Source organism: Dipteris shenzhenensis, chromosome 1 (genome assembly GCF_047967505.1).
Source record: "Dipteris shenzhenensis isolate YYH24624 ecotype China chromosome 1, Dip_SZ_1.0, whole genome shotgun sequence".
Lineage (NCBI taxonomy): Eukaryota > Viridiplantae > Streptophyta > Polypodiopsida > Gleicheniales > Dipteridaceae > Dipteris > Dipteris shenzhenensis.
In genome coordinates, this window is record NC_141596.1 from 33,693,874 (window position 1) to 33,838,052 (window position 144,179).

Sequence of the window (144,179 nt, forward strand, 5' to 3'; positions counted from 1 at the left end):
AGAGCCGCATGTATAGCAGCTTGTGAGACACTGTGGTTAAGGTAGATTCTGGAGGACATGGACGTGAGTCAGGATGTCGCAACAGTGCTGATGTGTGTCAATTAGAGTTGCATAGCCATTGCCAAGAATCTAGTGTTCCATGCGCAGACCAAGCACAGCGAAGTTCATTACCACTTTGTTCGAGAGCTCATCATCGACAACGTGATCGACCTTATGTACTGCCCAACCACCAACAACTTGTCCGACCTCTTCACGAAGGCACTCCCTCAAGAGTAGATGGAGCACCTCATCAGACGTATGGGGATTGGCCCAGAGTTGTGACATTGAGGGGGGGTGTTAGAATCTCACTATGCCCACCTATGAGCCCCCGATTTAAGGGGATAAGGGGTAGTGAGAGGTAGTAGGGCCGGGGAGAGACCTAGGCAGAACACCTATTTCATTAATTTTGGACTTTTTGTGTTGTTTTTGGACGAAGCCCAAAAATCCTTCCCAAATGAAAACTTTACTTTGTGAAAATATCCTTCCCAAATCAAAATTTTACTTTCTGAAAATATTCTTCCCAAATCAAAAGTTCACTTTGTGGCACTATCATATTCACATAAAAATATTGTTTTTTCAATCTATACTTTTGCACCAACATGCAAGAATTTTAAATAATCCTATATTAGAAATTCTAGCTATATCTAAGTTATTTGTTAATTTATTTATTTTTAATATTTTTCCTTGACGTGATAAATTTATAAATCCATGAAAGGAGACTTATATATTTCATGAAAATAACATTGTCACTCGCAATATGCACGAAATTTTTAAAACTTTTAATAAATAGAAAAAAGACATGATGCCATAAGACCCAAGTTTTGTATTGAACCAAAGAGGTATAATAGCAATTATAGCTATTATTATATGATTACATTGAGAGACGTTGCTCTCAACTAGAGTCTTTATATCCAAAATGATATAGATTGAACATATGTTTACAATTTAAATTGTTGCTCTTAAAGAGCCTCACTTCGTGCCATCTGCATAATTTGACTCCCCATTGTCTTATTGCTCAATGTCATGACAGTCCCTTGCCAGGTGCCATCTGCATAATTTGACTCCCACTTGTCTTGCCAAGCCTTGCCCCTTGGGTGCATTGACTCCCCATTGTCTTATTGCTCAATGTGATAGTCCCTTACCAGGTGCCATTTGCATTAACTCCCTATTGTCTTGCCAAGCCTTGACCCTTGGGTGACATCCAGTGCAAAATACAAGTGCCATCTGCATTAACTCCCACAAGTTATCTTGCCAAGCCTTGCCCCTTGGGTGCATTGACTCCCCATTGTCTTATTGCTCAATGTGATGGTCCCTTGCCAGGTGCCATCTGCATTAACTCCCTATTGTCTTGGCAAGCCTTGACCCTTGGGTGACATCCAGTGCATATTTTGACTCTCATTTGACATAGGAGGTGATGACTCTGATTATAATTGTCTTAGATTGGCTTCTTGCCTAGTACCCAAATAAAATCCTTCAATGGCCTTCAATACAAAGCTTTAATCATGGACATTCTTCATTTGCACTGTCTCCTTCTACTTCTTCCATGGCGAGCATCCTTAAAAATTCGTGTATATGCAAAATAGTTTGCTGTGTAGTTTTTATTTTTCCTTCTACCTGATATCCCATGCGCTTCTTTGATTTCTTTGCCCTTGAATGCCAAGACACTATGATTGTCTCCGTCGAAACTTGAGAGACCGCTTCATCATTTAGGACCCACTCCTTCATTATACAATTAGTATACAATGTGTTGTTATCCATATTCTCCTTCCCGCCCTTTGGCTGATACCATACCGCTGTAAATGTTGTAGCTCTCCCTTGGTCATCTCTTTGCACATCAACTACTTTTGCAACCCAAAACTTCACATTCTCATATTCATCATCCGATGGCCGAACCATAACAAAACAATCGACCTCTATATCTACTTGTGGCATAAACTCTCTCTTCTTTGGTCCACAATATGGATGTGGGAGTAATGATACAAATTCATTTTCAAAGACTGGAGCTCGGCGCAAATCGTTATGAACATTTGGCCAAAACATATTGCATTCTTCGTTGACATCCTTTGAGCCTCGCATTCTCTCAAGGTCCTTTATTAAATTTCGTGTCTTGTTAATTACAGTGGTAGTGTGTTCTCTCCAAGTAGGCTTCGAATCAGGATATCTCTGGAGCATTTCCTCTTTGTATGTAATAAATGCTTTTAGTCCTTCTATTTCACAGTTAGACCTCTCATTGAATTCTTGTATAGGAGCCCATGTTGGATACCTTTCGTTGCTGGGAATTGAAGTTAAGAGACTGTAAGGTTCTTTAGGTTCCCATTTTGTATCATGAGAATACTGTTGCCATTGCATTACGGGTTTTTCATCTTAAAAAAAAAAACGAAAGTAGTGTGGATTGGTATGACCTGTCAATGTATCACCACCCGTTTGTATGAAAGGTAGAATGAAGCTCTTTCAATCATACATTCTTTCGAGCCTCTCACATACTGTACTTTCCTTACGACCACCAACTTGCCTGCCACATCTTCTTACCAAGTCATCTACTGTCTCCATATCCTTGCATTTAAGCTCCCTTGAGACTGTGCTAAAAACCTGATCGATATCCTCATGTGTATGCCCAACATATAAAAATCCACATTCAACCTCATTGAAGATTCGATGAGCAACTAGCATGCAGCAGAATGCAAACATGAGTACATTCTTATTTTCTCGCCAGCATTTATCAGCTTGTATTCTCAAAGTCAGTGGTAGGCGACCTTTTTCTGCATGTACATTGCAAATTGCCTTCATAATAGATGTTACAACTTGATTGGTATCATGTAGATGCAAGGAATCAATCCATATATCTGCAAAGAACTTAATTCCATGCACTAACACTCCACATAGATGTGTCTTTAGAAAGTGCTTTCCTGTGGCAACAAAACGAGGCAATGTTGTTGTATTCTGATCCATGCCATCTACAATAAGGCACATGTAGTCATCGGGATGTGAAATCGCTTGCTCCTTCCAAAATGCATATTTTTGTCTGGAATGTCGAATAAGGTCATGATGAGATTTTCGGTTTTTTTTGTATAATTCCCTTTGATTTGGACATGTTGCACTCTCAATCGCTCGCTTTAAATCATCACAGGCTTTGCACTTTGACATTTTTTGCCTCCTTGGGATTTTAACATATCCAAAGTTCTTCTTCCAAAGAGTATACAAAGTATGAGAAGAAGCTACAGCATCCCCTCTTTGCCTTTGCTTTTCTGCAATAGAGTCAAATACTTCGAGCTTTGTCAAGCCCATTGGAAGGTGCATTTCAGTGATCACGTCACCGTTAGGGAGTTTGGTAGATATATGGGGTTGAGGTAAAGCATTTTCATGTATGAAGTCTTGCAAAATTGCTACTGCCCTGACAGTTGAGATTCTTGATTTGGACCTTCCTCTATTACCGTGAATGCTAAATTTTTGCCGCCCTTTGCCTTGGTGACTAAATCCCAATATGTACCATGGGATAATCCAGTAATATTGCGATATGCCTTATTGCAAATCCTTTTTTCTATTTACGAGAGGTTTTACCTTTTGTCTTGAACTTAGCCTTTTATTGCCATTCTGAAGAAAGCAAGAGAGACTTGTGAGAAGGTATTCATTTCTTTCGCTTCCTCTTCTTTGCCACACGTGTCCTCTACATTCCCTGATGTCTGCAAGATCAATGAAGCGCATACATATTCGCTTGCAACATAGATATCCCAATGCATTTAACATGTTCTCCTCCTTCATTACTCTCTTCCTCTTTGGTTGCTTTTGTGGATCTGCTTGGATTCACTTTCTCTTCATGCATATGTATGACCGTTTTCGTTCCTCGTGCACGTTGTTATCTGTATTTATGCACTTATTCTCCTCACATTTGTTTGTAACCAAGCATCCATGATTGGTCGTTGCATCCTTGTCCATATCACAATCAGAGTTAAATATTGAATAATCCTCTGTTGATCTCATCCTCGTTTTTAACATACTCTTAGGACCATTCAATGAATTCAATATTCTACGAGAGTATTAAGAACCTTGAAACTCTTCCACTCCTGAGAGAACATCACTCATTGGGACATCTTGCATGGCTTTCACAAATCCACAAGCTTGATTGACACTAGGTTTGTTAATATGCATGAACTCATCCACACTTGACAAGGCATCGCTATTGAAACCTTTGCCCTTCTCACTGTGCAAGAATTCATCCACCCCAGATAAGGCTTCGCTTCTAAAATCATTTTGTTTCTCGGAACCAATGAACTCATCCACTCCAGATAAGATGTCACTTCTATAATTGAGTATATTGAAATCATCCACATTTGAAGTGATAGAGCTTGGCACATGGGCACGCTTTTTAGGTCCTTTGATATTGTAGTATACCTTATCTTTATCATTGAAAACAATGTGTCTCTTTCTCATGTTTAAAAATTGCATGCTCCATCTCATATTCTTGCCTACCTCATAGTAGGGATCACATAAGGATGTTATGTTATCAACCATACCATCATCAGTGACTTTTAGAATCCTCATCTGTGCAAATGACCATTGCTCCACTTGTTCAAATCCCAATACTTCACCTTCTGCTACAGTCTTATTTGCAAATGATCTCATTTGTAAAATGTCCCCTATAGTAAAATCCAAGGTGGTGCACTTTGTATTCTTGATAATGTCTGTTGCATAAGTCTCATCTTTGTCCCATGCTATAAATGATTTGTTGGATGTATTGTAGGGCATAATATCTCCAAGTGTTTCCATATCTCCACATTTATACTTTAGCTCAACATGTGCGCTAAGAATCTTTGATACAGTAACTGCCACCTTATCTTCGCCAAGTCTTCGAAAGTGGCAAACTGAATTGGGATCACTATCATGGATTGTAGCAAATGCAACTACTTCTCTTTTGCTACATAAAATCACATCCATCCCTGGAACAAAATCTATAGCCATCTCCTTTGTGAGAGTCCTTCGCAAGCAAGCTGCAGTAGCAACAATCACATAAATATTAGTCTCTTTTTAATAATCTACTCATTTATTATAATTTTTAATTAGTACTTAATTTATTGGTGGGAGAAGTTATCCAATCAAGTACTCATCAGATGGACATGCCAAGTTATCCTTTGCATGGTTGATCGAGCATTAAATACTATTTTTGCTCTAGTGTCATGCACATTCGTAAAAAAACACGAGCCTGCTAGGTATGTTATCCAATCAAGCACTTATGGGATGGGTGTGCCACTTTACATATAAGTCAATTCCACCTATTTGAAGGTGTGTGCAAAGTATTGTGCCCATCAGATATGCTTTGCATTGTCGATCAAGCATAAAACACTGTTTTTGCCTTAGTGTCATGCACAACCATGAAAAAACACGGTCCTAAGTGTGTTAATCAAACAAAAACTTATTGGATGGGGGCTCCACTTTTCATGCAAGTCCGTTTCAACTAGGTTGAGATGCATGCAAAGTATTGTCACCATTGGATATGCTCTGCATGGTCGATTACACATTATACAATGTTCTTCCCATAGTGATATGCACATCTGCAAAAAAAACACGCCCTTAGGTATGTTATCTAACCAAGTACTACTTATCGGATGGGTGTGCCTCTTTGACAAAATCTCAATACCACCTAGGTTAAGGCGTAGGAAAAGTATTTTTCCCATCGGATATGCTTTGCATGGTCGATCGAGCATTAAATACTATTTTTGCTCTAGTATCATGCACATCCGTAAAAAAAACACGCTGCTAGGTGTGTTATCCGATCAACTACTTATGCGATGGGAATGCCACTTTGCATGTAAGTCAATTCCACCTGGTTGAAGGTGTGTGTAAAGTATTGTGCCCATCGGATATGCTTTGCATTGTGGATCAAGCATAAAACACTGTTTTTGCCTTAGTGTCATGCACAACCATATAAAAACACAGCCCTAGGTGTGTTATTCAAACAAGTACTTATCGGATGGGGGCTCCACTTTGCACACAAGTCCGTTTCAACTACGTTGATGTGCATGCAAAGTATTATCACCATAGGATATGATTTGCATGGTCGATCATGCATTATACACCATTTTTTCCCGAGTGATATGCACATCCGTAAAAAAACATGCCCTTAGGTGTGTTATCTGACCAAGTACTTATCAGATGGGTGTGCCTCTATGAGAACATTCCAATACCACCTAGGTTGAGGTGTACAAAAAGTGTTGTGCCCATCGGATATCCTTTGCATGATCGATCGAGCAATAAATACTATTTTTGCTCTAGTGTCATGCACATCCATAAAAAACAAACTGCTAGGTATGTTATTCGATCAAGCACTTATGGGATGGGAGTGCCACTTTGCATGTAAGTCAATTCCACCTAGTTGAAGGTGTGTGCAAAGTATTGTGCCCATCGGATATGCTTTGCATTGTCGATTAAGCATAAAACAATGTTTTTGCCTTAGTGTCATGCACAACCATGAAAAAACATCGTCCTAGGTGTGTTAATCAAAAAGTACTTATCGGATGGGGGCTCCACTTTGCACGCAAGTCCGTTTCAACTACAAAAAGTGTTGTGCCCATCGGATATCCTTTGCATGGTCGATCAAGCATTAAATACTATTTTTGTTCTAGTGTCATGCACATCCGTAAAAAAACACACTGCTAGGTATGTTATCCGATCAAGTACTTATGGGATGGGCGTTCTGCTTTGCATGTAAGTCAATTCCACCTAGTTTAAGGTGTGTGCAAAGTATTGTGCCCATCGGATATGCTTTGCATTGTCGATCAAGCATAAAACACCGTTTTTGCCTTAGTGTCATGCACAACCATGAAAAAACACGATCCTAGGTGTGTTATTCAAACAAGTACTTATCGGATGGGGGCTCCAGTTTGCACGCAAGTCCGTTTCAACTACGTTGAGGTGCATGCAAAGTATTGTCACCATCAGATATGCTTTACATGGTCGATCATGCCTTATACACCATTTTTTCTCTAGTGATATGCACATCCGCAAAAAAACACGCCCTTAGGTGTGTTATTTGACCAAGTGCTTATCGGATGGGTGTGCCTCTTTGAAAACATTTCAATACCACCTAGGTTGAGGCGTACGAAAAGTGTTGTGCCCATCAGATATCCTTTGCATGATCGATCGAGCAATAAATACTATTTTTACTCGTGTCATGCACATCCGTGAAAAAACACGCTGCTAGGTATGTTATCCGATCAAGCACTTATGGTATGGAAGTGCCAATTTGCATGTAAGTGAATTCCACCTAGTTGAAGGTGTGTGCAAAGTATTGTGCCCATCGGATATGCTTTGCATTGTCGATCAAGCATAAAACACCGTTTTTGCCTTAGTGTCATGCACAACCATGAAAAAACACGGTCCTAGGTGTGTTATTCAAACAAGTACTTATCGGATGGGGGCTCCACTTTGCACGCAAGTCCATTTCAACTACGTTGAGGTGCATGCAAAGTATTGTCACCATCGGATATGCTTTGCATGGTCGATCACGCCTTATACACCATTTTTTCTCTAGTGATATGCACATCCGCAAAAAAACACGCCCTTAGGTGTGTTATCTGACCAAGTGCTTATCAGATGGGTGTGCCTCTTTGAGAACATTTCAATACCACCTAGGTTGAGGCGTACGAAAAGTGTTGTGCCCATCAGATATCCTTTGCATGATCGATCGAGCAATAAATACTATTTTTACTCGTGTCATGCACATCCGTAAAAAAACACGCTGCTAGGTATGTTATCCGATCAAGCACTTATGGGATGGGAGTGCCACTTTGCATGTAAGTCAATTCCACCTAGTTGAAGGTGTGTGCAAAGTATTATGCCCATCGGATATGCTTTGCATTGTCGATCTAGCATAAGACACCGTTTTTGCCTTAGTGTCATGCACAACCATGAAAAAACATGGTCCTAAGTCTGTTAATCAAACAAGTACTTATCGGATGGGGGCTCCAGTTTGCACGCAAGTCCGTTTCAACTAGGTTGAGATGCGTACAAAGTATTGTCACCATCGGATATGCTTTGCATGCCGATTACGCATTATACAACGTTTTTCCCTTAGTGATATGCACATCCACAAAAAAACATGCCCTTAGGTATGTTATCTAACCAAGTACTTATTGGATGGGTGTGCCTCTTTGAGAAAATTTCAATACCACCTAGGTTAAGGTGTATTGTGCCCATCGGATATGCTTTGCATGGTCGATCAAGCATTAAATACCATTTTTACCTTAGTATCATGCACATCCATAAAAAAACATGGTCAAGTACTTATGCGATGGGAATGCCACTTTGCATGTAAGTTAATTCCACCTAGTTGAAGGTGTGTGCAAAGTATTGTGCCCATTGGATATGCTTTGCATTGTCTATCAAGCATAAAACATCGTTTTTGCCTTAGTGTCAAACAAGTACTGTGCCCATCAAATATGCTTTGCATTGTCGATCAAGCATAAAACACCGTTTTTACTTTAGTGTCATGCACAACCATATAAAACACGGCCGTAGGTGTGTTATTCAAATAAGTACTTATCGGATGGGGGCTCCACTTTGCATGCAAGTCTGTTTCAACTACGTTGAGGTGCGTGCAAAGTATTATCACCATCGGATATGCTTTGCATGGTCGATCACGCAGTATACACCATTTTTTCCCTAGTGATATGCACATCCGCAAAAAAACACGCCCTTAGGTGTGTTATCTGACCAAGTACTTATCGGATGGGTGTGCCTCTTTGAGAACATTTCAATACCACCTAGCTTGCAGTGTAGGAAAAGTGTTGTGCCCATCAGATATCCTTTGCATGGTCGATCGAGCATTAAATACTATTTTTGCTCTAGTGTTATGCACATCCGTAAAAAAAACATGCTGCTAGGTATGTTATCCGATCAAGCACTTATGGGATGGGTGTGCCACTTTGCATGTAAGTCAATTCCACCTAGTTGAAGGTGTGTGCAAAGTATTGTGCCCATCGGATATGCTTTGCATTGTTGATCAAGCATAAAACACCGTTTTTGCCTTAGTGTCATGCACAACCATGAAAAAACACGGTCCTAAGTGTGTTAATCAAACAAGTACTTATCGGATGGGGCATCCAATTTGCACGCAAGTCTGTTTTAACTAGGTTGAGATGCATGCAAAGTATTGTCACCATCGGATATGCTTTGCATGGTCGAGTACGCATTATACAACGTTTTTCCCGTAGTGATATGCACATCCACAAAAAAAGATGCCCTTAGGTATGTTATCTGACCAAGTACTTATCGGATGGGTGTTCCTCTTTGAGAACATTTTAATACCACCTAGATTAAGGTATAGGAAAAGTATTGTGCCCATCGGATATGCTTTGCATGGTCGATCGAGCATTAAATACCATTTTTGCCTTAGTGTCATGCACATCCGTAAAAAACATGCTGCTAGGTGTGTTATCCGATCAAGTACTTATGCATTGGGAATGCCACTTTGCATGTAAGTCAATTCCACCTAGTTGAAGGTGTGTGCAAAGTATTGTGCCCATCGGAAATGATTTGCATTGTCGATCAAGCATAAAACACCATTTTTGCCTTTGTGTCGTGCACAACCATATAAAAACACGACTGTAGGCATGTTATTCAAATAAGTACTTATCGGATGGGGGCTCCAATTTGCGCTCAAGTCTGTTTCAACTATGTTGAGGTGCGTGCAAAGTATTGTCACCATCAGATATGCTTTGCATGGTCGATCACGCATTATACACCATTTTTTCCTTAGTGATATGGACATCCGCAAAAAAACACGCCCTTAGGTGTGTTATCTGACCAAGTACTTATCGGATGGGTGTGCCTCTTTGAGAACATTTCAATACCACCTAGGTTGAGGCATAAGAAAAGTGTTGTGCCCATCGGATATCCTTTGCATGGTCGATCGAGCATTAAATACTATTTTTGCTCGTGTCATGCACATCCGTAAAAAAACACGTTGCTAGGTATGTTATCCGTTCAAGCACTTATGGGATGGGCGTGCCACTTTTCATGTAAGCCAATTCCACCTAGTTGAAGGTGTGTGCAAAGTATTGTGCCCATCAGATATGCTTTGCATTGTCGAACAAGCATTAAACACTGTTTTTAACTTTGTGTCATGCACAACTGTCAAAAAACGCGGTCCTAGATGTGTTATTCGACTAAGTACTTATGGGATGGGCATGCCATTTTGCATGTAAATCAATAATACCTAGGTTGAGATGTGTGCAAAGTATTGTGATGATCGCATATGCGTTGCATTGTCGATTAAGCATAAATCAGTGTTTTTGCCTTAGTGTCATGGACAACAACCAATAAAAAACATGGTCCTAGGTGTGATATTCTAAAAAGTACTTATTGAATGGGCATTCCACTGTGCATGGAATACCATACCACCGCTTTTGAGGCACGTGCACAGTATTGTGCCCATCGGATATGCTTTACATGGTAGATTGAGTATTAAATACCGTTTTTGGCCTTGGTGTCATGTACAACCTTCAAAAAATAGGATCGTAGGTGTATTTTTCAAACAAGTACTTATCGGATGGGGATGCCACTTTGCACACAAGTCAATACTGACTAGGTTGAGGAACGTGCAAAGTCTTGTGTCCATTGGATATGCTTTGCATAGTCGATCTGACATTATACACCATTTTGTTCCTAGTGTTATGCACAATCATCATAAAAATACGTTTGGAGGTTTTTTATGCAAACAAGTACTTATGGGATGGGTGCACCACTTTGTATGCAAGTCAATACGACCTAGGTTGAGGCATGTACAAAGTTTTGTGCCCATCGGAGAAATGTAGATACGATAATATTAGAAAATTCTCGGTATGTGTATATGTGTGTGTGTGTGGCAAACAATTTTGATACAACAAAGTAAACACCTAGTGCACAAATTATGCACTTCATATCTTGAGTAAATAAGCTTGTTGATGAGGATAAATATGGCCTTGAATAAAAGCACAGTTGTTGTATGACCACAATAGGATCGCTTTGACACCTATGATTTTGCCCACATGTAAGTTTGTAAATAGTATAAAAAATCATATAATAATATATTAATAGTTTGCAAATGTGTATAGCAAGTGAGTAATGGGAAGTGGAAGTGGGAGTGAGGAGGGAGGAGTGGAATGGGAGAGGGAAGTAATAGGGGTGTATGATAATAAGTATAAAAAATAGTATAATAAAATATTAATAGTTTTCAAATGGCAAGTGAGTAATGGGAAGTGGAAGTGAGAGTGGGGAGGGAAGAATGGAATGGGAGAGGGGAAGGTAATAGGGGAATAGGATAATAAGGGAGTGAAATGAGTGAGGGGAGTTAATAGGGGATGAAAAAGAGGAGGGTGAGATGGGGAAATATGGGATTTTGGGAAATGGGAGGAGTATGGGACGTGGTGGAAATGTGGGATGGGAGTGGTGGCAATGGGGGAGGAAGAAGAAATGGATGGGGGGAGGGCTAATGGAAGATTGGGATGAGGGATGGGGGTCCAATGGGAGAGGGGGAGTAATGGGAGCCAATCGGAGAGGGGATAAATGAAAAGCCAATAGGAGAGAGGGGAGGAATGGAAAGCCAATAGGAGAGGAGGAGGAAAACCTAAATTTTCTTATATATAGTCTTCCTTCTTCATTCATTCTCCCCTGCTTTCATTCATTGAAGCAAGAAAGCAAGGACGATCAAGAAAGCAAGGAAGGAAGAGCAAGAAAGCAAGAAAGAGCAAACTTACAAACTTTTTCCAGGTACTTGCAAATTTTTTTGATTAATTCTTTATCTAGATTTTTTTAAAAAAATTTGAAGAGAGAGGAACTAGAGAGAGAAAGGGAGGGGAGGAGAAGGAGAGGATGGAGGGGTGGGAGGGAAGGGAGGAGGAGGGGAGGCAGAGGCGGGGGCGGGGTCGAGGGGGGGAGGGGGGAAAGGAGGGGGGAAGGGGGGCGGGGGGGAAGGGGGGGGGCTGGGGCAACCTCCCTAGAGGGGGGGAAGGGGAAGGGGGGGGAGCGGTCGCCACCCCCCCTGGAGGAGGGGAAGGGGGGCGGGGCAGGAAAGGGGGGGGAAGGGAGGCGGGGCGAGAAGGGGGGAGGGGGGGCTGGCGCCCCCTTCAGGGGGGGAAGGGGGGCGGGGCGGGAAGGGGGGGCTGGCAGGGGGGGGCTGGCGCCCCCCTCCAGGGGGAAGGGGCGCGGGGGGGAAGGGGGGATGGGGGGGTGGAGGGGGATGGGGGCTGGCGGGGGGGGAAGGGGGGAGTGGGGGGGGCTGGCAGCCGTGGCCGCCAGCTCGGGGGAAGGGGGAGGGGGGCGGGGGGGAGGGAGGGGGGGCTAGCGGCCATGGCCACCAGCCCTAGGGAAGGGGGGTGGAGCGGAAACCCGAGGGATTCACTCTTCATGAAAGGGGGACGTCACCTGTGTGCATGAACTTCAAGAAAACCCCCTATTTAAGATCCATGTAGGATGATAAAACACCCCTATTTAAGCTTATAAGATACCACCAAAATTCTATTATGTCCCCCCTTTCCTTAAATCTACATTCTTTCTCAAGCATTTAGATCACACAATAAGAAAATTTAGATTACTTTCCCTATGACGATTTAAAACCATACACAAAACCAAACTTGTTTGGACTAGTCACCCAAGATAGCCTATACTATGTCCCCCCCTCTTAAATATGGCATGGCCCCCCTAACTTAAATTCAATATTGGGAAAAAATAAAAGGCCCCCCACCCCTAATGTATAAGATTATGCCTCATTTAAAAAAACCCCCCTATTGTACACTCACGTGATATCATAAGTTTCCTCTTGTGAATCCCCCGGGAGCGGAAAGGGGGTGGGACGGGGGCGGGGGGGAAAGGGGGGAGGGGGGGCTGGCGACTACGACTGCCAGCCCTAGGGAAGGGGGGGTGGAGCGGGAAGGGGGTGGGACAGGGGCGGGGGGGGCCAAAGGGGGGAGAGGGGGGGCTGGCGGCTGCGGCCGCCAGCCCGGGGGAAGGAGGGAAGGGGGCGGGGGGGAAGGGGGTGGGACGGGGGCAGGGGGGAGGGGGGGCTGGCGACCGTAGCCGCCAGCCTGGGGAAAGGGGGGCGGGGGGGAAGGGGGGGCAGGGGGCTAGCGGGGGGGAAGGGGGGAGGGGGGGCTGGCGGCCGCGGCCGCCAGCCCTAGGAAAGGGGGGGTGGGGGGGAAGGGGGTGGGACGGGGGCGGGGGGGAAAGGGGGGAGGGGGGGTTGGCGGCTGTAGCCGCCAGCCCTGGGGAAAGGGGGGTGGAGGGGGAAGGGGGGGGAAGGGGGGAGGGGGGGGGCTAGCAACCACGGCTGCCAGCCTTAGGGAAGGGGGGAAGGGGGTCGGACGAGGGCGGGGGCAGGGAAAGGGGGGAGGGGGGGCTGGCGGCCACGGCCGCCAGTCGGGGAGAAGGGGGGAGGGGGGCGGGAGGGAAGGGGGGAGGAAGGGGTGGGACGGTAGGGGCTAGCGGGGGGGGAGGGGGGGCTGGCAGCCACGGCCGCCAGCCCTGGGGAAGGGGGGAAGGGGGGGTGGAGGGGGAAGGGGGTGGGACAGGGGCGGGGGGGCAAAGGGGGGAGGGGGGGGCTGGCGGCCACGGCCGCCAACGCTGGGGAAGGGGGGTGGAGGGGGAAGGGGGTGGGACAGGGGCGGGAGGGGAAGGGGAGGGCTGGCAGCCACAATCGCCAGCCGTGTGGAGGGGGGGAAGGGGGGTGGGGGGCTGGCGGGGGTGGGAGGGGGGGGGAGGGGGAAGGGGGTGGGAGGGGGGCGAGGGGCTAGCGGGAGGGGGGGAAGGGGGGGAGGGGGGCTGGCAGGGGGGAAAAGGGGGGGGCTGGCACCCCCTTCCAGGGGAAGGGGGGCGAGAGGGGAGCAAGAGATTAAGAGAGAGAAGAGGAGGGAGGGAGAGAAAGAGAGAGAGGGAGAGAGAGAATGAGAAATGAGAGAGAAGAGTAGGGAGGGAGAGAAAGAGAGAGGGAGGGAAGAGAGAAGAGGGGTTCCTTAAATGAGAGAGAAGAGTAGGGAGGGAAAGAAAGAGAGAGCTGAGAGAGAAGAGATTAAGACAGAGAAGAGGGGCTCCTTAAATGAGAGAGAAGAGTAGGGAGGGAAAGAAAGAGAGAGCTGAGAGAGGGAGAGAGAGAAGAGAGTCTCCTCGCAGCAATGAGAGAGAAGAGTAGGAGGGAAAGAAAGAGAGGGAGGGAGAGGGAGAGAGAGAGAGAGAAGAGAAGAGGGAGACTTAGGGAGAGAGGGAGAGAGAGAGAGAGAGAGAGAGAGAGAGAGAGAGAGAGAGAGAGAAAGAGGGAATGAAACTTCTCTGCTAGAAGAGTAGGGAGGGAAAGAAAGAGAGGGAGGGAGAGGGAGAGAGAGAGAGAGAGAGAGAGAGAGAAGAGAAGAGGAAGACTTAGGGAAAGAGAAAGAGAGAGAGGGAGAGAGAGAGAAAGAGAAAGAGAGAGAGAGAGAGAGAGAGAGGGAGAGAGAGGGAGGAATGAAACTTCTATGCTAGAGGGAGGGAGAGAGTAGGGAGGGAGAGGGAGAGAGAGAGAGAGAAGAGAGGAGGGAGACTTAGGGAGAGAGAAAGAGAGAGAGGGAGAGAGAGAGAGAGAGAGAGAGAGAGAGAGAGAGAGAGGAGGGAGACTTAGGGAGAGAGAGATAAAGAGAGAGGGAGAGAGAATGAAACTTCTAGCGGCCGTGGCCGCCAAGAGAGGGAGGTAGAGAGAGAGAGAGACAGAGAGAGAGAGAGAGAGAGAGAGAGAGACTTCTCGCAGCCGTGGCCACCAAGGGAGGGAGGGAGGGAGGGAGGGAGGAAGGCTGAGAGAGATTAAGAGAGAGAATTCAGAGAGAGAGAGAGACATAGAGAGGGAAAGAATGACAAATCCTAGCGGCCAAGAGGATAGAGGTAGGGAGGTAGAGACGGTAAGAGAGAGAGAGAGGGAGAGAGAGAGAGAAGAGGAGAGAGAGAGAGAGAGGGAGAGAGATGGAGAGAGAGAGAAATAATTACAAATCCTAGGGAGAGAGAGAGAGAGATAAAGAGAGAGAATGAAAAATCTTAACCGCCATGGGAGGGAGAGAAAGAGAGAGTTGAGATAAACTAAGAGAGAGAATGAGTGGGATGAGGACAGAGAGGGAAACACATAAGAGTTGTCAGAGAGAGAGAGAGAGAGAGATTAAGAGAGAGAATGAGGTGTCTTGACTATGGCTACAGAGAGATTTAGGAGTCGAGAGAGAGAGAGAGAAAGTAAAGAGAGTTTTATATATTTACATGTTTTATATTATACTTTTAAAAATTATAAAAGAGTGAATTTATGGTTTGTTTTGAAGGTGAGATAATATTTTTATATATATTCATCTTTTAAATTGAAAAATGTTAACTTTTCTTTAGATACTTGTTCTTCATTTATCTCACATGCAGGTTTAGCCTCTACATCAAAACCCCTTCTTTTGCATATTTAAGCCTCTTAAACCCCAGCACATTAAAATGAACACAGAAAAAGAAATTATTTATTGCTTTTCTTCGCTTCGACGGTTGATGCTCAAATTTTTCTAACTAGTTCCTAATCGTTGTCAGTCCCTTCGCTCACATGTAGTTTAACACTCATAACATGCTATTAAATAAGACCTTTTACCATTTACCAAGAAGTTTATCAGTGGGCAGATTGCATGAGCAGATATCAGTGGACAGATTACATGTCATGGGACATATTGGAGCTTGATGATTATTGGTTATTTTTATTGCATTTGTATAAATATTTAAGCTCCTTTATGTCATAAAAAACCTTGTAAAGCCTTCTATGCTATTTTTTACATTTATTATTATATGAAGTGCCTTGTAATAAACCCGACCATCCCGACCATTCACTATTTAATGAGTATAAGTGGGATGCATAAGTGGATATCATGTGGGCTGCATAAGTGGATATCAGTGGAACAGTTTTTCGTGGGTAGATTGCATCAGTTGGATATCAGTGCATAGATATCAATGGATGGACAGATTACATGTCATCACGAAGATTGAAGCTTTATGACTAGAGGGCAAATCAATGGATGGAGAGAGTACATGTCTTCACAAAGATTGAAGCTTTATCACTAGACAACATTTTATATTACTGTCAAGCTTTATTGGCTAATTTTTTTACATTTGTACAAATATTTAAGCCTTGTAAAGCCTTCTAGGCTATTTCCCACATTTATTGCCATATGAAGCCTTGTAAAGCCTTTTGGGCTATTTCCCACATTTATTGTATCAAGGGTTGTATATTTGTATCTAAATTCTTCATTATCTTTTCTTATAGGATTATGGAGCAATCAACTAATGTGGTGGCTATCGTAAATGACTCTGAGATCAGAGAATGGGTTTTTGATGTCACTTTGAATTTCAAAGGAAAGGAATATGGCCCCAATGGCTTTGGTAGGTGGACTCGATATCACATGGGCAAAAGAGCTTGGTTTCTTCATCAAAAGGAAAAGAGACTCTTTCTACTTATGTCAAAAAGGGAGTTCAATGGTGTTGAAGATCCATGGGATGCTACTTTCTTCAAAAAAGATATGACTTCAAGCCTTGTGGTAGGCATAATGATAGAGCCAAAAGAGACCTTTGTGGATATTTTTACAAAGAGTTCAGATCCTGAAGTTGGCGGTATTCATATTGTTGTGTCAAGGAGAGACTCAAAGACCTTTGTGATGCCTCCTCCTCAACCATCAAAGTTTCCAGAGGTGCAAAGTGCATTGGAGACTCTTTCATATACTTGGGAGCAATTTCCTAGTGTGGTGGCAAAAAGGATGCATGCAAAGATAATGTTTGAGTACTTTCAAGATGCACAATATGCTCCTCATATTCAAGGATCTTCACATGAAGGAGATCAAAAAGCTCAGACTTCGATGCAGGGACAAGAAGAACAGGCACACTATCACAAACGTGTAGAACATGAGCACAAACTTCTAGAGTAAGAAATGGTGGATGTAACTAAGGATGATGAAACACAAGCCTTGAGTGCATGGGAATTTAAAAAAATTAAAGAAGATCAAGGTCGATCCACTGCAGTTATGCTAGAAGCTCTTGCTAGCAAACCACGACGTGAAATGCAAAAGGCTAGTACTGCAAGAGCCACGGTTCCAAGCAGTAAAAAAAGACATCGTCCCACTGTAGAGAGAGATAATGTGGATGAAAAACGGTTAAAAGAAGAGAAAGATGAAGAAGACTCAGAACCCAAGGCTGAAGATGATCAGGATGAACTCACATCAATCAAAAATCTTAATCTACGTCTTAATGAAGTAGTTACAGATGATGATGTGGGATATATTTGGGGTCAAAGGACGTGGTTTGTGAATGCCAAAGATGTGGAAGCTGCAGCTCTCTTTACTAATAGCTGAAGCCTTGATATATCCTATGCAATGCAAATATACGAGGCTTTGAGAGATGGTAAGAAACCTATGGCAAGCAATGTGGTCTTGCGCCCAATAATGTTTTGTCCAACCAAAAATAGTTTTCTGGATCAAATAACATTTACAGGGCCTACACATTTCGAGGAAACCTTTAGTCGATTCTTTAAAGACACTCTTAAAAATATTCCACATGAACAAGGTGAGAATATGCTAAAGGAAGCAAAGAAGGAATTCCTCCTTCATTACAGATTCCAGCCCATGGATGGTCAACATTGGGCTTATGCTTATAATCAGATCGCAAGGGAAGCAAAGGAGGTCAAAAGACTCACTCCAGAATAATTTGCAAAGATAAGTTCATTCCATTATTATCCTACAACAATCTGTATATTCAAGCATGAGATCAAGTATTTGATTGAGTCCGAAAGACTTAATCATTATGTCCATGGAAAGCATAAGATATCCTCAACATCAGAGGTCTTACAAAAGGCAAGTGTTATATGGACAACATTTGGTTCTCCAAATCCTGATTTGAAGTGAAAGGTCACAAAAGCAGACGCCGACACACTCACGAACTTCTATACTTCTTTGAGTGCAGTTGTGCCTAGGGGAACTCAAGAGTGAGAAGAAAGTATGACAAGCCTCAAGGTGGTGAGGGACAGATATGCCGACTACACTTCTATCATATTTCGTCCTGTTGAAGTGTTCAATGAGATGCTTGAAACGTGCATTGCTTGTGAGCGTGGATAGTTGACCTATGAAGCTCCTTTGTTTGTCTCCGGAAAGTCAAAGGTAATGGATAAGAAGGAGTTGACGGCAAGGATGTGGAGGCCTATAAAGTACTTACCTGACAAGTATGCATCCATGGCAGCACAAAAAATTTTAAAGAAAGAATGGTTTTTTGGAAAAAAAGACAAAGACCACTGCATGGAAGAATGCATCAATGTACAGAGGTGAGGCGTGATGCAGTGCATAGTGCCATTAAGTATTTGCTGTCAGAGAAACAAATTCCACTTACTCATTATAACATTGACTATAATGTGGTGAAGCATATGGCTTCTTTGTCAACACCCAAGGTAAAGCTATGGGCAAATAGTGTGGGGGTTAAAGGTCACTGTGCCTTTACCCCAGTTATGTACAATACTCAAACACATATATAAATGAATGAAAAAGAAGATTAGGGTGGTTCTGCACCCACCAAACTTGTGTGGCTCTCTGTCTCTCTCTCTCCTTCTTCCGTTCTTGCTTCCGTTGAGAGCACTCTCAACTGGTATCAGAGCCCGGGTGATCTAGCTAAGCGTGCGTGAATGCTTGAAGCTCAGTAGCTCTGTGGGAGGAAGGAGAAGCTTTGTGAGAAGCTTTGTGGGTGACTTTACTTGCATCCGAGTGTGCAGAGACCTTGGAGAAACCTTTGGAGAAGTCACTTTGGCTTTGCGAAGTGGTTTTGAGAGCCTGTTAAGAGCTTTCAAAGAAAAAGTCGTTTTTTGAGCTTTTTCCTGTTCCGTTCGATGACAGAGACTCCGTATTGACTTGTAGAGGCAACTATTGCTTGCTTTTGGTGTCCACATTACTTCAAGAGCTTGGAAACACCTTCATTCTTGAATTTGAGATCATTTCAGTGGATTTCTGACTCACTGTGTCAGTTCCTGCGTTTTTTGCCCGGGTGTTGGAACTCAAGTTTGGAGCAACCATTTACAGATCTGTCAGTTCCGGTGGACTCAAGAGGTCCTAAAACTTCTATGTTGCTCATCATTCGCACTCCGGTGGAGTTTACAAACAGCTCTATTTCAAAAAACGTTTTTTAGTCCGTGTGTTGGACCCAGTGATTGAGACCATGATTTCCAAAACCGTCTGTCCCATTGCGTTCCGGACGCCCAAAAGCCCCTACCTATCAGTTCTTGCGTGAGTCGGTGGAGGATTTTCATAGTTATAAATCTCTGTGTATTCGATTTCATCTCTCTGTTATGCATTTTCATACTAAGGTTTTGAAACCTTAGATTTATGCCACATGGCAGTGGATAAGTGTTGACTCCCATTTCTCACTCATCGGTTGGGATTTTGGAGTTCTGGCAGAAGAGAGATATTTGCAGATTTTCTTGCTGAGTCCGATTATGCAATGGCGCCCATGTTTTGAAGCATCTCAGGTTCTATTTTCAGTAGCGCTCATTACCGTGGGACTATGATTTCTTGAGCATACCTTATGCAGATCACTCTGGTTGCAGTTTGAGCAGTGTGCGCTCATTCGTGGTATGCATTGGGTTGCAGTGGATGATTTATAGGCCATTTGGATGCATTGCGGTCCTTGTTGGATGCGCTGATAGGCCCAAATTGCCTTGTAGGATGCTATTTTTTATGGACGCTTTGCACATGGATGCTATTTTATGCTGAGGGACAGCTTTGACACATTGTTGGTGATGCACTGATAGTGCTATGCTCTCTTAGATGAGATATAATTGATGCATATGCCAGTGGACGGTGTTTATGCTTGAGTTATTTGGCACTTATTGGCATTTTCTTTTGGGCCAGATTTGCTCATATGGATGCATAGTATATGCACATGAGTCAGATGCATCTTTTGATGCTTTGAGCTTTGAGTCTTTTGTGATATTTCAGTCTATTGTGGCATACACATTTGGGTGCACCTGGTATTGGTGTGATTCTCTCTTGAGGCACTAGCATTTGGGATTTTGCTTTATTTGCATCATGGCATCCTCTTCCATGTCTGAAAAGGAGTTTTTCAACATTAAAAAGTTTGATGGGACAAACTTTTCTTTGTGGAAAGAACAAATAAGGGATGTGCTTATTTAAAAGAAGCAGATTAAACCCTTGGCAGGGATTGAAGCTAAGCCTGCAAATATGTCTGAGGATGATTGGAATGAGTTGGATGCATTAGCAAAGTCTACTATTAGACTTCATCTTGCAGAGTCAGTTTATTTCACAGTAGTAAATGAGCAGACTACTGAAGATTTGTGGAAGAAACTATGTGCCACTTATGAGAAGGAAACTGCCTCTAATAAAGTTTACCTCATGAAGAGGTTGTTTGAGCTGCAGATGAAGGAAGGGGTCTCCATTGCTTCTCACTTGAATGAATTCAATATTATTTTCAGCCAGCTTCAGGCTCAGAAAATGAATTTTGATGCGGAGACTAAGGCAATATTTCTCTTGTGTTCATTGCCATCCTCATGGGATACCTTCCATACAGCTGTCAGTAACTCTGCACCTGGTGGAGTACTGAAATTTGATGATGTTGTGGGTAGCTTGTTGGCCGAGGAGATTAGACGGAAGTCTATGGATGGCAACAAGCAGGATGCAGCCTTAAATGTGCAAAGGGGTAGATCACAGTTCAGGGGGAAGTCCCAAGAAAGAGGGAAGTCACGTAGCAAATCCAGGGCACGGAACATTGAGTGTTACCATTGTGGCAAGAAGGGCCATATGAAAAAGGATTACTACAAGCTGAAAAGTGAGCAAAAGGATAAGAAAAAGAATGCAAATTGGGGTGCAAATCAAAAGGAAGAGAGTCCAAGGGAAGACAAAGCAAAAGTGAAGATCAAGGAGATCAATGCAGTGGACTTTGTATCCCTTACATGTATCAGGGGTATTTGATCATGTTGTTGCCATAACCGAGCAGCCAAGCACTTCTTTGTGGCATTGCAGGTTGGGGCACATGAGCCAGAATGGAATGAAACTCTTATGCCGTTTGGGTTATGTACCGCATTTGAGTTTCTCTGATTTTGAATTTTGTGAGCACTGTCTCTATGGGAAGCAGACTAAATCAGCCCATAAAAGAAGGGGAAAGAAAGAGTTTGAAAAGCTTGATTTGGTGCATTCAGATGTATGCGGTCCCATGCCTACACGGTCATTAGGCGGGGCTGAATACTATGTGACATTCATTGATGATGCAACTAGGAAAGTGTGGGCTTATGCTATAGCTCGGAAGAGTGATGTGTTCCAGGTATTTAAGAAATGGCTGGCCTTGGTTGAGAATTAGTCAGGTAGAACGCTTAAATGCCTACGGACTGACAATGGTGGAGAGTATCTCTCTCATGACTTTCAGCATTTCTGTGATACACATGGGATTAAGAGGGAGCTAACATCCCCTCGTACTCCAGAGCAAAATCCAGTTGCAGAAAAGATGAACCGTACCATTCAAGAAAGGTTGCAATGCATGTTTTCCAATGCAAGTCTTTCTGGTGGTTTTTGGGCTGAGGCAATGAAGACTGCAGTGCATGTGATCAATAGATCACCTAGTAAGAGTTTGGATGGTGGTATTCTTAAAGAGGCATGGAGTGGCAAGAAGCCCTCTTACTCTCATTTGCGTATATTTGGGTGTGAGGCATATGCACATGTGCCAAAAGAGCTTCGAAAGAAGCTAGATCCTAAGTCTAGGAAATGCATCTTTCTAGGTTATGGTGAAAGTGGAGAGATGGGCTATCGTCTCTGGGATCCAGAAGCAAAGAAGATCATACGCAGCCATGATGTGGTCTTCAATGAGAAGAAGATGCATAAGGCACCCATGAGGGATGTGGAAATGAGGAGAATCACTTTCCAAGATGTGAATCCACCTGCATATGTTGATAGACAGCAAGCTATCCATGCACCAAATGTGCAAGAAATGGTGCCACCAAGTACTCCCACAGGTATACAATCAAGGGTAGATGATGGATCATCTATTGGTGGAAATGATGAGCCAAATGTGGCTGATATGCAAATGGGACAGCAAGCTGAAATGCCCTTGAGAAGATCATCTAGAGTGTCTAGACCGCCTGATAGGTTTGTTCCAGGGGTAGACTATGTGATGCTTACTGATTGCGGGGACCCTTCTTGCTACAGAGAGGCTAAGATGCATGAGGATCAACGCAAGTGGGAGTATGCTATGCAATCAGAGATGAGTTCACTTATGAAGAATAAGACTTGGGACTTGGTTTCTTTGCCACATGGAAAGAAAGCATTGCCATGTAAATGGGTCTACAAAATGAAGGTCACAGGTGATGATGTGCCTAGGTACAAGGCCCGTTTGGTTGCTAAAGGGTTCAAGCAAGAGAAGGGTGTGGACTTTGATGAGATATTCTCTCCGGTTGTGAAGATGACCACACTTAGATGCATGCTTGGACTAGTGGCATCAGAGGATATGGAGCTTATGCAGATGGATGTCAAGACAGCTTTCTTGCATGGGGATTTGCATGAGGAAATTTACACGGTGCAGCCGGAAGGCTTTGAAGAAAAGGGCAAAGAGCATTTAGTTTGCAAGCTGAAGAAGAGTCTCTATGGTCTTAAGCAAGCGCCTAGAGAATGGTATCAGAAGTTTGATGCTTTCATTCGGTCCCAGGGTTTTAGAAGGAGTGAAATTGATCACTGCCTCTACACTAAAAGGGCTAAGGATAATAGCCTGATAATCTTGGCACTATATGTGGATGATATGCTATTGGCTAGCAAGAACACTTATGAGCTAGATGCATTAAAGGGCAAGTTGCATGAGGCCTTTGATATGAAGGATTTGGGACTTGCAGGTCATATTCTTGGTATGCGCATCACGTGTGATCGGAGTAGGAAACTCCTTTGGCTTTCACAAAAAGAGTATGTTACGAAAGTATTACAACGTTTCAATATGGAGGGGGGGAAGGCAGTGAGTACTCCATTGCCTCCATATGTGAAACTGAGTCATACAGATAGTCCCAAATCAGATGAGGAGAGGGCCATGATGGCCAAGGTTCCTTATGCATCAGCAGTTGGGAGTCTTATGTATGCTATGATAGCTACTAGACCAGACATTGCATTTGCAGTGGGAGTTGTTAGCCGGTATATGGCTAATCCAGGAAAGAGGCATTGGGAGGCAGTTAAGTGCATCATGAGGTACATGAAGGGTACCAAGGAGATGTGCATCTGCTTTGGTAAAGGAGACATGTGTGTACTTGGGTACACAGATTCAGACTATGCAGGGCATGTGGATAGTAGGAGATCCACTTCTGGTTATGTGTTCACCTTTGCAGGTGGTGCAGTGTCGTGGATGTCTCGTGCACAGAAGTGCGTTGCTTTGTCTACCACAGAGGCTGAGTATGTTGTAGCCACAGAGGGTTGCAAGGAGGCTATATGGCTTGATCGGCTAGTGGGAGATTTGGGGATTCATACAGGTGTACCGACATTGCATAGTGATTCCATGAGTGCTATTCAGCTAGCACGGAATCCGGTCTTTCATGCAAAGACCAAACACATTGAGGTCAGGTACCTTTTCGTCAGGGAGGTACTTGAGGACAAGCGCATAGAGCTTATCAAGGTTCATACAGATGATAACCCTACAGATATACTGACGAAGAGTCTACCTAGTCAGCGGTTTGAGTATTGTCGTGTATTGATGGGCATTGGATAGTATGCTCACTAGTTGTTCTCCCTTAAAGGCACATTGTCCTTTAAGTGGGAGGTTGTGGGGGTTAAAGGTCACTGTGCCTTTACCCCAGTTATGTACAATACTCAAACACATATATAAATGAATGAAAAAGAAGATTAGGGTGGTTCTGCACCCACCAAACTTGTGTGGCTCTCTGTCTCTCTCTCTCCTTCTTCTGTTCTTGCTTCCGTTGAGAGCACTCTCAAACAGGTGGATTAAAAAGGATGAAGATGGTTCAAAAATAGTAACCTCTTATATGAGAAAAGAAATCCCACAACAGGTGGTTGCATATGTGGAAAGATTAATGAGTGAGATAAGGATGCCGACAGATATGCACCAAAGCTTTCAATTCAAAGTAGAGGTTACGGCAGAGTCTGGAAAGCTTGTGAACTTCAGGGGAGTCTCAGAAGATGACTTCTTCAAGAATGAGTCAGCATGGGATAAGCCACAACTATTCTTTATCAATGAAGTTTCTAGCGATGATATCCATAACTTCATTGATAGAATAGTATATACCACCATTAGCAAAGTGGCAATTTGCAACATTGTCATTTTTGTTGATAAAAAAGACAAAGAAGCCATGCAGGTTACTCTAGAGCAAGCATATTCATCAGATTTGAAGATCTATAGTGGTGTTTATGCAGCAAAGAGAGGCAAGAGAGAATGTGGCATAGCGATTCAATCTCTTGAATCATTCTTTTTGTGTATGCAGAGTCCCAACCCTGATCACTCCTTGCAAAAGAACATAAGAGGGAATTCAAATAATTTGAGATTGATGCTAGAAGAGCAAGATATTCCCAGGTCCATACATTATCAAAAAAACAACTATGGAAGTCCTGCAAAAAGTGGGAGTCTCTTGCTTACCATGATGGAGAATTTGCTACCGGTAGGTTGGGAGGTCGCCTTGTGCAGGATGGGATATTTATTTGAGGATCTCCTCAGAAAAGGCAACTCCACAAATATTATTGAAAATAAGCATTTCATGGCTTATTTTCAGCTTCAAGCAGATCTAACCACAGGCTATGAAAAAGAGATAGACCACAAGGACACTGATGACATGGATGATTACCTTGAAGATCATAATGTCCCAGTTGATGATGATGAAAAGATGGACTTACATGACCCGTTCAGAGAGAGGTTGGTGGATGAAGACAAACATGATGATGCCTTCTTTGATAATTATGGCTCGCAGGGTTATGAAAAAAGGCCACTACGACAATACTTAGTGGTATGAACTCTCTATTTCTCAACTAAATACAATTTTTTAAATAAGATTTAAATTTAAAGATAATGAATCTAATCTCTCATATTTGTTTATAGGCAATAGAGGGAGAAGAAATGGATGAAGTCAATATGGAGGCACTCCCTTCTACTTCAACAATGCAACCACCTCTAAATTTGATTGAAGAATCCGATGAGCACAAGAGATTTAAAGACACCATGGAAAAGTAGAATGACCCCAAACATAGAATACAAGCTATGACAGAGACCCATTCTGCAAATTTAGCTGAATTGGATAAAATGGAGAGCTCATTTGAAGTTAGGACCATTTTGAAACGAGAACATCAGTATTTGAGCTTTGGTAGAGAGGAGGTTTCAATCCTCTCCAATCCTTTAAAAGAGGTTAATGACAATGTTATCTTGGCCATTCTTAGGTAACGTTTGTTTATTTGTTGCTACTTCAATGAGCTAACATTTGTTTATTTATTCATAGTGTAGTTATATATCAGTTTCCTAGTGCGGAATACAAATCAATTCTATGAGCTAACGTTTGTTTATTTATTGGTGCAGTGTAGTTATTTCTCAGCTTCCTAGTGCAGTGCAGCATTGTGTCTACATGCTCGATGCTCTCCTTTCTTCTATTCTTAGCTCTCCTCAAAAGACTATAGAAGATGTCTGTACCTGGTTAAGCCCTTTGAATTTAGATGGGGTGTGAGTCATCTTAATGCCTTATCATGAGGCGTAAGTATCAACTCTAACCTTATTTTTACTATTTCTTTGGCAAGTTTGTGTAAAACAATAATCATTTTTATTCTGGTTGTGTAGCTCACATTGGAGTCTGATCATCTGGGACCTTGAACTCAACCGTTTGTGGTTTGTGAATTCAATGGAAGGCTATCATGCCAACTCCCCAAGGTAATTATTCTCTTAATATTTTTGATACTTTCTTATTTTGTATCTTATGATCATGACATATTAATATATTTAATATGTCATGATGGACAGTGCTGTATATCTGCTAGTATTTGCTGTCAAAACAACCACGGAGCAACAAGATCAAGTAGAATTCAAAAGACGTCTGCCAGTGGAGCAAAAAGATGGGCACAGCCGTGGGTGGAGAGTTGTCTACAACTGCATGTTGTTTCTTAGAGAGATTTTTGATTTGGAGTTACCAGTCAAAATGGAATCATATATAGAAGCCGATCTGCTAGCATTTCGAGCTGAGAGTATTCAGTGTCTAATTACTACCATTGGGAAACAACCTAAAAATATGACTACATTGCAACATGTATAAAACCTTATCTTTATACTTGTATGCTTGTTCAAGCCTTTAATTGGGATGTGTAAATCTCATAACTTTTTTACATTTTGCTCCAAGAGGAGAAGAGACCGAGTCTAATGAAAGCATGCTATCTTTATACTTCTATGATTATTTAAACCTTTATTTTTATTTAGGATGTGTAAATCTCATAACTTTTTAAATTTTTTCTCCAAGAGGAGGAGAGACTCACTCTAATGAAAGCATGTATGAAACCTTACTTTTTAAATTTTTGCTCCAAGTGGAGGAGAGATTCACTCTAATGAAAGCATGTATGAAACCTTATCTGCTTGTTTAAGCCTTTATTTGGGATGTGTACATCGCATAACTTTTTTATATTTTTATAGCAGAAGGAGGATGTAGAAGACATAGCAAGTGAAGAAGAATACGATGTAGACTACTCTCTCAATAAGATGAGTCATGAAAATATAAATCTATTGGAGCAGATTGGAAGTTCATTCACCGCTATGTTGTTAATGCGACAACAACCTCATTTTTTTGAATTTGGTGAAGAAGAGATTTCAATCCTCTTAAATCCTAAGAAAGAGGTTAATGTCAAAGTCATTACAACCATCCTCAGGTTTGATGCAGCCTTTTCCTTGGCTTTATACTTTGCTTATTTTGATTAAATCCAAGAAGCTAATACTTTTTTTTAAAATATAGTAATGTTATAGCAAATTTTTCACAAAATATACAAAGCATTTCATATATGCTCGATCCTCGTATTTCAGAAGTGCTTAGCAACAAAGAAGACACCATAGAGGATGTTTGCAAGTGGTTGAAGCACGTTCCTATGAATGATGCACGAGTTATTTTTACAGTATATTATGAGAAGTAAGCATCAAACCCTACTTGTTTTTTCTATTGCATTGCTAGAATTGTCTCAAACATAATAATTATTCTTTATTGATAATGCAGCTCACATTGGAGTCTGGTAGTCATGGACATCTTTGCGAAGAAGTGCTTCTTTGCCAACTCAATGACATCTGTCCATGGCACTGTGTTAGAGTAAGTATAGACTACACTTCTTGTCACTTCTTGACATGTAGATTGATATGCAATGCACATATTCACTATTGTTATATGTTTTGATGTGCAGATCAGCTCGAAAGTTAGTAGGTGCTATTGACACAATAATGCGGCAATGTGACTTGGCACAACAAATAGAGTATATAACATGTTAGGTATCACATCAAGAGAATAGCCACATCTATAATTGTGGACTCATTGTGGATGGAGGGTGGGCTACAATTGCTTTTTGGTACTTGGTCAAATTTTTGAGATACAAAATGACACCACACTGTCAACATATATGGATTTGCATCTCTATGCATTTATAACATGTACCATCCGAGCAATCATTAAGGGTGACATTATGGACCCTCCCACAAGGCAAATAGATAATGGCTCAGAGGAGTGCGAAATGAATGCCGTCAAAGAGTCAAAGGGGATAGAAGACCTCAACTCTACAAACATGGCTTCATTGGAAGAATTGGGAAGCTCTTTTAATGTTAGGGTTATGATTCAACATAGACCTCCGTATCTTGAATTTGGGGGAGAGGAGATTTCAATCCTCTCTAGAGCTTCAAATGAGGTCAATAACAACGTTATGATGGCCATTCTCAGGTTTGATACAAACTTTTTCTCTGCTTGATAATTCAATATTTTGATTAAATCTAATAAGCTAATATTCATTTATTTGTTGGTGCAGTATAGTTATCTCACGATTTGGTAGAGCCGTACAAAACCATGTGTATATGTTGGATTCCCTTCTTTCTCCTATACTTAATGATAGCAGAAAGACAATAGCCGATGTTTGTAAATGGTTACAGCCTTTACATTTACATGGCGTGCGAGTCCTATTTATGGCATATCACGAGATGTAAGTATCATGGCAACCTTTATTTTCATCTTATACTGGCAACATTGTGTTAAATAATAATGGTTCTTAATTATTCGTGTAGGGAACATTGGAGTCTGGTGGTTTGGGACCTTGAAGACAACTATTGTTGGTTTGTTAACTCAATTGCAGGCTTTCATGGCTCAGTTCAAACGTAAGTATTCTATTAATCTGTTGTTACTTCTATATTATGTACCTTATGTAATAGACACACTAAGTTTTTTTAATATGTCATGATGAGCAAGTCGATTGAGAAGTTGGTATCTGCTATCAAAGAAACAGGACAGTACAAAGATTCAGTAGACTTCTAAAAGCATTTAGTAGTAGAGCAGGAAGATGGGCATAGTTGTGGGTGGAGAGTTGCCTACAACTGCATGTTGATTTTCAATGAAATTTTCTCACTTAAGCCATAGATCTCATCGGAAGACTCTTTGGAGCTCAAATATTCAGAGGAGGATATACAATTGTTTAGGGCTGAAATCATTCGAGACCTAATTGTTGCCATTAGAATACAACGTGCAACTGAAGCAATATCAGAGCTTGCATTTAAGGAAGAGGAGATTGAGTCTACTGTGAAAGCACTGCACACTACAGAAGAAGTAGAGACTCAGTGTACACCTACAGCACCACAGCCTCCACTGGAAGCATCAGAAGAGTTGCTGCTTTGTGGCAACCTTTGCCAGGCAAGGTCGGTGAAGGACTCTTGGATTTTCGTTGAGCAAGCAACTAGGACAACAATGTTAGGAGCATTCTAGAGAACCCATGTCAAATAGCTGGAGCAAACAATGCACCAGGATAATAAAATATTCTTGGCGGTGCTCAATAAAATAAGGATAGGTACACAAATAGAAGAAGACATCGACAACATGAACGATTGTCACTTCAAAACACCAGCACATAAGAATGACATATGGCACTTGTTCTACACTAACAAAGCAAAGGACATACACAACGTCGCCGTCTTTGAGAGTCTCAAAGGCATTCCACACATTCTAAATGCAAATGACGTCAAGCACAGAGCTTGCAGCAAAACAATAAAAATACCTGAAGACCCCAGGAAAATAGTTGGGCTGCACCGCCAACTTCAGCTTAAACCAGGAATGATCATAGAGATTTGTTGAAGGAACCTAGATATCAACGATGGCATCATGAATGGGGCTAATGGTCTATTCAAGGACTCCGACATGACAAAGAAACCATCGATAGTCTGAGTAGAATTTAGTGACAAGAAAGTAGGAGAGAGAGCGCATTGCGAATTCAAAAGTCTATACGACAAGAATATGCCAACAACAAGGACATCGATGCTACGCGTCGCCTGCGAGATCCAAATTGGCAACAACAACCTAAACACAATAACTAGGAAACAATTCTTGATCCAACCGGCAGCGGGAAGAACGATCCATCATTCACAGGGGCTAACATTGGAAGCCCTCGCACTTGATCTGATGGGAATAAGGACGCATGGACTAGTATACATGGCAATGACAAGGGTGAACGACCCCAGAAGTGATACTCTTAACAAAGCTAGATAGCAAGCAGGTAAAAGTAGATGGACAAGTCTTACACGAGCTCTCGAGATTGCGGGCGGAGAGCATATAGGAGTTTAAACAACAAGATTTCAACAAAAACAAAGATGGGGTCAAAACTCTGCAAAGCTTGAACACGCAATCATTTCAGCTTCATAAAGACAACATAATGGCATCTGAAAGCATACTCATCACGACCATCCTGTGCTTCTAAGAAACGCACTCAAAAAAACACCACACAATGAGTTTGCCATTTCCATATGAAAGCTCAACGTCAGATGGGTTCAAGGATGGGTTAGGCATCGCAACCTTCTATGGAGAGGAGTTAGAACTGAGCAAGTGCAAAGAAACCTTCGAGGATGGATGCGAGTGCTTACTTCTGGTCTTACTAACAAAAAGAAAAGAAAAGCTGGCGGTTCTAAACACATACAAATCACAAAAAACAAAAACAACATTGCTTCAGAGCATTGTCGAAATGCTAGGAGAAATACCAAAAGGGGCGACGACATATGTTGTGGGTGACTTCAACATTGACTACAATTTGAACAAATCACCAACAATAAGATTAAAACAACTATTCAAATACCATAAGAAAGCACTATAATACACGGCTCTACTATTGATCACATTTAGACAAACTCAAATCAACAGCACAAAATGTACAGAACAAACTACATTATTGATCCGACCATTCGCTAACAATAGATGCATAAAAAAGCAAGGGGGGCAAGGATTTCGGGTTGAACCCACAACAGAGAATCTGGCAAGCCCATTGAAGAACCTTCAACCCTTTTTTTTTTTTTGTGTGTGTAAACGTTTGGTTTAATAAAAGACAACATAAAGTTCTTGAAGTTTGATTTAATGAAAGAGAACTTAAAGTTTGAGATTAATAAATGAAACCTTAAATTTTAATAAAGGTAATCTAAGCTAATTGTTCGTCTTCAACGTCCAATAGTGAAAGCTTCTTCTACTTCCTAACATTTGGGCTTGCATCTCAAAGGAGTAAGGCTGCTGGACCTGGAGTAGCCTGTGTAGTCAGTGCAAGGACTAAAGCCTCAGGGCGTGCCCCTAGAGATTGAAATTTAAACCAACGATGTGTTGCAAGAGCCAAGCACACAGGGCACGACAAATCGTGAGGTGTGTAAGCTTTGTGCATATTGGTCGCTCCAACTGGCTATAGAGGAGAAAGTCCACGGAAGCGTGTGCAGTGATGGCAAGACTTCCTCTTTGCCAAAAACTGTAGTGCTTTTGGAGTAGACTCAGTATCCTCTTCCTTAAATGCATGGTAAGTAGAGCAGGCAAAGTTCTTTGTAATGGTTTTCAGGTTCTTCCACTTTATTGTAAATATTGAATCGTATTATTCTGTCTCTTTTTCTTTTCTTGTTGTGGCCGGCCTTGGCTATGTCTTGGCTCTTCGCAAATGAGGCCAAACAAAGGTTCTGCAATGCTATCCACCTATTGGTGTATTTTTTAGTTATGTCGTCAAAGAACATGTCGGAGCTCTTTGGATGGAGCATCTCTAATTGGGCGCGTCACTTCAGCAAGAGCGTCATGTCCTCCAATGGGTTTGTGTTTATGTATATGAATTCTCTCGTGGAAGCAGTCAGCGGCAGAGAAAGATATAAGTAGATGGCTTGTTGTGCGCTTATGTGTTGCGTGTTTTCTCGATCTTGCATACTCGCTCATCGACAGGCGCGCTACCTTCACGGCTTTGCTTGTCTCCTTGTCAATCTTTGTCATGTAAGACGTCTAGTACGAAGCTGCTCCGTCGGGCTTCAAAACGAATTGGATGTCGGCATTTGCTCCCCACATCTTTGTCCGAACGGGATTGAAATTGTTTGTGTTGATGTCTTTTGGGGCTCTCCTGTTAAACACTTTTGGTTGGCAGAGGCTGCTTCTATTAGCAAGTTTGTATTCTTGCTCAAACATTGACAGTGCCTGGAAGAATTCGTCAATTGTAAGAGAGGTGATTGATGCGTCTTGCAAAGCTTTCCTGAAGTTTTGCCTGTGCACTGTCTCGTCTGCGTCAGTTGGTAGGGGCCTGAGAATATTGGTTTCCCACAAAGGTGGTCGTAGGAGCCCGAACCGACAATCTCTTTTTTTCTTTCGGCATGTTTGCCTGTGCCTATGTGTTTGCAAGTCCTTATGATCAATGTGGAGCTCGTCGGTGTTTGGGGAGATGTACTTATCAATGAATTACAGGCCATGGTCATGGTGACTCCCTCTGTTTTGGAATTCTGTGACGAAGAAGAAGAAATTCATTATTGTGCCTACAATTCTTTCATCCTGCCGCAACAACGTTTTCAGCGCTCGGAATTTGTGGACATAATATTGGGGTGTGTGCAACATTTCATGCAGTGCACGCACAATCAAGGTGGGGCGCACCAATCCACTGATGTAGTTGTGCTTGTACTGGATACGCCTTTTGATTGCGACTGCGACTGTGGCACTGTCAACAACAATGAAGCGAGGAAGGACATGTTGAACCCTGTCAACATCAGCGAAAACATTGACGCAGTTGTCCTTCGTATGTTAGTTCCCTGAACTGCGCAAAAGGTATCCTAATTGAAATAAGCCGTTGCTCGACTTTATTCACGTGAGATTTAGCCTCTCGGACATTTGCATCTTGTCTTTTGAGAACCTGGGTTTCTTGTTGCTGCGTAACTGATCGTAGCAATGCGAGCAAACCGGTGGCTCGATGCTGGTTGATGTTAGTTTGGATAGGAAAGTCAAGCATCCACAAAAATTGCATGCGAAGCTTGGTGTGTCATTGATTTTTTTTTGTAAAGGCGATGTGCCTTTGCAATGGTCCTTTTACGTTTTGCACTATCCTTCCCAGTTCTAGAGGGGATAGGCGCCTGAGTTTTGCCGATGACAATCAATTCTTGGTTTGCTTGCCTGCTTGCTGTTGTACATGTCCGCGCTTGCTCGATACATCGCAGCTTTCAATTTGTAGATCTTATTGCATGTAGCCTTGAAATTGTGCGCAGTTTTCGTATGGGTTTCCTCGTACGCTCCTACTATGTCCTTTGCTAGTGCGTCTAAATTTTCCTGGAGAAGATGCCTCAAGTATACTTCGTCCTCTGTTGACCAGACGTTGTATGCCCTCTTTTTTTGGATGTGTAGGAGGGGCATGATTGTGTAACGAGAATGTAATTGCTCGTTGCTTTGACGGCCATTTCTTGCTCGCAAATCGAGAATTTGTTTCAATGAATGTCCATTGCGCAGGAGGATCATGAATGAATCCTGCAGGATTTCTTGCAAGCATCCAACGCAGCGGCATACTAGCTCGATGGGCTTTGCAAAGTGTTGGAGCGCATGGGAGACGCCATGTCGTTGCCCTTCGTGCGCATCGCTACCGTGCACCAGGTGGCTTCCAGCGCCTGATGCCACTTCCTCCCTTTTGTTTTGGCTGATCTTGTGCAGTCGGATCGTTTCCAAAATCGTGGCGTGGATGTGTGGAGGATAAAGTGCGACCAAACAACAAGCCAGGTCAGTGTTTGATGGATGGCTCATTATGAACTCTTCATCTAGCCTCACATTGTATGATGCCAGATCCATTCCGGATTCCATTTTGGCTGCTCTTCACCTCGAGCCTTTTGTAGGTGCGAGCAAGAAATTTCTAACGCTGCAAGGTTTGTGTTTGCAGTGGTGCAGTCTTCACGGACAGATGCGGGGCAAAGAGTGGAAGACTCTACAGAAAATTTTTTTCCAATGCAGATGGGAGAGGCAGTGTTTGAGGCTCTTATGAACGCAAGGGGCAGCTGGGTGTGATTGCATCCACATGATGATCACTGAATGTCGCAGCACAACACCTGACAAACAATCTACGAGCCTGTTTCCCAAAGGGATTGTAGCTTTGATGGGTCGGTCATTATTTCCAGAAAATCCTTGCTTGTCTTTCGGCGACAGTTGAGGAGGAAGCCTTTTTTGCAATGGAGTTTATTGAGAGGGTGACATGCAAGCAAAGGCGATGTTGCTACGCGAGAAAGCATTCCCAGGAGCTTGTGCGCTTATCGGGGACGTCCATTTTTTTTTGGAGACCATTGAGAGGAAACTGGAAGAAAGAAACGGCATGAGAAAACCTCAAAGGACAAGGAGCTACACGAGGATATTGCAATGGAGATTCTCACGATGGCGATGGGAATTGCAGGCGACGATGCTTCAGGAGGAAGTATTGTTAAGAGGTTGTGCGATTACCGGGAAGGGCATGGAGGGCACTTGTATTTGTGGCCACCATTGAAACGAAACTCGAAGAAAGAAATAGCTTGTGATAAGTTTAAAGGATGGGTCATGTCTTTTGTTGCGAGACTACTATAAGGTGCTACAAGAATTATCAAAATTTAAAGTAGATGCAATGGAGGCAAGCATAGGACATTCTATATGCACCCAACCAAAAAAAATTATATAATGCACGTACATTTTACTTTTACTTATGGAAGCACGTTCTCTGCGGGCAATGTGCCTTTGCGGAAATCAATTTATACAAAATCCAATGTGAACAAACCAATTTATACAACATATGTACATTTTTTTTAAAATTTATGGAAGTACTTACAATGGGGCGCCACTCAAAGGACTGGGTGGGGAATGTACAATGTGATGTCAAAACACAATGTTTCTACAAAAGCAAGAAACTAACTAGTAGCTGCTGTGCAAGAGAATAGGGGAATGCAAGCTCGATAAATAAAGAGTGCAAAGGGGCATGTACAATGAGTGGCCGCATGAGTAAAATCTTTCTGTCTAGGCTACCTTAGTGAACGATGTCACGAAGCCGAAGCTATTGATTGTGAACTCCCCAAAGGGCCGCTTCTCTGAAAGCATAGTACCGGGTTGCAACAACACTACGGGCATGAAACTCCAGAAATAGGAAATGCAACCCAAGCACGTCGTCCACATGTGGCCCTCGAACCTGCACAATGACTCGGTTGCCATCACAGAGAACAACACACCCTTTCAAGGAAGGAACTTGGGAAATGGCTTGGGCTCCATCGTAGCTATAGCAGTAGGGGTGTGCTGGGTCTCTGCTCACGCGTGTGCCGGTACTCAATAAGGGGGTTATTCAAGGAGCTGATTAAATGGAGGACACCAACTACTTGCAAGAGAAGGAGTTTTGATTAAAAAATAACAGCGGGGCCAATAACATGCGTATACGCACAATTGTTGTAATGTTCACCTTTTTTTCATATCCCAACTGTGAGACCTGACGTGTGAATGCCTCCTACAGAGTCGAATGAAGATTCCCCTTCGGAAGTGCTCTGATAATGGTGAAGTCAAAAACACCTATTGCGTGTCGTGCTTGCATGTATGAAATATTTTTCGCAACATACATTACGACGCCCTCCGTAATGAATTCTTCCACCAAGCGCGCAAGGGTGTGCCTCCTATTGGCTATAAAAGACAATTGGTAGGTGCGAGGGGAGGTAGGTTAGCAGATGTTGTTGTGCTATCTACCTTATTGAATAACCACATTAGAGTAAAGGAAAGAAAGCGGCTTACCATAGCGCGGTCCTCGAGGTTTGGCCCATCAACAATGATGACCTGCTCTGCTGGCAGCCCATCTAGGTACACCTTCACAATGACGAAGGTGAGGGTGTGTCGATAACTGAAGTGAATGGTATGTGCATGTTTTCCATTTGATTAGCCGCCCATGGTGCATACCATTTGATGACATTATCTGGCACGAACGAAATCTCTCCATCGAATGGTTTCTCCTTCAAAATAGTGGTGGTTGCATCTACGGGCAGGGAAAAAGATGATGTGCCTCCCTTGCCGAATGCACGTGCTTTGTATGTACCATACTTTGCCAAAACCCTACCCTTGAAGGCAAAACGGTGTGGCAAACGAAGGTATATTGGTCCTACTTCCATCCTCCATTACATGTATGGCTTGGTGATGTTGTGTGGTGCTAGCAACGGGCTCAGCTATGCTCTTTAATTTGGCGGGTACAACGTTAGAGCTAGTTGGGAGAATACATGAAGAAAAGTTATGAGAAAATGTTGTTCGTTCTTGTTGGCATTACGCAACTTGTACTACAAAACCAATTCTTGTTATACAATTCACTCCGCTTTATGCGAAGCCTCTTCAAAGTTTTTATTGGTTTTTTGTCTTTAAAAAAGTGCAAGTGTCGTTTCCACAGTGCATGTGCTCAACATTTCTATCTTGTGCTACAAGAAAACACACTTGGAGCGTGCATAAGTTGTTTGAGAACTGACGCGCGTGAGCAACTGGTTGGTAGGGGTCGCAATAATGCAAAGGGGGTGGTGCTATTATGAACTTGGAAAAAAAACATTATTCTTGCAAGAATTCTATTTCAAAGGACTGGGTTGCAGCAATAGGATTCAAAAAACCAAGTAAGATAGTTTGGAGTTTCAGTTATTCACTTTTGTACGTATAACAGAGTACTAGTATATTACTTATATAGTACTAAATTGTTTTAATACCAAGAGAGTACTATATAAGAGTACTACAAACCTACTACTATTATAGTACTATTATCACAATACTAAAATAGCACAACAATAGGACATACAGAGTACTATTATAGTATTAAAAATCACTGTTATAATGTAAATAGAGTACTCTGTTACCAAAATACAAACATAGTACTATTACACTACTAAGTAGTACTACAATTATTACTAATGTAGTACTTTATTATAGAACTACCAACATAGTACAATACTACGTGCTAAGATAGTACTCCCTTATAGTATTAATATAGTGCACTCTATTACAAAGTAATATCATACAGTATTAAGACAGAGTACTCTCTTACAGAGTTACTATCTTACAGTACTATCCATTAGGAAAAAAGGGGGCTCATTTGGGGTCTTTTGGCCAAAATGAAAAATAGCTCTCAACCATTGGCCATAAGGCCAATGTAACATGGGGAAAGTTTAAAATTTTATCTGGATTGTTAGAGCAAGAGAGAATATTTTATTCATGTACAACTATCAATAACAAATAAAATTTTTGGTCGAGCTACTAACACGATTCTACTATCGGACAATGTCTTATTCAAAATACATCACCAACTGAAATGTGTTTTCCCTCCCAAACTACTCTCCCCACTCAAAGTACTCTTCCCTCTCTCTCTCTCTCTCGCTCTCTCTCTCTCTCTCTCTCTCTCTCTCTCTCTCTCTCTCTCCTCTTTGCTTTGTCAATCTCTCTCATTGAATTTTCAAAAGTTTTAGATGAACCAATCTATGCTTTTGTGAAACAGTGTGTTTATCACAATGTTGTAGACTAGAATGTAACTTTTGCAAGTCTTTTATGGGTATGGCAAACCATTAACACGATCTCATTCTTTGAGAAGCTTTCTTTATCAAAATATCGCGAGGAGCAAGATACAAGAGTGAGCTCTTTGCTTTTTCAATCTCTCTTTTTGAGATTTTAGAAGTGAAAGTGTTAGGTTGGATAATATTATTTCAGTTTTTGATGAACAAGAGTGTATTTATAAATATGCTTCAGAATGGTATATAAATTTTGAAAGTTTTTCGTGGGGACGACAACACAATAACTAGTCCTAGTTCTATAGGAAGCTTTGTTGATCATAATATTGACGCACAAGGTACTAGAACAATGTCATTGCTTTGTCAATCTCTATCTTTGATAAAATTCTTAAAGTTTTGAATAAGAAGATCGTGCTTATGCAAGACTAGAATATAGTGTGTGCTCTTTAATATGTCCATTGAGTTTTAAGGTGTTCGAGTATAAGTTTGGATACTAGTCTCAATGGCATGCATCGATAATTAGAACTGTTCTTGTGCCAAACATCATGTTGATCAGACTGTTGAGGACGAAGCTATAGACGTGAGCTCCCTCACTTGTTGAACTCTTTCCTCTATATCTTTTATCAATGTTGCCAACAAGTTATTGTGGATGGCTGCTGCTGGCAAATACTGACTGTATCAAAAGGAAGTTGGGTGTTCATGTAGCCAAACACAAGGAAGAAGCCACGCTCAAGTAATCTCTTTTTGGAATCTTGGAAGGGTAGGGTGAAAGATTTTAGAAAATATTGGTTCAACATTTATACATGCATAGAGAGCCTACGTTGCGAGAGAATTATCCATACCAAATTGAAATTGACTTCATTGAGAATTTATATTTCATAATCAAATAATTTCTTGAATCTCAATGTCTTGTCAGATATGTATCCTTCATCTTATGAGCAGTGGTAGCCTACCAAATGCATTTTAGGATTCATGGATGGGTCCATAGGAGAGTTGCAATATCAAGGTACATCAGCAACATAGTTAGCTCAGTCAGGGGTCTTTTTCTATAATCATTTTTACCAACTATTGGATAAATCCAACACACATGGTGTGTTAAAGAAACTAGCTCTCCTTGCATGGAATACCATTGATTGGCCAATTCCTCATGGTGTTGTTACAGAGTCATATAGAGCCAGGTTGTTTTCAAAAGTACAATGATCCTTACGGCCAGGGATTGCCAGTAGAATCAATAAAATAACTATTTGCATGCCAATAAGAGTCTTTGTAGAGCTATTCAATAAATTTTCTATCAAGATTTGCAAGACGATGCTCACTTATAATGCAAATGGTGATGAAAGAATTCTTGACTTCTTAGATTATGGTTGGGGGACATGATAACATTCAACCCAGTATATTGTGAGGTTGTGCACAACTCCATTAAGCTTAAGTACATGATTGCCACCTAAAATTTTATATTAACCTTTTACTATAGACACAGTAGAATGATTGGGAACCAATTAGTTCTAGTGGATTAAGATTTGAACTCTTTTGGTCTTGAGAATGAAGCATTTGATATCACCATTAACAAGAATGAAAATTCATTAGGAATTATATCACTTACACAATGATGCACACTCGCTCAACTATGCCAGGCCATTCAAGTGGAGACAGAGGGTAGTGTTCCAGAAAGATTCTCATTCATTCTAAATAACAAGAAGGTAAACCAAGAGTTGAATATAATTCAATGTTTTTTATTTATTATTGAATGAATCATTGATTAACACTACATGTTGATAGGTATTGCAGTGAAGGGAAAGGATAATTTTGTGCAGAGACATCCCAAATGGGATTATTGAGATAATTCAAAATTCATGATTACAGATACTATATAAATACAGCACACATGTACAAAATGATTATTTACTTAGTATACAGTTAGGATGCAACAGATAAAAATTATACATTATAATGTCAAACAAATGGATGATTCTCAAACAATCATTGTTGTTCAAGTAATGGTAGATGCTGTGAAGGGTTGGCATCCAATGCCTAGGATGATCCTATGAAGAAGGTTGATCAAGGAGCTTCTGTTGTGCTTTTTCCTTGTCCACCACCTTCTCTACCATGTTCTGATCTAGCATCTTTGCCAAAATAGCCTTTGCTCTAGTTGTTGAACTTTTTTGGCTCCATAATATTGTTGGAGTCAGAGAAGCTCTACAATCGTTTTGGCTCTAAAGTTACAACCATAATCTGCATTGTAACTAAAAATTTTATCATTTACAAACAACAATGGAGAATCGGTTTCTCTCGTATTGTAACAATTTGTCATTAAAAGTTTGTAATAAATAAATCTATATTCATGAGTCAACTCTCTCTCTCTCTCTCTCTCTCTCTCTCTCTCTCTCTCTCTCTCTCTCTCTCTCTATCTCTCTCTCTCTCTCTCTCTCTCTTTCTCTCTATGTATTACAAACCAGAATCTCATATATATATAAATTTCATTAGATGTCATTATGTATTACAAAATTCCAAGAGTACAATTTGCCTCAACTCACATAGGAGGCTCTAAAGTAGTTAAAGGATTCTCAGGTCCAAGCTTAGTATATGGATGTGTAAGGGGATGAGGATCATGGGGACGGGGCTCAGAATCCTCAGTATTTGTATGGGGAAGGGGCTCATGATCCTCAGTTCCAAGCTCAGTAGTTTGAAGGGCTGGACGAGGGTCCTCATGTCCAAATTCAGTAGTTAGAGGAAGGTCAGTGGATGGTGGAGGCATCGGAGGTTGGGCCTCAGGGTCCAAGTCCTATCAGAGAGTCCTCATCCTGCTCTCGAGTGAGGTCCTTCATCAATTTTGATCTTTGTCCCCGATCTAATTTCTTATAGCTTTCCTCCTCCCTGCTTTTCTCTTGTGGTAACGAGGAGGCATATTGAAGGAGATCTATGATCATCCTAGCTCTAAAGTTTCACACAAATTGATCATCATAGCTTTCCTTTGTCATCTGTAGAAATGCAAACAAAACTTTAGCTTCAAGTTCAGTGTTAAGATTAATGTTATGTATAAATTTTAAATGCATCAATAATGGTACTTACAGGACCCGATGTATCCTTTGACAAATAAGCCTCAAAACTGTACTTGGTGTTTATAAGGACCCTCCATCCATAAGAGTGGGCATCGTATTGTTGTGATGTCTATGAACCATCGAGTCACTTGTAAGCCTAAAACTATTTTAATTAATTTTTGTCCTATGTCCAAGTGTAGCAGTTCAATTGCACCCAACATAGATGGATTTTTTTCATAGAAATCGATTGCAAAAGATAGTCTCTTCATACCACTATAAGTTTCATATGTCAGTGTGAACAACTTTCTACAAAATAAATCATTTTTTATTTCAAAAAATTAAGATACTTATTTAAGGCAATTCAAGTTCACTTACAAATCGATCTCTTAATGAGTATGTGTAGCTGAATTGAAGCAGAAGCATCCTTTTGATGGCATGTGTATTATAGCTAAACTCCAATGTCGACTCCATTTGACAATTGCTGTAAAGATTAGAATTTGTGGATTGAAAATAACAATTTAGCTCCTTATGCAATTGTCTCAAAGCAATAAAAAATAGAGTAGGACAAGTTACTGACACAGTCATCCTTACACGACTCAAGTAGGTTTTTATTTTTATATCTTTTTAGACAACCACTTATTTTGAACGCTATTCTGAATTACTCTGTTGATTTGCAGCTTACTCAAAAAATAGCTACATGAAGAGATTCAAGGTGTGGTACATATCGAACGTCTAAATACAGTCGGACCTACTATAAGGATAAGTTTTGCAGATGCTCTAGATGATCTCCTTATAGACCCAGTCCTAGGTCATCGACTACACCTAAGTATGGTATCTTTGATTTCTTCAACATGGAGACTTTTTATAGGCGACTGCTCAAATACTCTATCCCATTGATTGAAGGTTGCTTCATGATTCTAGGCTTCAGGTCAGTGTAGATGGCTTCCTCTAATCGGTTCACTTTGAGTGTCAGTTTAGTATTCAAATTCCACAACCGTTTTCACCACAACCCATCCTTCCATGAGATTATTCAGGTTGTTGCTAGGGGTTTTTTGCTACACTTCGTAGATTCACCTGTTCATCCATACCTAGTTTGGAGTTCATTATAGCCTCTCTATCTCCTAAATCTTGCCACCCTTGGTAGCCTTGATGTAGGTATTTCTCTCTCCTGGCCGCATATCGTTGTCTTCTTTTTGCATGCGAATCAAACATCTTTGACATCCTGGATGATGCAAAGGGTTGCTTAGGAGCACTCCTCAGTCCAAAGACCAACCTTTAAATAGGTTTTTAATATTTTGAAATCAACAGTAGACACTCAAAGGAGTTTTTTGAAATAGAGCATTCGACCAAGTAACTATCATAACTCATCATTGGTCAACATAAACTATTGCTTCATGGTTCTATTTGCGCACTTGGAGCTAAGAATCCTATTCTCAATCCACTCAATCTCCCCACTCATACATTTGAACACCTATCTTTCCCAACACGATCACTAAATATTGATGCTTGGTTCCACTCTTGGTTCTACTCACCTCTCAAGCTACCCAGTGCTCAACACTTGGTGAATTGTGTGTGCATAGTGCATTAGTGGAAGATTCTCTCTCTTGCACTCCTTGGTAATTGGCTCATGTTCCTACCAATTCTTGTTTGTAGAACTGCATTGTGTACTTAACAGGGTTTGTGTTGTGTGGGAGAACATCGTATGAAGATGGGTGAAAAGAGAAGATTGAAAAGATGGCAACTAAATGCAACACTTATATTAATCAAAGGCACTTAGCCATTACAAATAGCCAAGGGCTGCACATAATCATGCCTCGACTCAAGGCGAACCACTCATACAACAAGATTCTAGACTCACTCAAACTTGCCTCTTATACAAGACACTACGAGCTAGAAGACCATTTGACTAATACAATCAATAACTTATAGACTAGTTCAACTTGCTTCAACTTATAGACTGGTTTAACCATTGATATTTGCACCCTTGAGGAACTTTGTATAGTCTTGGGGTAAGTGCAAATATAATGAATGGTAAAATTCATATTGTGAAGAGTTCTTTTATGCAATATAAATATGTATATGCTTAGAGCTACACCCATTTTTGGGGTGTTCCACTAGAAGTATGCCAGCATAGGATTCTCTTAATATTGGATGCCAAGGCAACCTGTTAACAAAGATACACATAATGAATCTTAAGTATGCCAAGCAATTCAAAGCCAATCTTAATTAGATAGTCTGAGTGAGCTTCATTTATGCAATTGATCAGATTAATTGGTTATTTCTAATTATGGTGGTGCCCAAGAAGAATGGGAAGCTCCAAATGTGTGTTAATTATAGGAAGCTTAATGCTTATTAAAAAAATAGAGTTGGACAATCACCCTCATGTTCGAGAGCTCATTCCCACAGAACAAGCTTTTGAATGAGAACTTTGAATAATTCTTGGCTCTTCTTCCTACTTTTTAATCTTAATTTGGGATCTAAAGTTGATCTACAAATTGTTTGGGTAAGTTCAAAGCTGACTCTGGTATTTTGAATAGACTTACTTGTATCCTTCATGGACATGTTGCTTGGAGCTACACGAACATGAAAGGTATTGATCCCCAATTCTACCAGCATTATATCAATTTCAAAGAAGATGCACCTCCAATTCAACAACAGTGGTATTGAATAAATCTAAACTATGTTTCCAATTCAACAATAACAGCATTGAATGAATCCAAATGATCGTAAAAGGGTCCAAGACAAAATTGACAAATTTCTATAGGTTGGATTTATCTATTTGATTGATCAAGCTAGATGGATCTATAGTGATTATTCCTAAGAAGAATAAGAAGCCACAAGTTTGCATAGATTAATGTTGACACTTTTACCGATCCATTCCCATTACCCTTTATGGATTCTTTGCTACTACTGCACTTGGAGAAAAAACAGAACCTCATAGGTAAATTGGCTCAATGGATGTTGCTTCTATAAAACTTTACGATTGCATGTAGTGAACAAACGAAATCTCATAGGTAAATTGCTCGATGGATGTCATGCCTACAAATATGCTAAGCAACTACTAATAGTTGGACAACCTAGTGATTGACTCAAGATGCCACATAATCCGATCCTATTCATGGGGCACAATTTGCTATCATTAGGCATCATGCATGCGCATGCATGAGTGCCCTATATTACCTCTAGTACACCTTCCAACGATGTGCACCATTATGCTCCTTCATGTTCTCTGCAAAGCCCCTATACTCTTGCATTTACCTGTGTTTTTTCTTACACCATTCTTTAGAACTCGCTTGCACTCTCATCAACTACCCTTTCATCTTCCATTGATATCACCCTCACCCTATAACTATTTACTCTCAACTCGATTCTCTTACACAAACTTGCTTACACTTTGCTTGCTCTCTTCATCATCTAAGCTTTTGCCCAGAAACCTGCTTCTTGAAAAATGGGTAGTTTATGCACTCCTCACCCCTTTCTTCACTGTATCTCCTACTACTCGAAATGGGCTCACCACAGCATGACTTGATCGGGCAGCCATAACCCCCTTGGATGACACACCCTTTACCCTAAAGCCAAGAACTAGAAATTAAATTATCTTGAATTATTATAATAACTGCAAAGTCGACATTCACATATTTTTCCAGAGTTTTTCCTACAATGCTGAAATTGAAAAGAAATCCCTAGCAAGGCCTATAGTGATAAAATCGCATTCCGAACTTCCCATTTTTGGATGGCATAGTTGGAAAGAGTTGACCTTTTAACTTGGTAGTTGCAATCCAATGCCACGATTGGAGCAATTTTAACCATGTTTTGTTTTGTTTTGAGCGAGGCTTTGTTGTGTGAGGCATTTACACCCACCATACATCTCATGTAGAACTCTTTCCTCCCACCTTATAGAGCTAGACTTCATGTTTTACGGAAGGAACAAATTTGCCTAATCCTCCAACCTGACGACAACATTGAGGCAGATCTAGATGCAGATGTGAGAAGTGTGGCATTGCCTCGAGTGAGCTCTATACCACTCACAGGTCGAGCAATGGAAAAGGGCGAGGTTAAGGAAGTGAGAACCACCAAAAGCACATAACCAAATGGCAACCAGACTACTGCCATGATCCGAAGCAAGCCAGTACTGATGCATGCCCTCACCTTACTGGCAGACCTGGTTCAAGGACCATCAATGAAAGATCCAGCCATTCGGACCTTCAAAGAAAACTCGCTTGCCCTATAGCAAAACTATGATGTTGTACAAGACCGCTTGGTGGCAATAAAAATGGTGTTACACAATGAGGGCCACAAGGAAATACCAAGGAGGTTCAAGACCAGTGGTTGGAGATTCAAAATCTCTAGCAGCAAAAACAATACATTGTGCTCCTATCTCTAGATCTGAAAAGCGCAGAACAATTGGAAGATCTAGAGCCTCTAGATGCCCCTTCCACTCCACCACTATCTTCAACTCTGACACTACATTCACCCATTTTCTCACATGGAGCTTTTCCGCCAACGAGGCCAACCTTACAGAAGATCTAGTAGAGAGTCAATGCCAATAGAATATCCAGCTCTAGATGATTCATCAAGCATCTGACGCCTCGCTAAAATAGTGGCCGTAGTCCAACTAGCACAACCATAATGGTGTCCATACCTTTCTGGCTATGTGTAGTGGTGCACCTAGAATCCAACCCCTTTTGCCTCAACTCCAACCTTTGCAACTTATATGGCCACTTGCTCCTATTGTTGCTCCTGCTCCACCAATTGATGAGCATGCCTCGGCCAATGATCTCCGGAGATTTGTAGTCATCCCGCGATTAGCAAGGAAATTTTGGGTAACGCAAATACAAAATAGATGCAACAATGAAAGAAGTAAATCCCCTCATCCCTCAACACATGTTGATTGATATACGAGCAAAATGGCAAGGAGGCATGATGAGTTAGGATCAATAAAGACTCATGGTTCCAAACCATTCGATCCATCTTCTCCATCCAAATTACTAACATCTTTCAAGTCATGTCGACTTCGCTTCAACAAGGTTTAGTACCACCAAGAGTGCAAGGTGTGTTGGGCAGATCCGATAGCAAGATAATACTGTTGCAACAACTCCACTCGTGTGCAAAATCCATGCACAAAATTTTGTTGTATAATTGTATACTAGAATATTTTGATTGTTTAGCTTTGCTACCTGAACCTGTACATGCTTTAAACAAGTATTACTGTTGGAGAGATTCATGCCCTTAAATGGGTATTAGTAACTAGGATTAATGATCGGTGGGATTAGAATTGCCCAATACTTGGTGGGGTCAGATGGTCGGGGCCAAAATTTGACACAACTGTGTGAGGTGAACACATGAGGGTGCTCCTCCTTTAATTCTCTGTTGTCCCTCCTTTTTTCAAACATAGCATGCGCAAAATTCGAGTGCCTTCCAACACGGACGTAAGATAAATGGAACCTTTTAGCAACATGCTCACATATGAGGAAGCATTTAAGATATTTTAACAAATGTCCTCATTACTTCTTAGATAGACAAAGATACTAGTACTTTTCATGCAAATGATGTCTTAACAAACATTGGAGGCATGTTACTAGCTTCGATTGTTAGGCACAATTGTCGATTTATCATGTTTGATACTTCATTGTTTAATGTGTAAGATGGTTAATGAGTCATGTTTACATTTGAAATTCCTTAACATTTCAATGATTACTATTTATAAAAGGATTAAGCCATAGGTTTAGTTCTCAAAAAAAAGTCTAAATTACAAGTGCCTTTTGGAACCTATGAGATTCTATTTCGTCTTAGAAAGCAACAATTCAAAGAGATGATCGGCACTGTTCAAAATGGCACTATCATTGAATATCCTTTTAGAAATTTACTAGGTTGAATACGTGCTACTTGTTCAAACCAATTAGAGTTGAGGCAACCTTTGGGTCTGAATAAGTGAGGTAATCCACCAAAGCCAATTCCCTTCATCCATTGGTCCTTAGAAGGGAAAATATCATTTTCGTGTTTTCAAAGAGAACCTAAATTTCTATAGTGCCTCTATGACCATCTTTAATTCTTTCCACACATAGTAGGACCTTCTATACTAGTTATAAACATCCGTTTTTTGCAATAAATTCTCTTGCCGTGCTTGACTTGCAATGATTCTTCTAAAGGACCCAGTGACCCCAAATATTTTAATGAAATGAGTAAATGCCAGCCTATATTGATGCAGAGCCTTGATATGAGCACTAAAATGTTCACCATAATGAGACTTGCTCATTTTCCTCCTTCACTGATAATATACTGCGAAGATAACAGGATAGATAATTCGATCCTTTGCATCAGATCTCCATTTACAAGGTTGAATATGTAAACTTCAAGGATGTGCAGCCTCTAATAAGCCTTGGAAGCTAATGAGCTTCAAAGAAGAAAAAATCACCCTTAACCATAAAATCTGACAAGACCAATGACCAATAAGAACTTCCAGTTTGTTATACTCACGTTCATAGCAACAGTACTGCCCATCACCATGGGGACGGAACAATGAAAGCATCATCAAAGAGATGAACTCCCAAAACAATTTAAGAAAGTTTTTTGGAATGAGCCTTTGTTTGACTGTCATAATACAATTTACACCACCATACAATGAGGAAACATGCAAATGCCAGCCCCAGACAAACCCAGAACAAAAATATCCAATGTGGCATGGAATTCAGATACAAACCTGCACAGAGAATCTTGCATTACATATCGAAAAGAAATTGCGGTGACAGAACTGGAGTGGTGTAAACTTAATGGCAAGATAGATCATACCCTGACCAAATTTGATGCATATCAACACTTCAACAATACAAATGGCAAGAGAAAGCCAAGCAAAGGCTCCAACCTTCTTAATGGGCTTCCTGTTACCGACAACAAAGAACACCAAAAATCAGATACGAATTGCCTAATGATGACTAGAGTGTGAACATACAAGGATATCCTGTTACTCTAAAAAAAGGTGCTGGAATGGAGCAAAAAGTATATCAACCTGAAAACAAGAAACAAGGAGCAAGCTAGCAAAAACAGGGTGAGATAAATTACCGATCTTGCAGATATGCATTATACTCACGAATAGCTGGGTTAGCTATGAGCCACCAGATAATCAACCTGTATGTATTCAGTGGGTTTGAAGGAGGAACCCACAGACAAAATTTGAGGAAGAAAGCATTAAGCTCAACTGTGAGTATGATTATTATTAGCCCAAGAACCTGGACAAAACGTAAAGGGCCTGACAAAGGGTGCCACTCATCCTTGTCCCAATATGCAGGGGTGAATTGACCTAAGGAACGCTTCACCTGAAATAAAGCAGAAACACAGAAAAGACCATTAGAGAAAAGTTTCATAACTGGGCAAAGGACCTTCCACACCCACAGCATCGCTTTTTTAAGAATTCATGATGATGGAAAACTCATACAGGTTGTCAAAACAGGAACTGAAATGCTTTTTCTGAGACAATCCTAGCAAGGCACTGCCTGACAGTCTTTAAAAAACAAAGCTATAAATTAGCTGTGCTTAAGATGTAGTGTGATTGACCCTGATCTAGATAGAGGGCTGTATTGAACAGAGAATTACAAGTGACTACTTAGTACTGATCAACTCAATCACCCATGTGCAAAGAACTTCTCCAGTAGATACCACACATTTTGAAAGAGCTAAGCCTACACCGCAACACACACACCCCCTTTTATCCGTTCCCCCAACTATAGATGGATCCCTGTTGACTCTGAAAACATCAGGATAGTGACTTCAGTACATCGGCGGATAGCATCACAATGCAGCACGATTATTCTTGGCAAGATTTTGCCCAAATTTTTTCCCTGTTAACACATGCAGACTTTTATAAAAGTTAGGAACTGTGTTCTCTGACTAGTTTGGGGTTTATTGATTTGCCCCAAACATGGCCTGCCTTCAGATATATTAGAGAGTTCACTTTCCAGATATATCCAACACAATGACACTACACTTGTTTGATGCCAAAACTAATGCAGGAACCCAGGATATGTCAATTCCTTCTGCTAGAGTTCCATCCTGGGATACTATTAGTGACCCCAATACATTAAAACCAAAATACACAGATATGAAAGCCTTATTGAGGCAATGTCACCAACACAAAGAAATTCTATGTGTTAACACCAAAGAAAAGCGGTGTTAAAACTTAACATCAACAACGAAGGCTGAAGACGAGAAACGAAGACGAAGGACGAAGAAGCCTAGGTCTGGCCAGGGAGAAAAGCCAAAAGCGAAAGAAAAAGGCAAAAGGCAGGACACATAAACTTTCCATGTATGTATTGTAACCTTTGGGTTCAAATTTTGGTAAGAGGTAGGACAACGAAGAGCATCTGATATAATGAGACATGCTACAGGCATGGGCCAAAAAACAAAAGACAACAAACGAAGGTCGAAGGTCGAAATCAACCTATGAAGATCCAAGGTCGAATGAGCCGGAACGAAGGGCAAATTGCAAAAGACCACGAACTCGAGAAATGATGGGGCCAAGCAAGCACAAATGGGCCCTTGATGGTGCGAAGCTAGAAGAAAACGATGTCAAGACAGCTCCACCGTGTACAACCTCACCAGACGAAGAAAACAAGAGGCCAAGCATGCATGAAGGAGCAATGGGCTGTGTGTGACCAAAAGAAGGCCAACAACAACGAGCTTCGAGGGATGCAGCCTCCATAAGGAAAAGAAGAGGGGGCAGTTGGCATGAAGAAAAGACCGTCAAAGAATGGCAAAGTACGAGAGTGCTGACACATGAAGATGCGTCCTCGAAGGATGCAGACTCCGAACAGCAATGCAGCATGGGAGCGCCAATGCAACCACTTTGCATGGACGGGGCCATATGAGGGCTCACACAAAGGGGGTTAACGAAAGTCAACTTCACTAACGCATGTTCATAGAAGCCGATGAAAGGTCAAAGAACGAATGTGTCCCAACGAAGGGAGCAGCCCAAAATTTTGAAGACCGAAGGACGAACATTTGACCATAGGATGGAACAAGGGGAGACAAAGGAGCACATTCGGACTATGCGAGACCAAAAAAAGGCCAGCAGCCAGGTGGTGACAAGGTGACTCCAAGACCGTATGTCCATGGGCAAGCAAAGTGTTGGCCACTTTGCACCAAGAGGCCCAACTAACGAAGGGTGGGCGAAAAGCATAAGAAAAGACTAGACTAGACCCAACACCCAAGGACGAGGGCCGACACCGAAGCTGAAGATCGATGATCGAAAACCCAAGAAGGGCCAAAGACAAACCGAAGGACCAAGAACAACCATGAACCATGAAGTATCAACATCCATCCAATGTGCAAGACTAGAAGGACTAGAAGGCGGCCGGCAACAATGAAGACAAAGAATGGCGACTTCAACAACATGATCAAGGAAGCATCGAGGTCCATGAGGCCATGGACAAATTCACAGGGGGGGATAAATGTTACACTGAAAATAAGCGGTGTTAGCATCAACCGACGATGGCCAAAGACAAGGAATGAAGATGAAGGACGAAGAGCGAAGATCCTGGTCAAGGGAAGACCAGGCAAAAGAGGGGAAAAAGCCAACATCGAAAGCGAAAGGCGAGACATTGACAGATAAGGACGGTGGACTGACAGGTGCCCCAGGACTTGGTAGTCAAGACCTACAACTATCATGGCGATTGGTGGGGATGCCGGGACAAGGAATTGCTGAGGAAATCCAAGCGAGAGCGCAAGTGGGTGAGAGAATCCAAGTGGACGTCACGGCCAAAATGCTATAAAAGGGTATGCTCTCTTCCATTGATAGAACTATTGGGTCGCACGGGGTATAGATTGTATAGTAAGATGGAAGTCTATGTGAACATTGCTGATTCAGCTCTGCATGTGTATAGTTAGGTGTGTTGCGGGAGTAGGCTCTCCATTTGCCTAGAGGCACAAGGATGGACCAAAGCATACGAAAAGACCAAACTAGATCCAGAGGGAAGCAATAAAGAGACCAAAGACCAAAGGACAAAGGATGACGACCCAAGCGAAAGTGAAGGCCAGCTAAAGGGATCCCAACACCCAAGGACGAGGGCCAACACCAAAGCTGAAGACCGATGATCGAAAACCCAAGAAGGGCCAAAGACAGACCTAAGGACCAAGAACGACCATGAACCATGAAGCATCAACATTCATCGAATGCGCAAGACTAGAAGGCGGCCGGCAACAATGAAGACAAAGAATGGCGACTTCAACAACATGATCAAGGAAGCATCGAGGTCCATGAGGCCATGGACAAATTCAAAGGGGGGGATAAATGTTACAATGAAGAAAAGCGGTGTTAGCATCGACCGACAAAGGCCAAGGACAATGAAGGATAAAGAGCGAAGGTCCCGCTAGGGGAAAACCAGGCAAAAGAGGGCAAAAAGCCAACATCGAAAGCGAAAGGTGAGACATTGACAAATGAAGCCACAAGGCCAAGGACGGTGGACTAACGGGCACCCCAGGACTCGGTAGTCAAGACCTACAACCATCATGACGATTGGTGGGGATGTCGGAATAAGGAATTGCCGAGGAAATCCAAGCGAGTGCACAAGTGGGTGAAAGAATTTAAGCGGAAGTCATGGCCAAAATGCATCCCCTCTTCCGTTGACAGAACTATTGGGTCGCACAGGGTATAGATTGTATAGTAAGATGGAAGTCGATGTGAACATTGCTGATTCGGCTCTGCATGTGTATAGTTAGGTGTGTTGCGGGTGTAGGCTCTCCATTTGCCTGGAGGCACATGTCACAAATTTGTAACTTCTCCTAAGAAATAAAGAGAAATCTTTTATATTGACTTTGGCAAACTAGAACAAGTTTTTACATTGCATTAGTTAAAGTTCTGGGGACGGCCACAAGGGACTGATTTTTCCACATTTTAAGGAAAACACAAGACAAATGGCCACTGGCACCCCACTTGGATGGAGGGCCCACATGAGACAAAAGCAAAAGAGGTGCCCCCTTCTAGAAGAAAGCACTCCCTCTTGGAGAAAAGCTCTAAAGCCCGCTTTTGGAAAGCTAAGAAGGCTCCCCACTTTAGGGAAATCCAATAAAGCTCCAGCTTTTGGAAAGGAGGAGGCAGGAGAGGGGGGGACTGCTTTTGGAAAGCATGTTCTTTCTACCTACCCACCCCATTCTATGAATTGAGAGGAGAGGGGGAAAAGAGGGGGGGGGGACTTTTGGAAAGCATGTGCTTCTAGCTACCCACCCCAGTCTATGAATGGAGAGCCCTTGTGCTCCTACAATCGGTGAGATTTGTACTTTGCTTGCTCCCTTGTGAGCCACTTTGTGCTCAGCTATTCTATTGCAATAAAGACCTCCGGGTGGAGAGGGGGGGAAGCCCTTATTTCTGGCCCCTAGTGTGGTGTCTTCTTTCCCTCTATCTCAATCCGCTCTCTAGCAATTTCACTTTATCTCTCTGTTGAAGTTTCCTTTGTTGTTGCAAAGTTTCCAGCCACCAATTGGAGAAGAGACTGAAGTGCACATCAGTTCCAAGTGCTCCTTTATCTGCTACCTAATTTCCAACCACTTGTGGATGTGATTCTTGAAGTGCGATTTAACTAGAAGGATTGCGATTCGGTTGAGTTGTAAGCTTTTGATCCCAACGTGGGATCAGGATGGTCTCACGTTCGAACAGCGGACTCACATAGGCCAAGCCAGCTCTTTAGGGGCTTGGATGAGGCTCCCCACGGAGGGAGGGGTATGGCTCGTTGCTATTTCTCATCTCCAAGGGGCACGCTTGCAGATGAGGGGGATCGATGAAGCCATTCCTAAGTCGTGGCGGGTAGGACTCCATATACTAGTAGTCAGTTCAGTGGGTGGGTCAATCCTCTCGGACAGAGGTTCCTTCGAGGATTCTGTTTAGGCACAGCGAGTAGGGCTGGGAGGGCTCCTTCAGCCATTGTATGAGGGAGACCCAAAGATGGACGGGAGCTTGGATTCCCTTCAATGATAGATGATTAGAGTCGTGGGCCAGTTGGGCATAGTCGTCCATCGACCCACCATTCATTTCAGACCAGAATGCACATCGGTGGTGCCTTTGGCTTTGGGAGTTCCATCCCCTTCATGATGTCCAGTGGGATCTAGGAGAATGGTTTTGGACATCCAAAGTAGGCCACTCGAAGCACGTGGAGGAAGTGGCCTTCTCCTATATAGGAATGGTGTCTTCAACAAGGAGGCACTGTCATGGACACTGGGCTGAGCACCAGGTGCCTTGGGAGGTTAGATCTAGATTTTGGACACGGTTATGATCCAGCCAGCGGCCACATAAGATCTCTTATTTCTTCTGGATGGTTTAGCCCATGGCCAGAGTAGATGTGTGGATGGCAATGTCACCGTTGCACTGATGGAGTTCTTGAGTCGATCCCTCACTACTTATCGCATGAAAGAACAATAGCCAACCTCAAGTTAGGATTTTAGGGTAGCAAAAAGCTAGCTAACCTAACTCAAATTGTGGACATGATTAACTAGGGTTTAGATCAACAAGATGAATCAAATTTAATCTATGGTTGAAGTTGAGGTAAACTTAACCATATCTTTAAAAGTTTGCCACATGACCTCTCTATCCTTGCATTTAATTAGCTAATTAGTTTCAAGGCCTCCAAATTTCCTAAGTACTAGGGCTCATCAATAGTGCTAGAGATTTCAAAGTCGTGTCCCAAAATTCATTCAAATGATTCATATCATGTGCTCGAGCTCTAGACCTATCCTAAGCATCTAGAAGTACAGATGACTAAGGTCACACTCGGCAAGAAGTTGCACTTTTGTACGTTGCCTTAAGAAAACGAATTGGTCATGACTGCAAATATTAAGTGCTTGGTGCATCGCAAAATGCTAACCACAAAAGTTTGAAGTTGGAGCTCTATGTGTAGAAGGATGAATCATATTATTGTGAGTGACATCAACCATGGGCAAATGCTTTTCGTATAAAGTTTAGTGGTCATGAACTTATCTTTTCAGGAGTTCAAGCAACCTTTGCCCATCCTAGGGATAAACGATGAGGGAAAAACTATACCTTGGCTCTCGAAGTACAAATAAAGCTCTTCAACAATTATTTATGAGCTCGTCGTCCTTATTGGCTGAGAATGCTATGATAAGCAAAAAATACACTCCGATGAGGAAAGAATCAATGCCACAGCAGCTGGTTTCAGATTTTGGCACTTGCAAAGGTTAACGTTACCTTAGGCTTTTGGTTCTATCATACATACCTTTCTTTTCTTTTTTTTAGAGGAAAGAACATTTTATTAATAAACTCCTTAGTGACACGGACACCAAGGAAAATACAACTCCCTACTGAAGGGTGCAATATAAAAACACAAGGATATCCCCCCGGCTCAGGGATTACCTCATACACACGGCTGAACAAAATAGCCACTCTGGTGGTTTATAATGCAATATTCTACCACCATCTTTAAATGAAGGAAAGGCCCTAGCTCAAATATACTGATAAAAGCCTCCCTTCTGCGCCTAGCACGATCCGAATCTCCCTAGAAACCATCCTCAAAGCTCTCCTCCAAACCTCTTGTGCTAGTGGGTGATATCACGGGGACGTGAATGTATGAACCGTGACTTTAGGGGACTAGCCCGGGGAAGCGACACTTTCCATAAGTCCCTAGGTGCCCACACTAGGCCTACATGCTAGGGGCAAGGCAAGCTTTCGAGGGGTCTAAAGGTTAGGCCCAAGAGAAACCAATGTTTCATTGATTAGAAGGGTTAGGATTTAAGTCTGAGGCGCAAACCAATGTTCCATTGGTTTTGTGGGGTTAGAGCATTAATGAGAGGGCCACGTGGCAGCCCCTCATGCACACCTACCTCTTCCTCTCCTTCCAAGGCAAAAAGGTCCGAGAATTTTGACATGGGTGGCTGCTCTCTCTTTTTCTCACGCATCCCGAGGTCCTCTCTTTCTCCAAGGCTTCCGTACGGCTGTACGGAAAAATTTATTATTGATTGCACGGGCTGTTGCACGGAATCCAAGGCGGACATCCTTTTTGGTGGCTGTACGAAAGAGGCACGCATCCCTAGGCTGTTTGTACGGACAATTGCACGCTTCTCGTGGCAATTTGGCGCTGATTTTGAGACTGGTGTAGGGCTGTTTTCAGCACATTGTTCGAGGTGCACACTTCCCTCGGCGGATCTTGCAAGCTGCATTGATCTCTTCCTCCTCCTCCTGCCTGTGATCCTCCTCCTCCTCCTGCCCGTGATCCTCCTGCTCTTCTCCTCTCTCTGATCTCCAGCCCGTTATCTCTCTTCCTTCCCCTCTCCAAGCTACCATTTCCTCCTGCTAGCCTCCACACTGGATCTGCTGCACGTGTTCTGGACTGGATTGGAGTTCCTTGAAGCTGATCTGGAGCTAGATTGAAGTCGTTTGAAGCTGGTTTGAGTTCTCTTGTCACTATCCCTTTCATGTTGATTGCATTTGTGGATTTTGGAAGCTCGTTATTGCTCCATTTGTTGTTGGAAGCCCCTCTTGGCCATTCAGGTAGTGATTGGGCACCTAGTCACAGAGGGTGTAACCAGATTGGGGTCAAAGGGGCAGTGCATGGATTTTTTTCCTGTATTGTGGTCACTTGTTCAGTCTGAGATCGGTGTTGAAGCTTGGTCACCCTGGGAGGCTGTTCAGCGGGTTGTGGGATTGCCAGTCCTGGTTGAGCAAGTTGGATGCTTTGTGGAATGCTTAGACACCCTTACAGTTGGTCATGGACAATGGTGAATGCCTTAGCCTTGCCTTGGCACTTGGGTACTAGTGTGTGCACTAGGATGGAATGCAAGTTGTAGCCAAAGTTTGGCTTGGATAGTGAAACTGCCAGTGGGGCAGAGCACAAGGGTGAGCCCTTGTTGTATGTACCAATTGCATTCCTAAAGAAATAAATAAATACCGGAAGGGGCGCCAAGTGTTTGAACTTTGGGGCCAGTGTGGTGTCTTGTACTTGGTTTCATTGAGCAGGGGCACTCTAGCCTCCATCCAGTTATTTCTCAAATTGTTTCTAAGTGGTATTGTTTAAAGTTAACTGGTTGGAAATGACGCAATGTGGTTGTGAGTAATGAATATGCAATGCAAGTTATGGTCTACTACCCTTTAGAAAATTGAAGGCCGGTTACAGGTGATCTCTGAAAATATGTGCCTCCGAGAGTCCTTTGCGAAACCACATCAAGAGCATGTCACTTGAAAACAACCAAGCCCAAGCCATTGAACAGCCAAAGGAAGAGGAAGACCTTCCTTGGTCTATGCCTATGCCCAAAATCCTCAAGAAACCCCAGAGAGCCTAGAGCCTATGCCAAAAATCCTCACGAAACCCCGAAGAGAGTCCCTTTTTGTGCCAATGCTCTATTGCAGCTAGCGTTCCATCAATCCATCTCGATCCTCACTGAATAGCTGAAAAAAGGAAGATCGGAGGCATCTTGAATGAAAGTGGCTCTCCAAAACCCATGGGTCCCACTGAAGCCTCTGCAAGGGTGTCTTTTCCCAAACCCAAAACCTCCAAGCCTCCTCCTTTGTTGTGCATGGATCTAGCTGACTTTATAAGGTGCCCTGGTGTACAAACTTTACTCTTTCAAAAAAGCTGAGCATTCCGAATGGAATACTCTCTAATTTTCCCAAGATGGGCATTCCAAGCTTGTAATTCATCCCGCACACATTTGAAGAAATCATCTTCATCGGCATAGACGATCTTTGTGATTCATACTACTAATTCTGCTCAAGGCATCAGCTACCCTTTTGGTACATCCTTTTCAATAATGAATCTCGAAGTCAAATTCTTACATAAGCTCAAATATCCTTATCTCATGATATCCCATTCTCAAATTGACCTTCATGAAATATGTGGCTCCATAGAGCCAATGATGAGATCGTCTATCCTTGACAAGGTATTCCTGAAATTTCATCACCCTTAGTTGAACTAACCCTATTAAGGCTACCTGAAAAACTGTGCACCAGGCACAAATTCAATCTTGTGGTCGATGCTCCTCTTAGAAGGGAGACCGTAGGGAAGTTCCTTTGAGAAAGTTTATTCTTAGGAGTAAGACGGTAGGAAAGTTCCTTTGGAAACAAGTCAGAATACTATGACATAATCTCTCAAATTAGTTGAGCCTCAGATGAATGATCACTCCAAGCGCTCCAACTAATCGAGTTAGTCACCTCAATGACCCAAATATACCTTTCAACCAGCTGACCTTCATCATAATAATACCGAGTAGTTTGGTAGCCCTTCTGAGACTGCTCACAACCATAGCAATGACTGAAGTATAATCATGAGAGAAATCAGAATCAGAAAACTTAGCTCCATTTTTGTTTTGCAGGACAACAACAAGACTTTCATCATTACTGCATAAGAGAATTACTTCATAAGTCTCTCTATCCCAATATTGCAACAAATCCTTATTAAAAAACAAGCATCACATTCACCCGTTTGTAATTAATAAAATGTTTCCGAAGCAACACAGAAATGTTGCTGAGTCCGAGCACATGAATTCACATCAATATGAAATGCCCTTTTTACCATTGGCCCACAAAGAGCACCATGAAGAGCGAAAAGCTTTTCATTATATTGAAATTTGAAATTGCATTACATGATTCAGATAATCAACGTTCATAAGAGGAATCTTGCTGTAACACCACTCCATCCCTAACAAAATGTCTACCCTATCCAATCTCATAACATGGAATGACAGCTCTTTCGGGCATATGAATATTCGAAATCATCTCTTCCTACGCAGATCAAAAAGTACCAGTGGCTGCTGAAAACCACTAGGATGCAAAGTCTCTGCACAAGAGAGGTATCAATAAAGTTATGAGTCCTCCCATCATCAAATAAAACATGAATTGGATGCCCATTAACCAGACCCACCATCGGATTAAATCATGGGATCAAAATACGTCAACATTGAAATGGCAATGGTTACAATTTGTATCTAAAGAAAAGACATCAAGTCTAGCAATGTTAAGATAATTACCAGACTCAACTAAGTGGACTGCCACTTTATCCTTACCATGGTTTGAAGGGCATGTGTCGAGAAGTGACCAAGCTGAGGCATAGTCCTTTAGCCCAAAAATCAACCTGTGCTGGTGAATCTGTACAAGGCTTCTTTGCAAGAGACCCCATGTCTAATTAGTCCATTTAGGCTTGGAGTTAGAGTTGTTGGCTTGGGGTTCTTTCGGTTGTTTCTCTTCTTTGGTTTTTCACTTTGATTGCCCACCAAAGGTCCTGCATCCTTCTGTGCCAGGATGCTATCATAGACATTCGCAAAGCGGATTGCCTCATTGAGTGTATCGAGTTTGTTACACCTCACCTCACTCTGATAGTCTTTTGGTGGACTAAAAATGAAGAAAAAGCGAAGTGTCTGTTGGCTTTAGTCGTGATCTGTCTGAACTCCTGCGTAAAGGAATTCGAGGAAGTTGTTTAACTCGTCCAGCTTCCTCTGTGACAGCCTTACAGAACTCATTCCAGGTTGTAGAAGCGGAGAGATTTTGCTTCAAATCTCACCACCACAAAGAGGGGTTTCCGTGGAGATAGATCTCCACAAGGCATGGTTGTCAGAAACGTCAGGTACGAAACGTTAGGTACGTTTTAGGGTCGAGTACCTTAAGTACCTAAACTTAAGAAACTTTAGAAACATATAAATAAATAAATTATATATATATATATATATATAAAAGATATCTTATTAGTTATTAGTAATTTATAGTAGATACTGAGATGTATCATGCTGCATGTGCCATGGCCCATGCACATTGCACTTACTACTAGAACATACATGATACATCATACAATATACAAAATCCAAGGCAAGTACTCAAAACTTTGCTGAGGGCAGGCTGAAAGCACACAAGGCTCCAAGATCGACACACGGGATTGCAAGATTCATGCATCGAGCAGCTCGAGGTGTTGGAAATGGCGCCGTACAACGTACAGCCGTCGACCTTAACCCAAGGTGCAATTTTTGGGGAAAAGCCCTAAATTTTAAGGCAGGTTTCTAACGTTTCTAACCTTTAGAAACACGTATCTATCCAACCATGCCACAAGGATAGCGCACATATGGTCAAGGTAGTTAGTTGGTGATGGCAAAATGTGCCTCCCACCTACTTAACCTTTAGTATACATACATTCCTTTTTTCCTCCTGGATAGATTTTAGCTGCATCCCATTGCGTAAACGTTGGGACTATAACTCTGCTGCAGCAAGAGAACGTGCTAATATATTGCCTGCATCTGCTACAATAGATTTTGCAGTACCTGAGAATGAATCTAGACAACCTATACTTGAGGTGGTGCAGAAGTTTAGGAGCATCGAAGGGTTGTGTTCCCTCTCCAAGATTCATATTGGTGTTTATAAGTCGTTGCAAGCAAGAAACAACAAATAAACAATCAATGCTTAACGACAAATTTTGGCAAGCGTACATGCGAGAATTCACAAAAAACTGAACTTCCAAAGTAAAGAAAACATGATTCCAAAGAATTTTATGTGTGTGCAACACATGCATCTCCACCCATGCAAAGCAAAATCTCAACATACCTGGAGGTTTCTTAGAGAAAGGATGAAAGGAGAGTGCAGAGGTCAAGCGTACCCCAAACAAGTGATCCCCCATGTAAGACTACATGTCCCATACCATACAACCCCATTTGTACACACAAGTGGTGGTGGGCTGAGGGCTCCATCCTAGTTGGATGGTTTAGAGAGGCCCCTCTCCCAAGGATGCCCCACATGAGCTGAGGCTCATACTTATATTGGTATAGGATGCGTTAGTGCCCCAACCATAAGACTACCCTAACTGTATCAAGAGTATGTCATGTCCTAACTATCCTAGGATTAGGTTACATGACCCTAGATTACTCTTAGTTCCATAACATTAGCCATGTTATGTCTAGAGGTGGACATGATAGAAAGCATGTTGTTCCTCTGTCAACCAAGATGCCACGGCCCAAGTGAAGTCACGTCCTGGGTACGTCGCATTTGTCCACCATCCTGAAGGAGCACTGCCAGATCCTTTGAGCCGTTGGACAGCTATCATCTCAAGGTCACAAGAGTCACTGTAGTGACAGATTTCGTCCACCCTGATCTGTTCCAACGATGGTCCTATGGACCGAATTCCATGAACCTTAGCCCAAATTATGTCCATGAACCATCAGCCAAATTGAAATAAAAAAATATTTCTCAGTCGTAGGTTAGTCCAAAGGCGGGTCCAAAACTTGGTAAGGACCACCTGCTCCTCGAACCAGTGTCGCTCTTGTAAGAAAGTCCAAGCCAACATGTCCAGCTGAAGTCTTCTACCAATGCTGGTGGGAATGGAGGACCTACTTGGTGCCAAACAACAATCTCCACAACAGAGACGACGCAACAGAGCAGGTTCAAGTTCCATCGCTTGCATATCTTAGATGTCCCTCCATAGGCCAATGATATCCCCTCTGAAATTAGAAGGAAACTCCTTGTATCACGCACCCCCTCGCACAAATGGATGTGTTTTACAATGCAAACGTCTCTCCTATTCAAGTAAGAACTCATTATTTGGAATTGGTTGTTTGGATTTTGTCACAATGAGAGTTCACGGCCTAGTGGCCCAACAACCTTTTAACCAACTGTTGAATACTCCTACTTCAAAGTTGCATCAACCGCTCCTCTGTATGGGCATTTCTTCTTCTTTTTGTGTTTTTTCTACTGCTTCTTGCCAGCATTGGAATTGAATTGTAGACACTTGGAAAGTTCATCGTGCAAGTACCTACCATCCTATGCCTTTTGTTTGGTACCTTGCAAGCCCAAATCTTGTACTTGCAAGTTGTTCCTTTAGTCGATCTAGCCATTCGTAGAATCTTCCTGCCCTTATGAGCTACAGTTTGTAGGAGAAGCTCCCACCTAGGCTAGAGTTTTTGAGAGATTCATGCCCTTCAAAAGATTCTTGTTGCCATGATATTGACCAATTTAGACAAGCCAATTGTTAATTGTCAACTCCTCCAAGAATTGGGTTTTATAAAATATAGTAAGGGTTTTTTAAAATAGCTTTCATCTACATCCCGGATAGGAGCCCCTCCTTGAACTTAAGGGCCGATCAGTCAATGTCTCTACACAAAACTTGCAGATTGCTTTTGCTCTATAATTACCATATTTCTTGAAGCTAGACTCGGCTATGAACACTCCAATAGCACATAAGACAAGGGGATATCACGCAAGATAATACCAACTAACAATGGAGAGCCAAGGGGAGAAGAGGATGAAGGTGGGATCCGGTACAATGCAAGGAAGGGTAAAACTTGGTGGCAAAATGAAACCATATGGCCAAATTTCATTTTTAGGGCTAGGGGAATGGCCTTGCAAGGCCATCTCATAAAAACGCTTCAAGCACAAAATGTTTCTAAACACCATTTGAGACATGTTTTGTGGTGTGGCTCTTGTAGCTAATTAGTCAGACAATATCAGTTAGGGTGAGTGAGTTGTTAATTATCTTAGTAGATGGCTCCTCTACAACGTTGGTTTGCCTATGAGCTAGTCTATGCATTTTTTTAAATTATTGGGTTAGTTCTTTGGGTCTTCTTCATAATTGATTCAAATCCACCGCTTATGCTTGTGGGGTGTATATGCTTGTTTTAAGCTCTTGCTTACCAAGCTTTATACTTGGATCATATTTTGATTAGAGACTTGCAACAAGCTTGACGATGGACATTACCATAGACACTATTATCATTATGATCTTGGCACATGTCATAACGCCTTTCCACACATGATAATGCCTTCCCTTCGTTATTTGAAGGGCATTGAACAAACACATTGATTTCTCAAACTTCATCTCAATGACTTCTTGTATGATAATATTCCAAAGAATTGTTATATCAATGAAAATCGACTTGAAATCAGATTTTGATATTTTCATAGAAACATTTATTAGGAACTCTCTGGATATTCCTCTCTTCAACTATTCTCATTGTATACTATTCCAGTTATATCAATGAAAATCAGACTTTAGCACTCTCATAGAGGACCTTCCTCTCTTCATACACATGAGAAAAATGTTTTTGTTAAATTTCAACCATATTATAGTATCACAATGAGTAGAGCAGCCATTCACGTACTTTACCAATAATATTGGGTTGAAGACTTAGCCCCACCCACTCATATGTCTTGCCATCAAAGTAGCGCACAGTTTTCATTCCGGCCCATATACCTTTTCAAAAAACAAGAGGGAAAAAGAAGAAGAAGAAAATCAATACCAAGTTGGAATAGAAAACAATCATTGAGAAGCTGATTCTAGATAATGCATAATATCATAGCAAAAAATATGTTAATGGCACTATCTTCCTCAAACAAACATGCCACATGTTACAAGAAAACATACCAAACCAATTGCAAACGAGGATGTCAAGTATAATGCTATCCCACCAACATTCATTGAAATTTGGCAGCATGTGCTTGAATGTCACCTAGAATCATGGTTAATCGCCCAACAAAGACAAAAACATGTTACCCATAACCATAGTTGTTGATAAAAATCATGTAAACCACAAACCCTTTATAAAAACTCTCTCAAAAATTAAAGTGACATACTACTCTTTCTAATTGCATACATTGAGAGGAATATCCTCCCAGTGGAACAAGCATGGAAATTGCACTCAAGCTACTAAGTATGCAAGTAACCAACTTTTGCATGAAGGGGAATACACCTGAAAAGACATACTATTCGCACGAGATAATCCATGAATTACATGTGCAAGACAAATGAGGCAGAAGCCATCAATAATTGAAATTACATGGGTATTATGAATGAATCAAACTTGAACAGTATTTGTAGCAACTGAACAGCTGCATCAGCTTTGGAAGGAAGGACACATTAGTGTCCTTAAACAAGTTCCAACCATACTTGCATGATAGGCTATGCAAACATTTGCAACATATGCCTATGATACAAAAACTTCATAACCGGGGAGGAGGAGATGTTGGGTTTCCTCCTCTTCAAAAATTGCTGCCACTTCTGCCAAAGTTTTTTGCAAACTTTTGTGAATCTCAATGAATAATTTCAGCTGAATTATCATATAACCTGCAGGGACTTGCCGTGCGGAAAGAGATGAATGCAAAAGGAGAACTCAAGCATGAGAGACACAAGAGATCTTCCTAACTATTGTACACTGCTTTATTTATGATGCTGGCATAAATGCCCTAACTACTGTCTATACATGAGTCCACATACAAAACTGAGCTGAAAATTTCCCATTAACTGCGGGAGCACGAGCTATACTACTGAAATAGGCTGCCCGAACCTTGAGCTTGCTGCTGTCCAAACCCGCCTGTGTGCTGCGTGTATAGGCTGCCAACAATCGCAACCTACTGAAGGCAAATTTGCTGCTGTATTTGGTCCTGTACAGGCACTGCAAGGGAGCTGGAACAAGGCTGTAAGGGCTGGAACTGAATGCCAAACAAGGACTGGAGCAGCCCCTTAAATAGGCCCAAAACTGGCCAGTCTAGGTTGACCGATTGACTGGGTCGGGTCAACCGATTGACTGGCCAGCAAAGCCTGCTGACCTTAGGTGACCCAGCTGCCCCTTGGTTGGGCTACTGGAAGGACCTCAAAAGGTGCTGAATTCTTGCCCAAATACTCTTGCGAATCACTAATTGTGCAGCCAGATGTCATTGCCACCTGTACATCGCACTGGTGCATGTGACATTCCCCTCTACTAAACTTGTTGCTAAGGTGGATACTTTGCAATGCTTTGCCCTGGCAACCCGAACTGTTCCGCAATGGCCTACGATACGGGGGCTGGGAATGGATCCACATAGTTCGTGCCTGACTCGTCCTTTGACTAGGGCTCACAAAGGGGAAACCACATATAGCAAAATAAATTGGGTCTGAATGTGTCGCAATGCACCCTAGTGCAGGGATGCATGTGACATTCCCTCCTACTTAAATTCTAGATGGTGATAGATACTAAGGGACTGAATGCTGCCCGAAACTTTACTCTCCTCCCAAAGAAATGGGGGATAACAGTCAGACACTGAAACCGTGATTGTATCATTGTGAATAATGCCCTGCTGCGGTCAAACTATGGCTCGATGTAGACTCCTGAGAACCGATACTGCCGCAAAGACTGAAACCCGAATAGCTGTGTCCAATCATTCCACTGCGCTCTCCTACGAACTCTTTGATCACTGAGTGGTATGGCACTCTGATAGGCTCCTAGAAATTTGAACTGCCTCGTGAACTGTTGAGGACTGATTGGACTGTTGATACGGAGGTAGTGAACTCGGGAAGGCTAATGGCACGATACTGGCTACCAACTGCTGGCATGCACTCTCTCTACTATGGAAGAACCACCCACATAGAACTGCTGGTGATACTCATAAAATGCTAGGGTGATGACAAAACCACTATGACTAGGCAACCAAAAGTGAACGCCTGGAAACTGCAAAATACTCAAATGCACTCCTAGAAACTGAGGTATTACTGTCAGCATGAATGTTATGAGAGAAAGCTGGAATACACCTGCCTCCTCTGCTGGAGTGATAATTGCTGAGGGAAAAACTCTACCACCCTCCTAGAATCTGGAACTGTGAATTTATGCCTCCCGAAGAACCTAAAGGACGCTAGGAGCTGCTAAAACTGTGGCTGTGTCCCAATGGGACTAAGAGATGCCTGGACTGATAAGCATTCCTCTAATGATGGACTGAAGAGGATGCTACCCGAAGGAATCCGAGCACCCCTCCACTGAATCTATTGATTGGGATGCTGCCTGAAAGGAGTGTGAGATGTCTGGAACTGCTGAGAACACCTTGAATGAAGTAGCTGCATCTTGGAAGAAATGCTCCTCAAAAGGATGAAGAACTATCTAAAACTAAGGGCATCAACCTCTCTACTGACGGGTACTGCAAATGCTGCCTTCCTAAAGAATTGAGAAAGGGGAATTGTGGAGGGAGCTACATGACTATTCTCATGAAGGGGAATTGAGGAGGGAACTACATGACTATTCTCATTGACTGTCGAGGAATCGCCAACCTCCAGACTGCTCAAAGCTACAGCTGCTACTCTAGCTACGAGGGTACCCCATCTTGCTAGGCCTAAAACTGGTCTAGAAGAGTCCTGAGACTCCCCCTCCTGTTGAGCTTCAAGGCCAGTGGGACTGAAAATTGAGTCCGCTAGTCCTGAAAACTCATGATGAGAAGGTGTGAGTCAACCCAACTAAAGCTGATGTGGCCAATGGAGCTCCAAAGGTGGAAGACCCATAGGAACTAAGTGTAGCGAATGAAGAGTCCTGATGAGTGGAAGACCCATTCGAACTCTTGCTACAACTGGGATGTCTACTTGGAAGGAATCCCCAAGAGAACTAATAGGGGAACTAGACAACCCCCTTGGGGCGTGGACCCAAGAGGCTCATCTATTGCAAGTATTGATGGGTCCGAGATGTCTCCAAGGATGCAAGACCCATCGTGAAAACTGTGTGCTCCCCTGATAAAGCTGATCCAGCTAACTGAGCTCCCTGGGTGGAAGACCAAACAAACTAGCTGGACTTGATGCAGCTACTGGACGAGTGAAAGACACATCCAACTTAACTGCACTGACCGAATGATCCCCTTGGGTGGGAAGAGAAGAAGCTGTTGAAACTGGATGATCCCCATGGGTGGTAGACCCAAGAGACTCATCATTTATATATGTTAACTGAGCTGAGATGACCCCAGGGATGGAAGACCCTTGAGAGCTAGCTGTGAAAATGATTGCAATAACCTCATGGGTGGAAGACCCTGAGGAACTACTGCAGAAACTAAATGGTCCCCTGGACACAATGTCTTAAATTGCTGCAGAATAGTTCACTGAACTGTGCTCTGAGATGGAAGACTCTTGAGCTAAAAAAAGAACTGCATACGGATGAAGAACTGCCTATGGGTGCTGCGGGAGGATAGTCCACTACAATGTGCTCTGGTATATAAGACCCCTGAACGGATAATAAACCCACACTGGTAGCTGTTGATGGGAGAGGGGCTGTAAGGCTGTGAGAAACTGTTGATGTTGTAAAATCATCTCCTCTCGGTCTCGCCCGCATTGGAGCTCCCACGCTGCCAAGTAGGCACAACATCGAGCCCGATGCGCGGCCGCCTCAAGGCATTCCTATTCTGGAAATCGTCCAATGTTGTTGCATCCTCTTTGTCTTGCTGCTCTCAGAAGAGCTAGAGCTCCTCAGAAAGGAGCCGAATTTGCTCAAGGAGACGATCCTGCTCCCTAAATGCTCACATGAGATCTCCTATGCTAGATGGGTCCATGATGAAAGACTAGTAGACCCATCAACTACTATGACACTGATTGCCAGGAAAAAAAAAGAACCTCCTTACTTGGCCGCAAGGTGTACATGGACACAGGTGAAGACAAGAGCTATCTTGATGCACGATGAATGGCGCAAGCCTATACAAAGAGCAAAAGAAATTCTAGTATGAAAATTACAATCTGCTCCAGTTTATTGGAGTACTCTTGATTTGCATTCCAACCACAATTCTTATTGGCAGAACTCTTACATGTTTCATGAAAATTTTTGTACAGCGTGCCTCCATTAAAAAATGGCATGGACACCAATTGTGGAAGACTTATTGACACAACAACTACTCGTATTAGCATATTGTGCTTCACCTGCATGGATGACTCCTTCATAAAGCTTATTAACTTTGCCTTTGCGGTGTCTTTAAAGGTTTTAGTGACAAAGTCCCTAGTTGAATCTAAGTTAACAACCCCATATATCCTAGCCTAAAATGTTTCACCCTCCGAACAAGCACCGAGTTTCTTGTCCATAAATGCTTTGTACGCATCTTGTTGCAACCAAGCAATGTAGCTCCTTGTTGAGAATCTCAAACCAAAAACTTTGGCCTCTAAAATGAACTTTGCATTGCTCAGTGTCCTTGTTTTGATTTTTGAAGATTGTGCAACATCCTTTGTGTTAATCTTCTTCTTGGATTTCACTCTCTCCACATCCCATCACAAAGTAGTTGCTTCTCACTTGGAAGCTTGACCTCATCACTATGATGTTTCATGTTTCCTATGATTGTGGTGGTGATCCGCTAGTGTAACTCAATTGACTTAACTTCATCAGTTACACTTGTAAGTTGATAATTGAGAACGTATAGCTAGCATATACTTCCTTTTGCTTAACCTTTGCACAATGTTTTCTTTCAACACCTCTAGTAAACTGTTGTCAAGTCTAAGCCTCTAGATCATTGTATAATCCATGTGTAAAATAGCTAAGACAAGCACATGACCGGATATTTTCTTCCACTCCCTTACAGCATCTTTAGTTCCCATACCTCTACACACATTACGCAATGCATCTGGATTCTGAAAAACTAAGAAAAAGCTAAATAAAGATTCGGAAAAGATCATTCAACACAAAAATGTACATGCAAATGGATGCTAATACTGGAACCCTATCACAGATACAAGATAGTGCTACAAAACCTCAGCTTTTGCTTACGCACATGAAGCACGAGCTCATTTTAAACATTTACAAAGGAGGGCACCTCCCAACTTTCATACATGTCACTAATATCTATTGACTTTACAACTCTAAGGTGACGTACAAATGCCGCCAATTCCATGTACTTCTTACTTGTACTCTGTACTTCTTACTTGTAAGAGTACCCCATTGTAACAAGTCACACTTAAAAGTACATTATCTCATAAAGGACAACACAACGAGCTCACGCGAGCACTCCCCTCCAAATGGCATCATTAACTGCACATGGACTATACTTTCAACGTTTGCCTATGCAACATTCATATACCCTACAATTCCCCCCGGGAAAAAAAAAAAAAAAAAGCCCAGCGAGTATTTTAAAGTGCAAAGAACGTTTTTTCAAGGTGGCATAATTTTCTAAGCTAGCACATGAAATTGTAATGAGAGGTGCAACTTAACAAAGAAACATGTTGTAAGTCACCCACAACCATGAATCATAAACAATGAGAAAGCAATCACTACATTTGAAACTGTATGTATGTATGTGGGTATTCTCTGCACTACAAGCAATTCCTTATGCTTATTGAAGATCCTTAAGGGATCTAATACTCAGGTTCAGATGTGTATAGGACCCATAGTCACAAGAAACATTCTGTCTATAGCGTGGTTTTGTCGTATCGATATGTTCTTGTTACGCTCTATCCGAGGTCATGCTACCTCGGCTAGAGCGTTTGGTATCAGAGCGACAGGAAGAGAAACTTAGTTGAATCTGCCCCAACTTGAGGTATTCTTCCAATTGTCTACGCACCTCCGCCTCTTCAGTAAAACTCATTCTATAGGGAGGTCTATTTACAGGTTTTGCCCCTGGGATCAGCTCAATCTTATGCTGAACATTCCGCTCTGGAGATAACCCATAAGGTAACTCATCCCTAAAACATTCAGAGAACTCCTCTGCTATTAGATTAGCCAGCTTGGCCATCTCACCACTTTGAACAACATCAGTGCTAGCCGAAGAATCATCAACCGGCTCTACCGATGCCATACAAAGGAATAAAAACTCTTCTTGAGCTTTTCGGATTTCCATCACGGAAACCAACGGTCCCTGAGGTCCATCTTTCTCACCTCGTAAGACATACAGTACATCATTCATCTTGAATTGATATACGTGCTTTTTTCAATCAATGGTTGGATTCTTCCTAGAATGCCACGCCATACCCAGGGCTATATCTGCATGAGCAAGCTTAGTCATTTCAAAATCAAGCTTCTCAGCATAGTCCTGAATACGAAGCTCCAACTGGGTAACCCTTTGGTCCCATACTGGGTTCCGACCTGTGCAAACCCACTTGGCCTGCTACCCTTGGCATCTTCATAGTTCAGGGCTATGGCTATTGCATCATCCAACGTGTTCGCATACTTAGCCCGAACTTCCATTTTAATCCGATCATTCAATCCAAATATGAAATCTTTCACTTGGATTGATTGAGGTAGGGGTTCATCAGCCTTCATTACGCTCTCTCGAAACTTATCAGTGTATTCTGCCACTGACAAATTTCTCTGACGAAGGTTTCTATACTGATCCCAAGCTCGGGATGCTTCGTCAGGAGATAAGAAGTGTTTTCTGAATTCCCTTTTAAACCCCTCCCAGGTAGTGGACGCAATACCATCCTTTTGTTGTTTAATCCACCACCGATCCGCTGCCTCACTAAACATGTGGGTGGCCTCGCGGATCTTCTTAATATCATTTCTGATTTCACAAATGGCGAACGCCTTGTCCCATTTGTGTAACCAGGTCTCAATGACATCAGAACTACGGTCATTCATCCGACCAGAATACTTTTTCGGCCTATAATTGGCAATATTAGGTACTTTAGCCTTTCTAGGCTCGACCGTATGGACACTAGACTCCGGTTCCATCAGAGCCTTTCCTTTCTCATCTCGAGAAGGTCTGGCAGACATACTGTGTATCACTCTTCTAAGTTCAGACTGCCATGCATTTGCCTGTAACTGTTGCGCTAATAACTGCTGCAAGGCATCCTCAAGTAATGCTATCCTGTCAGATAAGGTGTGAACTACTGGGCGCGACACCTGCTGGGTCGGCCGGACTCCTGACTCACCAGGGTCCCTCCTAGAAGCTCCTTCTTCTGCTTCCATTCAGGTCAATGAGTGTTTTGCTTTCTTTTTTTTTTTTTTTAAACACCGCTAGAACACTGTATTTACAAACTGACACAATTTCCTATACTGTTTCGAGAGAGCGTAATGAAGGTTGATGAACCCCTACCTCAATCAATCCAAGTGAAAGATTTTGGATTGAATGGCAAAAGGTGAGAAACTTGGTTGAATCTGCCCCAACTTGAGGTATTCTTCCAGTTGTCTACGCACCTCTACCTCTTCAGTAAAACTCATTCTATACTATATAGGGAGGTCTATTTACAGGTTTTGCCCCCGGGATCAGTTCAATCTTATGCTGAACATTCCACTCTGGAGGTAATCCATAAGGTAACTCATCCCTAAAACATTCAGAGAACTCCTCTGCTATTAGATTAGCCAACTTGGCCATCTCACCACTTTGAACAACATCAGTGCTAGCCGAAGAATCATCAACCGGCTCTACCGATGCCGTACAAAGGAATAAAAACTCTTCTTGAGCTTTTCGGATTTCCATCACGGAAACCAACGGTCCCTGAGGTCCATCTTTCTCACCTCGTAAGACATACAGCACATCATTCATCTTGAATTGATATACGTGCTTTTTCCAATCAATGGCTGGATTCTTCCTAGAATGCCACGCCATACCCAGGGCTATATCTGCATGAGCAAGCTTAGTCATTTCAAAATCAAGCTTCTCAGCATAGTCCTGAATACGAAGCTCCAACTGGGTAACCCTTTGGTCCCATACTGGGTTCCGACCTATGCAAACCCACTTGGCCTGCTGCCCTTGGCATCTTCATAGTTCAGGGCTATGGCTATTGCATCATCCAACGTGTTCGTATACTTAGCGTGAACGTCCATTTTGCCTCTGTATAGATTATAGAGCATTGAATAATATCACTGTTAAGTACAGGTATCCGATGGCTTGGATTGATGATTTGCTAGATGCATTACATGGAGCCGTGATTTTCAACAAGATAGATCTTAAGTGTGGCTACCATCAGATCCAGATTAGAGCCGAGGATGTGCATAAAACCGCTTTCAGAAGCAAATTTCGTCATTATGAGTTTTTGGTAATGCCCTTCGGACTTACCAATGCTCCAACTACATTCGTCATGCTTATGAACGATTTACTACGTCCGTATATCGGAAAGTTTGTAGTACATTTTATTGACGATATTTTAGTGTTCAGTAAAAGTATTACTGAGCATCGTGAACACTTAAGAATAGTGTTCAGTACTTTGAGGAAAGCCAGTCTTTATGTAAATAAAAGGAAAACTATATTGTGTATCGTTAGACTTGAATATTTGGGATTCATAATTACTCCAGAGGGGGTAGAAATGGAACCAAAGAAAGTGGTTGCGATACTGACTTGGCCAATCCCTCAGAGTGTGACCACTTTGCGACATTCTTGGGATTTGTCCAATTTTATAGAAGGCATATCAAAGGATATTCCAAAATAGTATTGCCATTGACTGATCTGACCTTAGATAAAGTACCTTTTATATGGGGACAGAATCAACAAGAAAGTTTTAACACCATAAAACAAGTTGTGGTCACAGGACCGGTGTTAAAAATAGTTGATCCCCAGAAACCGTTAGTCCTGAAAACCCATGCAAGTGGCATTGCGGTAGGAGCAGTTCTCCTTCAAGAGGAAAGGCCAGTAGCCTTTGAAAGCAAGCAGTTTTCTCCCTCCCAAAGGAATTGGCCAACTCATGAATTGGAGTTGTATGCTGTTATCCATGCTTTGAAAACATGGAGGCATTATTTGTATGGTTCTGAGTTTTATGTGGATGTGGATCATGATATAACATTTTTGTAAACAGCCTGACTTGAGGGGCCGCCAAGCTAGGTGAGCAGAGCTCATGCAGGAGTTTAATTTGACGATTCGGTACCGAAGAGGGAAGGATAATAAGGTTGCTCATGCGTTGTCTCGCATTATGCACAATATGAGTTTTACGGTATTAGAGAGTGGTCTAATGACCGAGATTAGAGAAACTCAAAAGGTGGACGAGTTTGTCTAGAGCTTATGGCCTAAAGCTCATGTGTTTAGACCAGGGGAAGAAAAGCATGACCTGGCATCCAGAAAAGACCAAACTTATGCAAGATATAACATAAGGGATGGTATGCTGAAAAGAAATGGCAAGGTAGTAGTACCTAGTCAGAATGACCTCAGGCAGAGAGTCATTCAATAGTGCCATGATAGCCCATATGCGGGACATCCAAGAGTCGAGAAGACATATGATCTCGTGAAGCGAGATTTCTTTTGGCCAAAGATGAAAAAGCATATTCATGAATATGTGACACGGTGTTTTTCGTGTCAGGTAAGCAAGGCCGAGCGGGTGAAGCCACCCGGACTTTTACAGCCCTTGGAGATACCACTACGTAAGTGGGAAAAAATTTCCATGGACTTTATTGTAGGGCTGCCTACGACACAAGGTGGATATGATTCTATCCTTGTGGTGGTTGATCGTCTAACCAAGATGGCTCACTTCATTCCGACTAGAGAGTCTGTTAGTGCCCCGCAAGTGGCGGATTTGTTTATTAGACATATATTTCGTCTGCATGGATTGCCTAGATCCATAGTGTCAGACAGAGATGTCAGATTTACCGGTCATTTTTGGACAGCATTATTTGAGACGCTAAGGACTGAGTTAGGAATGAGTAGTGGGGATCATCCTGAAACGGATGGTCAGACGGAGAGAGTCAACCAAATTTTAGAGGATATGCTGAGGGCATATGTGTCATTGAGGCAACATACGTGGGACAAGTGGTTGCCATTGTTAGAGTTTGCCTACAATAATAGAAAACATTCCTCTACGAAGTTTAGTCCGTTTTGAATTGAATTATGGTTATAGACCAGCAAATCCAACTACAGTTGGAATACCTCAGAGAGTGCCTAGTGCCGTGAACTTTGTGGTTCAGATGCGGGAGATGCTAGCACTTGCGAGAGCTAATATCCGCCAGGCTATGGATAGAGCCAAGGCGTATGCGGATGAAAACCGGTCTATAAGAGAATTTAAGGAAGGAGAAAAAGTTTTTCTCAGAGTTCCTTCGCACTCGAAGTCGTTAACTTCAGGAGAGTGTGCTAAGTTATCACCTCGATATTGTGGGCCGTGGTTAATTCTAAAGAGAATAGGGAAGGTAGCCTATAAATTAGAATTGCCACAGGGGTGTAAGGTGCATCCAGTGTTTCATGTTTCGCACTTAAAGAAATTTTTACATACAGATGACTCACTAATCAAAGGTGTGGTTTTGTTTCAGGAGATAGAGGATAATGCAAGGCGCAAACCAACAAGAATCCTCGACTGAGAAACAATGCAAATACGAAATCGGAAGATACCCACGGTGTTGGTTGCATAGCATGGTCTGCCTCTATCAAAAGCTACCTGAGAATCCGTATACCAGTTGCGGAGAGTGTTCCCGGACTTTATCATCGAGGACGCTGATGTCTTAAGAGGGAAGGAATGTTACGCTCTAGCCGAGGTAGCATGACCTCAGAAGAATCAGTCGACATTTCCCTTAAAGGATCTCTGTTTGTAATATATCTGTTTGCGCTTCATGTAAATGATCGGGAGAGAATTAATGTCAAGGTCCTAGGTGAGGGCTGATAGCACCAGACTAGGTGGATCTAAGGCTAAGGGCCTAGTGCAAGAAATGTGCCTAGGGGCAATTGGAATTAAAGTATCCCAAGAGAGGGGTGAAAAGATGCATTACCTTCACGTATGATTTTGGATTTTGACTCTCTGTGAGCTCTTACTCTTAACAGGATTTGGCTGGGAGGTTACTCTATGGTGCTACTCCCGTGATCTGCTGTAGTTAGTTGAAGAGATTGTAATAGTTCCGTTTCGTTTTTCATCTCTTCGAACGAAACGAAAAGATTTTGAACTGATACTTAATAGTCAACAAAGAGAAATAAAAGCCAAGGCTCCTAAAAAGGAAATTCAAAACACAAACACATTCTTCAAATTTATATACAAGGATAGGGGCAAATAAGCTATGTTATATTCAAGTTTTGAGTGAATAAAGAGAAATATAAGTCGACACCTAAAAAGAAAATTCAAAACACAAACACATTCTTCAAATTTATTTAAATTCAAGCTTTTGTTCTCCTTTCTCAAGTTTCAACTTTCGACCCAAAACTTAAAAGCATATGGATTCTAGAAAAATGGGGCAAAAATGTGTATTTTGATTTGGGCAAAACAGAGGTTTCGTTGGGAGTGTTTTGTCATGTTTCAAAAAATTTCGTTTGGTTCCTCGTTTCGAGGTTTCAACGGGACGAATCGGGTCTTCATGTAGCCATCTCTCGTACAAGCCTCGGCTTCACCATCTTCCTGAGGCCTATTGGTCCGTGTCATCTAGCTGGAAAAACTCATTGATCATGCTTTGATGTTGTGCACCCGATCTCTGTGCTCGACGCCCTCATGAATAGAAGTCACCCAAAGCATCTCTGATCTAGGTAAGGCAAGAAATGGGAGAGGGGTCCATGCCCATCCTTAAAGAGACAATGGTAATAAATGGTAATGGCCTCAAATCTTGTAGTATATGGGGCATTTGAGAGCGAAGTGCTCATCTGACTCAATCTCCTACTTATCACATAAAGTACAGATGTGACCCTCTCTAGGTATGCCCTCAACCCGCCCACTCTCAATGCATAGTCTGTTCGATGAGACACGGAATTGCTGATCGATATCCTCAGGTAATAGGGAAGGTGATCCGTGTATAGCCTGGTGGGTCGATGAAGCCCTCCTTGAAATTCGTAAGAAATGGTCTCTATCAAAGTTGAGCTTTCACAAGAATCTCACCAAGTGCCAACTAGGTCCTAAATGTGTTACACCCGTTCATAGAAGATGAACAGTAACAGTGCCACTTTTAACCGGAAATGTAATCGAGACCAGAGGCTATAGACTAAGTATGGCGACGCTCAAAGGCCATAGAGAAGAGGAGAGCATGAGGGCGAAGGGATGACATAGGGGTGAAAAAGGAATTAGAAGGGGAGGGAAGGAAAAGGGAGACTATGACACAAGGGGAAAGGGAGAGGGGGAAGAGAAGCATGAACATGATAGGAGGAGGAATGTTGAGATGTAGACATCAAGGGAAGTGATCCATACTTTATTGGAAAGAAGGGATGAGAGGGAAATATCAAAATACTAGCTAGGTGGCTTTACAAGAATGAGCGTGTCTCATCAAGGAATAGCCCCTTCCTTTTATAGCCAAAAGAGGGGGTCTCTCCACATTAATGTCTCCTCCCACATGCATGGTGTGTGTGGAAAAGTCTCCCATGTGGGCTAGGTGGGTACGCACTCTCAATTGTGTGCGACAACCCTTTGCCTCAATTTTCCACATAAATCAAGCTCCATATCTCAAGTCTATGATACTCCCTTGGTCTCTTTCCAATTTTATAATAGGTTCAAACCTCTAGGAGGACAAGTGGAGGGTTGGCACAAGGAATCTTGCCACCTCATCCTACTTTCCCCATTATTTAACTAGCTCTCTTTGTCCTTCTATACCTCCCCCACATGGGCCTATCCCATATGGAGGGAATAACTCAATATAATAGCCATCTCCACCCATTTTATATTGCTTCTCCCATGGACTTTGAGCCATATCTCACTTAATGCATCCTAGGTGGAGGGGTGGCACATGGAGGAGCCATGCCACCTTGCATTTTATAATATTACTATCATGGATTATGTACAACACACCTTATGGGTCCTCTTACATGGAAGGGTGGCACATGGTCATGCCTTGCCACCTCAACCTTGGGCCCTATGCACACCATATTTGATTATACTATTGCCACATATACAAACACACATACATATTAATGCCTTTTTCCTTAGACAATTTTATCCATAACAGTTCCCCCCCCCAGGCAGGGAATGCACCGCATTTCCATGCCTGGGACCATCACGCACGAAGAAAGGCTTGAGGTAGCGCTTGTTGATCACCTTCTTGCCATATGGTTCATGCAGCTCCTGAACTTGTACAGACCCATTGCTACGTTCTTTGATGACTTTGTATGGACCAGCCCACAGTGGCAGAAACTTCTTATCCATTTGGTGGTCCAATCTGTTATCAAAGCATAGCACAACATCCCCCTCAGCAAAGTGTCTTTCCCATCCCTTGCGAATCTTAGCATCCAATCGGGCCTTTTGTCGATTCTTTTGGATCTCTGTCTGGTGTAGTGCAAGGCGTCGGGTCTCATCTAACTTCTCAAGTTGTACCAATCTGGCCTCTACACATTCATCTTCTGTCATCCTCTGTTCCTGCGCCAATCTCAAGGCCGGAATCTCTATCTCTAGTGGTAAAACTGCCTCAGTACCATACACCAACTCAAAAGGGGTGTGACCTGTAGATGTTTTATGAGTGATGTTGTAAGCCCACACTGCTTCAGTGACCTTCTGATCCCATTGGCTCCTATTCCCTGCGGCCATTTTTCCAATGGTTTTACAGAGGAGGCCATTGGTCCGCTCTGTTTGACCCATGGATGCTGGATAATAGATGCTAGAAGTGCGATGATCAATGCCCATGCGATCCATGAGTAATTCTACTGCTTCATTTAAGAATGGACTCCCATGGTCAGAGACTATCTCCATGGGTGTCCCAAACCTTGTGCAGATACGTTTAAAGATGAAATTTGAAACTGCCTTGCCATTTGCAGCAGAGAGGGCGATAGCTTCAGCCCACTTAGTGACATACTGAGTGGCTACCAAAAGATACTTCTTTTTGCGGGCAGTCATGGGCAAGGGTCCGACAAAATCTATGCCCCACTTCTGAAACGGATGGATGGACATCACTGGGTGATGTTGCCCAGGACGCAAATCCTTCCTACCGAAGAATTGACATGGTTCACAGGTTTTGCAATACAATGTGACATCCTTGAACAAGGTCGGCCAATAGTATCCAGCATGTAAAATCTTCTTAGCTGTATAGTCACTGGCATAGTGGCCTCCACAAAATCCATCATGATAATGCTTCAATACCTTAGGCACTTCATCTGCATCAATGGCCCGTCTGAGCACCCCATCCATGCCTTGACGGTACAACACCCCATCAAGGAGGGTATAGCGCCTACTATCTCTGCGGATCTTCTTTCTCTCATAACTAGTACTTTCTGAAGGAAAGGAGAAAGCGGTCAAAAACTTATAGATACCACCATACCAAGGATCCCCAACTTCTATGGCTGCTACAAGGGTTACATCAAGGCACTCCTCTAAATCAATCAAAGCATTCTTCAAGTTGGAACAACCCCCTTTTACAATTTTGAAAGAAAAATCATATTCTTGTAGAACTGCCAACCATTTGGCCAACCGGCCCATGGGATTTGGTGATTGAAGAACCTGCTTTGCAAGACCAGTGTCAGTGAGTATAAAGAAGGGCCTTCCAGCCACATAATGCTTAAATTTCTCAATGCAAAACACCAAAGACAAGGCATGCTTGTCGGCCTCTGAATAGCGTCGCTCGGTGTCGAGCAATTGTCGAGAAGCAAATCGAACGGGGTACATGAATCGATCCTCCTCTTGCTGGAGAAGAATACCTGCTAGAGTGTGCTTACCAAACCCAGGATTGATATAGAAGGTCTTTGACTAGTCTGGATTGCGTAGAATGGGTTCTGAAGCCAGAGCATTCTTGATTTGTGCAAACCCATGATCACAATCCTCATTCCAAGAGAAATCAACCCCATCTTTTAATAGCATAGTCATGGGCCGTGTCAAAGCAGCATACTGATCAATGAAGCGGCGATAGTATCCTGCTAGATTGACAAATGAGCGTACCTGACGTTTGGTTGTAGGTGGGGAGAGCTTGAGGATGGCTTCTACCTTCTCGGGGTCAGGCTTGATGCCCTCGGATGAGACAACATGTCCCAATAACCTCCCTTGAGTGGCTCCAATGGTGCATTTCTCAGGGTTGAGACTGCCATTTGCATCATTGACCCTTTGGAAGGCCAATCTAACCTTCATGACGTGCTCCTTACGTGATGAGAATATACAGAAATCATCTAAAAACACCTCCAAGAAATCCCCCAAATAAGGAGCAAACACCATCTGCATAAATCTTCGAAAGGTGGCAGGAGCATTGGTGAGGCCAAATGGCATTACTTTGAATGCAAATGTCCCCCAGGGTGTGGCAAATGTGGTTTTAAGCACATCTTCCTCGGCAATTCTGATTTGATAAAACCCAGAGTAACCATCACAGAAAGTATACATCTCATGACCACTCACCTTCTCAAGAATGAGGCCTTGAAAGGGTAGAGGATGATGATCCCTCTTGGTGGCAGCATTGAGCTTCTTATAGTCGATGCAGACCCGCCACTTGTTGTTTTTCTTTGGAATGACTACCACTGGTGAAACCCATTCAGTATTGTGAACCGGAACAATAAACCCAGCCTCTACAAGCTTCTGCAACTCTGAGCGCAAAGCATCGGTCTGCAGGGGCCCTAATCTCCGATACTTCTGAGCCACAGGCTTTGCATCAGGCTTCAGCTCTATCTTGTGCTCTATGGCAGTCACATGGCGAAGGTGGTGGTAGCTAGTTGCAAAGAGGTCAGGGAAATCTTTGAACATTTCAAGAAACTCATCTTTCTCACCTGGAGTGAGGTCTGGAGAAAGCATTGATTCGAGCTGTTGAGGACTAGCTGTTATCTTTTCTGCAGGTGGCAGGGTCGGAGACACCCCCATCATGTAGACTTCCTCCTCTGAGAATTCGTCCCCCCCGTCTGATTCTTCCATGGACTCAGACACTGAAGATGAGATAGTATCACTGTCTTGCACCTCTTCTTCTTCCGGTTCCATGGCACCAGGTTGCACAGGGATTTTCTCCTTGGAAGCACCAAAAGACATGTGTCCTGTCTTCCAATAGCTGACTGCATCACTTTTTCTCAACCATGGTCTCCCGAGTATGGCTGGGTAACTTCTGCCTGTATCTTCAATGTCCACTACATAGAAATTGACAGTGGTGGTCAACCCGTTGACAGTGATGGGCAAATCCTCAATGACTCCCATGGTGGCGAGTCGTCGACCATCTGCTACCTTGATGCGAGTGGAGGAACGCCTTGTACATTTCAAATTTAATTTCTTCATGATGCGGGGCACCATGATATTACATGCAGCTCCCCCATCAACACACACATTTTTGACACGACAATTATCTATGATGACATCTACTGTGTGTGGGTGCCGATCAATTTCTTCAGAGATAGAAGATACCTCTCGTACCTTTCCCTTCTTCTTGCTCTTCCTTGTTGAGAGACCTTGCTGCAGCTCACGTCTCACCTTAGGGCTTAATGCTATTAGTTGAGGGAGTGTGATGCTCAAAGACCGATGAGCAAGGTCCTGAACGACCGAATAGTCTTCTTGCCCTGAGCCGATGGGAAAATCCGAGGGTGACCACTTACTCCTGCGAGATCTTTTAGTCTTCTCTGTTGGTGGGTCTGCCATCTCAGCATCTGAGGGCTCTGAGAAGGACACCTTCTTCCTGGGGCGGCCTGGTCCACGGTTTGGAGAGGGGTCCGAGGTAGCACGAGTTCTTTTCCCGAGATCAAGGATCTCCACATCAGAATCCTCAGTGCCTGACTCACTTAGAAGATTCACCCTTGGAATATTGGGGCATTCTGTGCGATAATGACCCTTCTGGTGGCACTCGTAGCATACAACATTAGCACGATCTCTTGGAGGGCGGTTGGCTTGATTTCTGATGCCCACCATCTCAAGCCGAAGATCATTCAGGGCCTTGGCTAGGTCATTGACTCCAGGTTCTGTTGCAGGGGGGGGCATCTTTAGTTGGAGGGGCCACGGGAGTAGAGAGGAGGGGGGCTCGTGGGCGAGGCTGGGGAAATCTTCGAGGCGGAGGATGAGGATATCCACCTTGTTGAGGGCAAGTATCTAAGGGAGGACCATACATTTGAGGTGGAGGCGGTGGATACATCCCTGATGAGGGGTGGGGGTATACCCCTGAGTTAGACCCCCCAGGTTGTTGTTGCAGGAATGGAGGGGGATGCGGAGGGACAATCGTCTTCTTTGAAGCGGGGTCAGACTGAACTTTGTCAAACTTTTGAGCAATCTCATGTGCTAGCACCATAGTTTCGGGATTCTCCCATTTAAGCTTGAGGCGAAATTCATCACTCGCTCCTGCTACAAGGTAGCCCAGCACATGCTGAGTCATTCCAGCTCGAAACCCGGCATTGTCATCCTGTGTGGCAATCAAACGGTCCAGGAGCACGGCCGCTCGATCCACATATCGACACGCCGTCTCACCTTCTGACTGCTTCAAATTTGCCACCTGCAGGTACACATTCTCCGGCTCCTCTTCTTTGCCGAAATACTCAATCATTGCTGCTGTCAACCTTGGCCAGCTTTGGCGAACATCTTCGGCTTGCTTCTCATACCACACTTGAGCCAAACCTTCTAGAAATGTGGGAAGAACCAATAGCCATCTGTCTTCAGTAAGAAAGTTGAGAGAAACACAACGGCGCTTGAAAGCCACAAGATACTCATTTGGATTTTCTTCTACCCGTCCACAAAACACGGGAATGTCAGCCATGCTTGGAAGATGGAAAAGAGGGGCTTATCTATGGACGGACAATAGTAAGAGGAAGCTTGAACTGAAAATCGGGCGAAGATACATCCAAAAAGCACACATAGGCAGGGTAAGGTGTGACTGGTGTAGTGTGAAATATTACACGAGAAGAATCTTCAGCATAGAATAGCACATAGACAATCTTAAAAGGACCAATCCTCATGATATCACTTTGATCATTACACGCGAGGGTTAGAGGTGCGGCGTCGCATGAGGTTGTTCATCAAGGCAAACAAGAATGCCATGACAAATGTCAACAGTTGGAGAGCTTGCACATCACCTTCAGCTTCTTCCAGTTCTTGTAGTCGCCATTCTATTTCCTCAAGGGGTGTGCGGTCTGGCATTCTTCTTTTGAGCAATGTCCTTGAGAACCCTCCTGATGGTCTGCCGAAGTCGGTGAACTCGTATCAAGTAGGCCCAACACTTAGTTTCATGATGACCACAACCTTTGCATTCCTTACAAACAATCACCCTCCTTCGTGGCTTGCGGCCTTGTTGGGGTGGCGCTTCCACTCGCGTCATGCGTGTTGGAAATACAAGCTTCACGTGCCAAGAAATCAGCAACAAGATTTCGAGCTCGAGGGATATGCTGAATTTTTACCTCTTCAAACTGGTTGCAAAGTTCCAAGGCCTGTTGATGTCGTAGAACCAAGCCTTTGCTCCGCACCTTCCATCTTCCACTAACTTGTTCACACACTAGTTGAGAATCTCCTTGCACCTCCAATTGCTTGGCCTGATGTTCTTGTGCCTTTTGTAACCCAAAAATGAGCGCCAAGTACTCAGCTTGATTGCAAGTACTTGCGGGCGAAGACTTGCTGTAACAAAACTCCTCACCACCCGGTGAAGTGAGCTTCACACCCACGCCAGCCGCCTTGGTCGAAGGTTTGTAAGCTCCATCAAATTGAAGAATCCAAGATGTCATCACACCAAGACGAGAATTTGGACATCCCAAGTTTCTCGGTAATCCAAAATAGGTAGGAGGAGAGGGTGGGGAGAATTCAACACTTAAGCCAAACGTTCAGCACCAAATAAACTTGCAATTCTTTGTTCATAGTTTATCTTAAGCCCAAAAAGAATTACAATTTGAAGCTCGAAATGAGGCACAAAAGGCTGATTAGGTACAAATGGATTCCTTGGCCGAAACATTACCAACCATAGCCAAGCCCTAGAAACCTTTGTAATGAGATTGTGAATAAACCATTCAGGACGAGCTTTTCCACAGGAATCAACAAGCAGATGCGCCAAATCTCCCCCCAAGCTTGGGGAGCATCCCACCCTTCGAAGAAGGAAACCGTTTTGATTACCTCTAAAGCAGCAAGTAGTTCGATCACCGCACAATGAGTAGAAGTAAAGTCAAAATCCTCCCAGCGTATCAGTAGTTCGTCACCTTGAATTATCCACGGTGTGTCATTCCACCCGTCATCACCATCAATAATGCACTGGGACAATTAGCCTGGACAATTAGCCGTTGAAGGTCGACATGAAGATCAAGGAAGACATCTCGTGCATTGGTAGCCGTAAGGTGCGGAGGAACAGGCACCAATTCCTTAAACGCGTCGAGAAGTGACATAAATGTCCACTCTTCTCGTGAGGCGTGCGTCCGTGAAGTGGGCTTGGAGAAGTTCTGAATTGGCGATCTAGCAAGAGAAGTGGATAGAGAACATAAAATGAAATATTTTTGCTTTTTACAACAAGAGCAAACTCCTTATGGTTAGAGAGTTACAGCTCCCGCGATTTCAATATATGAACAAAAATCATTACATTTTTACCACTTCCAACTTGTTGGCCCAATGATAAGACTTTCTTTTGTGAAGGGGGAGGTCTTGGGTTCCAATCCTACTCTTTAATAAAAAGAGAGGAGAGGAGAGGAGAAGGAGAAGAGAAAGAGAAAGAGAAAGAGAAGAAGAGAAGAGATAGGGGGGGCGCGGGATCTGCTGTTACTCTTTTGCAGCGCGACCAGAGCAGTCCAGAAAACAGTCCGCGACCAGAGAACTGTCGCGCAGAAAACAGTCCGCGACCAGAGAACTGTCGCACAGAAAACAGTCCGCGACCAGAGAACTGTCGCACAGAAAACTGTCCGCAACCAGAAGTCGCGGCAGTCCAGAGAACTGAAGCGCAGAAAACTGTCCGCAACAGTCCAGTGAACTGTCGCGCAGGAGACGCACGAATCGAATGCTTAGAAAGAGCACAGATGGTATAGTTTTGTTGATGTAACCCGTACGAATAGAAGATTCGCCACCAGCCGTGGAGATTCGTATCCCAGCAGCCACACCAAAACTTTTAACCGGAAATGTAATCGAGACCAGAGGCTATAGACTCAGTATGGCGACGCTCAAAGGCAATAGAGAAGAGGAGAGCATGAGGGCGAAGGGATGACATAGGGGTGAAAAAGGAATTAGAAGGGGAGGGAAGGAAAAGGGAGACTATGACACAAGGGGAAAGGGAGAGGGGGAAGAGAAGCATGAACATGATAGGAGGAGGAATGTTGAGATGTAGACATCAAGGGAAGTGATCCATACTTTATTGGAAAGAAGGGATGAGAGGGAAATATCAAAATACTAGCTAGGTGGCTTTACAAAAATGAGCGTGTCTCATCAAGGAATAGCCCCTTCCTTTTATAGCCAAAAGAGGGGGTCTCTCCACATTAATGTCTCCTCCCACATGCATGGTGTGTGTGGAAAAGTCTCCCATGTGGGCTAGGTGGGTACGCACTCTCAATTGTGTGCGACAACCCTTTGCCTCAATTTTCCACATAAATCAAGCCCCATATCTCAAGTCTATGATACTCCCTTGGTCTCTTTCCAATTTTATAATAGGTTCAAACCTCTAGGAGGACAAGTGGAGGGTTGGCACAAGGAATCTTGCCACCTCATCCTACTTTCCCCATTATTTAACTAGCTCTCTTTGTCCTTCTATACCTCCCCCACATGGGCCTATCCCATATGGAGGGAATAACTCAATATAATAGCCATCTCCACCCATTTTATATTGCTTCTCCCATGGACTTTGAGCCATATCTCACTTAATGCATCCTAGGTGGAGGGGTGGCACATGGAGGAGCCATGCCACCTTGCATTTTATAATATTACTATCATGGATTATGTACAACACACCTTATGGGTCCTCTTACATGGAAGGGTGGCACATGGTCATGCCTTGCCACCTCAACCTTGGGCCCTATGCACACCATATTTGATTATACTATTGCCACATATACAAACACACATACATATTAATGCCTTTTTCCTTAGACAATTTTATCCATAACACCACCTAAGTCAAGGTAGGGGCTTTGAAACCAACTATAAAAAGAAGAGAGATGCAATCATTATGCACATTTTAAGGCACGGATTAAACCACAAGATCCAAAGTCTCCCAAGCCCAATATACCAAGGGACGAGAGGGGACATAAGGAGGGACGTTGAACCATGAGCTCTTGATGAGCACTTCCCTGCACTCACTGGTGGCTCGAGTAAGCACGCTGGCCAGTCTGAACCACTCGTACGCCTCTTGTCAGGGCTGCAGCCTCCCTTATTTCAGCACTGCATCGCCATCCTAGCAGATCTGTTTGAGGGCCTACTAACATAGCAATATAATGCCCAAGCATTGTGAATCGCTGGAAAACTTTGATATTCCATGCAATTGGATGAAACAGCCTGCAATTGATCTTCCATGCAATTGGATGAAACAGCCTGCAACATTCTTGCAGGCCTCTTAATGTTGAAGCCCCCATGGGGGCCCATTTCTTCAATGCTAGCTTGAGCACTAAATTGTTGAACCTCCACCATTGGCAGCAACGTGGGGAGCTCTTCTAAAGTAGCTAGTAAACATGAGGAAAAAATATCAAAGCGTAAAAAGTTCGGAGACAATCAAGCTTAATTGTTCATAATCACGAGCCATCCACTCTAGAAAGCTTCGGCCTAAAACCTACTTGCGAAAAGTAGCAACTATTTTATTCATTTTCCACTTGTCTAATGTTTTGTGGCTATGTGTTTTAAAGACTTTTACTCTTGCCCAACCATTTTAAGCTTTCAACATGGAGGCCTTGCCATTTTCCAGCTTTTTAAGATCCATCTTGATACCACATTTGTAATAACCTCATCTAAGACTCCTCTTTGATTTTTGCATCCTCACTATCATATCCTTGACTCTATTGTCCCATTCCTAACTATCCTTACAGGTAATCTTCATGAGAAATCTCAAGAATTTCTCTAAAGCTTATGAAATCGATCATGTTATTCTCTCTTGAGAAAATTAACCTTTTTTGTCCTTATCAACCTTTTCCCATAGCTATTTTGTTCATAGCTACTATTATTTTCGACATTTCCCTTGCATTATGACATTCCCTATGACATCATGCATTGCATGGCCATTCCCTATTACACCATGCATTACATGGCCATTCCCTATTACACTGGCCATTCCCTTACTTCTTTGGCTTTCAAAGAGGCATTTATGAGTTGTTTCTTCCATTATCTTTGTAAACTCACTGCTCATTGTTGGGTTTGTTGGACAGCTTACCCTCCATTCACTTGGAGCTCGAGACATTTTCTTGTTGCTATCTATACGCATGAGATTTGTTGCAGTCCATCTTCAATAATGTGGCGACTTTGCATTCCCCACTATCCCACTTTGAGAATTTCATCTAATGAAGCGTTAGCATAATTATGATTATGCTGGACCCTTTTCATAGCCCTCTCTATTCATGCATATCCTAGCTCTATCTCTTACTTGCATATGGACACCACAAAGGGTTAGAATGTTCTTGATGTCTTCCTTTGACCACATAGCACTATCAAACAAACGAGGGAGATGTAGCAAGGTAGTACCTCTACAATATCTCTATGATTTGTTTCGGACAATTTGTAGTCTCCTATTGGACATCTAGATTTCGCAACTATCCTTTACAAATCCAATCAAACTATTCTCGACACGTGTGAAGGCCCCACAAGGAGCAAGGAAATATAGGTCACCCATATCCATGTGTGCCCTTGTCCCAACCTTGAGCTACACCTTCATTCACATGGATGTTTTAGGGGTCCCTTGTCCAAAAAAGGAGCATCATCAAACACTGGGTGAGGTCCTTGAAACAAGCAATCTAATATCTCAAACCTAACACAATTTTTAAAAACAAGAAAAATTTGTGCTTATCAATAACGTAAACATTTGTGTTTATGTTGCATTGACCAAAAGGTGAGCTATAGAAAAGAATCCCAAGATCACAAAAGTTCATGTTCATTTGTAAACTTCCAATTGCCTTTAACTTCAACATTAGCATCTAAAGCTTTCACTAACTCTTTAGCTTGCTACATCATCAAGTTGATTTAGGCCAAGGAGGATGCTAAAGACCCATTTCAACAGCACACATATTTATTACGAAGATAAACTTCTCAACAATGTGCTAGAGGATAGTTTCCATCTCGCCCATCTTCAATTCACCCTAACTTATGCTTAGTTCCATAGGGCAAGGTGCTACTCTACACAACCATATGTTGACCCTCTTCGACTTCATTTCATTTGTCATCTAAATAACTCTATTCACATTGGAATGAGCTTCAGTTTATTACGCATCACCCTTATGAAAATATATTTGGCATGCTTGAGTGTGAAACAACTCCCAATAACCAAGATGGCCCACGGTGTGTGAGTTCTAAGAAAACTTTGAGAATGGAATATGTATCCATGGCGGCACCAAGCTCGAAGCAAGCCTTTCCTTGTGTATGTCTCGAATTGGAAATTATGCTACTCCTTGCGGATTCGACCTCCTTACTACTCTTTCAATCCTTTACCTACTACAAGCACTTTTCTTTCATAGGCCTACACAACCAAATGCTGCATGTACTACTTGAACCTACTTTGGGTTCCGATTACTTTGATCTAGTGGGTTTCTTACATATGCAACTTCAAAGCCATTCCAATAGACTGCTAACAAGAACCCAACCCCTTTCCCCTAGAACACCACAAAAAAGGAGTCCTCTTTTCTTTCTTTCTTTTTGTTGTATGTTTTGGTTGCTTTAAATAATAATAATAATAATATAATAAAGACGGGGCGGAGGGAGTATAGGTAGGAAAGATGCGTTTGCACCCTCTAAAAATATGCAAATGTTGCAATCTTGGATTGGCCAAAACAATGTTCAAGATCAAAATAGAATGGCATATATATATAGATGAATCCGAGAACAAGCCCAAAATCATCCTCTAATAACACAACACAGTGTGCGGTTCAATCCCATGACAGTCACTCACAAGATTGAAAACCATAAACTCCATCATGCATAGTAAGGACTAGCTAACGGTGGGTGTAGACCATAGTATAAATATAGACCCTCACATACAAATCCACACATCCACATACTTGGGTCTTCATACTGGGTTTCTATCAGCACTCCGAAGTTGAAGGGAAAACTCAGCCATGACAAAGGCTAGCACTAAAGGAGAAGGCTAATCAAAAAGCAGTCCATATTCTCTTCATTCAAGCTACAATTGCTTGTGAAGACTATACAATTCATTTTAGTCTCTCCCAAACGAGCACTCAAAGCAAAAAATGCTTAGATAATCTAGCCGATAGGGCAACGCACCACTTGAGATAGATAGAATTCATCGCAATATCAGCAAGCCGCAAACGTGGACAAAAACTTCACGAGGTGGTTGCATGTCCGCTAATATGGGGAGAACATATATCTAGATGAATTCGGGAACATGCCTAAACTTATCCCCTAACAACACAACACATAGTGCAATTTCGATCTGACGATAATCACTCACAAGATTAAAACCATAAACTCCATCACGCATGGCAAGGACTAACACTAGGTGTAGACCATAGTACAAATATATGCTCTCACACATACAACTAACACATACTTGTGCATCCATTTAAACCAAAGCCTCCGTATTGAGTTTTCACAATATCAGCAAGCCGCAACGTGGATGAAAACTTCACAAGGTGAAAAGATGCATATCTGCTAATATAGCGAGAACATATATCTAGATGAATCTCGAAACATGCCAAACTCATCCTCTAACACACATAGTGCAGTTTCAATCTCATGATAGTCACTTGACGTCATCACCGACGTCATCAGCACCCAACACTGGGTGTAGACCATAGTAAAAATATATACTCTCACACATACAAATCCACACATCTACACATACTTGAGCATCCGCTTATACAAAGACCTTCATACTGAGTTTCTCTCATCGCTTTAGAGGTGAAGGGAAGCCTCAGTTGTGATAAAGGCTAGCACTAAAGGAGAAAGCTAATAAAAAAGCTGACCATATTCTCTTTATTCAAGCTACAATTGCTTGTGAAGACTAATGGTCTCTCCCAAATGAGCAGTCAAAACAAAAAATTCTTGAATACATGGCATATCAATCTACAAATCTTTGATGTCGCATTTTTATGACAAGCTACCAACTCATCATGTATAGCAAAGAAACTTCAATGGCATCCATACCAACTTCCAATGTAAGTCCCTACATACATGTGGGCATACTTATCCATCCTATGTATTTGATCTCTAGTCTCAAGGCAATTATCTCCATAGAAGTCAACATGGAATCTAGACCATACACTGCAAAGGTCTAGATGGAGAGCCGGTAGTAACCATAGGTTTACTACATTAAGCCATCCCTGAGCCTAAGACCTAGAGAATCCTTAGCAAGCCCATATGGAGGTAAGAGCCTTCATTCCACACCACAACCCCTCATCTCAAAGGATGACCATCTGAGATCCCAATGCTTTGAGGCCTATCATCATCTCCACACTTTAGGCAAATCCTTGCCTAAGAGTGCCTCACAATGATCCTTGCTTATATTGACAAAGTAGGATCAGCTATAAACCCTTTATACTATGACAAAATAGCAATGCCCAATCCTCAAGGCCTCAATACATGCTAGATCTGGTCTCAAGCATCAATTATTTCTAGTCTCTAGTGAGAGTGTGTGATCAAATCCCGTATCATTACACATCTTAGCCCCACATGGCCCCAACCATAGGTTATTCCAACCTTAAGTTAGGCCATGGTTAGCATGTTGGACGTGTAACATCCTCAAAGACAAAAGTGTAGATCTCTCTGTGTAAACATAGGCTCAAATACATGCACACATGTCCACATACTCTACATACCAACTTCCAAGCTCAAGCACACAACATGATGAAGACTAACACCTTGGAACAAGGCCTATCGTATTTTATTACTGCACAGGATGACTCATATCATCGGAACCATAGGATTTCATTGTTGGTTTACATATTTTTCTATCACAAAATTTTTTTTTCACAAGAAAATTACTTCATTAAGTATGAATGAAGACCGCGAGAGCCAACTCAAATGCGGGAGTACATCATGCGATGCATGAGGAAAAAACAGCTCAAAGTGAGCTAATAAAAAACCAAGGCGGAGGCTCAAAATGCCATCTCAACCCTGAAGGAAACTCAGAGAAGAAAGGAGATCCCCTCCAAACTCTGAAAAAAGTAACTCTCCTGGCAGTGGCTGCTCTGTGGAGGATCCCTGCATGCTCGCACAAATGGCCATCAAAGTGTGTACTGTGTTAGTCCAAATACTGGCCATAGTCTGGGAAGGGTAAACCTGGATACCCTCCATCGCCTCTAGACACCTGGCTCTCCAAATATGCCAAGCTACAATGCTAGCCAAAATCTCCCAAGACGTGTCTACTGAGGCATGAGCAGCTCTGAAAGGAGTGAGGGGAATATCTTGGAGGGAACAAGACTCCACTGAGTGTCACCGTACAATGAAAGTTGGATCTGGATCAAATCCCTCGAAAAACACCTATGGGCCAGTAAGAGATAACCAAGCCACTTAAACCCAGGTCATATAGAAAGGTGTTGTATGAAAGATGCTGAAAATCCTAGAGACACCTTTCCAGATCGTCCTCGCCTGTCTGCACTCCCAAAGGCAATGTTGTACTAACTCAACTGCCATGTGACAACGAGGACAAGTAGGGTCAACCCCGAACCTGGATCTCCACAAGTTCACTGCAATCCCTCCATGAATAGAAAGCCAAAAGAAAAGAGTGATCTTTCTATTCCTGAGGGATTTCCAGAGCCAACACCAAAGTTCTTTCGCACAGCTGCGAAAATCTAAAAACTATCCCAATGTGGCACTCTGAGGGGCCTCCAATCTCTACTACTGAGCTGAAACCTCCGGGCATTTCTAACTGTGTAGCAAAAGAAGGGAAAGCTCTTCTCTCGGTGCCCCTCATCAATCCATTCCCACTCCCCTAGGTCCCACTGCAAGAACCTAATAGGGGAACCACCATACAGCCAGAGTCTCCAAGACCGCAGCGCAAAGAGAATGGGATCAGGGGCAAGATACCACTATGAATCCCTGCCCCACTCCATGAATCCTGCAATCCTGACAGGCTGAAATGCAACCTCCAAAAGAATATCATCAGAAGATCTGATAAGCCTGCCTCCCGACTGAACATTAAAGACAAGGGTATCCTCCTGTGCATCCTGCAATGCAATGATCTGTAACGGAATGCTCGTCTCTGAGAACGCTCCCCACCAAGTGGACTTTGTAAGCGGCATGTCATCTGTGTCAATCCACTCTGGCGGAATGGCTGCCTATATCTGCTATATCCTGAGTGCACTCCCTCTGAGGTGGCCAGCTGCTAAAGTCTCTGCCTCTGGAAGTCTCATAAAGGCCTGCCAAGCACCTACAGTAGAGGCAGGTCCCCTCTCCCATCTAGACCACTACATATAATGTCACACTCCAAGTGGCCTGCCATGATGATCCAAAATCGAGTCATTCCACATGACTGGCTGCCTTTCAATCTCTTCACGAGAAGTGGGTGGAACTCTGCGAAGTGTGTTTCTGAAGCAGCCCCAAGCTTTCAGAATAGCAGCCATGAGAGGGGAAGGCTGAAGTAAAGATCCATCTGCTGCTGTCCAACCAATCTCCCCCATGAGAAGGGGTGCAAGACTGAATGCCGCGTGAGAAAAAATCCTTCCAGGGCTGCTGTCCAGGTACCAATCCACATACTACAAACTTGCAGAGCAAGGCCATACACTGCAAGCTCGGGTCAATAATATTGAGACCCCCTTCTCCTGTGGGGAGAATGAGGGTCTCCCAAGCCACCCTAGCTACAACATCTAAGGTGCCATCTAAACCGCTCCATAGAAAGTTCTTGATAGGTCTCATGAGCTGAGCGATACAACCTCTAGATCTGCAGCAACATGAGCAAACAAACCAAGCAATGGCCAACAATACCTGGTTCACAACCACAACTCTAGATGCAAGGTCAAGTCTGGCTGAACTCCAAATAATGAGTTTCCTCCTAATACTCTCCAACACAGGAGTGAACTGCTATGCCAGAGAGATGCCCAACCCAACCTAGCATCCCAGATATCTGACAGAGACTCCCCTCTAAATCCAAGTGAACCCTATGTCATCACTAATCCAAAAGCCATTGGATTTGTTCCAATTAATGTGTGCACCTGCCGCAATGCAAAACAAATCCAATGCTGTCCTAAATGAATTCAGTGTCGATGAATTGGCATCCAAAAATACAGCCGTGTCATCTGCCAACTCACTGTCTAAGAGCTCCTCCTTTTGCCTCAGAGGAAGCCTGAGCCCTACGATTCCAGCTTGAGCTCTAATGTAATAGCTCATAGCCTCAGCCACAAAAAGGAATAAAAGGGAGGCTAGGGGGCATCGCTGACGGACTGATCTGGTAATCTCAAACCTATCTCCCCTGACTCCACCAATAAAAACCTGGTTGTGGGCTGATTTGTAGAGGACTGACACCCCTCTGATCCATGCATCTGAGAAGCCAAAACGAGTAAGTGTGCCCTCCAGAAAGCCCCAATCTACCCTGTCATAAGCTTTCTCAAAGTCCAAGAGTAGAATGGCCAGCCTGTGGCCATTATGCATGGCCCAATCCAAAGCCTCTCAAAATGAGAAGATGTTATCAAAGATGCTCCTGCCATGCACAAAACCCGTCTGCGTATCATGGATAAGATCTGGTAGAAAGGGCTGCAGACGAAGGCTAATAGCTTTAGCTAGGATTTTGTACAAGGTACCCAGCAAGGTAATTGGTCTCCACTAAGACACTAAATTCCTGCAACCCCCTTTTGGAATCAAATGAATGAGGCCCTCCGTAAGTGAGTCTGGCATCTCACCTGAGTCCCATACACCCTGTAGGGCTAAGGTAATATGATCCCCAATCTAATCCCAAAAAGGTTTAAAAAATAAGGAGGTAAGTCCATCTAAACTAGCGCTCCTGAATCGAAGCATTTGTAGGCCTCTTCTGCTTCTCCCTCTGGAGGGCAGCCAACTACTGGCGGATATCTATCTCACGCCTGAGGATCTCACCCCTTCTGATACGAGCAATTGAATGATAAAAGTCACTGATATCAAAGAGGGCTGCGGCTAAGTATGAAGGAGAAAGCTGCCCATCCAGCAAATGAGATACCCAGGTCCTCAACACTGTCTCTGTAAGGCCCTCCTCTGCATAGAAAGAATCTGGAATCCTAACACCGGCAGAGCGGTGCCTCACATGGAGATCTGAGACCATCAAAACCACTAGAAAATGATCCGAAGTGGACACCCCAGCTGCAATGCAAACAGTACCACCTTTGTCAAGAACCCAATCATCCACATAAAATATGTCAATCCGTGCATGTATAGGCATCTGCCATCTCCTGTTCGACCAAGAAAACATGAGAGAATGTGGCTGAGTGTGAAAAGCATCATCATGCCAAGCATCCCTACCACTGTATTGAAAAAGGAAGGCATCCCACGCTGCTCTCTCTAGGGAGTGAATGCCACCTTCCCTACCACCCCTTTTGTCTGAGGGCATTTCAACCATGTTGAAATCGCCCCCTATAATCCAAGCATCTGCAATATGTGACCAAGAGAGCAGTTCCTTCCAAAAAAGAACACGATCCCCTCTAGAATTGGGTGCATAAAGGTTTAAGAGACCAACCTTATGCCCATCAATCAAAAGTATAATCCACTGAGCTCTAGAAGGGACTATGATCCCGTGTCCAATCACCAAGGGGAGTATAGAAGAAGAAACAGAACTGCAAGTACCTCCCCTGGTGCCCAAGGCGGGTGACCAAAAAGTGTGGCCTGAGAGAAGCTTACCCGACTTAGACCAATCCTTGGCATCCAATTTGTGTTCCTGAATCATCAAAATGTCCATGGGACGCCCAGTAACACCTGGATGAAGTTGGTTACGAATCAGTTGCCTGCGGCGACGGTGAGGTATACCCTCGAGGCCCTGAATGTTCCAACTAACAATCCTCATCTGCGAGAGGAGGAGGCCAAATTGAATATCCTTCCCGACTTGGTAGCGGAGAAAGCCCTCTCATGCGAAAAATTCCTCCTATCAAGAGGAGGGAAGTCAACTAGGAAAAGCACCCCCCCCTGCTGAGGGGGAAACTCTGTCCTGGAAGATATGCTCCCCAAGCGTGGAGGGTACAAACTCCTCCTCTGCCTCAAACTCAACCAAGTCTGCCATAACTGAAAATGAATTCTTGCGAAGTACCTCTGGCCAGGAGTGTGAAGGAGCTCTGGCGCAGGAGTGCGAAGGAGCCCTGCACAAGGAGGAGTGGAACCAATAACCCCCTTACCTCAGTCGGGTGTAGACAAATGTGGCCACAACTGCATGACCTCAGCCACAACTTTGTCATTGTCTTAAAGCACGGTTCTCTGCAGAAAGATTCTCCCTAGATCAACGCTCTTGTATCTGAACAAGGTCAGGAGCAGTCTCATCTACATATGGAACCAAGACAGGGATGTCTCCTGCCTGAAGAGACGGGCAAAGGCAGTCAGGTCCGATGGGGTACCGCATGTTAGAGTCATTGTCTCTGACCCTAACATCTCGGATGGCCACATTATGCTTCGGCGTCCAGATGGCTCCTTCTTCAGACAGAGAGTCAAGATTGCAAGGAGATAGGATCAATGTAGGATTTGCAGGACCCTTGGGCACTTTGCCAGAGATTGTCCAAGGAAAAAGAAAAGACCAAAAAGATCCACAGGTGCGCCTCATAGCTTCACCAGACCTGGACCTTCTTCACGACCAGTTCCTTCGACTTCACAGCCAGGACCATCAGCCTCTCGTTCTGGTACTTCTATAGCACGGACATGACAGCTAGCACATCTTGCTTCGGTCCTCCCCCATTGGGTGCCTATCAAAAGTTGGTGAGCCAGTACCTCAGGCTACCACTGATGGGGCCACGGACACCTGAGGAAGGCCTGAAAATCTGATGAAGAGTGACGTCGTCCGGCTGTCTTCCTCGACAGGATCAAACCCCAGTGAAAAAGGGGTCAATAAAATCCTCCTGAAGCCCAGTGCTAGCGGACTAGCCTGAAGCACTGTACGTGCTACCTCCGAGGAGTCAAAAACAATATGGAAGAACCTTGCCCAAGCAGACAAACATCTGAGAAGTGCCCTGCGAAGTCTCCAGGTAGAGCGCGGCGAGTATCCAATCCCTGGCTTGTAACCTAGAAGGGGACCCATGGATGCGAGCAAAGAGTGAAGTCGAGCTCTCTTGCTCTATATCTTTTTTGAGCTACTGTAACTCATCTTTAAATGATGGTTTTTGCGGCCGATGGAAGTGGGTGAGGATTGGTTGAAGGCAGAGCCATTGTCAATCAGGGTGGAAAGGCCAAGCGAGCACAGTTGAACTCCATCCGACTAAAATGCTGCAAGGAGAAGGAAGAGGCTGAAGGGAGGAGACAGGAAGGGATAGAGCTGAGGTAGGCAGGGAGAAGCTGAGGGGAGGAGAAGGGCTGAAAGAGGGAGGAGGGGTGAGGATAGGGGCAGGGGAAAGGAGGTGGAAGAGGGGCTGAAGGGAGCGGGGGTAGAGAAGAGGAGAAGGGGCTGAGGGTAGAGGAGAGGGTAGGAGGGGGTAGGGGCTGAGAGAGGGGGCTGTAGAGGGCGAAGTAGGGGCGGGGTAGGGGCTGAGAGTAGAGGCGGAGGTAGGGGCGGGGGTAGGGGCTGAGAGAGGGGGGGCTGGAAGGGCGGAGCAGAGGCGGGGGTAGGGGCGGAGGAAGGGGCGGGGCTAGGGGCAGAAGAAAGGGTGGGGATAGGGGCGGGGAAAGGCGGGGGAAGAGGCGGGGAAATGGGGCAGGGAAGAGAGGGTAGGGAGGGGGCTGAGGGGAGGGAGGAGAGAGGGGCGGGGAAGGGAGGTAGAGCAGCAGCATGGAAGGTGGGGAGCTCTATCACAATTTGTCTCACCACATATCACAAACCAACTTGAGCAACCCATTGCAACCTTTCACCCCATCCATGCCCCGTATTTATGTGAAGAAATGTCTTCCATCCATAGGTACAATTATAAAAATGGCAAACATTACCTCCATCATCTCAAACCCAATTGATAGTATCCACAAAAGTGTACTGTTGCGTAGCATTATAGCTTTACACCACCAACCAAGCACATGGGCTATTACAAACTCGTCGAGAACAGTCTCCTGCAATGAAGGTTATAACCATTTCACAATTTGGTAGAGTAAATAATACATCCTCTGATACAACAAAAATGTGCTCGTGTAATCTAACAATGACATTAAATGAGAAAGAATCCAAACACATGACTAAAGCCAAAACATCAAATTTGAACCTGTTTTCCCTTTCACTCTTTATCATCTTTCAAGAGCACTAGAAATTGTAACACATCCAACTCGATGAGTAGATTAAACTAGGGTGACCAACCCTTGTGAGAATATTCACATTGCTCTTCTAGCACCATTACTTACCTCACAATTCACAAATGGTATGTCAACTTGGGAGTCGATTGCAGAAGAACTTTCCCAATCTCATTTAAGAGTAAACACTTCAAGAGGGAAAGAATGTTATTACCTGGATGCTAATCCTCGGACTAATGGCCTTAATCTAGCAGGGTTAGGGGGCTCTCAGATTAAGGAAAGCACGCTCACGTGGGTCTAGAGAACTTGGGCGATAGCAAAGAGCCAACTGGCTATAATTAGTCAAGGATGCTTAATACAACGGGATGCTCTTATGTATAATAGTGGACAAGGCTAGTGTGCACACAGCACTGATAATCTGGTTTAGATTGAGAGCCAAGGCTCTTGCCATCTACATGAGGTTGCTGGTGTAGAAAAAGGCCTAGGGCTGATTAGAGAAAGGGGCTAGAAGAGTGGAAGGAAGAGATCGGAAGACCAAAGGGTCTATGAGAGAGATAGGGAAGGCGAGAGAGAAAGAGATGGGAAGAGAGAGAGAGAGAGAGAGAGAGAGAGAGAGAGAGAGATTAACGTCCACAGGAGACCTCACGCGTGTATGGGACAAAATGCACACCAAAATCGTCAACGAGGTAGAAAGAAAAAGAGTCTATGGGGGAGTATAGCAGCTCAGCCCCAAATTATTATAGCATAACTACATTATTGTGGTCTGAATAACATCAGTCTAAGACTCAGAGTCTTTGGGTTTAGGTTTGAAATCTCTAATGAGTGCTTGCCTGTCTCGATAAACCGCCCATTTACCTTCTTTCCTTGCTTCTTTCACTTTGATAAGTTCATTTGTCCTTTGTTTGAGTTGGGTCGGAGTGAGCTCTTCAGATATCCAAATCCTAGTACCCTTGCACTTGTTGGTTTGTCTAAGGATCTTGGTTCTTCAAATCCTTTCTTTGAAACAAATATGTGCTTGGTTTCCCTTTCGAGTGATAAGACTTATGTAATTTTCATCCCAACCGATTTGTGGCACTGCCTTCTTGAGTTGGATAATCTTTTCCTCATCAATACATTCCTCTTCCTCTTCCATTTCAAAATAACTAAGGCAACTATCTTGCAATCCCCCAATCCGTAAAATCTATTTGTTGCTTGCTATGGCTTGCTGCTCTCTTACCTCTGTATAGACATCACATTTCTCGATCTTGTTATGTATTGTTGCTGTAATTTCCTGTCCCATGGTTTTGAGCTGAGTGGTGACCATTTCTTGGACCTTGGCTACAAGCTATGGTGTAGGAGTTGCAGTATTGCATTGTTGTAGGACTTCTTGGATTACCTCATGTCTGCCTTCATTCTTCATTTCTGAAACTGTCTTCTCTAGGGAAGCAATGCAGAGCTTTGCATCTTTGAATTCTTGTTGTAGGAAGTAGATCCGCTCATGTGGATCAAGATTGCTTTGAAATCTGTGAAAAGTCAAGGCATAAGGAGAAGGTGTCGACGCCATGGCAGTGTAGGATGGCTTCTTGTTAGCTGGAGTCGATGGAAAGAGCTTCCTCTTCGGGAACTCCATGCTGGGAAAGACCTGTGCAATCCAGGACCCCTTTGTTGAAGCTAACACCCTAGACTGAGCCAGGGGCTCAGCTCAGCCTGAGGTTGGACGATGACCCCCCTGTTGTTGAGAGAGAGAGAGAGAAAGAAAGAAAGAAAAAAAGTTTATTAAAGTCTTCGAAAGACCGATGGGTCTATGAGACTGTAAAAAATCCTGATACAACAAGCGGTGTGGGTGAAGCTACTAAACGAGCATCCACTCCAATGCATAATGCAAAATGATAAGCGGTGAGTGCTCCATAGTCATGACAGAATGATGATTGTCTACACAACACTAACATCCTCGGACGTGGTCCTGTGTCATCTTCTGGCCGTAGCGCTATGTCTGCTCATAAGGGCTACAGTGACCCCTATTGGTGGAGCTCCACAACTCTGAACAAGGGAGGGGTATCCCAAGTGTAATATGTGCCTCAACCCTCTGTCTGAACTGTCGTGTCACTAGCTCTGTGTCATGATCATGGCGGGGCCTCGTGGTGTGGGATTCCACATGGACTGGCTAGAAGAAATCAGTGATTGAGCTCTCAAGGAGGTCTGCTCTTGTCTCTGTGATCGAAGTAAACGCTCGTGGTGTCTAACTATCTCGTGAATGAAGGCGGCTAAGCATCTCTGGTCTGGAAAGGAGAGAAAGCGGGACAATATCCCAAAATTGTCTCTGAAGAGGCAATACAGGCGTCCTCGAATCTCATAGTATACTGGGCATCTAAAAATGAAATGCTCCTCCGACTCAATCTCATGTGTGTCACATAATGTGCATATGTGCCTCTCCCTAAGCAAACCCTCAGCTATGCCACTCTCTATGCGAAGTCTATGTGAAGAGACCCGAAGCTGCCCAATAGAGATCCTCAATGAGTGGGATAGGTGGATTTGTGTATATCCGAGTGGGTCAATAAAACCCTCCGCTGTGACACGTAAACAATGATCCCTATAGAAGCTGAGCTTCACTGGAAGCTCGCTCGGTCCCAACAGGTCCGGAAAGTGTGTAGCTGCAAAAGATCCTCACTAATGACCTAGTTGACCTCATGAGATGTGAAGGGAGGAAAAGGCACGTCAATGCTATACTGGAAGGGGGGGTCCGGGGAGTCGAGTCCCAGTCACTCAAACCATCTCTCTGTGCGTGCAAACCAGCATCTCTGGTCACTTGCTGCTGCTGACAGTGCCATAAAGGAGGACAATGCTAGCCGCGGAACTCTACTGCATCTGGAAGTGTAATCTCTGTACCTCCTAACTCGAAATAGGTAAGTAATAACCTGAAATGCTGCATCAAGCTATAGTGGAGATGACCCAAACTCAGCCTGAATGATATGGTGAGGAACTGATGGCTTACTGCTGCGAATCATCTATGATATCATAAGAACCTGTAGGTGCTCCACCCGAGTCCACTCTATATCCGACAGATCCGGCCCCCAACTAGAGCTGCCATACATCCCAGCTGGACGGACGAGGGAGTCAAAAAGTTAGACCTTGTCCGCGGGTCCTAGAAATGTGAGCGAAAGCACTGCCTCTCTAGTCTGGCTAAAGAAGCGTATCATCTACTCAGTCGGGCCTGCATCACTAGTCTCATAGTATAGATAGGTCCAGAGAAGAGAACCGCTAGGTATGTATATGACGAAACAATCTCCACCAACGACCCGCCGAAGGTGAACTGCTCCCGGTGCAAAGTGGCTCGAGATGTGTTGAAGATCCTGACCTTGGTTTTACCAAGGTTGACCTTCAAATCATGGAAATCACAAAAGGACTGTAGTGCATCTAGGAAGATAAGAGTGCCACGTCATTCACGTATAACAAGATCTGGATCAAAGTGCTAGCAAGCATCCCTCCCCCCCAGTGTCTGCATAACTGTCTCAAGCTCATCAATGTAGAGGCCAAACAGGGTTGGTGATAAAGGACACCTTTGTTTGACCCCAATAGTACTCATGATCTCATCTGTCCATCCAAACCCTATCCAAACTCTGCCTGAGACCCGCTCGTAAAGTGCCATGACAGCCCAAATGATCTCCTAGTCAAAACCCAAGTCCTGCAAAGGCTGATGAGGCGGGCTCTCGAAACCGTATCAAAGGCTTTGCGAAAATCCACAAAGCAGTAATAAATCCTCTGTTTCCATGCCCTCGCCTCCTCAATGATACACCTAAGTGATCCATGGTCCCATGATCACGTAGCGTCTCTGGTTCGTTCGGGAGGTGGTTTTTGGTTTCGAATCTAAGTTGACGGCATAAAGCCTTGCACTCATCATCGTACCAGCTATTACAAGGGACGGTCCCAGGTGGTGGTGGAGCGAGTAGTGTGAGGAAAAGCGTTAAATGAAGTCTCGTGTAGTGAGCGGGTGACTAAAGTAGCACGGTCCTCTAGTAAGGGTATATGTGAAGTATGTAAAGGCAAGCTAAATATATAAGCGAAAGGTTGCGGTCGAAATGTATGTCATGATAAGTGGTGTGAGTGATCTGTGGTGTGGGAGGTACCGTGAGATGGGGTGTAGAAAGAGGTATGTGTGATCAGCCTCAGGAGGACAGGCTGCGACAGTAAAACCAATGATACAAGAGGTGAAGGTAGAGGATCCCATGATGTAATCAACAACACTAGAGCCCCCTCCATGTGGGAAGCAGGTAAAACTACTTGAAAAGGGCCATCTATCAAGACCATTATAAATAATATCATGCATTCTTCCTAGATCTAACAAGGCCTGCCCGTAAGATGTGACCGGAGCTCGTCTATTAGCTCAAACTCGCATCATACCTACGTCCTCAAGATCAATGTCTGGCAGTAAAATGGAATCGTCTTTGAAGTCGATAAGTGGTACCTGACGAACCCCTGTCCTTGCGTTGAAGTCCCTAACCAAGAGGACTTCCCCGCGGCTCAAGAAATCGACAATGTCCTGGTATAGAGCTGCATATGGTGATGTCTCCGTCTCCTCTCGGACATCCTAATCAAAGTGTGAGGTCTCGGGGCGGAAGTTGTAACCGGCCTTTGATCACAAAGGGCAGTGTAATTGTCTCTACTATCTCACAAAACTGAAAATATAGCCAACTTGAAACATTGTATTTGTCCACAAACAAAGCTCTGGGGCAGTGTAATTGTCTCTACTATCTCACAAAACTGAAAATATAGCCAACTTGAAACATTGTATTTGTCCACAAACAAAACTCAGAGCATAAAACTTCACTGCATAGCATCATTGAACCATTTAACAAAGGGAGGCTAGAATGCCCCTACTCAGAAGCATGAAGAGTGACACCTGTTGGCCCCAACACTTGGTGCCCCTTGCGGTATCTATTTCATTACTGGTTAGCTCAAAAAATACAAAGGGACTCCCTTTAAGAGCTCACCCGCAGGTGCAACCCAGTACAATGCCAACCCGTGGCTGTGCTAGTGACCAACTCCCAGTGCTATTCGTTTGGTTCCTCTCAGTAGCCATGCATAACACCAGTAGACCAACCTGACAGCATGCCAAGCAATGCATTCACACATATCCAAGCCATTACTGAGCCCAAGTCTAGCCACTGCACCCCCAGGAAGAGAGTATCACAACCAGTGCCCCAATCCTCGCCTAGGCCAATGGCAGGGCATCAAACAGAAACTCAGTAAGAATGGCAGCAGCATAGAGTAGGAACAGAAAATGAGAATTCAGCCAGCAGAAAGAGCTTGTTTCAGCCCGGAACAGCTCCAGAAGTAGGTTGAATAGCAGACAGCAAACTCTGGTAGGAGGGAGCTGCCTATGAGTGTCTTCCAGCACCAGAAAAGATCAAAAAAGAGAGCATCCAGCAATCTGTAGCAAATCCGCCATGAATGTGTCCACCAGAATGGAGTTTTCAGCCAACAAACACCTCAAAACTCAGTGCGCCTTGCACCAGACAGAGGCCAAGACTGAGGCGTCCAAGAATATGGCTTCGGAATCAAGAAAGGGAGACTTCTGTCGTGAAGAAAGTCAAGAAAAGCTTCAAAAGTGGCCCAGACTGGAGGCGTCCAGGTCCAAGATGCATGCCAGCAACAGAAAGCGCCAAGGGGAGGAGAACTATCATGAAGAAAGCTTGAAAATCGACTTCAGCCAGCAAGAGGGAGGCTGCGAAAATCCGTCATGAAGAGAATGAGGCTGCTCTGGTAGGGGAGAAGTCTCAAATCAGCAAGGAAGGGAAAGGAAGGGCTCCAAGGCCTTCCAGGGGTGACACCTAGGTGCCACAAGGCAAGCAGAGAAGCCACATGCAGACACATGTACAAAGTGTGCTAGCTAGATGTTAAGATTGCGTTCCATAAGATTTTTTATATCACGATCAGACGAAATGTGTACCAGGTCAGATGGCACACTATGACCCTAATGCTTGGGAACCAATGACCCTAATTTGTAGGATCTCTAGAAGGTCAATTTTTAAAGAATGACCCCACTGAACCAAACCAATGACCTTAGAAATTGAAACCACTCTAATAGCACCAAGAGTTGCACTTATTGCACATGAAATCATAGGTACCTTTTAAGCATTAACTAAGGCCCCTAGCCTAGTACCCTAGGCTCAATTCAGTGACGGTTAGTTTAGACACTTCACCATCACCACCACGTCCCTGTGACAAAAAGAAACATACTGCAATGAACAAATCCCGGCTGCCTGTGTGTCGGATCTAGATCCAGAGAAATCTGGAGTGTGTACCTCTCCGCTGTACTGAGGTGGTCCCCAAAAGAGCGCATGTGTAAAAAACTACTACCCCTCCTCATCCTCGTACTCCCCGTGTGTACCTTGTCTCATCTTTGTAAGCAAACTCCCATGTGTACCCCTTGACTTCTAGTAGTGGGCGCTCTGGACTCTGATGTGTCTCTGTATAAAAGACTATGTCACAACCAGTATAAGATTCCAAGAAGTACTTTAGTTCTAACCATAAGGTTCCATTACAATTCCAAATGGTACAAGACAGGGTCTCAGTATGGTGAGTCTCATAGACCCCGCCTCCCTATGTGCGAGGAGAGGCAGATGTGCAACGGGGGCCTGTAAGGAGTCGTCCATCTTGAACTACCGCCCAATTCCCATCCTTGTGGGCCTAATCCCGCTGCTGTATCAAAGTGCACCTCTCCTCGACCTGTAAGGGGGTGAGATCCTCATCCATGGATATCGATGGCTGCTCCTGTAAGACTGATCTACGCCGTAGAGCTGAGAGTCGTGCATGAGTATCATGGAATCATATGATGAGGGGCTTCTCTCGATTGGGATCTCTCCCTACCCACCATGCCCTCTTAATCCTATGCTCAACTACCCCAAGACTAGTGGCCACAAATACAGTCGCATCGCTCATCGGTGTAGCCTCGGTGCGTGGAATGTAAGAACGGAGAGAGGAAGAGGTGAGAGCAGGAGAGCAAGAGAGCAACACACAGTTGAATTGAAAAGGATAAGAAAGCTTTGGTTAGGGGGAAAAACCTCTAAATGAGGAAAAAGTGCCCCTAACCCACTTATTCGTCATGCATTGGTCGTTGCCATGAATTATGTCTATAATTCCAACACCCCCCTACAGTGCCAATGTGATGATGTACAAGGAAATGATCAATCACCAAAAGGACATAAGTTCAAGGCACTCCGAAATGCCTCAAACTTCTCACGAGGAAGTGCTTTAGTGAACATGTCTGCAACATTGTCATGTGTGGACACGTAGATCATACTGATCTCCCCTGCATGCAACTTCTCTCTAACATAGCGATAGTAAACCTCAATGTGCTTCGTGCGAGCATGGAACATAGGATTCTTAGCCACTGCTATAGCACTCTAACTATCAGTGAGAATTGGAGAAGGACCCTCCAATAAGAGATGAAGATCAGCAAACAAACGGCGCAGCCAAACATACTCAACTGTTGCTATGAAAGCTGCCCTGTCCTCAGCTTCACATGAGGAGGTAGCCACAATAGTTTGTTTCTTGCTCAACCAAGAAATGCAAGCATCACCCAAAAAGAAACAATTCCCACTTGTGGACTACCTTGTATCATAATCTCCAACCCAATCAGAGTCACTGTAAGCACGCATTTGCAAGTCACCCCCCTAAGAAACATCAAGCCATAAGACTTAAGTGCCTTGCAAGTAACTGAAAATGCGTTTTACAGCCTGCCAATGGGAAGTCTTCAAGCTATGCATATATCTGCTCACTTGTGAAACCACAAAATGAATGTCAAGCCGAGTATTGCACAAGTAAATGAGGCATCCAACTGCCTGGTTGTAAAATGTGGCATCAACCGATTCACCTCCTCCATACATGGTAAGCTTCAGCCTTGGCTCCTTGGAAATGGCTGTAGGCTTGTAATCTTGCATCTTGAACCGATCCAAAAGCTTTTGCACATACTTGGATTGAGACATAATGATGCCACGACTTTCTTGTATGAACTAGATCCCCAAATAAAAATGAAGCATGCCCAAATCTGACATGTCAAAAGTAGCTCTCAACTCTGAAGCGTGGAGGTTGCTTTACATAAACCTCTTCCAACAAGTCTCCATTAAGAAATGCTGTTTTTATATCCAACCGATATACATTCCCATCAAAATGTGCAGCCATGGCTTTAACTGATCTGATGGTAGTCATCCTGGAAGTAGGAGCAAATGTCTCCTCATAATCAATGCATCCAACCTATCTGCAAGTGCCTGAAAACGTGCGGTATCTACAGCTGAAATATTTCTAGGGCAACAATTAATGCCTCCATTCTTTATTCTCAATAAATGATTCCGCACTCGGTCTGAGCCTCCTGATTTTTCTTCACCGCAATACAGACAATCCCACTTTTGTGATCCTCCTTTTGACTTGTCATAGATGCGTCCAGGTGTCACCTCCTTTCACCACTCGGATTTGTGGTCTTGGTCAAGGCCATGGGGAGGAGCCATTGAGAAGAGGGGGGGCTGAGAGAAGTGGGCTGAGAGAAGATGGAGAGAGGAGAGAATGGGGGCCTGGAGGGGGCTGAGAGACTAGAAGGGAGTGGAGGGAAGGGGGTTGGAGAGAGTAGAAGGGAGCGGAGGGAAGGGGGTTGAGGGAGTAGAGAAAGAGAGAGATGGGAGTCGAGAAAGTTAGGAGGAGGGGGAGATGGAGGGCTGAGGCAAGGAGGGAGGGTGGAGTAGTTGGAGGGCTCAAGCAAGGAGGGAGAGTGAAGTAGTGAAGGCTGGAGCAGCAAAGGGGGGTAGCGGGAATGGCACGAGAAGATGAGGTGGGAGGAAGAGCTGCCCGTCGGGACTTTTAGCTAGGTCATAACCCGGAACACCAGGATTAGGGTAGAAACGCCACCGGAACGGCGTTCTTTGGTAACATGTCCCCAAGGGACGTTCCGAACACGTTCCAGACGTTCCCTGGGCCTCTCCTTTCTGGAACGGCGTTCTAGGCCTTCCGAATGCTGGAACGCCGTTCCCTGGTAACTATGTTGTGGAGGAACTAAATCAGCTTGAGGCTAAAATCCGGGCATGTGAATCAAGAGGGACTCGATGTAAATCCTGATTTTCAGCATGCATATCAGCTCCAGAACCCAAAGCAATGGGTAATAAACCTTCAAAGACATCAATAGAGCTCAAGTAGGTGGCATCTCAAATTCAGCATGTGTATGAGCTGAATTTTCAAAAAATATCACACCTCTACTAACAAAGATCTTGCGTGTAGCAAGATCATAGAGACAATATGCTTTGCTTTCCGTGCTATACCCAACAAAAATACATTTGAGTGCCTTGTCTTCCAGCATATGACGAAACTCTTTGGGCACATGGGCATATGCAACACAACCAAAAACATGGAAATGATTCACTGAAGGCTTCTTTCCATACCAAGCTTCATATGGTGTCATAGTTTTCAAAGCCTTCGTGGGAACACGATTCAAGACATAATTGGCACACATGAGACCTTCAAGCCAAAATTTGTGAGGCAATATCTTGCTCGTAAGCATGCATCTATCCATCTCCATAAGAGAGCGATTTTTCCTCTCAGTTGAAGGATCCTGCTGAGGAGTAAGCCTCACTCTCAGCTGAAGGATTCTGCTGAGGAGTAAGCCTCACTGTAAGCTGATGATGAGTGCCCTTAGGCTTACTGTATGCTGATGATGAATGCCCTTTTCCAGCAAATAAGCCTTAAATGCATGAGAAATATACTCCCCCCCTCTATCTCTGCAAAGTGTCTGTACCTTGAGCCTTGTCTCATTTTCAACTTTGGCAACAAAATGTCGAAAATTGAGAAACACGTCAGATTTTGCCTTTATACCATACACCCAAGTGTATCTCGAATAGTCATCAATAAAGGTGACAAAATACAAGTAACCACCGAAGGCAGGAGTCCTCATGGGACCACAGACATCACTGTGAATGAGCTGTAGCTTACGGGCAGCTCTTACTGCACCATCTTTCTTGAAGGAAAACCTATGCATCTTGCCAAGTATGCATCCTTCACATGTATAAGGCGGGGGTGACTCCAAAAGAGAGAAGGCATCAACCATTTGAAACTTTTGAAGTGTCATCAAACTGTCAAAATTCGTATGCCCATATCTAACATGCCATAACTCTGCATTCTGCATAGCAATAGTGGGAGTAGAAACTGCAAGCGCATGATCTGGTCTTTTCTCAAAAACATCAAGCTGAAAAAGACCACGAAACAGTGTGCTAGATAGTCTCAAGGCATAATCATCTTCTCTGTCTCAAACTGCACACTTGTCATCCTCAAAGACAACCTTTATTGAGAGAGGACACTGAAAGCAAATTTGTCTTGATTCCACGCATATAAAGCACATCATGAATTCTGAAATTTGTGCCATCTGTGGCTGTAAGCACAATCTCACCAATACCACGAACTGAATAAGAAGAATCATTTGCACAAGACACCCTTTTTCTAGCAAGTGGTGGATGCAGAGAATCAAACAAACACTTCCTAGGAGTGATATGTTAGGTGGTGCCACTATCAAAATACCAATTATTCAATGTCTCATTGACATAGAAAGTGCATGCATCCTTAGATGGGTCATAACTGCAAGTCAAAAAACCATAATCATCCTCCTCAAAGGTGGCTGTAACATCAGGGACAGCCACACTACTATCATGACTGCAAATCAAAAAGGCATATTCCTCTTCCACCAAATTGGTTATAGCATCACCTTCATGTGCATGAGAGGCTAATGTATCCGAGACAACCATACTGGAATCTTTCTTCTTCTCCTTGGCAAGCCTTTTCCTACATTCATCAATGTAATGACCTAGCTTGTTGCAGTAATGACATCTCCCCATTTTCTTGGGCTTCTCTGCATTACTCTTAGCCTTTTGTGAAGGCTGTCCAGAATCAGCCTTAGACTCATTTGCAGGCTGATTTGTATGCTGCTTCCCTTTTACCCTTGGCTTGAACTTGGAAAACATGGCATGTTCACTTGCACGTGTGGCCATATTTTTCCATGTCTGCTCTTCCTGCAACAAAAGCCCTATCAACTCATGAAATGTGAGAGGTTGCCATGTTGAGAGATCACGCTCAACATCCTGTGATCATATGTGCATAGCACCATCATGTGATCATATGTGCATAACACTAACCCAATAGAGTGCTATAAAGGAAAGGGTTAGATGCCCTAACCCTAAATGGGTTTGTATATATTCTACATTTTCAACTAAATCTAGTGTACAGTTAGTCATTAGTGATGTGCTCTCTAGCTGTGCCTGCATACCTCTTGCTAAGCACAGTGCCACATCATCACTGCATGTGACTCATAGTGCCACATCATCACATCACATTTTTACTCTTTTTTTACCCCTCCACCTAGATCAAGCCGTATCTCTTGATCCAAGAGGAATTTAAGGGTGCTACAAAAAGGCGAAATGATCGGTTTTTTGTGCTCTACGCGCTCGTCACATCACACACACATTTTGACGCACGTATCACTCACTTTTAAGCCTTGCCGACAAATCCACTTCCTACACGCACATCAGCCTCTACATCGATGCATCTGACCCAACACATAAAAAGAACCAAAGAAAAGAAATTATTTGCTATTCTTTCATCGATCGACGGTTGGTATAGATCTAGATCAGAGTAGACTAGATCGCCATAGAGGGGATGCTTTGAATTTCCCCAAGTTGCCAATCTAAGCCATGCCCAAATTTCCAGACTAGTTTCTACTCGGAGTCAGTTCCTACGCTCACATACGGTTTCACATCATCATCACATTACCTAAAACATGGCATTCATCAGTTCAGTGACCAGACTTCAGAGTGTTCTCAGAGGCATTGATCAGTGGACAGATAGCACATGATTTGATTCCACACGCACATGCCATCATTGTAAAGCCTATTTGGCTATTTCACGGCATTGTGCACATCATTTCAGCCTTGTAAAGCCTCTTGGCTATTCCTGGCATCATTTGCCACAAGCCTTGTAATTCAGATCGGATTATATATATTAAAGTTCTACCTTCACCGACAATTCAGATTTCACTTGCCACAGTCAGTGTTTTGCAGTTGATTCAGACAGTGATTTTGACAGATAGAATGGGATAAGATAGATAAGTATGCATATCATCTGATCAAGCAGAATGTGCAAGATGTCATGCTAGGACGGCTCAACACTGTCAAGACATCAAAAGAAGCATGGGATATGTTCGTAGCCCTCTATGAGTCCAAGAACACTTCCACGATTCCCACACCGAGAAACCAAATCAACCAGAGTTTCCGCGACAATAGCGAAACCGGTGATGCTTATGTACAACGGATCAAAGACTACAACAATCAACTCGCAACAGCATGAGAGACCATGAATCCAGCAAAAATGGTTCAAGTCATCCTAAATGGACTAGGAGAGGGATACGAGAATCTAGTCCAGAGTATTGCCATCCAATGGCAAATTTCAAAACTTGAAGAAGTTCAGTCAGTCTTACTTTGTGAAGAACTCAAGAAGCAATCCATTCATGCATGCAAAGGTCATTCTAATGATCAAGCATTCACAGCTTCAGATAGAAGCAGAGGCAGAGGCAGAGGCAGATCATTCCAGCGAAGTGGTCATCATCAGCAACACAGTCATCAACAAAGTCAACATAATCCTTAGCAACATCAAAATCAATAAAGAGAAAATCATTCCAATCGAGAAAGATTTTATTCAGTGCAACAACTGTCATAAGTTTGGACACTATGAAAGAGATTGCCGCAAGAAGCAGTACGACCAAGGTGCTCAATTGCCTAAAGTAGGAGCGTTTCTGCAAGGCATGGCCAACATTTACATTTTTCACGAATCGAGTAATATTGCATTTACCCAATAGTATGACTTTGATTGACAACCTATGCCTCTTATATAATATCAGCATGTCCGATTAGTAGATTGAGAAAGCCATTGAATATGCCACCTTAAGCTCATGTCTTAGTAGAGTTATGCCAGCCAAATTCTAGCTTTTTCATGAGGAAATTCCTTAAATGTGTAGCCTCCCCTAAATGTGGTCCACATAAGGAAACCACCAAGGTATGATTTCTTAATAATGGCTTCTATTAAGCCCTTCAACAACATGGAGTTCCAACAAAATGTAGGTCAATAGATGCGACCCTAGTCCCTAGTATACATTCCGACATCCTAGGGTGAAAAGGGATCAATGTTTTATATGCCTCCTTCTTTGACTCAAAAAATTACATAGAAAGCTAAAATTTGGACTTCTATGCCAATTATATATGTTTACACACCTCATATAAAAATTTGATACATTTTTTATAATAGAAATAAATTATGGCACGGGCACTTTTGGTTAAATTTCGAACATGTCACAAACAACACAGCCATCATGTCAATTCAGTCATTGGATCCCTACGCCATAAATAGTACTCATGGGAAATTTATAAACATTCACATATGCACAACCATCAAAAGAACGCAGAGAAAAAGGTATGAATTGAAGAGCAATAATTGTAAAAGCAATGCCGAGAATCGTCAGGAGACTTCCATACATAAATATTGATGAACTTGCACTTTGGGTTCTCCGGGGTGTATACGCGACAATCAGAACCATAAGACTTCTCTGGAAGCTCTGCAAACGATATTCAACATTCTCAGCCGTGAATATGCACAATTGATAATGCTTACAATCAGATACAATGAACATTTAATATGTGCGGTTTGTTACATAATTCAATATTTTTCAAAGTAGTCATACTGAAGTCTCAATTGTCATGTACAAATTTTCATAATTCAATAAGTGTCGTGTATAACATAATTACTGAAGTCTCAATTTTCATGTACAAATGGCTCTTTAATTTATGTGCATTTTTCTATTTCATAGACATCTACACCACCACGAACTACACAAAGCTCTCATACAGACATAAAATGATCATGATGCCTGTCTCGTAGGTGACGCATTCTAGGGCATGTGCATGTGGAGGATTCCTCATTAAGTGATTATTGTAACTTCCTAAACATTGGTACCATCTCCAAGAATAAGTGAGCTCTCAACTCTCCACAGCGCTTCCCCTCACTGCCTCTTCCCTGCCCATCCTGCCTGCCCCCTGCCTCTCCTCACCAGCCCTATTTCCCCCTTCCTATTACTCTTCCTCTTCTCCCTTCAACCTCTCCTCCTTGAGGTCACAACCAATATCGGAAGCTCTAAGCTCTCCTCAGTGCCCCCATTGCCAGCCCCCCTGCGTCCTCCCTCCTCCGCACACACCCTTTTGCTTGGCTGCTGCTCTGCCCATAGCATGTCCAGCTCCCTTCACCTTTTGCTAACTGCAGGACCCTGCCATAGCCACAGCTGTGTCCCCCTCCCCCCCTCAAGGATGCTTCTTTTTTATTTAAAAAACCTGCACTTCCTTGCTCCCCTCAGCCTTCCCCACTCTTCTCCTTCTACATGGCTTGCTCACTGCAGCCCATGGGCATGATGCAAAATGGGGGCTTCCAAGTAGCATTTATCTGATATTGTCGGAGTACACCCAGTCTTTCATGTCAACAAGGTGCTGCAGAAAATGTAGTCTCTGAGCATGAACTTGTAGAACTCAAGGATCTAACCACTTATGTGCCCCATGAGTCCGAATGTCTTCTGTATTATAAGGAGCAGGGTTGTTCCAAAGCTGAATAGTACTTGGGATAGTATTGATTCCAACTCCCAGAGTTTATGAAATATGCCTCAGTCCTTCTCTGGGAGATGTTATGTCCAGCTCTAGACATAACATGGCTAGTGTATGGAGGTCAAGTTAACCTATGGTCATGTAACCTACAACTAGGCCTTTGGTACAGTTAGGATGGTCTTAGGATTGAGACACCTAAGACACCCTATGCCTATAAAGTGTGAGCCTCAACTCATTTGGGGCATTCTTGGGAGTAAGAATACCCAACTAGGATGGAGCCCCTCAGCTACCATGGTCGCCATCTGGCAGGATATCATCTATACTCTACACTCCACCTGGGAGCGTGGGACTCCAGGCTCTAGAGCGACTATTGAGCAGCGAGCTCGTTTCTGCAAGGCTTGGCTTGCAGGAGTCTTCTACATCTGCACTCTGCGAGGGATTTTCTGGTTGTATAGTCCCCCCACTTGGCTGTTAGCCCAAGTACCAAAGATTCCCTAGGCAGTGAGCTGGGTTTCTCTGGAACAGGCCAGTTTCTATTTCAGCCTTTTCCTGGTTTTTCCCCATACTCAGCACCTTCGGAGCTGCTGTTTTGTATGAAATTTTTCAAGCATTAATAGAAGGTTCCTTTGTTTGAAAAAAAAAACTAGGATGGAATCTGTGCACAGATGGGGGAGCATCGTATGGGACACATAGTCTTACTTGGGAGATGGGAGATCACAGGTCGGGGGTTTGCCTGACCTCTAGCTTGGGGTGATCCTTACGAGCATCTACAGTTGAGTGGTGGGGTGTTAGCCTACACCATGTCTCTCCCTATCTTTGTGTTCTAACCTCTGATCGTATAAGCAAATAGCTCATGGTGGATAGAGGATTGCAATCTACAACGGTGTTTCACCATGCAAGTAACTCATGGTAGATAGAGGATTGCGTAGAACCCTAGGTTAAATGTGGCTAACCTGCAGGGGTGTTTAACCCACACAGAGCATAGATCAATCATGTTTTATAGGCCCCCACACACACAACTGTATTTCTGTTTTCAGTTGCAGTTTCAGTTCAGTTTTCATTAGATCTTTAGGGGTGTGCTAGACACCTCTAGTTTCCCCACTAGGGTTTCTCTCATGATGTACTTTTGACAATATTTTGCAGAAATCAAGGTGGTACAACTTGTACCCTTTGTCCGAGCTCCATGGCTCAGCCAGGGGTGTTAGCCTTGCCATGGAGCAGCTCTCCAAGGAAACTCTAGCCGCAAGCAATCAGCCTAGCCTGTCCAAGGAACCCCAGCTGCAAGCAATCAGCCAAGCCTGAAATGTGCCGAATTGACGGAAGCAACAAACCCTAGCCAAATCGCCGCAACGGCGGGCTGCCACGAAACGAAAGTAGGGAAGCTTGAATCTGCCGTCACCACAATCGTTAGCCCGCAAAAGCTAAAATTTCCAGTTCGCCGTCCGTCAGGCAGCCTAAATCTCTGTTGTTTCAGCGCCTCAAACCCGTCTGTCATCATCAACATCAAGAAACTGGCCGCCATTCGGCAAACACTGTATCCCATCTTGTTAGCTGAAACAGGTAGGTTACCACTGGAAGGTGAAGCACTATGCCATCATCTGGGATACCTCAACAAGGTAAAGAAGATGGATGCACACAAGATACCACATAAAGCAATGGAAGCCACTAAGACCACAGGCTGGTACAAAGATGGGGAGAAGTGGAAGAAACTATGGGGGATAAAGGCGGCTGACATACTTAAAGAATCATGTGAAATCAGGGACTTAGTGACGCTGAAAATGATACAGAAAATATGGCACAATCCAGGTACAAAAATGCAGTTCTACAAACGGGAAATCAACCTGATGGACAGCTATGCGATGCAGAAATATCTTGGGGAGGACATCTCAATATTCAAAAGGAATTTAAGACGCAAAATAGGGACCAGCTCACATGATCTAGAAGTGGAGAAGGGTAGATGGATATGACCCAAGATCCCAAGGGAGGAGGGGATATGCAAAAATCTGCCCTACAAGGGAGGTAGAAGTACTCCTAAAATGTCGAGCATACGCACGCATAAGAGAGAACCATGGCAACAATAGTTGTAACCTGAAGAATCTATTGGAACAATAGTTCCATGATTTCTTTTAAGAAGCTTACAATCATATCATTTCGTATCTCTAACTAGCTAGCTGCGCCGCTAGTAGCCACCCAGCAGCGCCGCCAACAGCAGCTCCTTCGCTCCTCGCAAGCTCCTAGGGTCTCTAACCCCGAGTTGGGCTAAACCCCCAGCCCAACCCGGGGGTTAGGTTCAGCTAGGGGGTTCTACAGAAATAGCCAATATGGAATGGCCTAACAACAAAAAATCTAAATTTGTATGATTGGACTTATTCTAGACTTACAAAGGTATATATATACCATCTCCTTCAAATCCCCCTCAACTCCATCAACCTTAACTCTCAGGACTCGGTACTCTACAGTTGCAGCCATGACACCCTCTCCGTATGCACGCAATTACCAACAAGAAGGGTCCACCATCATTGGGCAACATGAACAGATTTATTATTTGCAGCAATCAGTCAGAGAGTTAAGGCTTGAGCTGGCATAAGAAAAAGACCGACTTCAAGTTTTAGAGGGACCTGGCAAGCAGGCAGTAATTGCTGAGGTTGTGAACTCATGTCCTCCTACTCCTCAACTAGTCTCTACAGTCAAAGATATGGTTCATACTGAAGTACAATCAATCAAGAAAGAAGTGACTGAGGAGTTCGACACAAAGGCAAACAAGATTGATATCCAAGAAGAGATCAAAGAACACGAAGCCAAACACGATAATGCATTGAAGATTAGAGTGGGGGGGCATCCCTGAAGGATGGTTCAAAGATGATGACTCTTTCAGTGAGACTTTAGCACATGTCAAAGCAGCCATGCCTAATATTGAATGGAAGGCTGGTGATGAGGATGATGATGACAGAGCGACTAATATCTGGCACTCTAGAGGACATGCTATCCTTACACTTAAGTCGCAAGATTTACGGATCAAGCTTCTTTGACAATCTTACAAGTTAAAAGGGACCAAGATATGGATAGCTGAGGAACTACACGAGCTTAATTGAAGAATAAGGCAATGGAATTAGCTAAAGTCAAGGCTGCTAGGAAGGATGGAAAATGGGCAGTTTACCATGAAGGCATAGCATTAATCAAGGAGTTTAAATCCAAACCAAAAGACTCTCAGTCTTAAACTGCTGTATGACTCTTTCAGACTATTATGTAGGTACTCTAAATAATTGGGGTTGCTTTTGCACTCCCTGGGAGCTGCCATGTGCCCTCCCTAAAGCAGATGCACTAGATCGTTTTTTTGCTGTCCAATAAACTAATTGGTCTCTTGTAGACATTAATAGACACCTCTCTCTCTCTCTCTCTCTCTCTCTCTCTCTCTCTCTCTCTCTCTCTCTCTCTCAGACACACTATCAGTGATCCATGATGCCGCCACTCTCTCGCTCTCTCTCTCTCTCTCTCTCTCTCTCTCTCTCTCCCCCTCCCCCCCCCCCCCCTTAGACACACTATATCAGTGATCCACGATGCCTCCACCAGATCATTTCCAATGACCAGATCTACAATTCGTCCCTCAACTGGGAAGATGCCACAAAACCCCTCATTTGACGAGGAGTGCGAGGAGATAAGAGTACGCTTTGGGACACTTGATGAGACTTGAGGCACAGTGGATTTCATGATGTCTGACACAACATAAGAGACGGGCGTTCCTCTCACATAGGATGGACGAGGTGATCCAATATTTTCGTGGAGGTGATTTCATTTTTGCATTGGGACTCTTATCTAAGGGGAAGCCACCTATACCCGTCACAGATCCAGTGTAATACACCTATGTGACATCCCTCTACGGCCTCCGGCTCAGGCATTACCCAATATGTCCGCTCTCTCTTGGCCCACCACCTGCATGTTGTTCACTCTACAAAATGTGAGGGATGCATTACGCCAGCTCCACAACCGGAAAGCTCAGGATCACGAGGGACTACGGACTGAGCACTTCGCACATGGACACGGGGTCTTGGCCCCAATCTAAAGCACGGGTGTTCAATCATGCTGTGTGTCATGGCTTTCCCCCTGGATGGAGTACCATCACCATTGCGCCGATACACAAAGTAGGAGATCCCATATACTAGAAACTACTGCACTCTCATGATTGTGGTCACACACTGGCCAAGATTCACGGGTCGGTACTATTGAGAGCACGATAGGGGTGAAGCAGAGATGCCCCCTCTCGCTTGACACTATTTGGGCTATATATTGATGAGATCACGACATTCATCAACCGCCTAGGAGGTGAGGGATCATAGCTGGCCGATTTGATGATACAAATACTTTTGTATGCAGATGATATAGTCCTTCTATCCTCCTCAGCAGCACGCTTACAGAGACCTCGATGCCCTAGAGGTGTTTCCAGAGAGGAGAGCTTTGACAGTTAACCTTGGCAAGACCAAGGTTATGATTTTTAACACCTCACGGCCAGCAATTCATCGACCTAGCTTCACCTACCAAGGGGATTCAGTGGATATCGTATAGTCCTACACCTACTTAGGGGTAGTCTTTGTGGGGCTAGTCTTCATGATGACCTATGCAACCAGGATACGTCTTACACGAGGGCAGGGAGCTCTAGCTCGACTAGAGCGTCAGTGCTTTCAGGAACATTTCCAAGACCTCCAGACAAAGGGATAGCTACTTGACACGTTGGTGAGGCTGACAGCCATGTACAAAGCACCCTTCTGGGGGTGTGACCTGACAATGGATGAGTGCAATGCTTCGAGAGGTTGCAGGTGACTATGGGATCCAAGATGATTCGGAGCAAGCCACCATATCATACAGGCAGAGTTTGCCATGGCACCGCTCGAATAGATGCAATCTTCCAGACGGTTACTTATCTTCACGAGGTATGGGCCTTACCCAGAGGGAGACTACCGAGGGTGGCACTAGAGTCATCTATACGACTAGCTGAGAGTGGGGCTTGCATGGCTTGGTATGCATGCATTTCCAAATGGTTTGACAGACAGGCATTCAAATGGATCGTCTCCTCCCCTTTGAGTACAGCTTGGATGCCCCCGATCCCTTGGTCCCACAGAGATCAACCGTATTATACAATGGACCTACTCCAGTTTTATACATCACAGACTTGGGGAGGGGATCGGGAGTTCCCACCAAGACCCGGTTCTACCGCGACCATTTCTTAATAGTATGGGAGGATGGAGTGATCATTAGACCACAGTATATGGAGAATAGGCGAGTTTCATGTGCCCTCAGGATTGCCATTGGACAGATGTGGGTCTCATCTCATCAGCTTAGGATTAAGACAAGGAGAGCCAGGAGTACACCCAGGGAGCAGTGGATCTGTAGATTATGCACTCTGGGGGAGATAGAGATGGAGGAGCATTTCCTATGTCACTGTCCGGTTTACTATGAGATCCGCAAACGTAATCACTGCCTCTTCCAGGAGGGACATGGCTTTGGACCTCTCTCCAAGGATCAGGTCTACATTGGCCTCTATTTGATGGAGATGAGACGAGATCCTTCTACGCCAGATCATAGAGTAGGAGACGTAGTGCCCCAAGAGACAGGGGTAGATCAAGCCCAGCGACACGTCACAGATTTCTACACATTTTGAGTCTGCTCCTAGGCATGTTAGAGTAGAGGAGGAGGAGATCGATGACATGAGGACAGATGGATCTATGAGACCAGACAACAACGAGACAGGATGCAGCCAAAGATGCAGGAGCCACACTCAATCCAGCAACGGCCCAAAGCATGCATGATGGAGGTCCAGCCCATCCTATCGATATGGCCCACCAAATACAGAGATCACGGAGACCACACCCTCTGCCACTGCATGAGACGACCAGATCATGGTTGTAAGACACGTTAAGACATGACACGTTAGACACACTTCAGACACGAGTGTCTAAAGTGTCTTAAAGATAAGACACGCCATTGTGGTTAAAATAATAAATATTTAATTAATATATGTATAAGTATACAAATGTACAACTTGCTAGCATAGCTAGCTGCTAGATTCTAGAAGTACAATAAGCTACGCTTAAATAATGCAAGAAGAAACAATGCACTTGTACAATGTAGTTAAGAGTCAAGACTCGTCACTCAAGACTTAAAAGTTAAAGTTAAGACTCACGACTAAAGAGCTCGCAAGTTTTGAGTACTTAAAGGTTTAAACTGACAATTGAATCTTGTCACATGTGACATGAATGAAAACTGCATCTCGATACATATAATTGAAAGGAAGCTTTCGACTCTCACGACTCAAATCTCTGAAGATTCATCCTAATCTGAATCTATGAGGTCACTGCCACTACTAGATCCAAAGTCACCATCAATGATAGCATCGCCAAGTCAAACTCAATGTGTGTTGTTACTCCCCACCCACATAAAAAAATAAATAAACACAAGAGTGTCTAAAGGTGTCTTAAGGTAAGACAAGTGTCTTAAGTGTCTTAAGTGTCTTATCATAAGACACGAGTGTCTTAACAACCATGGACCAGATAGACACGGATATGAGATATTTTCGCAGCTCACAGAAGAGCCACCATGGCACCGGGCTATATCTTCTGATTCTGACCATAAGATTGAGTCTAGCTATTAGTCCCTAGTTTTCAGACTTTGAGCTTGCGTTTTGTATGTCTGTAAAGGGCCTTAGCAAGCCCTTCGCCTCAGCCCATAGCGGCTTGTATGAGCATAAGTCACTCTGATAATATACTTTGTCTCATAGGCCCACGAGGCCTTCTAAAGACGTCAATACATCTCTCTCTCTCTCTCTCTCTCTCTCTCTCTCTCTCTCTCTCTCTCTCGTCTGTGCCTTGCATGTGCCAATGTGCATGATGTGTAGGGAGCTGACAGTAAACCATTCATTCCAGAAGGTTATACCTAGTGGAATTTGAATTCAGATCAAGGATTTCCATAACTTAAGTTGGATGCTCATAGAGATTCCTATTTTGCATCTTGTGTGTGTCTTATGGGAGGAGAACTAAGAGTACATACTCTCACCCTCAAAAGGCTAGAATGGAATACCAAAATCGAGATTTGGAGTCAAAAAAAAATTGTAAAATGAAAATCATCTCAAATTCAAACCAGCACCTATCAAATCAGCTAAGAGAGTTGATATATGGCAATGATACCTTAGTTCAGAAAACATAAGTACATGATGCATTGAAAATCACTCCTCATACAAATTTGTACATACCAATACCCAAATCTGGATGAAGATACTTCATGAACCGACGAGCATCATCCCGGGCCTTGGATCACAACCAAAACTTGATCTCAATCCCATATTAACTAAAAAGAAGCCCTCCAAACGCCAAAAAAAGAAGCCACAATTTGCTCTGAATCCTGATAGTTAAGACTCTACATTATGAGTAAAAGAAAAACTGGATATTAAAACACCAGTACATCGAGTTATAAAATACCTGAAAAAGAAGAAAAGAAAGGAACACAAAATAGACCACTGCAATTCCATGGACCAAGCGCCAAACAGATGGATGAGGTCGTATAAGAATCCTGTAAAATGGTGCATTTTTTAGAGTCAACACTCAGCAGGACAAATGATACTGCTTACATTGCTTGAACTTCAAAAATAATACATATAGGAAAAGAAGCTTACGTTGGAGGAGCTTGCAGCAAACAATAGCCTAGAAAAACAGCAATCATTGCCCAAATGCCTCTGTCATTGCAGATAACAATCAATTAGGTTAGTTACCCCTCTATGCCACAATCAATTACCATACTCAACAATAAAGGCAATCAGTTCAAGAGCATGAAGCTCTGCCAGATGAAGTTTGAACAAACCAGGGATGCGTTTTAACAGTTTAAATAGAAGATTAAGAACACTGTCAACTGAATACGGACAATGAGCATTTTAACCAGAGTTATCCCATAGTGGAGCTGACAAAATATAACAAAGGCAATCAGTTCAAGAGCATGAAGCTGTGCCAGATGAATAAAACAGGGATAAGTTGAAACAGTTTCAGAAGATTCTGAACACCGACAATGAGCAGTTTAACGAGAGTTCAGCGTCATCGCAAAGTGGAGCTGACAAAATATAAGATGATGCCCAAACTTATGGTCGCAACAATTGGAGCTTCACATAGGGTGCAAAGGCAGTGGCAAGTGGAGTACATCCACGGGCTGACATGATGATGTCGGTGGTCCCTAGGGCCATTGAATATAATGGCTCCTCAACATTCCATAGGTGTTCTTTTAGAAGAAATGGAGGTCCTGTCGTTATGGTGGATCCCTTGCACATGGCTGGACATCCACACACGAGGCAGCCGCCAAACATCTTTTAAAGTCTTTGGTGTTGTAAGTCTACAGCTGTTGTAAGCCACTAGACGCCAATACTCCATATCTATGAACAGTTTAAGATAACAACGTTACTTTTCAGTCAATAACGCAATCAAAGCGTCTTCACTCTGCACTACCAAGCTAAAAGATCTTTAAAGAGTTTTCCCCCATATGCATTGCCTCTTTCTACAAAAAATTTCAATAAGCCATGCCAGGTACAAACATCATAAGCTATTGATGTATCACCTTTTAGAAAATATACATGAAGCAAACGTTAATCTGAAATGAAAAGTGAGGCCTCTCTAATCACCTCTTTATTACGTTTTGTGTTTCCCTAAGATCATCCTTAAGGACCCGATTTCTACTCACACATGGTTATTTTTGTGCATGCCTCTACTTTTATGTGCAACTTTTCAGTGTAGCCTCCCTTTTTCCCCTCATGTCTCTTTAGACAACGGCATTCCTCCACACCGCCCATGCCCCGTTGTTCTCTCCCAAGTCTAATGGAAGGAAGCCACCAGGATGAGTGGATGCATACAGATGTCTTCTTTCATGATCTGCCGAAGGGTACTTACCCCAAGCCTAGATGTAGTGCATGACATGAGAACACATGAGAAGAATAGCATGAGAATAGGTCGGTATGAAACCCCAAAAAGAAACGTCAGAAGAAAAAATTACTGCGGTCAAAACACTTGAGCTGTAACAGGTAAATTTGTGGCAGAGAGGGACAAGACACCTAACATGAATAGCCATTCAACTTATGAGGCATAAGGGTATCTTGCCAATTACAATTTTGTAATTCCAAAAGAGCCACGTTACGTGTCTCTTAGGGCCTTAAGTCTGGACGGAAGCCTTACAGGTTCCCATACACCGCGCGGAAAATTATACTAAACGTACAGCAAGACAAGTTGTGTTCACGCACCCAAAACAGTGGCAAAGGAAAGTCAACAAATCACATAGACGTAAAACTATTACCTATACACGTTTGTGGCGCTGCCATACTCTGAGGATGCATCGGGATGCAGAGCTCCGCTCGCCCAACTACATCCAAAGAAAATGCTACATTCTTTAAGATTAAGGAATGCAAATTGTTGACGGAAAATTTATGACTTGGGAGAATTTCTATTGATGCACCTGCGCACCCAAAAGGTATGCAAATGAGTGTGTGTGTGTGTGTGTGTGTGTGTGTGTGTGTGTGTGTGGTTGTGGAGTGTGCTGTGTGTGAGAAAGAGGCACAAAGAGAGCGCACTGACACAAGCAAGCAAGCTCCTATAAGCAGCACGGTGAGAGTGCGCGGACGGTAAGCCCACGCTGTCCAAGGGTCGAGGTCTTTTTCCTCCACGGTGGTGACCCTCCGAACACCATCGTCTGGATTCTGCATGATCGTGGAATTCATCTCTTCCCAAACGATACTGCTGCAAGAGCACAAGGAACGATCTCAAGCTGCTTCTTGCTGAGATTCCAGCCAAATGTGCCTACATTCCTCGAACCTTCGGATCCATTTCTTGTTTCTTGCAGCTTCGCCTGATATATTTAATGATCTTTTGTCGAGTGGTCTGTCAGCCATGTAGCATCATCTTCGCGACAAGAAATCGAAATGTTTTTTTTATGTCGCCGACAATCTAAGTGCACACTGCACTGCGCGATTCTACAGAATTCAAAAAAAGCGGATGATATATTTCATTTTCGATTGCGCACCGAGATACGCTGCCATTCTCTGCCCTTTTCACGTCTTGATTGTGCGGTGAAGTCCGTTCCAGAACTTGGGCGATTGCAATTGCGAGTCCTTGCACTCCCCAGAATCCTAACTATTCCGGCAATCTACCAAACATATCAATTCTAAAAACGGACAAAACTACTCTTCTCATTCAGCAATCCAACAAAATCTGTCAACTCAACCCGTGACTCCCACTCTTCTGATCGATTCAGCGATCGTCTCTCTCTCTTGAGTCTTTCAATCCACGAGCGATTTGTCAATCAAGATTTCTCACATTCTTGCTCATCTTCCACTGTAAATCAAGTTTCTCAAATTCTTGCTCATCTTCCATCTTCCACTGTCAAACAATCAAATTCTTGCTCGTCTTCCAGCTCACAGATGTGAAATTCTCTCCAATTTTGTAGTGTTGGTATCTTAGTGTGCCACCTATTTGGCTTTCCAAAACAGAGAATAAACCTGGTTCTTAATGGGAGAACATTCTCTAGGTACAAGAATAATCTTTTACAATATTATCTCTATAGAAGAGCATTATTCTAGCCTTTATCTTCAATCCCTTTCAATCTCTTTCTTCACACACTCAACACCTCCCGCACTTGAACGTCCCGAATCAATCTTTACCTTGAGTCCCTTCAATAGGTCTCACAGGTAGCAGCAGCAACAGGTGAATAAAAGCAAGGGAATGCCTAACCTCCTGAGCGGTAATTGTTCTGCTTTTGACAAGTCTTTAACTATGTTGGAGCATTCTAGTTATCTCACTTGCCTCCTTATCTTCTAAATATTTGCTCCATTGTTGGCATGTGGCATTCCACTTGTCACCAAGATGGAAGTCCTTTGTTTTTGGCATTAAGTTTGGTTTCAATGTTATCCCTTTCACCATGGGGATGGAATAGAATTACCAAAGTCACACCAATCTTTAACTAAGGAGACTTTCATGGGAATCGGCTAGCAACATCCATCTTGCCATGTAAAAGCAATTCTATTTGGCGGAATTTAATCTCAACATCTAAGAAACTCTCACAAGAGCACCGAGTGTGAATGGTATCATAAAAACCAAAAAGGGAAAAAATGATGCAATAGACGACTAGGCAACCAAATAGTATACAACAATCTATGCTCAAGCTTATAGCCCACATATCACCAATACTAATGGTATGATAACACGAATGCTTGTGGGTACTGCCTTGTGAAGGACGTGAATTTTTTTCCCAAGAACTTAATGACAAACTAAATTTTGGAAAAAATTACCCATAAGTAAGTCACCTCATCCAAATGTATTACTTAGTATCATATTTAATATCATATGATGAACCTTATGACCCTATGATCAAACATTGTGTACATATAAAAATCAATCCTTCATAGTAGAAACTACAAGATGTGATGCATCTAATATTTTTCTTCCTTAATTCTTGTCTACTCAATTGTGTTGCCATGAAAAATATGTTATATGTGGATACTCTTTGAAAAATGTGCTATACCATAAGTAAATCTTTGAAAAATGCACTATACCATAAGTAGATCTTCAATGCATCGTGGTTTGATATACCTATGAGCTCATCGAAATACAAGGTACAAAGTTTAAAGGTAAAGGGGGAGGGAAGGAACGAGAAACCGAAGGGGGAAAGGGTAAAGGAAAGAAAAACTTGAGAATACCAAACAAACCAACAAACCTCGTACCATACTTTGAATATTGGATGCTTGCAAGGTCTGGTGTTCGTCCCTAGTTGTGGAGAAGTGCTTGGAATGTGTGGAGGTGGTTCAAGGTTATGGAGGATCAGTACAAGGATGGGAGAAAAGAATGAAAGTGACATGATTCGAGATTGGGTTTTAGCTCTCGCACAACATCGATATTATTGTCGAGAAAGCCTTACCATTACTTGGTGAGATTTTTTTGTGGGTATGGATTCGTTTTGAGGATAATAAACATGAAGGAAAACGAACCAATCATGCTAATACAACATCAAATAGTATAACATTAAGAAATGTAACCTCAAAAGAGCTCTAGGGGGGAAATTTTGTTGTTATTTTTGTATATTGTGACAAAACATGGTCATGTTACACAATGACTTTTCAAAAGAGACACAAAAAGCATGCTGTTTGAGCTTTTGGGAGCACTTATATTTGCAAAGACTGGTACCAAAACCCTTCCTTGGAATCAAAAAATATATTAGATAAGACAAATTTTCAAAACCTCTACAACATAGCCTTGTGTATACTAGCACAAGAGGTGTTAACGTGAACATAGAGCTCGCATACTCAACACACAAAGTGATGAGGAGGAGAGAAGACACCAGCTTGTTGGCTATACAAAATGTACACTCTTCTCTCTTCTACCAAACAGATGAATATGATATAATATACATTGAAATCTAATGTGGGTCACTCCATAAGGACTATTCAGACTTGTGACCCTTTTAGATTTCTCTATATTTGTATCCGTTACTCATGTATGCAGCATGTAAACATATTTCCTACCATACATACATGGATAATGACCAATCCAATGAGCTACACTTTAACACTCTCTATATCACATAGAGAAAGACAAGTTTTGAACTTTTCAAACTTCTCATGAGGCAAGACCATTGTGAACAAACCCACTACAGGTCCTTAATCAAAAATCCACTCCAAGTCCTTGAACAATTTGTGAATTGGTACTTCGTCCACCGGATGTCGTATGAAATGGTAGTGGATGTCAATATGGTTTGACCTATCATGATCTTTTAGATTTTTTGCCAAGCCAATCGCACATGGTAGCATCATCTTGGGCTACATCAAGATCTTCCAAGTGCCTTTCAAGCTTAATTGCTTCATATGCATACCATGCAAGAGAAGTGTACTCAACCTATACTATAGATAATGACACAGTTGCTTGCTTCTTGCTGGACCAAGACAAAATTTGTACATTCAACATGAATGTCTATCTTGAAATAGACTTCATTTAAGGCCACCTCCCCAACCTACATCATAGAACCCCTCATGCTATGGTTCTCCGTATGGACTCTCTTTCAGATATGCTAGTCTTGGTTCTCCCACTAAGGTATCGATGAATTGGTCACAAGCCCTATTGCATAGTAAGTATCAATGCCATCAAATCCATGAGCTTACCAATTTCTTATCGGTATAATGTAGGAGTTGGAAAATGATGAATTTTCCAACCCTTGTATGTTGTGCTCAATCTCTTAGAGGTATAACATCCAACATTCCAAATTTCTCCAATATAGAGTCAATGTACCTTGTTTGGCTAAAAAATATGCCTTCTTCTATTTGTTCTATCTCAAACCCAAAATACAATGCGAGATTCCTGAATCATGCATTTCAAACTACTTGCAAAGATTGACCTTGACCTCCTAGATCAAGTTGTTCCTGCTATAAGCTATGATGAGGTCATCCACATGGGAGTGTAATGATTCTGCATTTTTCTTTACATATGCTCCGTGATCAAGTTCAATTCTCTTGAACCCTTATTGCCTAAAATGTGTGTCAATCTTGTTGTGCCAAGCCCGTTGGGCTTGCTTGAGATAATAAAACTCCTTTCTCAATTTGCACGCTAAGTGCATAGGTCCTTTTTTCACAAACTATTCTACCTATTGCATATACACCTCTTCTTATTGCAGATCTCAATTAAGGAATTCAGACTTGACATCAATTAAATGCAAGTCATAACCCCATACTACAAACAACAGAAAAAATAAGGTGAATTGTCTTCATCCTTATGACTAGGGCAAAAGTCTCCAAGCAAACAAGCATATCTGTTTGCCACCAATCTTGCCTTACACTTGTTCACATTAGGGGATGTTTTTTGGTGAGTGTGCCCTAAAATGGTGATGTCTCTCTCTCTCTCTCTCTCTCTCTCTCTCTCTCTCTCTCTCTCTCTCTCTCTTCTCTCTTCTCTCTTCTCTCTTTGAATGTCGATTCCCCTCTTTCTAATCTTGCATGTACTCTCTGTTCTTCTCAACTCCCCTTGTCCCTCTCTCACCCCCTATCCCCTCGTCCCCCCCGCCCCCCTGCCCCCCCCCCCCTCTCTCTCTCTCTCTCTCTCTCTCTCTCTCTCTCTCCCTCCCTCCCTCCCGCTCCCCCCCCCTCTCTCTCTCTCTCTCTCTCTCTCTCTCTCTCTCTCTCTCTCTCTCTCTCCTCTTTACATAATTGCAAGAGAAGGGTGCACGAAATCTCTTGAATATTTGTCTTTTGAAGAAGGTCAAGCTCTAACTATACAAATGATTAAAATAGGCATGTGGATAAACATAACCATTTTCTTAAGAGATTGGAGTGGTTTATAAGTATGATGTTGATCAATTATGGAAGTAGGCATTGTTGGAGGTGGTGGCCTTAACCCCTTGATTGAGCTAAGGGGAGCATGGTTTATTGGCGAGCGTCACGCTGCAGGGCATGTGGCATTGGTAGGATTTGACATGTGTGTGTCCCTCGTGGTCTTTGGTAAACGTGCTTCCCAAGTGGCATTTGGTGGCAGCTTGCGTTTGATTGGCCCATTGTGTTGACCAGTTGGTCATGTTTGTTTGCACCAGGGTTTGTCCACCACAAGGGAGTGTTGGACATGGTGGCTTTCGACCCTCGATTGAACCTTGGATTGAGCCAAGGGGAGCACAGTTTATTGGCGAGCATTGTGTTATAGGACATGTGGCATTAGTGGGATTTAAGCCAATAAGAAATAATGTGGCCCTAGTGGCCTTGAATATATTGTCTTGATTTTCCCCCTCTCTCTCATCCTTCCTGGGACCTTTTTGTGGGGAGAGAAAAGTATGTGTGGCTAGGAGGCAGTGGTTTGGGACACCCCACACTCGTTGGTGTCCTTGGGAGACACGTGGCAACAATGCAGACTGCAAATAGGCAATGACTATACATTGCACCCTACCACTTGAAAGAAATCCAAGTAAGTTTTCTTTTTTGAAAATTTTACACATATACACAACCAAAAAAAAAACCCCTAAAAAAAGCTAACTTAAATTATACAAAAAGATTACCATGTGGCATTCAATCACCAAAATGCCATTAAGCAAGTTTTCTTCCAGGTGTCAAGTTTTTGCCAATCTTCGAAATGCAAAGAGAGAGAGAGAGAGAGAGAGAGAGAGAGAGAGAGAGAGAGAGAGAGAGAGAGAGAGTAATAACAATGACAAGAAAAACTCGTTTATTTCAAGGGGAATGTGACAAAGGGAGAGAGAGAGAGAGAGAGAGAGAGAGAGAGAGAGAGAGAACAATAACAATGATAAGAAAAATTAATCATGCAAACATACGTCATGTTTTTAAGACCAAACCCATCATGGGTACTTGCAATGTAAACTCTTTATTTCAATGGGAAAGTGATAAAGAGAGAGAGAGAGAGAGAGAGAGAGAGAGAGAGAGAGAGAGAGAGAGAGCACAGGAGAGAGAGAGAGAGAGAGAGAGAGAGAGAGAGCACAGAGAGAGAGAGAGAGAGAGAGAGAGAGAGAGAGAGAGAGAGAGAGAGAGAGAGAGAGCCATAGTGCAATAACATGGACAAGAACAATTAATGGCTTATTTGATTGTGGTGGAGAGAGAGAGAGAGAGAGAGAGAGAGAGAGAGAGAGAGAGAGAGAGAGAGAGAGAGAGAGAGAGAGAGAGAGAGAGAGAGACTCTAGTGCCATAACATTTGACAAGAAAGGCTATTAATTTATTTCAATAGGGGTGTGTGTAGTGCAATAATATGGACAAGAAAAATTAATGGTTTATTTGATAGTGCATACAAAAGGTTTGGAGAGAGAGAGAGAGAGAGAGAGAGAGACTCTAGTGCCATAACATTGACAAGAAAGGCTATTAATTTATTTCAATAGGGGTGTGTGTAGTGCAATAATATGGACAAGAACAATTAATGGTTTATTTGATAGTGCATACAAAAGGTTTGGAGAGAGAGAGAGAGAGAGAGAGAGAGAGAGAGAGAGAGAGTCTATTAACGTCCACTGGAGACCAAAAGGTCTATGGGACACCAAGAAACCCTCTAGTACATCTTCTTTAGGGAGGGCACATGGCAGCTCCCAAGGAGTGCAAACGCAACCCCTATTATTTTAGAGTACGTACATAATAGTTTGAAAGAGTAAACATCCATAAATTAGTTTAAGACTGAGAGTCTTTTGGTTTTGATTTAAACTCTTTGATTAGGGCTACGCCTTCACGGTAAACTGCCCATTTTCCATCCTTTCTGGCAGCCTTGACTTTAGCTAATTCAGTTGCCTTATTCTTGAGTTGAGCTTGTGTAAGCTCCTCTGCTATCCATACTTTGGTACCCTTCAACTTGTAAGATTGTCGAAGAAGCTTGATTCGCATATCTTTTGACTTCAGTGTAGCGATTGCATGACCTTTATAGTGCACAATAGAAGCTGGCCTAGAGTCGTCATCATCCTGCTCATCATCATCCACCCATTCAATGTTGGGCAATCTTGCTTTGATCTTTGTCAATATTTCACTATATGTGTCCTCCTCTTTGTACCAATCTTTTGGGAGTCCCCATATTCTAATCTTTAGTGCATTATCACATCTAGCTTCATGTTCTTTAATCTTTGCTTGAATATCAAACTTGCTTGCTTTGGTGTCCACTTCCACAGTCACTTCCTTCTTAGCAGTTTGGTGAACAAGATCTTTGACTGGAGGGACTGGTTGCAAAGTAGAGGGGGAATCCTTACAAGATTTTATAGCCTCATCAATTACGGCCTACTTACCAGGCCCTTCCAAAATGTGAAGCTGAGCCTTTACTTCTACCAGTTTCAATCGTAGCTCTCTTATTGCCTGGTGCAGATAAAAAATATGATCTTGTTGCCCAAGGATGGGTCATTTTGAACCTTTTTGTTGGTAATTCTGTGCATATGGAGACAGTGTCATAATTGGTTGTCTATTGAACCCCCTAGCTTAACCTAACCCTCGAGTTGGGTTGGGGTTGGGGTTAGGGTTAGTGTGTTTGCTGCTATAGCTGAAGTAACTGCTGGCTGAGGCAAAGGGCTAACAGGTGGAGGGTTGCTAATGGGTTGTACGAACATAGAGGTACAGGCTGCTAAAGGAGAGGTATAGACTGTTGACGGAGAGGTACGGTACAGACTGCTGACGGGTTGTATGGAGAGGTACAATAGGCTACTGACGGGCTACTAACAAAGAGGTATGGGCTACTATACGGAGGTTTACGGATGGGTTGTACGTAGACCTACATACATCAGACATAGAGTTATGTACGGACGGGTTGTATGGAGATTTACGGATGGGTTGCATAGAGAGTTATGTATGGAGAGAGAGCTACATACGTACAGATGGGGAGAGAGAGAGAGAGAGAGAGAGAAATAAAGTTTATTAAAGTCTTCAGAAGACCAAGGGGGGGTCTATGAGACTGTGAAAATCCTAGTACAAATGAGTTGTTGTGGTGGAGCTACTAAACGAGCATCCACAACAATGCAAAATGCAAAAAATGCAGAATGGTAATACTAAGTACAACATAGTCATGTCGGTGGTCGACTATATATCAATCTCATCATCATTGGGACATTAGGGTGGAGGAGGCAATGGAGGCATGAAATTGGTTATAGAGTGCTGTCGGCCACTTACGGGGGTGCGGCCCTAGCACGTCCTCCCTCCTAGTCATAGCTCTGCACCTAACAAGGGCTACAGTAACCCTTGTCGGTCGGGCTCCAACTCTAAATAGGGAGGGGATATCCCCAAGTGTAATCTACATGTCAACCCTCTGTCTAAGTTGTCGGGTCACTGGCTCTGGGTCACGGTCATGTCGAGGCCTCATCTCGTGGGGGTCCATGTGATCTGGCTGAAAAAACTCCATGAGAGAGCTCTGATAGGGATCAGCCAAGGAAGAAGTCTGCTTCTATCTCTGTGCTCAAAGTATCCTTGCATGGTGTCTGAGTACCTCATGAACGAAGCCTACCAAACACCTCTGGTTTGGGTAGGAGAGGAATCGGGCCAAAGCCCCATCACTATCTCTAAAGAGGCAGTAGAAATGCCCTCGGATCTCATAGTAATTAGGACACCTAAAGATGAAGTACTCCTCGGTCTCAAACTCCTGCATGTCACATATGAGAAAATATGAAGAGGGGAGAGGAGAAGAGTGGAGATGAGGAGAGAGGGCACAACTAGAGAGCACACCACAAATGACTAACTGTACACTAGCTTTAGTTGAAAAAATAGAATATATACAAACCCATTTAGGGTTAGGGTTAGGGGATCTAACCCTTTCCTTTATAGCACTCTATAAGGTTAGTGCTATGCACATATGATCACATGATGGTGCTATGCACACGTTATCACATGATGTTGAGCATGAACTCTCAACAATATAATGTGCATATGCTCCTCTCCCTGGGTAGGTGCTCTGCTCTACTGCTCTCGATACAAAGTCTATGTGAAGAGACCTGAAACTGCCCATTAGAGATCCTTAGTGAGTGGGTAAGTAGATGAGTGTGTATCCTGGCGGGTCAATGAAACCCTCCTCTGTGATATGTGAGTAGTGATCTCTATAGAAGCTAAGCTTCACTAGGATTTCACTAGGTCCTAACTAGGTCAGTAATGTGTGTAGCTGTAAGAGATCCCCTCACAGATAACCTGGTTGACCTCGTGTGATAGGAGGGGAGAAAATGGAGCATCCATGTTACACTAGAAGGGAAGGAGTCTATCCATGTGGAGCCCTAGTTGCTCAAACCATCTCTCTATGCATGCATACCAACATCTATGGTCCCCTCCTACTAAAAGTGCCATAGAAGAGGACAGTGCTAGCAATGGTAGCCTGTTGCACCCAGAAGTGTAATCCCCATACTCCCTGACTTGGTACAAATACATGGTGACCTAAAATGCAGCATGTAGCTGTAATGGGGGTAACCCAAACTTAGCGTGAATGATTTTGTGAGGAATGGATGGCTTACCGTGAATCATTCATGATAACATGAGAACTTGTCGCTGCTCCACATGAGCCCATATTGTATCCGACAAGTTTGGCCCCTAACAGCAGTTGCCATACATCCCCGCTGGATGGACCAACAAGCCGAAAGCAGCCTCTTGGTCCGTGGATCCTGAAAGTGCGAGTAAAAGCACTGCCTCTCTAGTCTGGCCAATGAAGCATATCCTCTGCCATGCATGCCTACATTGTGGGTCTCATAGTGAAGATGGGTTCGGAGAAGACAACCCCAAGATACATGTATGATGAAACTATCTCAATAGGTGACCCATCAAATGTGAACTAGTCATGGCTCATTGAGGGCTAGAGATGTATTGAGATCATAACCTTGGTTTTACCCAGGTTGACCTTCAAATCATTAGACTCACAAAAGGATTGTAGTGTGTTGAGGTTTCTCTAGAGCCCCTCTATTGAGGAAGACAAAAGAGCCACATCATTTGCATAAAGCAATATTCGGATCAGTGTGCCTGCAAGAGTGCAACCAACCCCCCTTGTATCTACATCATTGTCTCAAGCTCGTCAATGTAGAGGCCAAATAGGGTAGGTGATAATGGACACCCTTGTTTGACCCCAATAGTGCTCATGATCTCATCTGTCTACCCAGATCCCACCCAGACTCTGCCTGAAACTCTCTCATAAAGTGCCATGACAGCCTAGATGATCTCTTGATCATAACCCAAATCCTATAGGTGCCGTATGAGGTGGGCTCTCGGAACCGTGTCAAATGCCTTGCAGAAATCCACAAAGCAACAGTAAACCCTCTGCTTTTGTGCCCTCACCTCCTTGATGATGCACCTGAGCGTGAGAATGTGGTCCATGGCGCCAGAATCTAGCGTGTCTTGCTGCTCTAAGTCCTCGACACTCCACAACTCTGCTGACCTCAGAATCAAGCACCGATGCATAAATCTTGACATGACATGTCCAATCATAATGGTCCTATGATTCTCCAGGCTCATGGGATCCCCTGCCTTGTGGATGGGTGAAATAGTGTTAATGGTCTAGGTGCATGGAAACCCCAAACAAACAACTTCATGAAAGAGCTTTACTAAGATCAGGGCTAGGAGGTTAATCCCATATGCAATGAACTCAGTAAATAGTCCCTCATGATCCTTCGCTCAGCCATTATGAAGTTTCATTGCGGCATCCTTTGCCCCCACCTTAGTGAAGAGGGTGTAGGATGTGGGGCATGGCATATGTGAGAGGTTAGGGACTCTGGCTAATTTGGGATGTCATAAAGTGTGCGTGCATAATTATACCATACCTGATTGTTGGTGAGTGGTGAGGGGGCTCGTCTCTCTAGAAATCAGTGCCAAAAGTCCTTAGAGTTGTTACTAAACAAAATATTTAGTAGTTCCTCCTCATTTTGGCGAACTCCATCATGGCCATGAGTAGGCCTTCTCATTTGATCAAAAAGGCCATGAGTAGGACTTCTCAACAAGAGAACATGATTCCCATAGAGGAAGACATTAGTCCCATGAACATGGTTTTAGGAGGCTACAGTCTATATAATAGTGGCTGATCCTCTTCATACAATAGAAAATGATTTGGGTAGAGGAATGTTAGCCAACCAAATAGAGGCAATGTCAATGGAGGTTACAAACTTCTTTGAAATCTAGCAACATGAATATCAACAAAAAGGCAAACAAAAGAGCTAGAAATCGCAATTACTAAGGAGTTATCAAAAGTTAGGATCAAAATTATTCAAGAAGCAAAGAGACTAATCTCAACAGAGAGGGTCAATCCCAAAATGGTTGTTCTAAACAAGCTAGGCATTATGCATTACATGAGGGTTATAACATCTCAAATCCCCATGGGATTTTTCTCTTCAACTAAAGAGATTTTGGAGGAGATGGGATTGACTAGTCTAAGTGGTTAGCTGACTCTAGAGCTACAGCTCATATGACATCTATTAGGAAGAGTGGTTTTCATATATACAACCACATAAGAACATATTTTTATAGTAAATTAGCATCTTTGCAAGTTTCAAGCTATAGGTTTGATTCCCATCTGGGATAGACAAGGCCATCAAAAATTCATTCATATGTTTTACATGTTTTGGACCTTACCAAAATTTGATGTCAGCTAGAAAGATGCTAGATAATGACTAAATGTCTTGCTCAATAAAAGGGAATATATTAGTTAAGTTATAAGCTTCTTGCTACATCCTTAAATGGGATAGTTATTCACAATTCCTACAAATTTACTTGCTCATTGGGAAAATCATGCAACTAAGGACAACATTCACACAATCAGCATCTTATGGCACAAGACATTTGGGCATTTACATTATAACAGTCTTGCTTCCATGAAATGAAACAATGTAGTCACTTGACAACCTCCTTTCTAGTATCCGTGGCAAATTTGTGAGTCATGTTGTCAAGCCAGATAGCATCAACTCCTTTTCTAGCTTTGAAGCCTAGAATATAGATGTCCTTGAACTAGTGCATACAATATTTGGGTAAAGCCTCACATCAGTCTCATTGGTAGGAAATGGTACTATCTCACATTTAAAGATGATATCTCTAGAAAGACATGGATTTATTTCCTATAAGAAAATTTTCAAACCTTTGAATATTTCAAGAAGTTTAAGGCTCTTGTGGAGAAATAGACAAGCAAGCATATCAAAACATTGAGATGTGTCAATTTTGGTGAAAACCAGTCTTGTATGTTCAATAATTTTTGCAATCACTATGGGAATAGAAAAGAATTTACTTGCACATATTCCAGTGAGTAGAATGGTATGGCTAAGAGAAAAAAATAGTAATTTCTCAAACAGCTTAGTCTATGATGTGTTTACAAGTAAGCCATGAATTTCTCATCTTATGATATTTTGTTCTATTGATTATGCTCATTATATATCGATTGAGACAAAAGCTAGATACCAACTCTCAAAAGTGTTCTCATGTGTTGCAACATATGAGAGCAAATCATATAGGGTATGGGATCCTACTGCAAGCTAGTTTATACTTGCCAAAGATGTAATTGTTGATGAGAACAATAGCTCTTATGATCAACCTATTGTTATAGCTATGCCGACTCCAAACCCTAGAGAGTCTTTCAGAATTTTGTCTTATAATGCTTTAGTAGCAGTGAATAGTCCATGGTTACACAACAAAATGTTCCTACAGATCCCATGATTGCATCATCCCCTAGAAAAGGGAAGCCTATTATGTAGAGAGGTGTTATTGCAAAGATTTCTTTTGCATAGCTCATAAGATTAGCTTATGTGATAAGAATATTCCTAACAAGGGACTTATACCACCCATTATGCTTATATGGAAACGGTTATAGAGATCCACGAGCCTTCATATTTATAGAAGATGTAAAATAATCCAAATGGTAGGGAACCAAGGATATGAGGAATCCAAATGGTAGGGAACCGGGGATATGAGGAATACCATACAATCTGGACAACCACACTTGAGGTGTTTCCTCCAAGGAAACACAACAGAGGATATAAATGGGTTTAGAAGGTTAGGCCTTCTACAAAAGGTTTACCAATGGCTTTATGTTTTTTCTAGTTCTATTATGACTTCTTGAGAAAGCAAGAAGTAGCCCATAGTGGCTTTGCCTTCTATAAAGGCTAAATATTGAGGCATCATAAATATAGTTTTTAAGGCTTATAAGAGTTTGATTTGTCTAATTGGCTTTCCACTCCCATATAATCTGACAACATGACCAACCTACATTTAGAGAGAAATCCTATATTTCATGCCCATAGCAACTCTATTGAGGTACATCATCACTTTATTCAAGAAAATTTACTTTCTAGTGAAGTTGATTCACTTTATTGTCATACAATTGAGTAGGTGGTACATATATTCACAAACCGATTGAGCTTTGAAATGTTTTCTTACTTTTGATATAGCTTGGAATGTACTAGAACTTCTTGTAACCTCTCCTATGTGTTAATTAGTTAGTTACAACTTAATTTCTAGCCCATAGTCAAAGGAGTATGGTGACTTTTCTAGGATGATAAATTTCAAATTTTTAGCCTTATTCTAGATTTTATATTTTGCTCTCCACACTCATTTGTAATTGCAATTTAAGAGGGTATTTTGAGATTATAAATAATAAGATTCATCATACCTTGTCCAATACTTTGTTTATATAATCCATTTGTGGGCTCGTTCAACTTTAGTGAAGCATAGTGTGTATTCTTGTATAATATCCTTGTGTCACCTCTCTCTCTCTCTCTCTCAATAAATTTAATAGGAGGAATCTATAGGAAGTTAGCACTTGATTTACTTGATGTCGTAACAATAATACCAAAACATCTTTAGCTCTTTCATTCCATTCTTCAAGTTGTTTGAAAAAATTATAGCTCTTGGCTCTCATCTTCATCAAGATGGTAAGATCCTCTTTGGGCTTTGCTTTCAAGAACCTCTCTTTCAAGGTGTCTCCTCATCTCATTGAGGAACTAGAAGGATGACTCAAGTGGTTGAACCTTGAGCACATCCTCATGTTCAACTACACCTAGTATGGTGCCACATAGATTGCATAGCTTGCTAAGTTATATCTATTGCAAAAGATGGTGATAAAGTGGAGAGGGTGATAGAATGGAGAGGATTCCAATACCCACCAGTCTCAAGAATTTTCATAGCATGCATGTTTGGAATAGATAAACAAAGCATAAGAATGTCCTTTTAGCAAGAAATGATCCATCAGAATATTAAATATTTGGAGCTCATGGTAGCATTGAGTGTTGAGGAAGAATGATGCAATGAACAAAAGGTGGAAGTTAAAAGAGTGTATCTCAAATGGATTCTTTCAAGAACCCACCAGTTTCCTTAGCCATAAGGTGTTCAGCTAGCAAATCTCAAGTGGCTTGAGTTTGTTTCATACCCTATCAGTTTCATTAGCTATAAGGTGTTCGGTCAACAAATCTTGGCTTTTATTAGCATTAAGATGATACAACTGGCCTTCTTGGTCAAGGTGCAACAAGTTGTTTAGGTCAACGTGCACAGTGTCATAGCAAAAACTATAGTGTGGAGTTGTATTAGACCAAAATGAAACTACATGATTTGGCCTATGGTCTCCATTTAGTGGGTCAAATGATAGATGGCATAAAATGTTTTGCTACCTCGTGGCCAACCATCATCAAAGACAATCATGACCACATAAAGACTTTGCCATGCTAGATGGTTGGTATTGTGGGTGATTTAATTTAAATACTGATGTCACTAGTGTTATTGGTATTATGTTTGATTATTGTACTTTGAGTGTAATTATATTGGGACATTCATTTGGTGATTCGTTCAATTGATTGTGAACAACTAATATAATTGTTGTCTTGAGTATAGGTGGTGGAACTAATGATGAGGATCGGAATTAGTGCAAGGTGTTGCACGGTGCATAGTAGATGGTCATGGGACAATTTTTAATTTCATTGATATTGTAAACCTTGGGCAATATTTGTTATAAAAGGCATAAAACATTTTTGGATAAAGTAAGCCTAAAGTGGCTTTATTAAAAGTATGGGACGTGACTCATTATAGATAAATTGAGCCCAAAGTGGCTTTGTAAAAGAAATCCCCTAATTTGGTAAAAAGGATGCTTTTGGATGTACAATTATTTGCTCTTTGCCTTTGGATATTCAATTATAAATGCTTTAGATGGGAAGCAATAGTCACCATCTAGAGGGGGTAGATTGTTCCTGATGCTGCATTACTCTCTCTTTCTTCTCTTTCTCTCTTTCCCTTTTTGTTTGTTCATGGTATTCTTTGTTCTTTTGATCATGATTTTAGTGACTCATAAATTTGTGGACGTGGTTAATCTTAGTTTTCATTACATGTATTTTGGTTGGCCCCTCATAAACTGGGGTTTTCCCTAGGCTATTTATTTCCTTGTTTTTTTGACTTTGTTATTGGTATGGGAATTGGTATTGTTGTGTCCCCCTTGTATATTTTTTGAAGTAGCCAGGTACTTCTTTTAGGACCTCATAGGACTATGAGATACTTGCCTAATTATTGCTACTTTTAGCTTTTGATGAGGCTTGGCCTATTTCTTTGGTGTTCTCTATATTTTATTTTTGTTTTAGATGGGGTCCAATCTACCCCTTCTACATGGTGGCTCTTGCTTCCCATCTAGAGTATTTATAATCGCATATCCAAAGGCAAAGAGCCAATAATAGTACATCCAAAAGCATCCTTTTCCCCAAAGTAGAGGATTACTTTTACAAAGTCACTTTGGGCTCACTTTATCCACAATGAGTCACATCCCATACTTTTTATAAAGCCATTTTGCGCTTTGCTTTATCCAAAAATGGTTTACTCATTTTATCTCAAATATTGCCCAAGGTTTACAATATCAATGAAATATAAAATTGGCCCATGGCCATTTGCTATGCACCATATGACACCTCAATATGTACCCTCACACTAATTCCAATCCTCATCATTAGCTCCGCCACTTGTACTCAAGCCGCCAATTGTATTAGTTGTTAACAAACAATGAATGAACCACTAAATCAATCAATCCCAATATAATGTTGGAACATGAAGCCAAAGTGAGTGTTTTCTAGTGTTCTAGAGTAGTACTAGACTACTTTATATCCTAGAGTGCCATGTGTCACTATGGGACTTATCCCATATACATGTGACACCTAGAGTGTGTGCGCCTATTCTATAAAGGCATTGTACTTTCTAGTTTTTAAGATATCAATCAACATCAAGCTCTCTTGGCCTACATGTGAGTACTCTTGGTTATCATTGCTTTGCACTTGTATTGTCATTTCATTCCATTCCTGTGCCTTCATGTGGTATCAGAGCCTACCTTCCTAGCCCTTTCCTTCCTCCTTGCTTCTCCATGAAGTAGAGGGTGGCCGGAAATAGAAGCTGCCCTCTCTTCTCTTGGAGGAGCTCCCCTTCCCTTCTCTTGCCTACAAATTCTGCCTATCTCAAGCTCTTCTTTGTCTTGCAACTTGCCCTCTATTCCAGCCTCTTCTGCACCGATGATGCTACTCCACCGACATGAGATGGAAGATCTTGAGCTGCTCTACTTCCGCCCTACTTTGCTGTTGATTTTTGCCTTTGCTCAGCACCTATGAGCTGCTATTACTACCCGCAAATCTACGCTGAAGTTCTGCCCAACTATTCCGCCTTGCTCATCATTCCTCCTACAACTCCTGTCTCAGCATTTTGTCTCTGTTGCTGTCCAGCAGTTCCCGCCATTCTGCTCCAAAGAGTCGCCTCTTCACACCTGAAAATTCCACCTGCAAACAGCCACGCAAACTACCCAAGCCTCACCATCAAAGACCTCGAGCCTCAGCAACACGTGGAGCTATAGCACCCGCCAATGCTCAGCCAACTAAGCCGCCTTTCTGCTCGCCATCCTGCAGATCCTCTGTTTGCCATTCAGCCCACTGGCATCCTACCTGCAATGCTGCTTCTACTGCCCGCCACACTCTCCCGTATGAGCTGCTGCTGCTGCTATCCATGCACCTCCACGTTGCCCACGTAGTGCTACTGCCCACGCTGCTCCAAACGTAGCTCTAGATGTTATTACCCACGCACCTCACTTGCTGTGCCCACGCACCTCACTTGCTGCCCATGCAGCTGCTACTAGCTTCTACTGCCCACGCACCTCACTTGTTGCCCATGCAACTGCTCCTCTTGCTCATGCCTCTCCTGTTGCATATGCAACCCCCTTGTTGTTGAGCTCTTCTATTCTGCCCTGCTCCTATTCATTTCTTTCTAGCTCGTGGCTCCCTGCTTCATTTCCTACTTGAGATATTGACGATCACAAGGTTCCACCTCTGAATTTGCTACTTGCCAGTTGATTGCCATGGAGTCCTCGAAGTCAAGTGCCTTTATTGAAAAGTTCATGGGTAAGAACTTTTCGACATGGCAAACAAAGTTGCGTCTTATCCTTATGAAAGACGGGGTGTGGAATGTTGTTTGTGGCAAGGATAAAAAGCCACAATCAGATGAGAAGAAAATTCTATACTGGGAGAATTTAAACGACAAAGCCCTTTCTCTCATTGGTTTGGGTTTGGGTGATGAAGTTATTCATCATTTCGACTTTGATTCCACTGCTCAAGAATTATGGGAGAAGTTCGAAGGTCTCTTTGGCAATAAGGTAATCAATTCTAAGGTCTTTCTCCGTCAAGAATTCTTCAAACTCTAGATGAAGCATGAGGACTCTCTTCTCACCCATCTGAATCATATGGAGTCTCTCATCACTCAACTTGCTACGTTGAAGGCCCCAGTTGGGGATGATGACCAGGTTGCAGTGCTCCTCACAAGCATTGAAGAAATTCCTAAGTATCGGGAGATCATACCAGCATTAAGAGTGGCAAGCATGAGCTACCATAACATGATTGCTATGCTTCTTGATCATGAAAGAAGGCATAGTGATACTTTTGATGCCAATGCACTATTTTCTAAAGGGAGGTTTCCTAAAGGGAAAGGTAACTTCAAACCTTTCAAGTGCTCTTACTGTGGAAAGCTTGGTCACACCGAAGATCGTTGCTTCCAAAAGCTGGCCAAACAACAATCTAAAGACCATGCCAACTTGGTTGGGACTATATCCAACGAAGACGAAGACGATGCAGACACCTCTACTCCAATTCACGCTCTCACTGCTCACATCCAAGATCTCTCTCTTAATAAAAAGGTCTATGCACCAGATGATCTTGACTTTGTTTTTTGAGTGCGTCGAAGGTACTCTGCCTTGGGAGTCCCCCTAAAATGAATGCAAATAAATCATGTGTGTTGAATCAATAAAGGTTCTTAGCCTTGGATAGTCCTCCTAAAATGATGTTATTTGTGTGTGGCTTCCTACCACTTCATGTTATGAAGGGGGGGGATGTACTATGGGAGTCCTATTATTGGCATTGATGGATTTCATTATCAGGCCTGGCCGAGTTCCAGGATGTTGGTGCACTCCCTAGACCGTTTTTATTGGGTCAGGTAGCCATGCTTCTCTTTTGAGCCTCTGAGCTATTTGGGATGTACAGATTAGTAGATTCATCATGTCATGTCTTGTTCTTGGCTCCATTCTAGTAATCTCTCACCTTGCCTTCATGGGGGGGTGTTGGAACATGAAGCCAAAGTGAGTGTTTTCTAGTGTTCTAGAGTAGTACTAGACTACTTTATATCCTAGAGTGCCATGTGTCACTATGGGACTTATCCCATATACATGTGACACCTAGAGTGTGTGTGCCTATTCTATAAAGGCATTGTACTTTCTAGTTTTTAAGATATCAATCAACATCAAGCTCTCTTGGCCTACATGTGAGTACTCTTGGTTATCATTGCTTTGCACTTGTATTGTCATTTCATTTCCATTTCATTCCATTCCTGTGCCTTCATATAATTGTGCTCAAAGTGCAATAATCAAACATAAAACCAATGACACAAGTGACATCAATATTAACATTAAATCACCCACAATACCGACAATCTAGCATGGCAAATAATAGGCTAGTTAGGACCCCCACTACGTCCGGTGCGCTCCCATGGAATACTTTGCCATAGTCACACTTGACTAAAATAAAATAATGTCCATAGCAAGAAATATTAGAAATATAATTTTTTAACACAAGAACATTGAATCTTGCTATGGAAGGAGAATAAGAATAGCATGTGTACATCATTGATCAACTCATGCAAGAGGAAGAAGGAGGCCCGAAAGCATTATTAATGGAATACTGTGATTTTATGGATTGGTCCTACCAAGAAATGAAAGGGATTGCCCTCGAAGTTACAGTACATAGCATATGTATATAAGGGAAGGTTCCAACCCTAAGGCATGAGGACCCTACAAGACAAATCCAAAGTATGGCACCATGATATATGAGGAACTAGAAAAATTATTAGATGCTAGTTTCATTTATCAAATCAATCACACCGTTTGGGTGACACCAATTATGATTGTCCCAAAGAAGACCAAAATCTAAGAATATGTGCAAATCTAAAAAATGCCAATGTAGCGACAGTCACAGATCACTACTCCCTATTGCTATAGAAATAGTTCTAGAATGGGTAGACAGGTTAGAAGTATATACTTCTTGGATGCGTTTAGTGGTGGGTAGTACAAATCTCTCTTGAAGATCAATTACAGATAACATTTTCCATAGAATGGAATTTTTTTGCATATAAAGTCATACCATTTAGACTCTATAACTCCTTAGCCACTTTTCAAATGGTCATGTAAACTACCTTCAAGGCATTCCTCAACAAACTTCTACAAGACTTCCTAGATGACTTCTGAATATATTCAAGTAAAAAGGATCAATTGAAATGTATGAACATGTATTTAAAAATGTAGAGAGTAAGGCGTTTCCTTAAATCCTATAAAATGCTAATTCTTGGTCACATAGAGTAGCCTTGGAACACATACTCTCTAGACATAGCATTGTAGAGAGTACGGCATTTCCTTGAATTCTTTAAAATTCTAATTCTTGGTCACACTGAGTAGTCTTGGGACACAATCTCTACAAATGGGATTGCTATTGACATGGAAAAAATCAAGGTAATCTTGGAATTACCACCCCAACATAGTGCTAATGCTACAAGTATTCATGGGCCATGCAAGAGAGTATAAAGATTCCTCTTTAGGTATGCAATGATTGACCTGTTAGAAATCAACCAACAAAGGGTACGCACTGCGAAAGACTTATAGGAGCTCACATAGTGTGTGGGGGGGTGGGGAATCACAAACTTCTTAACTTAATGTGCATCACATAGATATGCAGACTCATCAATAGACAATGAACCAGCCAGATATAGAAACCACCAAAATAATATATTTTCATCCAAAGCTATGGACACAATACAAAAGAGATAGTCCCACCAACGGTGTGGTCCTCTGATCTTACCACAAGGCACTTCTACTATCTGTCGACTATCTCTAGACTCAAGACCACGTGCTCCACCTCGAGTGTCTGTAGACTTTCTATCTAGAATGATCTTCTCAACCTTGTTGCCCTACGTGTTAGCCTAGGTAGACATCCCCTTTCAAGCTTTGTCTACAACACACAAGTCCTCTTGGTCCTACTGAATGTAGGCCCAAAGGCAATCGCTCCACTACTCCAATCCACTTGTGAATGGCTGCTCCGAAAGATGAGATATGAGGGCATGGAGGCCCTCCTTTTATAGGCCCAAGGGCCTATCATAAAAATCGACTAACTTGCCCATTCTAGCCGACCAAACTAGCTAACTTTGTGGGGCTGGTCCAGCCCTTTAAGGGCTCTCACTGGGCCCTTTAGCCCACTCTTCTAGGGCCCTCTAATCAAGGCAAGGGCCCAGTCCTATATAAAGGCATGTCCCTGCTGACTAGCAGACCCCTTTGCTGCTCCACCAGGCCTCCATGTGGCCGACCTGATCTGCTGGTCTGCCCCACCCTTCTACGCCATCTTCTCTGATAGACAGCCTGCCATGCAGGCACCTCTAGCTGCCATGTGTGTGCCTCTTTTGCAAACCTGTTCCAGTTTGTACATACCGTGCCTCTGTCAGCCCTCTACCAGGCTGCTATATTGTTGCCCACATGGCAGCTCATGTGCTGCCCATATGGCAACCCCTTTCCTTCTCTCTTGGTTGTGAGGTGCTACCCATGTGGCAGCCTCTCCCTCTCTCTTTTCTTGTCTGATCCCTTCCCTCATGGAAGCCATGGTGCTACGCATGTGGCTTTCTCTTAGACACTAGGTTCACCGCCCTATGCTCTCCTCATATGGGGGCTTACAGATGGAGAGGTGACCTTTCCAACATGACCCCTATATTAAGCTACTGTGGTAAAATTCATCTAGATTAAAGAATGTGAGAAGGCATTTGAAACTCAAATGGTGATTGGATCATTGCTCTTATAGCAATGGCTCTAATCTAGGAGTTTGAATTCCATGTACATATTAATGTTTCCAACTATGCAATAGGGAGTGTATTATGTCAAAATGCCAAAAATAAGAAAGATATGATGGAGAACAATGATGGAGGATACCTTGATGGGATAGCCCATCCTCTTCATCCTCACCCTCCCTTCTCTCTCAACTTTCAAGATCCAAGAGAAACGTTTGTTCATGATGGTGTCAAGGCTAATGTGACATTTCCACTTGGTTTGGGAAGAAACTCGTGTGTCCCTTTCTTGTGGAATGAGAAGTTGGATGATGACATAGCCTCTCTACCTCTCCTTAGCAGACCCACAAATGAAATCCTACCAAGTTACCAAGGAGCTCAACCACCATAAGGGAAAGCAACAGTTGGGATGATAGAGGCGTCCTCTTTGAAGATGACCAAAACTTCTTACGCACTAGGGGCAACCATGCAACTAGGGGCGAGAGAGGTAGCACAATGATTTCAACCACCAAGCCTAGTTACTCATTAGCTATCAAAACTATTAGAGGGGGGTTTTTTTCAATCCCCTTGGTAGAACAAGAGTGGTGCTGGCACTTCAAGCTCTAGATTTGCAAGGAAAACTACAAGCAAAAGATTCCAAAAGGCAAGAAGTTGCGAACTCAGGTGACATAGTGTTGAGGAACCATCTCAACATCATATGTTTGATATGTGCACAACACTAACCCAATAGAGTGCTATAAAGGAAAGGGTTAAAAACCCTAACCCTAAAGGGGTTTGTATATATTCTACATTTTTAGTTAAATTTAGTGTACAATTGGTCATTTGTGGTGTGCTCTCTAGGTTGTGCCCTCTCTCCTCATTTGCACCCTCTTCCTCTCTTGTATCCGTATTTGTTCATGGTATTAGAGCTCCCTTACCTTCCGCTTAGGCATTGTGATCCATATGAGAGTGTGAGAGATCGAGTGATTGAGAGTTCTAGAGTGAAATCTTGTGAGTTCAGTTATTTTTTTCCGTTGAGAGAATTTCCAACCATTTGAGAGATATTTCCCTCATTTTAAGATGTTCATGGGATCTTCATGGTTCTGATGTCTTTGACAGCTTTCTTTATCTTGTGAGAGCAGTTTCTTCTAGTACTTCGATTCTTGCCTATCTACATAGGCGCTTCTACATGCACGAGTCGATTCCTACTTTCCACGACCAAGCTAGTAAGCAGTAGCCTATCTACAAGGACCTAAACGACTACAACGACTACAACGACCATCAGCCAAGGGCCAAACACTTCAATGAATCGGCCTACAAGGAACTCTACAACACCAAGGCGACTCCTGCTGGCCGACCAGCCCACGAACCGGCAATCAAACTCCTGCAGCAAGTCCTAACCAGTCATCTCCAACGACCTCCAAGCTCCTACAACGGCAACACAACTGGCTCCTGTGATCTGACGCCCGACCTCAATGAATGACTTCGTAGGTGGAGGCACCTTATGCATTTAGCAGTCAGCTGGCTGGCTGATTCGCGTTGGCGGAGAAGCTAGGAATCACTTTGGTCTGGCTTACTGCATAGCTCGATGAAGGGTCGATAGGCGGCTGTTGGAAGTTTTGTGGCAGTCGCTGGGAGCCCCGTTCGGTGCTGCTGCTCAGAGGTGAGCATCCCGTGGTGCCTCTGCCGATGAGCAGCTTGTAAGGTCGTTTTGGGTCTGCGGGGGCTCATTTGAGTGCGCCTTGGCTATCAAGTTGTCTTGGCCGGTTGGATGCGCTTAGGTTGCACGTTTGGCATTGCTGCAAGCGTGGCGTGGAGCTCTTGTTGTTCGCTGTGAGGTTGAAGCGTGCTGGTTGTAGGTCGACTTCGTTGCTGTGTAAACGGGCCTGTAGGTGACGGCGAGCACCAAAATCCCGCCTCTCTAACTCTGGGCCATTTGATGGAATCTTTTAGATTCTATTGGAATCTATAAAGATTCTAAGGAATCTTATCTTGAGGGTACCCTCATCTAGACATGTGGCACCATGACAATAAGACACGTGGCAGTCAACCTTATCTAACACATGTCATCATCTAGCTCAAGCCTTATCTTCCACGTAGGCATCGGCTCCACATCATCACGTTGACCTAACTACCACATCATCATTGATTGCCATGTGGCAGCCACCTGCCATGTCAACAACCACATCAATTGCCACATCATGCTATCCAGTCATCTGCCAGCTATCATAGTCATGTCAGGATTGCCTAGTCACTAGTAGTGCCAACTCATTCCTTGTCAAGCACAGTAACCCCTCTACAGGCACACTGTGCACACTGCATGTGCACCCTTTTGACACCTCATCAGTACTTCACCGACATACTCCTTGCTAAGCACACACTTTCCATGTGAACACAGTGGCCACATTACTGCCACATTATCATTTGTACCCTTTTTGCCCCTCCACATAGATGAAGCCGTATCTCTTGATCCAAGAAGAATTTGAGGGGGCTCCAAATTAGAAAAACGCTCGATTATTTACTCTACGCACTTGTCACAGCACACGTACATTTCGGTGCAAGTATTACATACTTTTGAGCCTCGATGACAAATCCACTTCTTGCACACACATCAACCTCTACATCGACGCATTTGACCCAGCACCTAAAATGAACAAAGAAAAGGAATTATTTGCTGCTTTTTCATGACTCGACGGTTAGTGCAGATCTAGATCAGAGTAGCGTAGTTCATCCTTAGAGGAGAGAACTCCAAAGCAACCAATCGAAGCCATGCCCAAAAATTCCCAAATAGTTCCTACTCAGAGTCAATCCCTTCGCTCACATGCGGTTTCACATCATTATAGTTTCTGAAACCCAATGTTTCATAGTTTAGTGAGCAGACTTCAGAGTTTTTAGAGGCATTCACCAATTTGGTAGAGGGAAGATTGCACAGTTGCTCGTTTTTCACACACATGCCACCATTGTAAAGCCTATCGGCTATTTTTCTGGCATTGTGCACTTTATTTGAGCCTTGTAAAGCCTCTTGGCTATACCTAACATAATTTTCCACAAGCCTTGTAATAGATTGGATTATATATTGCAATTCTATCTTCATCGAAATTTTAGATTTCTTTTAATACAGACATTGTATTGCAGTTGATTCAGACATTGATTTTCACAGCACTTTGAGTACATTTCTTGCATTATGTCTATCACTAGCAACCTCAATTTGGAGGCATCCGCTAAGCTAGAAAATTCCAACTACGGCACCTGAAAATACAAAATGGAGATCATTCTTGTACTTCAAGACAAATGGGAGTATGTCAATGGGTCTACATCTAGACCATCAAAAGATCCAACATCCACTCCTTCACTGCCACAGGACAAGCAGTGGGATCTATAGTTGCTACACCACTAGTGTCTGCACCTGCAATAGATCCTACCATTGCCCAAGCAAAGGCACAATGGGACAAGAAAGAAAATATTCATATAATTTGATCAAGCAAAATGTGCAAGATGTCATGTTAGGATAGCTCAATACAGTGAAAACAAAACAAGAGTTTCTGCAATGGCAATGAAACTGGCCATGCTTACATACTCAGGATCAAGAGTTACAACAATCAACTCACAACAGTAGGAGAGACAATGAATCCCACAGAAATGGTTCAAGTCATCCTGAATGGACTATGAGAAGGATACAAGAATCTAGTCCAGAGTATTGCCATTCAATTGCTAATTCAACACTGGAAGAATTAGAGTCAATGTTACTTGGTGAAGAACTCAGGACTCAAGCCATTCATGCACACAAATGCCATTCCAATGATCAAGCATTCATAGCTTTAGATAGAAGTAGAGGCAGAGGTAGAGCATTTCGGTGAAGTCGGCATCATCAACAACAAAGTTATCATCAAAGTCAGTAGTAGCATTTGCATCATCCTCAATAGCATTAGCATCAGTAACCATTCCAATAGAGGAAGATTCCAAGGACGAGGGAATGCATTCACCAATGTGTCAAACATTTAGTGCAACTATTGTCATAAGTTTGGACACTATGAAAGAGATTGCGGCAAGAAGTAGTATGACCAAGGTGGTCAATCCAACAGCAATCGATGGAATTTTCGAGGAAGAGGAAATCATCGCGGTGGACATTCAAGTCACAGTCATTATGCCAATGAACCTAATAATACGTTTCTTGCATGTGAGGATATGCAAAAGATTGAAACAATGTATCTTGACATAGATTGCAAATCAAAAGGGGAATGCAATTATCAAGTCGATCACAAACATTAGGATACTTGGTACATCGACAAAGGTGCATCATCTCACATGACAAATCATTAGGAATGGTTCATAGAGATGAAACCATTAGAAGGACAAAAGAATGTTATCTACACTGCAGATAACACACCAAATCCAGTTCAAGGGAAAGGCATTATCCCTATGAGCAATTTCATTGGTACGAAAGGATGGGTGAAAGATATACTCTATGTTCCAAAGCTCAGTAAAAACCTCTTATCAATTGGACAAATGACATAACACAACTACCGAGTCATCTTTGATGGAGATGAATGCACAATCAGAGACAAAATCCAGAGGATATTAGCTAGTAGGAAAAGCATTATGCATAATGCTAGCTTTAGTACTAGATTTGCATGCCATGTTAGCTCAACCATAGCATATGCCACTTTCCGCAATATGGCATAAGAGATATGGTTGGAGATGTAGTGGACCATGGGGAATTGTTTCACAGTCTGCTAAAGGCCCAAATAAAAATTACATTGGACCAGCTTCTTAATCTGGTACTAGAATTCAAAGCACAGTGCTGACAAATTCGTTAGACTTTGGTGTGAGCCTAAGGGATAAGGCAAAAGAGGATGATGAGGAGGTTTGGGAAGTTGACCCCAAAGTTAATGCATCACAAATTGAAGATGCAGATTATATTGTTCCATTAATACAGGTGGAGTATAAATCACAGATCATACCGGAGGTCCTTTTGGATGGTGGGTCTAGTGTGAACATCTTGTTGGAGGATCTTTCCAAA

General features: G+C 43.0%; 1 protein-coding gene across 6 annotated transcripts; it reads right to left on the reverse strand.

Moving 5' to 3' along the window:
- Window positions 1-46,050: 46,050 nt before the first annotated feature.
- Window positions 46,051-118,948, reverse strand: PSS1 (phosphatidyl serine synthase family protein). Of its 6 annotated transcripts, none has more exons than XM_087381479.1 (13): window positions 118,456-118,948; window positions 118,011-118,172; window positions 117,733-117,798; window positions 116,078-116,137; window positions 115,884-115,974; window positions 115,658-115,712; window positions 107,305-107,384; window positions 93,482-93,598; window positions 61,337-61,421; window positions 61,074-61,165; window positions 47,073-47,326; window positions 46,803-46,891; window positions 46,051-46,713 (listed from the first exon to the last, which is right to left on the reverse strand). In XM_087381479.1, the coding sequence occupies exons 2-13, from the start codon at window positions 118,151-118,153 to the stop codon at window positions 46,571-46,573; spliced, it is 1,275 nt and encodes a 424-aa protein (XP_087237605.1). In that variant the 5' UTR covers window positions 118,154-118,172; window positions 118,456-118,948; the 3' UTR covers window positions 46,051-46,570. The 6 variants fall into 6 exon arrangements, with proteins under 6 accessions (XP_087237605.1, XP_087237597.1, XP_087237590.1 ...); XM_087381471.1 differs by having other exon boundaries at window positions 118,011-118,298; XM_087381464.1 differs by having other exon boundaries at window positions 118,011-118,313.
- Window positions 118,949-144,179: the final 25,231 nt, after the last annotated feature.

Coding starts and splice junctions, on each gene's coding strand:
- PSS1 (XM_087381479.1), bottom strand. CDS start 118,153: ATGAATTCCACGATCATGCAGAATCCAGACGATGGTGTTCGGAGGGTC. Junction 116,138..117,732: donor AGCGCCACAAACGTGTATAG/GTAATAGTTTTA, acceptor CTGCAATGACAG/AGGCATTTGGGCAATGATTG. Junction 115,975..116,077: donor TTGCTGCAAGCTCCTCCAAC/GTAAGCTTCTTT, acceptor ACCATTTTACAG/GATTCTTATACGACCTCATC.